A 144,179-nucleotide genomic window follows, 5' to 3' on the forward strand; every position below is an offset into this window, starting at 1 on the left:
GTAGATTGCAGTACTGATCAAAGGGTGATGGTCGTCGGAACGGCGCCTAAAGGTCGCTAGGGACCCCTATGAGCGATATAAACACTGTAACCAAGCTATGTTGGCGATTGATGAAAGTTAAAACATGTTTGTCTTAATGTACATTGTAACATTTAAATGTTGCAGCTATGTTGACATGATGCATCTAATTATAGTGTATGAAATACAATGTTTGTAAACAAGAAAGTTGCACCGACGACCACCACCCTTTAACTTATCTTTAAAGTGTTTATATATTCTATGCTTTGGAACAGCCATCATTCTATCATTTGTTGACACACGGATCCTTCTAATATAGAGCAACATTGCCGTCATATTCTCGATCTATGACATTGCATTCTTGATGTTAGTAGGGCAGAGTGAGCCTTTTGAACAATGAAATCCATTTTAATTCTTTGCAAATGGTATGCATCATTTATATGATATTCTGACATGTACATAGTATGCGCCTCGAAAGTGAAAGACTTAAACTTTTGCTCAAACTTGCCTCAAGGAATCTTTCAACTATTGTCTTTCAAAATCAAGAATAAAAATCGGGGGTCACTGCACAAATTTTATTACTGGAGAAACAAATTACCCAAGATTTACTGATATTTGAAATTCAAACTGGCTGCCATCCCCGTGTTAGCTCTATGGAGAAAAATGAAATGTTTGAATTTCACACTAAAAATTTTTCTTACCCGAGTGCTTTCAATTGAATCCCCACAAGTGGTAAATCAGAAATGAATCGGCAAAGTTTGTGAGTCCAAATATCTGTCCCCGAGGTACATTCTACCTTAAAAGAGGACTGTCACAATGAATAAATCAATTTTTTTTTGGAGAGAGAGAGAGAGAGAGAGAGAGAGAGAGAGGGGGGGGGGGGGGGCAAACACAACTTTTGAGTTCACATGTTTCAACTGTACAAGGCAGTATTTCAGAAAGACTTTTCAAAATTAAGTGAACATTTTTGATGATATAGCTTTCAGTTCATGGTGAACTGCAGCAATTATTATGAACTAAATTAGAACCTTTTTTTATATTTCAATGCTGGATAGCTTTCATGATAACATCATGTGTGTATTTCGTATATTGTTCATTATTTCTTTAAAATAGACGACTTTAATACTTTAGTTTTATGCAAAAGTATGTTTTAGAGACATTCAACTACTCTACTACTTTGACTTTGGTATTATTAATTCAATCTAGACACAGTATCACTTGGTGGCGACACTCAAAAGCTTTGAAAATATAGTAACAGGGCATGGCATATTATGTTGAAGCTGAAACAGGGAGGAACCATTATGGTTTTGGCCAATTCTGTTTTGATAATTTCAGGAGCAAGGTCAGAATAACAAATTGTGGAAGAAAAGATTCACCGTATGAACATCACAGTTTTCTTGATAATGTTAATGAGCAAACTTATTATTAACTGACTAACCCTTGGCCAGATCTCTTCATGTATTTCGTTATGCCTCCCACCCCGTCCTGAAGCTGAAGTTCGCGTTCCCTGCGTAATCCCAACCTGCGGCCCCGCCCAATTTTAATTCACGTACACCCCCATGTTTAATGGGCTAGTCTAGTCGTGTAACCTTTGAACTTATGACTGAAAATTTCAAATCAATCGATGTATGCAGCTGCTAGCAGATACTGTGAAATTACTGCCAAATGTAAGCGATTTTGAGCACTCGGCGGGTTTCCGCTGGAAAATAAGGTCATCTAGTTGTTCAGGGTAAGTACCAAACAGTTTGATGTGAAAAAAATCAGTGATCGGGAACGAGAAAATTGCTCAGAGAGAAACGCAGAGTCGACTGGCGACATCGATTCTGGGATTCGCAGAGAACTGAAAATGGAGAGTGGAAGCTGCGGCGGTGATGTCGCTGCTGGAAACGATGAACAAAACCGAGACGGCGAAGAACCGTCTGACCACCATGTGCTTCAAGTGAGACGAGTGGCTGGGATTTCAAGCGAACTCGTGAGGAAAATCCAAGCGGCGGAGGATCTAGCGGCGAACATGGACAAAGAGGACCGAGATTCGGACAGTTTGTCAGGGAGTTCCGTTAGCACGGTAACCATCGAAGGCAAACAAATCAAATCGTCGGTCATTCAAGAAAGAGAAATACAAGGAGGAGCCTACGTTCTTCGAACTGTTGAAATAAATAAAATTCAAGGTGAGACTCTAGGTATTTATATTACCGAAGGAGATGGCTTTGCCAAAAAGGATGGGATATTTATTTCCAGGTTGGCCTTGGGAAGTGTCTGTGATCAGAATGGCCTAGTTCAAGTTGGCGATGAGATCTTGTCCGTGAACAACGTGGATGTGACACGAATGAATCTTGACGAAGTGTGTCACGTCATGAAAATACCTTCCCGACTGTTAATCACGGTGAAAACGAGACGGGTGGGTAAAAGCAAGCGAAATCATGGCTCAGTCGATTCACCGGTGGACCGCAAGGACCTGGACGAGAAGCCGCGCAGAGAGAGTGAGACAGCGGTTCACAAGTACGTGAGATCGAAGTCTTCAGAGCCTCAGAGACCGTCGACGGCTCCCAGCTCGATCGCCGATCATAGCAGTCGGCACCATAGCGAGAGTAGCATCGATAGTAGGGAACATTTGCCCCAAATTAGCAAATCGCCCAGACTAAAACAACGATCAAAACAGCAAGAAGCCGACGATGGAGGGAGACTGTCCGCTAGCCTGTCAGGCTCCTCCGAGAGGGTCAGTCCCGTGGATGATTTTAGCCGTGGCTGGGATCCCACGTCACCCCACTCGAGCGGCAGAAATTCTCTCGAAAGGGAGAGGGGAAATTCTGCAAACGGAGGGACAGTAAAACCGCCTGAAGTAGTGATTATAGGTTCTGAGGAACATGCAACCCCGCACAAGAAACAAAAAGCCAAAACACAGCGGCCGTCATCTCGACCAAAGTCGGCAATTGATTTATTTGATAATGAAACCAAATTTATTGATGATGATGATCTTCATGACATATCAACCAGGCCAAGGGAGCGTGCAAAGAATCAGAGATACTCCACTCTCAGTCCTCACATGAGTCATCGAGCAACAATATCGCCAACTAACATTAATGTATCAGGAAATTATGACGCTCTGACAAGTCCAAGATACATCAGAAAAGGTGTGAATATTCCCTCTTACTCCTGGGATGATTCACTGCCAGAGCTGACAATAGGAATGACAAGGCCATCCCGAAAACATGAACATGAGAGACCGAAATCTCCGCAGTCTTTTCCTACGACTGACACCGACGATGGAGTGGCAGCGAAAGAGAAGCCCAAACGTCAAATCCGCAAGTACATGGGGAGTAAGTCGGATGTTTCCCCCATGAGGAAGCAGCGAGGCAAATCCGACGGGGGTGAGTCTGCCAATCCAGCCAGGTATCTGTGGCAGCGCTTGCACTGGTCCAAGGGAGATTCCAGGCCTGTTGCCATGACGTCCGACTTTGCAGATGTTACACTACCAGACATCGCTCAAAGTTCACAGTATGAAGAACAGCTGCTTTCACCGAGAGAACTAAAAGGTAAGTTCCTCCCATCTACCAATGTGATGTAACCATGGATACATGGAGGAAAATTACTCTGAAGTATCCATAGCTACTGTGCAAACTCTTAGCTTCTGTTAAATTTTCACATTTTCCCCTGTTAGAACTGCCCATATGCTTTGCAGGTTTGCAAAATTAAATCGATAAAGTGATCTTGTTTGTGGTTTGATGTACTTCTTCTAAATTTGTAGATTAAATAGGGAATATAAACATGATACTTGAAAAGGGGGTTTGTGTACACTCGTTACCCATCATGCAACTGTTAGAAGTATGCATGGCTATTTATGTTTAACAAATATCATGAGAACAACTCTAAAAAGGGTCGGAAACCTCCACACCCATACTGATTGGAAATTGTGTTTATCCAGATTTTATCTTTATCCAAACAACTGAGCTGAGTGATGACAACTTACAGCATATCATACATTGATGATTGTCACTGGCAGAATATCAAGTGGTATCCAACTTGTCGAGCCAGTGGTTGTCAAAAAAAACAGTGTGTATGATCTGAAATCCCAATCTCTTCCACCAGCTGATGACTGACATTGAAGTATACCTCTTGTCCAGTAACGGATGTGTTCATTAAAATACTGTTTAAATTCCTTCACCTTCCGTTTTCTAAATATCATCACCCAACATTGTAAACCTTCCCAGCCTACTAAAAAGAACTGTGAGAAAAACTTATTTTATCATTCTGACTAAATGCTCTAAAGAAAGTAACAAATGCATTTTCAAGCATTTGTTGTTAAGTTTAATTAAAATGTTCAATTTTGAATCCCGTAAAATGTGATAAATGATTGATATTTTGTCTATAAAACAGCCAAGTAACTGAAGCATGCTAGCATTTGTTACCCAACACATTCTTTGTAATCCATGGTGGATAAGGGTCTACCACAGGATTTTGGTGTGCACTTCAACATATCAGACAAACGATCCACTGTGTTGGGTTGGCCATACACCATAGCTGGTTCCAGAGGCACCCTAATCATGACACTCACAAAGGCTGTTTGTTGTTCAAGCAAATACAAACTGTTATTCTCTGGGCAAATGGAGGAATTTTATTCAGTCTAATAGCCAGCACCAAAAAATGTGTACACACTCGGAAAATAAAAATGGAAGAGCATTTGTCATCAAGAAACTCATAAGAGATCTATGATTTTATATGCGTATGTGAAATGTCTTAAAGAGAAATCAATGTGTTCTAGTCCACTGATATTTCTTATGGAAGGATGAATGCTGTTTTATTCAGTAATGTATGCTGAGGTCATGTAGTCAATTACATTGCTGACTGTACATGTATCATGCAAGGGAAATACATTAACAGGATATTTGGTTCTACAATTTAAAAGGAAGTGAAATGTTAATGTTAACTTTTAGGTTTAATTTCTCACCTGGCTATGACTAAAATTTTTCATTTTTTAAAATTTTTTCAAAAATGGTAACCTACACAGTGAACTGTATATATTTCGCTGCTCCTTTTGGCCTTATATTGCCTGTATTCAGGGTTGAAAAAATCTAGAAAATTTCTTTATAGATGCTTAAATATTAATGTTGTCTGTCAGAAATCAGCAGGTAATAATTATTACTGGTTAGATTAAAAACAAATAAATTTAAAAATGTTTGAGAATTTCGAGGACAGCCATTTGTATGGCTTGGTTTTGCTGATGTGAAATACACAGATAACCTTTCTAAGGAGTGAATAAATTATGCTAATATTGACAGCATTCTATTTTTAACCATATTTAAAATTCTTAGTGGCTTGATATGGCCATTACAGCAGTGCTTTGCTCAACGAGCGTAGTCACACCCTTGAACCCTGAATGCAAGTGTCACGTGCCAAGCCATACCGAAACGGATCCATCAAATTTAGTCTCACTTCATCCATAATGCAGAGCAGAAATATACAATAAGAAATTGTCCTTACCGGGTTTATCAATATTTAATATCGTTTTTAGAGGGCAGCTGTAGTAACTGTGTAGGGAGAGATACCGCTTGGCCTTGATAACTGCCAGGACAATAGGGAGCGATTTCAACATATTAAGCATTGCCTCTTATCCAGGATGTAACGAAGCCACCGTGTGTTGACACAAGGCCTACTTGTACCTTCTGTGCATTGCGAAGTTACACACTATTTATAAATAACTGTCAGTGTTACTAAAAATGATCGGAAATGAGTACACACACATGAATAGACTGCCCCTATGATACAATGTACACTGCGTACCTGAACATGTTTAATGTATTTGGGACGTTTATCACATCAGTACGCGTTGAAAAATTCAAGCCCTCTCAATCCAGTAAACTGCAATAATTATGAATTTTAATTTCTTTCGCTTGAAAATCTTTGAGCAGATTTCCACAATAAGGTGATAATTTTGTAATCTCCGGGCTAGAAATTCTCAGCTGTTGACATCCTTGGTCAATGTTTGATGGTAATGCCACACCTCCTATGTTGTGTTATTATTTTGTTGGCTGCTTGAGTATTCATAGGAGCGAAAACGATATCTAAAAAATAAGGGTTTTCAACAGTCGCCTTTGAAATATACATCAATATTCCATTGGTTGTATTTTGTTATTTTGTTATTTTCCTTAATAATCCTGGGGCGGTCCATCTATCATTGATGGAGATGAGCGTCGATAGGTTGGATGGAGGTACTGGCGGAAGGTGTGTACCTAAAGTCACACCCGGGTAAATTGTAATGTCAACGGAGGTCATTCATAACAATTCTCTCATCCCAGTGTTATTGATACACTGACAAACTATACATTAGCTGATGAAGTGGCGTGGCTTTGAAATGCCATCTGGCTAGATTCGGCCTTGCTGTACCTTAGCAGGTTCTGCGTGCACATGTTGGACAAAGTGATCACATAGATTGAAACTCTAGGGTAATAATTTCGAAATGATGTCAAAATACCTGGAAATTGAGACCACACTGTTCAAAAAGGCTGTTCTATCCGAATGCCAAAGCTAATCAAATGTTCATGTGTTTTTCATACCTGAAATGTGCCATAGCCAATATCCTGATCACAAAATGTTAAAACCTTTCGCACAAAATTTTGGTGAAACCCCCATTGTACTCTTTTGCGCGGTTGGAGCTTTCCACAGGGAAATGGGGCAGATGGGGTGAACTGATGGTGAAGACTGATGACGTTGTAACGATGGTGACCTCAATAATCACATTGTGATTAAGGGAGGGGCCACTGATTCACTTTCAGGTTTGCCCTCGGTGAGTGTATGATGCAGAACTCTTGATTCTGCCCAGTATGGCAGTGTAGGGTGTTCATATTAATTGTCTGCGAGCAAATTAAGTAGAGAAGCTAAGGCTATCTCTTGACCCAATATCAAAATTACAATGAACACACCTTTATCTCTGCTGTGTAATTCAAATATACACTGAAGAAAACCAGCTGATAAAAACAAGAAGATTAAGAAAAACTTGCTACAAAGCGATGGAAAAACGATTCATGGTGTGTCTAAAGGCATTTGTCTAGCATGTGCAGTATTTCAATATTTCAATAAAAAAATTCAAATTATTTGTCAAAATAAATAACAACCACTGATATAATCTTTGGAACTTAATAATTCCCATTTCATAGAATTTAACACTACAAATCAATGAGAACTGAGAGACAATTCCCTGAAATTCATCTAATTGTTCTACATTGAGTGACAGGTTATCTGTCATACAGACGCTGCGTCACATACTAATTCATGTCGGGGCTGGTTGCCCGTGCTTTAGTCTCATGCATATATGCATGTGAAATCCTTTCAGCCATACAAAGACACGCATATTACTGTTTTCGACAGTGCAAAAAATGTAAGGGATTCCATCTTATTCTCGAGCTGAAACACTCAATGAGGACTTGTGATTTTTTGCACCACTGATGGTACAGTATGTATACTCTAAGTGGATCGTTTGAGATATTGACAAAGTGGTGACGTGAATGGCAAAATATCAGGAAAAACAAACAAGGGCTAGTAATGGAACGGGATAATAATGAATATGAGGAATACTCAAGCAGTGTGTGATAAAAAAATTGTTGAGCCCTGCTATCTCACTAGAATCTCAATAACACCAGTGGCCTAAAATGAATTGGTTTGTACTGTATTCAACACTTGTCCTGCTGACACTATGGATCCAAGTTTTTCATGTAAAACGATGGGTTGGTACCAATTATTGAGTATGAAATTAAAAAATGAATTTCTGGCCAGTTATGTTGTGAAAAATTACATGTAATTACATAATATTACATATTCACACCAGACATGTCATATTTAGTAAATTTTAGGACTCACACAGGTATATGAAGAAAAGACAGGTTTTTGTCAAAGTCAAAATTATGGCTAAAAGCTAGACCAAATTTTATGAAATCTAAGCTGAACCAGATGAACCAGATGTACAAAGCATTGGTTTTTAACTGTAGGAAACATGAACACTTGATAGGTCAGCTGTGTAAATGACCCACTTTCTCTGTCCAGTCATCAAATTGAGGATGACATTTCTTCTGTAACAGATACTCTACAGAACAACCTGGTGTCTAGATATTAAATAGAAGGATGTTGCCCACTTGATATGTGCCATGTAGTGGTTATCTATGACAGTGTTAAAAGAATGGAAAGTAACCGAATATGGAAATATTTTTGTGCAATTCATACTCGAAGTGACACGCAGAATGAAGCTCTGGTCCTTTCTGGAACTGTAATTCAGGATTAGATTGTTGAAAGTTTGCACTTGAAGGGAAATTAAAGTGGAAGTTTGATGTAAATAGTAAGTTGCCTATCGCTTGGAACTGGAAGGAAGATGAAATGTTACAAAAGTGAACTTATGCGCAGCAGCAGCCTGTGTATTATTATATGTTTTTCAATGTACCCGTCGAAGTGTAGGGCATATGTCTACGTAGTGGTCCACCAGAAAACATCTTGGTACATTTATTTGAAGAATGATTTTCTTTTCATAGATATTTGGGATTTGAAGTTTTCCATTTGTGCAGCTGTTTGCCTTCCAAATAGCATTTCTTTGAATGGTTCAAGAAAAATACATAGCAATGACTAACCGAGCGTAGAGAGCTCTAACTTTTATGGTTAGCGGTAGGTTGATGGACCGTGGAGATATGCAAGTGCTGCTGGCCATATGGCAGTCAGCTCCTGTAGGCTCATCTGTCAACGTACGATAAACTTTCACCCTTCTACGGTACACTCAAGATACTGATTTTTCCATCGAGTGTAGGTTTTGTCCTGCCTTCCTATTGCCCACCAAAATGTCATTTGACATGACTCTAAGGAGCAAGTAATCACCTCTCAACACCCTAGAACGGCGACAGGCTGCCAGTTTTTACGGCCCAAGCCATGGCAAGTGGCTATCTCCATGTTGAAATGTGCCTGTGCTTGCTGCCCAGCGTGAAGTGTCTGATACTGAGAAGTAGTGATAACGAGTGACCCGAGGTGACCTCAAATAAATGAATCATTGGCAGCACATCACCTGATCCGTCAAAAAATTCAACACTCAGTGTTTAAAAAGTTCTGAAACAACCATCAGTGTTTTCCAAGACTATTTAGGCACACGCTGTAATGGCCTAGCTTATGAGCCAGTCATTAACCTCTCGGCCACAGATCATGAGTTGTTGTTGTTACGGCAACTCACAGAGATAGTATAATCAGAATGGTTCTTAAGGTTACATAAACCAGTCAACACAGCTCTTGATGTCCTCTTTCACACCTCTTTCACATTGTGACACAGTAACTTTGTTAGTCCCCACGGACACCGTCCGGGGGGGACTTATAGGTTTGGTCATGTCCGTGCGTGCGTCCGTGCGTGTGTGCGTGCGTCCGTCCGTTCACACAGATATCTCAGAGATGCAAGAAGCGATTTCATTCAAACTTGGTACAAGGATTACTTCATATGTCATACAGATGCACGTCAATTTGTTTTGGGATACGATCCGATATTGCCGCCAGGCGGCCATTTTATTACGATTTTTTCATGTACAGAGCCATAACTCAGACATGTTTCAACCAATTTTATTCAAAGTTGGTACAAGGACATTGACCAATGTCATAGATATGCACGTCAATTTTTTTTGTGATACGATCCAATATGGCCGCCAGGCGGCCATTTTATTACGATTTTTTCATGTACAGAGCCATAACTAAGACATGTTTCAACCAATTTTATTCAAAGTTGGTACAAGGACATTGACCAATGTCATAGATATGCACGTCAATTTGTTTTGTGATACAATCCAATATGGCTGCCAGGCGGCCATTTTAATATGATTTTTTCACGTACAGAGCCACAACTCAGACATGTTTCAACCGATTTTATTCAATGTTGGTACAAGGACATTGACCACTTTCATAGATATGCACGTCGATTTGTTTTGTGATACAATCCAATATGGCCACTAGGCGGCCATTTTATTACAATTTTTTCATATACAGAGGCATAACTCAGGCATATCTCAACTGATTTTATTCAAAGTTGGTACAAGGACATTGACCAATGTCATAGATATGCACATCAATTTGTTTTGTGATACGATCCAATATGGCTGCTGTGTGGCCATTTTGTTACAATTTTTTCATATACAGAGGCATAACTCAGGCATATCTCAACCGATTGTATTCAAAGTTGGTACAAGGACATTGGCCTATGTCATACATATGTACGTCGACTTTTTATGTGATACGATCCAATATGGTCGCTAGGCAGCCATTTTATTACAATGTTTTCATGTACAGAGCCATAACTCAGACATATTTCCACCAGTATCATTCAAAGTTGACATTGACCTATTTCATACATATGCTCGTCAATTGTTTCATGTCATGTAGCAGTAACATGTCAATTATTGAAGTTTCGTAAGTAGGCTGATATGTCAAGAAATATGTACTGCATCAAATTCATGAAACTTTATACAGGTGTTAACTGATGTTAAGCTCACATTGCTTTAACATTGAAAAAGACATTTATCAGTGTCATTTTAATTAATTTGTAATTGCATAAGTAATGAACTTTCCTAATTTGGGTGATATAGCCACAAATTAATACAACGTCAAATGTGATGAAACTTGATACAGATGTTGATCTCATAGTGTTGTAAATACTGCATCAAACTTTATGAAATATGGTACCAGTGATAATCTGTTAAGTGTTAGAATTGTATGCAAAAATGTTTTGCAACATCCTGTTGATTAATTCCTAGTTGACTCATTTTATGAACTTTAGGATGGTGGCCTACATTGGTTCTATGTTTTCATCACCATGGAACTCATTCTTGGCCATTGAGCGCCATCTGTATCAAAGTATTTTTATCACAGACCTAATTAATGAAGAGGACTCTATCCTCTCTGAGGACATGTAATCAAAGTACCCATTATTAACAAGTGGGGACTGTGTCATCAACGATGACTTGTTACTTTAGCCTCACATGAAACGAAAATCAGTGGCCACCACTTTTCAACTTGGGGCAGGTTTTGGCATCTTGTCAGCCTTTGTGTGTCAATGTGTGTGGTGTGAGAGAAAACTAACCTGAATGAAGCATGGCTTGTAAAGTCAAGACTGTTGAAAATGGTACATGTATAGTGCCCATATGACTTCTGATTTGCTTGTCATCATTAGGGTTGTATGGTAGCTTGGACACTGAATAAGCAATCAAATGACATGACCAGCAGTTATTGGTCATGATTTGTTTACAAGTGTTGACAAACACCTGGCCTCAGTATCTTCACATTTATTACAGAAAAAGGAAATAAGATGTAGAATCGTGAATATTGAGTCATGTACTAGTGTTACTAGGAAAGTGCCAGATTGGACAAACTGTTACCTACTCAGTACATTTCATAAACAGTTTATGTATATGTTCGGGAAAATTATGGAAGCCTGTTGTCCATGTTTACATACACCCTCACCTGCCGCGACATGCTGTCAAACTTGAGGAGAATACCACAGGCATTTATTGTAAGCCTGGCCTGACCCCAAGCTGTGTGGGGAATCCCGTCCTGTCATTTTTTCAGCAGGAGCTGTGCATGAATTATAAATATGCAAAGATCTGGTACATGTATCATAATTATAATACCTGTCATAATACCTGTCAGCTAAAATCTCTTTAATTGACTTTGTATGAAATAACAGATGCTTGAGATCACAGCTGGAATAGAAATTGTCAGTGTACAATGTGCTGTTAGTTCCCTCCGATAATTTCCTGTTAGCGTGAACAGACTGTATGCTGTTGGTCTTTGTTACATGTATGTAATCTGTTTTCTTTCATTGTTAATTTTATTTTGTGTTAGGAAAATGATGTCGTAGAGAAATACTGTACATTATGTGTACAAGTCCACAAGTCTGTTAGGCTTGCTACATGTCTCTTTGGGTGAATACTGGTACACCAAAAAGGTACATCAATTCGCTTCACCCTTTCTGTCTTCCCACACACACGCTCGCCCTTTGTCTAGACCATACAGTATGTCCCTGTTTCGGTCTTTTTTTGTGTTTTACCATTATCCTTCGCACCAGGGGACCCTCTACAGGGATGTGTTTGCGCCAAAGTTTGCAGGACCACAGGTATCTTATACACATATCCATGCAGCTTTTGAGTTTTCAGGGACTTCATATAGCCAGTAAATTTAACGGAATTTAACGTTCAAAAATAATTAAAAAAGTGAAAATTTTGCCCGTCGAAATTACTAAAAGCAGGATGCACTCGTAAAAATCATGACTAAATGTAACTCCTTGCTTTCATGGATAGATAACAACATAAAAAATAAGTGGTCAGAATTGCTACTGTAATACGTTCAAATATCAATCATATTATATGTTACCGAAATGCTATTGAATGTGACTTTAATTTTGGTAGTGCCAGCCATACTGTTCAAAATACCATCCTTTTGTCAAACAAAGAATTTCGACATGACTTCCTCACAGTCACACCTCATAACTGGTGAGCTGAAAACTTGTTTATGTAGTATTGGACATCTGCATTCTCTCAAGCTGAATACAGAAGAGAACTACATTGTGAATGTCCTAGCAAATTGGTTGTGGTACTTCCCTTTTTAAATAATAGTTAGATACTGCATATAGCACAGCCTATTATCCAGAAAGGCAACCAAGATCCCGGCAACAACAAGTCTACAATTCATAAAGAGATATTGAGAAGCTTTTTTTCACAAAACTATGGAACCACCATCAAGGTGTGCCTAGGGTCTTTCTTTTTTGAACCGCAGTGTGAAAAGCACACTTTGTCAACGTGCAAAAAAGCATCGTGTTCTCACCATGTACTTTCTGAGAAAGCATCTTTTCTGAGAAATGTTCCCTGTAGGAATCAAGTGAGCCTGAAATGTCAAACTTTGAGATAGCAAAAAAGTGAGATTGGCAAACTCTCTGAGTGGTTTGATCCGTCTGGGTGTGCAACCTGTGAAAACGTGACCTGACAAAATCACAAATTCAAACTCAAAGTACCAGAGAACCAGGGCAATGGTGCGGATGCAGAGAGCTTATCGAATATTTGAAAAAGAAAAAAGATAGTGTGTTGCTGGAAAAGTTGTATTATCTATTTGATATAGGGAAGTTTGTACCGTAAATCTTGTGCTGATGAGGATGTCATTCCAGCAGGCACCTAACAATAAGAGACATAAATATGAACTAGTCAGAACAATTGTATAGAGATTACATGCAGGAATTCAGGTGAACATCATTACTTGCCTTTTGTGAGATCAGCAATTCACATTGTGATGCATATTAAACTATGAAATCAGTTACCTTGTTGGTGTTTTATCATTCTTCTAGAAATACCAGACTGTACTCTTTGATATATTTTCTGTTATTTTTGTGCTGTTTTTCAAATGCGGTTTCTTGTTTTTCTTTCAAAAATGCCTAGTTTTTCAACATGTCATGCGTGCAATGTCTAGTGTTAGCTTTGAGAACTGACTTCTAAACCAGACTCTAATTCATTTGTCAACAATAACATTGGATGCTGTACCTGTAAGGCATGCAGTGTGTTGCTGATAATTCGTCTTTGTAAGGCTGGTAATGAGCAAATCTAATTCTTGTATCTAGTTAGAAATCATGTTATGCTATATGCAAAGATGTACTGCCAGAATATGTTGCAGTGTTCAAAAAGCAAAGACCTAACTTGTTCAGCTCTGTGCAGTGATTGCAATAATGCTTCCACTACTTGATGTACCACGCACAAGAATACCCTGGGCTGTCAAACACGATGATCTCAGGTAATTTACTGAACTGAAATCTCAGATAATGCAAGAGAATGCCCAAAGCTGACGAGTTGATTCTCAATGTCTTCATTGAAATGTAGCAGGGAGGTGTGTTTGATTTCTGCTACGTTTATGACTCATTGTTCAAAAGTTCGGTGACGCGCGTTTAAGGACGAGGTCTGATGTGTCCTTGTTATGTTCAAAGCAGTGGTCAGCCGTGACAATAGACTGGTTTCTTTTTGTTGAAGGAGACGGACAGAGAGAAAAAAAAGAAAGGATATAAAATGGTTGTTCTTTTATGCTGCAACCAAAGACCTATTGTTCTGTGATTTGCTCGCTGTTAGGAAACACCGCAAAACACTGAAAAGGGATCAGGACGAGGTCAAACTGGTTACTTTGTACGACTGACACAGAGTACCTGAAACAGCAACAAGGGCTTGATTGAAAATAGACCCTCTGCAAAGACACTCTATAGCCCTGTACTCATTCACACCTTATCACATTTCACGCATTTACTTTGGAAAAAAGTGATCAATACCCAGAGAGGCTGAGTCAATGAAATGCCTGATGTCAGGGGAGGGGAACTTTTTATACTGATTCACTTGCTGCACAAACGGTCCCTCCCCCTCTTTCCAACCCCTTTCCTGTCACATATTCAGAAAGATATTAAGAGCAATTGATACCTTGATGGACATGGGTTTTCAAATCAATTTGGCAATGTCCCATTTTTCCCTTTGCTGACCCTGGATACTTGAATTTTTTATTCAAATTGTTAAGAAATAGCACAATTGAAGTCCTGTCAAGTTTGGCCAAGATTCATCAACATTGGATGTTGCATTATTATTGCTAATTTGGAAGATTATTTCTGCCCACTTTGTGCATCAACACAGGTGATCGAAACAAGACTGCAGTGATCAGAGACATTTAGAGATACAACACAAACATAGCAAGAGGAACTCCATAGGTGTCAGTGCGTATCTTGTATTTGTTTGTGCATTTTAAGACAGCACCACCAATAAATGCGCCACAATATTGTGATTGTATTGTGACCAGAAAAACTGAACTCGACTTTTCACCACCTGGTCTGCAGTGTGACAGTTACCATTGATTGACTTAACCACCGTCCCTCGTGGAGGGACGGTGACTTAACACTTTTCTGTTAATGTTGATAACCCCCACCCCACCCCCCAACCCTGGGGTGTTTGGTTTCTCAAATTATGATCGCTCCCATCGTTCTGCATTCAATGAGAATTCTAGCGTGAACCCATAGGTGTGTCAGTCAGTAAACGAAATCTGCATCTGTGATGGTATTTTTTCGATGCAGGTCATTGTGTCTACCAGACTTTCAGACAGTGTTAGCCTATGAGGAAACTCGAGTTGGCCTCAACTTGTTCCACTGTGAAGAAGTACAATTGAAATCAATATGTGGGGCTGAGACACTGCGTCACAGAAAATCTTGGGGGGACAGTTGTCCACAGCATGTATTAATTGTGATCTGTACAATACAGTTTTGTGTATGCATTAGGCCCTTAGTCAGTCTGAACAAAAGCCTGATGTCAGACATCATTATTGAGAACAATAGATACTTGTTTAGTAACTTAAGCCACAGACAAAGGGTTTCTCCTTGTCCAAGAAAACAATTCATTCTATTGTTCACCCTCTCACTATAATTGCCGTCTGTGGCCAGGCATTGTGACTGGTGAGGGGAGCTGGGAGTCCCTCCCTGTACATGACAGTAGCATGGATTCGTCCAAGGTGATGACCTTGAATGTTAGAATAGGCTGCCTTTGATCCATGGAAAGACCCAACAGGAGATCTTTAAATCTTGTAAAACATGAAGTCTGCAAACGATGGATATCGATGGAAAATTAATGTCATAATGAGCAATATAGATGTAGATTTGTAATAACTTATCGCGTTTGCAAATTGTATATTGCAATTAATACCAGTGCAATATAATTGAGAAAGAGTGTAGATTGTTAGTATCAGAAATCATGCGTGTTGAGATTTGCCCTCGTTGCTGGTATGTATTGCATGTATCCATTGCAAGCCATAATACGTACACACTGTATCCTGTATGGATAAGGCTTTTAAATTTTTGACACTGAAAACAAAAAATGATTTTTTTTAAGTCACCCAACATCTCAATGTTAATTGGGCTTGTCTGGGGTTTTTTTCTGACCCTAAGGATTGGGATTTTTGAAGTGGTGGAAATTTTCAAATTTTACAGGAATGCCTTGTCAAGCCCTAAGGTGTTGGCACTTTCAATCTGTCGACTGAAGAATTGCATTACTGTTGTCTGAGAGACTGTCTGCTCAGATCTGCTTTTATGCTAACTACCTTGGAATTCTGTTTCATATGGGCTCGTGCAGTTTTGAAGGTATATACCGTTTTCACCAAAATGAAATTGTAGGAAAACGATTTACGAATGGAGTGCTTGACTTGACACACTTTGAGACTGTGTGTTGCATGAAATCTTAGAGGAAACGTGGGTCACATCGGCATTGATGAGGTCAAAGTCTCCAGGGTGCTTGAATCAAATATGAAGGTGTGGAGAACAGTGCGAGTGTGGGAGGGGTTCATGAAGGCATTAACAGCTTAAATTATGCAATTGCAATATGTAGGTGTGTAGCACACAGGTATAGGCTATACACAGCATATATATATACAGACTTGATAGAAGATGCTGCTGCTCTACAAATGTACAGGCTCAATGAGTTGAATGCTTTTAAATTTCAATGTTTTGAGGACATTTCTTAGAAACAGTCCTGTGTTTTGATTTGTCGAGCAGGTGGCCATTTTGTGAGGCCTTAATAAGGGAGAGCTCTGAAATACACTCTTGAAATTAAGACTTCAGTTACTGTCTGTGGAATTCAACCTACTTAGTATTAATGCCAGTCACTGAATTAATAGCTGTGATGGTGACAATATTGGCATTTTTCCACCAACACCTTCAGCGTATGCTGTGAAAGTCATCGGTCATAATGATCAGGATTTTATTGGCGACGATAAATCATCTTAAATGTGTTGAGTTCAACAACGATCAACATCTGTTGCCATTATTATTTGTGCTAATGGTGTTTACTCGTGAATGTGATAAAGTCCTTGAATTTGGCATTTTTAAAAAATATGATGAACTGTTTTTATTGACTCGGATTTGGAGCATTACGATACAAGACTAAATGTATCTGCCATCTGTTCCAAGTCAAATTTGAATGGAGGAACAGTATCAGCCACAGAATCCAAAAGAATATGAAGCAGAATGGAGATATATATCAGAGTGGAGATTTATTCTGAATCAGATTCCTTGTCTGACCATTTGAAAATCTGAGGCAGGTATTTCTTGTACTGACCTGCTGAAAGTTGAAAATCCTAGGCAGATATTTCTGATATTGACCCACTCAAAGTTGAAAGTTTAAGTGTTTAGACATGAAAGCTGCCAGTCTAGGATTGCACTGCACATAATACACAATGGTTAATCAATTACATGTTGAAGGAGCAACATTAGGATCAGGTCTCATTTGTTATATGACCATACTCACAGCATATTTTGGAGACCAAGGAGAATGCTTACTCATAAGGAAGTTGAAGTTTAATAATATTTTGTACATGAGGAGTTACTTACCGTACTCCATCATGTGCATGATACTTAATTGCACCTGTATGGACAAGGTCTCGTATACAAAATGTGGGTATTGTTTTTACTTAAAAAATATTAGTTATGTGATAAAGTGTAACTTTTGTGTGAAAACTTGGAATATAATATGACAGTGCACAAAATGGTATAATTATGCTACTCAATATAGAGCACTTATGTATGTTTTCTTTTATTGATGTTTACAAATGCTTTGAAAATTTTTGTTTTGCTAGCATGCAAGATTATCCTGTTATTTAGTTTCACTGACTATGGACTGGTCCAAGCTGCTGCCTTCAAAACACTATGGAACTAAAGAATGCAGGTGCAAAAAAAGTGTATCAGTTGGTTGCTTGTACCACTGTCAGTATGATGAAGGCAGGCAGTACATTTTCAGTCACTTCAGGTACACTTTGTAGAATTTAAGAAAGTAAGTCTTATGACATTACCCGAAACCATGGTCCCTCCACTCGTGGAGGGACCGTGCTCAAACCTAAGTATGATTATCACTAATAGAGCTGTGATTTCCACGGACTATTATTATTTAGGAGCCTGTGGAATGCTTAAAAAAGCAATTGACTGGTAATTTTGACCGGTGACAACTCTTTGTCGGCATGGATTGAAATGAAAAATGAACCAACTTTTGTCGGCAACATTTGCTGTACACATCATAAATCTTTCAGCTTTAAGTCATCGACATGACAAATTTTCACTTAATTTTCTTGACGGACGGTCGCTTGAAGTTAATTTGAGAAGACATACTTTCACAGGCAGCAAGTATAGAGCAAAGTGTGACATGATAGGTATTGCAATAGGTCATGGAGTCTGGTCAAGTGGGTCTCGATCCGACATTATCCCCTCCACAAATCTGAAATAAAAATCATGAAAAAATATCTGACAACAAGGCATGGCAATGGAATAAAGTAGCAAACATGAAACTACGCAGCTCCAATGATTTTGCTATGTCCGACACTTTTGAAAGAACTGTTGTGCGTCTGTCGTCACCGTAGTCATGAGTGAGTTTATTTTTTGTTCTGAGTCATTGGCATGCAGCGTGCTGATTGATATTAGATTTGATTTATGGCACTCATCTCCTTGCGTCCTCAGATTGTTTGGCAGAAATTCACTTTCCCCGAGATCAGCGGAGAGTGGAAATACCAGTGTGCCTGCTGCTCAAATATTTATAATTCATTTCAAACCAAGGCCTCGCCAGTGATATATGGTGACTGCATGGACAAGGAGAATTATTTCTGTCGTTTGTTATTTTGTCCCTGTAAATACCTCGTAAATCGAATCACTGAAATTAGTCCAAGGTCACAACTGTTTTATTCTTTTCATTATGCCGACTTGTCAAATTTTTTCCCCCATAAAAATGTACCCACACTACCCTCCCTACAGACAAGGCACAATGGTATCACCCATGATTTGAATGGTGGGAAGTCAACTGGTAATTATTTCATAGCATACCAAAAAACAAATTTAGATTGTTCCTGGAGGGCATACAACGTGTATACAAAGTGATGTCCTTGATGAGAAATAATCAACTCTATTGTTTGAAAGGCCTGGCAATATAGCTGAAATTAGTTATTTGTACATGTAATCGGATTCTATGAACGGCATGCCTTTCGTACATTTTTGTCATGCACCATCATTTATGAAATTATCCTCTTCAATGTTCTAAAACTGCAGATAGCCATACAATATAGTAATAATGTGTAGGTGGGAAAGTAAAAAGAAATACATCAATAAACTAAAAAATGAACATGACATCTATTTCAATACAAAAATGAAAGGTGTGATTGTGGAACAGATAAATTTCTACACCACTAGCATCATCACTGTGCATCATAAATTATATGAAATTCTTCCAATTACAGCCATTACATTAGAAAGTGAGAGGGTCATGTGATATAGCAATGTACATGTACTTGTGGATTCAAGGATGAGTCATTCGCATATATATTTAGTCTACCTGAACATCAGCAGGCAGGTTTTCTGTCATCATCTATTTCTCAGTATTTGACCTCATGAATACAATAGGGTAAGCATATTGTTCTTGAAAGAAATTGATGACAATGTTGTGCGTACCGAAATGAATGACAATACAGAGTCAAAGGTCACAGCACTTTTTCATGTTGCTCGTCCGTCATGTTCTCTCTTTGTAAAATCATAGTGAGAGGTTGCATTGAAAAGACAAGAGCCTGAAATTGTTGATAATATTTTTTGTTAATTTTTTACTTCCATCGAATGGAGCTGCATAGAAACAACACATAATGTCTGACGCAGCAATTTTTGTATTGTAATGCAGGCGTCATGTGACCGTCACAATAGAAGCAATTGTGTGCATTGTCTTCCTGACTAAGCCCTCAAATTCAACAAATTGATCTTTTCTTTCATGGTTATGTAAGACAGGTCGGATATGAAACATAAATGATGCAAAAACATTCGGCAGTATGTCAGAGAGTTTGATGAATGGCTAGTACCTGCGTTGTGTTGACAGCTGCTTAAACATATCATAACAATAGGCGTACATTCAGTAATGTGCTGCTTCCAGGCCTGTTTCCCAACCGCTGCAGGTAACGTCATTTGATACAGTACAGGCACATAGTAAGCCTGCTGTGGAAGATTGAAGAGAATTTTCCCTGTGTAGATAATAACGGAATTTTATATTCCTCTTTGCATGCATAATTCTCCCCCTGGCAAATACACAGTACTGAAGATTTCCCATGATTCACCATAATTTGTACCGTTAGAGATTCTTCAGTGAAGTCTACCATGTCTCCCATGTGTAGACAAATTCATAGACTAGATTTTTTAATTCTGAAAACATACTTTTAAGCACACCATTTTAAATGATTTGGAAAATTAAGCATGATTGACAGAGAAGACTTTCCACTCACTGTGTTTTCAGCCATACAGAATACGGGTAGATTTGTAGGGAGACTAGTTGCACCTGTTTATGAAACTAAAGGATATTGATTTTTTCAAATGGAAATGACAAAAGAAATTTACAGTTTGTCATAACTTGCTTCCCAAATGTATAGCATTTGTAAAACTTACAGAATATGAATTTTACTTTTATTTCAAGGTTGCTTTGAATCTTCACTGAAATATCTAAATGTTCTTTTAATAGATTTAATTAATCAATTGTCAAGAGACTTCACAAAATCAACATCATTGGTACAAATAAAACAGATTGGGGGTAATTCATTGAACTCTGCAATATGTTATCTTGTTCATATCAAATTTTCTTCTGTAGGCCAGACAAGCTCTCTTCATCAGTGAATACGGCACATAGTGACCTCTGACCTGGCCTTTGACCTGACCTCTATATGACCTTACACCCTGGTACCTTTGAAGGTATCTGCTTTATCAAATGCAACGTTTTGTGCAAGTATCTACATGTTAATATGGTTGTGATGCCAATGACAGTTCAGAATTCAGAAAACTGTAATTTGCCATAACAAGAATTACGATCAACCTGATGTATTCATTGGACGTGCCAGGAGATGAAAGCCTGGTCTCAGTGTGTAGGTCGCTGAAATGGCAAAATTGGTTCTTCCAGTTTCCAATCCCTGAAAAATACTCAAATGTTCCAAAATTTTGTCAGTGTCTCTCCGTCCTCTCACTTCTGCACTTTGAACAGAATCTGCCAAAGAAACATAGGCTGAACAAGATTCTCTCAACTTTCCACTTTGACCCTTAACATACTCGGTAATGAGAAGGATCCCACCACAGTCCCTCTAGAGGGACTGTGATCCCACCATGCAAATTTCTTTTCCACATAACACGTTTCTGTTTTCTCTCTACATCTGCTTCAAGATGTCAGCTTAGTACAGTCACTTGTAATACAACAATACCGGTACTTTACCTCTTGACACATAAAACTGTTACAAACTGATTGTAAACGTTATCACCAAATATCAAATTTAATGGTGCAAAAGTTCTCTGTGACCCGAAAACGATAATTACAGATAACTAGCAAGGAAAACCCATACAAGTAAATTTATGAGTCGTTGGAGAACAGTTTTACTTTCTGGTGATCGGCAACCTGCCTGTGAAAGCAATCATATTCCTAGGGTCAAGGGTCAACTGAATGGCTCATTACCGATGATAGTTGTCTGTGTCTGGTGGTCAGCCCTCACTTCAAAGGTCAAAAGGTCAGAGCTTCCACACAGGGCATATAAGGGCATGTGGACAATTTTAATAGCTCTCAGTACAGTCCAGTATATCTTAAAATTATCTCCATGTGCCATCAAAATGTTGTTTTAAGATTCATCTCAGATTGTCATCTTCCAATAGATAAATTCACAAAGCTTGCAGATTTTTTTGAATGGTGGTCATTTTTGCAGTGACGCATGCTCAATGCATTGCTCTGCAACATCAGCCCTTCATTATCAGAATATTTGGTCCAGTCTGTTTTCACGGAGGTGGGTGGACCTATCGATATATACAGGCAAATTGGAATGAAAGGTTTTACAAACTAAACTTCTGTGTTCTTTTCAGAGGTAAATTGGAATGAAAAGTTTTACGGAGATTGAACTTCTGTGTTCTTTTCAAAGGTAAAGAGGAACCAAGACAATAGTTAGGTAACTTATAACAAGCAAAGAACGACCTCTTTCATACTGATCATTGCTACTATTGTTGTTTTGTCTGAGTGTTGAAAGTGTTGGCTATAGAAGTTGCTTTTCAGCAGATTTCATACAGGCAAATTGGAATGAAAGGTTTTACAGATGGAACTTCTGTGTTCTTTTCAAAGTAAAGAGGAACCAAGACAATAATTAGGTAATAACAAGCAAAGAACAACCTCTGTCATACTGACCATTGCTACTATTGTTGTTTTGCCTGAGTGTTGAAAGTGTTGGCTATAGAAGTTACTTTTCAACAGATTTCAGTCAGGGATCTTGAAAGATCTACCACAGTGTTCATCGGAGGTGCTGGTCATTACAAACAAAAATTTGACAATATCCGTAAATGTCTCTCATGATTCAGAAACTGTGACCCAGACATGAGAAAGACTTCCAAGGACATATGGTATGAATTATTGGATTTTCCAAGGAGAATGTTTTTGTCAAGTCTGAGAACCTAAAGTTCAATGTAACTCTGGATCTATATAAGAAACTTTACAGTTCACAATATTGCACCAGTAGATTGAAGACTTTTCTCCTGGTAAATTATACCTGTTTCTATGTGTGATGAATTTTCTCATCTACAGTGTGATGTGGGTCACTGTCACTCAATTTAGGTCACTGGCACAATAGGAGTGGATTTCATGGTGAGTGAGGCTGTCGATGTTATGACCAACAGTGGCCAATCAGTGTCAGTGTTGTGATCAATGCCAACCAATCAGAGTCAGTGTTATGATCAATACCAGCCAATGAGAGTCAGTGTTATGACCAACAGTGGCCAATCAGAGGTTGTCACAGAGGAAAAAAACGTTTTACAATAGAATGACTGGTGTAATGTACCGGTGAATACACAGTTAGGTACGAAACCAAGAATGCAAAATGAATACTGATACACAAGACATTTAAACTGTAGAGGGAATAATGTTACAGCACATACTGAGAATGATTGGAGCTACACCAGATACCTAATTTTTGACATTCCCTTCTGGATACTCTAGCTTTCATTTCCTGGACTAGCTTCAATAGAATTTGCCACACTTTAATGATGTGATGTCGGATTGTTTTGTCACAGTATGGCCTACATACATACAGAAATGAGTCGTTTAGATGTCGGTGATAAATCACCTCTGATTGAATCCAGACTTATTGAGCATTGATAAGGCAATTGTGCATTCGTACTACCTGTAACTGAGTTGTTTTCATGAGAATTTTTGTATTAAAATCACTTTCAAAAGTTCTGTGTGGTTATGATAATTGTGATCAATCAGAGTATTTGACATGGATTTCGTACAATTTTCGCTACCAAGCATAGGCTTGAATATATATACTGAGACAATTTCTCTGTCAGTGTACTGGAAAGGTGGAGGTTCAGTTATGACACCAGGATCGCAGATTGTGATCTTTTGACTAATTTCATTCTGTCTGGTTTGTTGGTTGTCAAGGATTTATGGATATAAAGTGACAAATGAAAAAGATATGGCAGTTTCTAATATTGTTTGAAAATAAATTTATGATCTAATTTTTGCGAGTCCTTTTTTGTTGGTGACTAAATATTTGTGTTCATTATTTCAACACCCTATTCAAATGTTATTTTGTTAACATTTCAGATTTCTATATGATGATGAACAGATGCTTGACAAACCGACAAACAAATGCTTTGATTATTGCATATGCACACTAGAATTTCAGATGAAAAAGTTCTGATATACCGATAAATGTGTTGATTTGAAGCAGACAAGAACGTGATGTTGTTGTTCAACATTTTGTCTCACTCAATATGGGTTCAATATTCCTTGACTCATCTGTGCTGTATGGTTTAACCCTGCCACCCCTATTTTTGGATGTAAAGGTCCAACTTTGCCAAAGCAAACAATGGGGTTATACCAAGTTCTGTGATGCGGTAAAGTAGCAGCTAGTGGTATAAAGCATTAAGGTACATTTACTGTACATCTTGCATTAAAGTACAACTGGCATTTTCAGTAAAGAGCAGTGTGTACTTAGATGTACTGGGTAAATACATGCATATAATATTACATATACATGTACCAATGCACACCATGTCGATTCCACCATGTGCGATGAAAGTGGAACAAATTACTTGTGTTGGATAAGTCCCCATTGAGTTGACCTTATAAGGTCAAACCGCCCAGGTGTGACCTAAGGTCACAGGCAGCAGTATGACCACAGATGGTCAGACCGGATGGGTGAGTTTACAGGAACTGGGCCATGAGAAGAGAGCAGAACTGATGTATGAGATAGACTTTTTAATCGCCACACTGGGATTTTAATGTATTTTTATATCTGAAGTGCATTGAAAACTTTGTAGTTGGCCCAAGATTTTTGGATAACTAATTGTGTGCTGAAACAAAGCTATGCCATCCTTTAAGCCTCCCTATAAAGGATACCCACAGTGTAACGGTTGTGATATTTGCCAAGTTGAACAGAGAAACACAACAGCATGCATTATTTACAAATATGTATCTTTGAAGTCTCAAAGATATTTGGTTTCAGGCGAGCTCGAAGTGTGGGTATAGATGCCTGTTGACAACCTCAGCTTGGCATACATGCATGGCATTCTCAGCGCTTACAGGGGGGTTATAACTGTCTCAGGCTTCAGAATGCCAAGGTCATGACCTTACCTGATAGATCTGATCTAACTGGTCGGGCACATTTTTTTGCCGGCTCTGGCATATTTTGCTGTTGTTCTCATCCAAGTCTGTAACGTGTAAGATGTGTACACTCTCTGTGGCCAGAACATGCCTGCCAGCTGAACCAGTCACAAAGATTATAAATACCGGGGATGCCAGGGGTTGATGTCACTCAGATATATTATCGGCAGAGAACTGGCTCTGTCATGTCACGCGTGGAAAGAAAAAGATTCTTCCCTTTGCTTTTCTTCACGTCTTCATGATTTCTTCAAGATTTAAATGTACACAATGACGTGGCCGTTAAGGTTGAATATGCCTTGGTGCTAGATATTTGGATGCTCAATTGTGTGCAAAACTTTTCTGATCAACCGGTACTGCTTGTTTGGGTTCATTTCGAAGCTCCTTGAGAATCATACATGCAGTTTTCACCGTCCCATAGAGTTAACACAGGGATGGCAGGCATTTGGAATTTCAAGTGTTGGTAAATTTCAGGCATTTTGTTTCTCCGGTATCAAAATTTGCATGGTAACCCCTCTATTTGTTGATTTCGAAAGATCAGTTTGAGCAAATGTTTAAGTCAATCAGTTTTTCTAGATGCATACTATCTTAATATACCAGTAAGCTGACAATCAAAGTAATTGCCACCTACGATGTTTTTTCTTCACTTAATATGTCATATATTGGCTAACTTATAACTTCTGTATTTGGCAATCACTGTGCCAACTACAAGTTGCAGGTCTCAACATTATCTTAGGGGGTATCTCTGTATTGTTCACCTAAAAAGGCACCCTTAGACAGATGATGATTGCTACCATTAGGAGGATGTAGCCCCTTGATCCTCAGGTGTGCTGCTTTATAGCAATTGGCACATGAAAACCCCAGATGACAACAAAATTCCAAAAACTGATTTTAACTCATGAATTTTGTTTGTTTGTTTTTGCCAAGCAGATCAGTCCATCCAAGGAAACCTTTGTTGCAAACATTTTTGTCTTTCATCATGCAACCAATGGGTCATGATCAAGTTGTTTCTCTGTTGCTTACATCATTTAAAAAAGGATAAAATCACATTTGCAGAGTTTCAGCATCGAAAAAAAACCCCCAAAAAACAAAACCACTCATATGCTACGTAAACAGCTGTAAATACACTCCTCAACCAAAATTATTTCAGAGTAATGGAGAGTGTCACAGCAGCTGTTGCCATAGTGATTCAAATTTATGCTCTAACCTGTTCGCCCCTGCTCTCCTGTAAACTGGTTCACACTCACCATTGATAATAATTGGTTTGGGCCAAACCATGTTGATGAAAGGGTTAGCTTCATCACACTGGAATTTTCATACTGGGTGGTTGCTGACAGGGATTGGTAAGACCTCAGTCAATCCACAATAGATACTGGCAGTTTCACCTTACAATGAAGAAAATAGAAAATGAAATCTATCTGCTCAATGATGCTGCAAAAATGTTTTCTCATTAGGAAAATATTGGATACATGTTGCATTTGAAAAAAATGTTGTGACAATATCCCTGAGGCAATGTTTGTTCAAATTTAATTGGAATATTCAAAGTAGGGTTTAAACATTTGAAGGAAAGGAAAAGAAATATTCAACAATTTCCATTTTATCAGCGCCCATTCTGATTTATATTGTATTGTTCATGTTAATATGCACCTTTTGACCGGCTTAATATTCTAAATGTTACATTTAACCAGTATATTTTGCAGACAGCTGTGGGTATGGGGGGTGGGGGGGGGCGTTGACCTGCAGGGGTTGAAAAAGTAAGACATCCTCCAGGAAACATGCTCTTTCCATGTCTACTGCACAATAATTTATTTTTTGTTTTGACGTCCTTTTTATTGGGCGTATTTCTATCTTGAAACTACTTTTGCTGACGTGAGATATTTCTCCAATAGCCTGAAATTGACATGGTTCTGTTATTTGATACGGACATTTACACCATAATACTGGGGGCCCCTTTTCAATTTGCTCTATTATCTGAGAACTCTGGGATGGTTGATTGCCTTCACCTCACATCCTATGGATTGCATGACCCAACCTGTTGATATCAGCAGAAAAAAAAAAATTCAAAATTAACTTTGTTTTACCGTCAATTTTTCGTAAAAAATGTACTAATATATGTTCATTATTATATAGAAATAGCATGCTGTTTTGTTATGCTCTTAATTGATAGTCTAGAAATATTTCAGGTTTTTTTTGATATTGGAAAAATTATTGTATTCTTCATCTATTAAACCAAGAAACACCTTGATTGGAATTCACTGAAAAGCATACATATCTTGTGTTTTGGATTTTATTTCTGCGTCACTCATTTTGAGTTTTTACATCTCTCATCGTTATCAAAATGACTACATTTTTTTATACCAACATTGGTAAAATTAGAAAAAGGGAAGTATGGAAGAGAAAAATTTTGATGTTGACTTTCTGTAGCTGCATTAATTTCTTCTGAGTTATATTTTGGAAAATTACAAAATATAACTGTCCAGGTGTATCAAATTTGAGTACACATATTTTCCCATTTTTTTTCCTACCTCATATTGTGCAAGTTTACCACAAGCACCTCAGGCCCGGTGAAAAATTCAATTAAAAATTGTAATAAAAAGTTGATAGTTTCAGACGATGTGGCATTATTATGTTTTTATAAGTTAAGTAGGAAAATATTGATGTTCATGGAGCATTCACCATCAGTTCTTACTTGCAGACAGAGCATTTGTTTGTTGTTGTTTTTTCATTGAGATGAACCTACCTGCCACTTTTCACAAGAAGTGCATATTTAAACCATGGGCAGAAAATAGTAATGCTAATTTGCTATGTCAACTCTGTTTTCATGACAAGCGTTTAAACTTTGAAATCAGTTAGGAAATCGCCAAGTAAAGCAGTGGAGAATTTTCAATTGCAAATTAGCTTTTCATTTTCAAGTACAAGGGTCACCACATTCGAACAAGCAAGAAGCAAAATAATTTTAAAAAATACCATGCAGATACCATAGCCATTTTCAAAACTCGGCATTCGTGCATGTTTCAACATTTTGATTGACAAATTTACACATAAACTGAATATTTCTTGTGCTTCAGTTTCTAAAAATTGAACTTTGCATTGAAAATGTCTCATTGTTCTATACAAAATACTGGGTTGTATTTTCATTATTTGTAGAATGAAACTGACAAGAGAAATATTATTACATACATTACATGTGTAATAGCTGCGCCCAATTATGTAAATTTGTCATTGAGCAAATTGGTAGATATCCCACATGCATATACATAGCTATCACTGATCAGTACACAGATACAGATATACATACACACACCCATACACACAGACACCTCGAAAATCCCTGTGCCATATCACAGGTAACATGATTGCATTTCACCAAATTTACACACAGATGTTTTTTCCGAAATGTGTACATCAATTTTACACCCAGAGATAGAAATATGGAAAATTTATTTTTTCCCTCTGCATGACAGGATATATAGGTCCTGTTCATTCGAAAAAATTTGATCCGCAATGAAATTGGATGTAGGTCGACGGAAAAGGGAATCGTATGTCTGGTTGTGAAGCCTGCTGTGTTCCCTGCTATAACATTTCACTAGCTCTCTGGATCATCTGCTAGCAAAGTCCCATTTATCAGTAGTATAACATTCCAACTTACTTCATGCACATTGGACAACTACCTGCCGTGCTTTGACCCAAACAGCTGTTGCAAATAATACTTCTACTACAGCCGCATAAATTTAATGGGTTATGAAGAGAGGAAAAAAGCCCAGGCGAAGTAAACAACCGGTTGAAAAATGCGGCTGTAAATGAAGGCTTAATAGGAACGACAACATTCATATTTGAGGTAGACAGGAATGCTCTAGTTAAGTGATGATGTTTTCAGCATTGTCGTGTCGTCTGTAAAATACGATACATATTATTTTCATTCATTAGGGGTTCCCCAAGTGTCCAAACTGCTGTAGAGAGATTTCCAGAGTAAGAAAATGTTTTAATTTGGAGAAATCAAGTTGAAATTTTCACATATAAAATAAAAACCTATGCCTAATTTTACATTGCCTTAGAAATATTTGCAAAAGATTTTAAAGATTTTAATTTTTTTTAAATATCAAAAAGGTGTAAAAAAAAAAAATAAAAAAAATAACTCTGTATGAGCCTTGCTGTGCTTTGATTGTTCTGTAAAATATGAAGCCGGGGAAAATCTGAAGAAAAAAAAGGGAAACCAAAAATTGTTGAATTATGGCAGCAGCCTGAAGAGACATTACAGAGATGATGTCCTTGTTGCCTTCAGCCTGTTGCAAATAAATATGGCCTTTTGTTCAAGGTAAACTGATGAGAAAGGGAGAAAATGTAAACTAAACTAAAATGATACATCATTTCTACCTGACAAGCTTAGGAAAATTTTGCTGTCTTTTTTTTAATGTTAAAATCAAATCTTGATACACCACATTGAATTAAATTTTCTGCTTGGAAAATATGACCAGTTGTGAAGGAAAAAATTAGAAAAAAATCTGAAAATTTTTTTTGAGGTGAAAATGACATTTTCAAGCTGTATTTCAAGAAAATGGTTGTATTTTGGGAGTGTATTCATTGGTATTTGTGTGTAGTCTTAGCGTATTCCCCATTTTACCCCATCAATGTCGTGAATAGAATTATTTCATCCGCCCACACACCTTAATAACCTGCAAAGATGTGTTCAGGTTGAACTACCGTGACACATCTAATGCATGCGCCAGCCAAAAATACATTAAATACTGTTTCAGCACCATGTGAATCACAGTTTAGTATTGAAAGCTCAGCAGTTATAGATTAATGTGACATTTACAATTATTTTTGCTCTATATATAGCACACAGTTTCAATTTCTTTACATCTGGTGGATTTATATTTGCTGTTAAAATGAGATGGCGCATTAAATGAAGACATACAGTATTGACCATTGACGATACCTGTATATTGCTGTATTGCCACGGACCTCAATACATACAATACAGCGCATGTATTCACAGTGTACCATACATTAAGAAAACATCATCACAAGTCTTGAACAGTCTTCGAAGACCTCCCTAAATTATTAAATGTCTGGTTTCCATGGTAACTATTGTATATGTTTTGTTTTGTTTTCACGCATTCATTTGCATTAAATGTGATAATTACATCACATTTCATTTCATTTCCTTAAAATAAATCTATTTTCAGTAGCATTATTAAATTTATCCTTCAATGGATTTTTAAAATGGTTACACATAATCTGCCAGAAATTTTGTCACAAATTTTTTGGAAAAAACCCGTTAATTTCATAGATTATGACCTGCATTTCAACTACACATTTCCACGTAACGTTGATTTGTACTACTCCGACAACCAACCCCTTGCTTGATCAGGGCACAGCGTATAGTGAGATTGCAAGTAACTGCCTCAAGCCATGATAATTATGCACTGAGCATCTTTTCCGCGGCAGTGCATTGGTATGTCACATCTCTGAAAATTCATTCCAGAGTCACCAATATGCTTGCGTGCAGTTTTGATGACATGATGTTGGAAAGATTTGACGGAATGGATTCAAAAGAGCACCTGCTGCTCAAAGATTACAAACTACCTCGGTGTGAACCAACCCTCACTAATTCCAGAACTGCACGAAAGACAAAATTAACGAAGCATAAGACACGACTCACCTGAAGTTCAAAACTCTGACATTTGCAATTGGTAATGAGTCACAAAACAGATATTTTCACCGACCAAAATCATGATGAAAAGAAAATGAAACTCTTATCGTGATGCTCAAATCCATGACCACACCCTGCAATCATCTTTGATCAGCTGATTTTAAAATACAGGGAAAAAATGCTTTGTTATTGAACATTTTTTCTCACAAGGTATGTCTCTTTGCATGCTGTCACCAATTTACAAAATAGAGGGGAAAAAAAGAAATGAAAAGGCAACAGGCTATGTGAACAGACAGTTGTATGTTCCTAGCAGACATTGTAATTTACTGAATTTCTGCCGACATGTGAGGTCGGGGGTTCAAGTCTCAATCTCAGATTATTTTGTACATGACATGCTTCGGGTTGAGATTTCCTATTTTATGTTGAAAGTACCGGAATGTCATTCCTAAGCATCCTTCTTCATTGTGCCTTTTATTTTCAGGCGAGGCATAAAAATCAGCAATAATAATGAATGCCATGATCCAGTGTCCCAGATCATGGCTTTCCCATCATGCTGTTGGGCAAGCATCTCATTTGACATGAGCTTAGTGCGTACGACAGGTACTGCTGGAAAAATTTCAGTGTAAAAATATGTTACTGTAAGTGAAAAAAATCAGAACGTCATGACGGTATTGGTGTTTGCCAGATCAGACACATTACTACAAGGGGTTGGATGAGATTATGGTAGGATTAGAGAGATTTACTGTATCTAGGTGAATAATTTGCATAACAATGGACGCCAGGTGTCAGAAATGATGATTGACATGAGCATGCGACACGGACACTGATATGTGAAAACACCAATGCTTGGGAGTGGATTTCATAATCACCATGTCACACACACACATGCACACACGCTGGCAGTAATTATTTTCTGCATCTTATCACGTTTGCCAGTAGTTCCGATTCCGTTCATACTTTATATACTTAGCTAAATATGTTGAGAATTCCCCCCCCCCCCCCCCCCCCCCAACATCTCATCCGTGTGAAGGTCGTGTGATCCACTCCCATGCCAGGGTGCCTCATCATCGGCCACACTTTTGTTCAACGAAAGTGAAAACATACATGAGCTGTTGCTGTATGCTGTCAAGTCAAGGGTGTCACTTTCAGTATATACAAACAAGCTCACATTTGCTGCATTATGTTGTTGAGTATAATCTCCTGAAAGAATAAACATGGATGTTTTTGCAAGGCCACTGTCCTTTTTCAGCACTTTAATTTTCGAATCAACAATGTTTACTTTACCGAGATGTACAAGGCTTTAACTTCTTAATGGGTTACATGAACAGGGTGTCTTTCACTGCTGAAAAATACCTTTTCTTTTAAAACACTAGTGGATGTCCTTGAAACATTAAGTAACACCTTGAAAGTGCTGGAAAATTGTAATTGAACACAATTTTACTCTTGTCAGTGTATAGTGCTAGTTGCCATGACAATGATTATGCAACAGTTGGAGCCTTCCATGATGCTTTGTATGTGTAATCTCTCCAGAATATAATATAGTATGGTGGGCTTTTGTATATCTTGGTACTCCTGGAAAATGCTGAAAATCACTCAAGAATTTTATTTCAGAAGCACTCGGTGAATATAATAGCTATACTGCCATTTGAAATCAGAATTATATTATTTTTCCGTATTGCTTCGCACTACAGAAAATTATCATGATCTTCATCCCTGGGAGCTCTGTGACAAAGATGTTGAAGAGCTGTAAAGTATCCAAAATGTTAATATTAATATGATAATGTTTCATTACCATTATGCCCTATGAGTCTAACCACCTGTATGGTGACAGGTGGTTTACCCTTTCACCACAATGGTTTGACCCAAACCTATTGTTATCAACAGTGACTTTGGACCTGCTTACAGGGAATTGGGAAGGGGGTGAACAGGCTAAAGAGATAATGACAGACTATGTTGTAAGTTGTCATATTCACCCAATAAAATGTGAAAAAAAACGCTGTAAACAGAACATCAAAGCAAATTAATAATGCATTAATACTGAATGAAAACTAATTTACCATTGCTTACTCATGGATTCATAGTAACACTGCGTAGACATTGGTCCAGCCATGTCATAAAAATCAGTGGAAATTACATACGTACCATGTCAGTCATAGATAGGCTTTAAGTTACGTTAATTGGCCACTGTCGTAGGGCCTGGGATCTTGATGAAAACTAGTGAGAATGTTGTCTCAAGTACCAAGACAGCATTTTGGAAGTTTACAAAATGCCAGTATTGGTAGAAAGTTTGAAGATGGTTTTTGATGTTGTACTAGGTGTAGGAATCATTTGAGATGCTGATCCGGCAAGAATGGCCAATGGTTTTGGAATTTATTAAGGCTGATTCTGGAAATACTGCAAAGCATTCTTGAAATATTAGCTGTTATATATCACAGCTATTCCAACCTTGCCCTTTGAGTGAACTGGGAACAAACTCGGCTCATCTCAGTGAATGCTTTCTTAACTTGTGAGGTATATAGAGGATTAGTACAGCTTTTACGGACAAAGAGTTGATGTTGACTTGCTGACTGGATGCAGTGACAGATCGCTAGAGGTGAATTTACAGAGTGTGCGTCCGCATTTAATCTGTTCACCCCCGATTCCCTGTGAACAGGTCCATACTCACCATTGATAACAACAGTTTGGACCAAACCATGGTGGTGAAAGGGTTCGTGTGTGTCATCACACATATGTACTGTACACCGCCCTGCTCAAAATTTTACAGGATAACATCATAAGGAAAACAAGAAACACTAATAACGTCATCTCTCATGCAAGGCTTTTGTTTCATTTGATTTTGTGTATTTCCAGTTGTCATCAAAGCTTTTACCTTTTTACAGAGCGTGTAATGCACGGTCTTTAAAATGGTAAAGCTTTTAAAGCATAGAATATACCTTTATATGAAGGTAAAACAGCTGTATAGATCATGATCAGTTTTGCTAATGAAGCATAGAGTAATCATATATCTTCTGAAGACTGTACTGTAGACTTCACCCATAGAATAGGTCTGTTTGTATTATATATATATATATATATATATATATATATATATATATATATATATATATATATATATATATATTATAATAATAATAATAATGAAACAGTATATATATATATATATATATATATATATATATATATATATATATATATATATGTATTATAATAATAATAAAACGGTACTACTACTGTTATGTATTGCCAATTAAACCATTGAAATTTACGTACAACTTAATTCATACATTTGCATATAGCCTTAGTCTTTTATGCAAATCTGGTTCCTGTGTTTTGCTAATTAGGTGATTGTGAAATTTGTTGCCAGTATACATTGACATTGTCTTTGTGCAGTGGTAGGCCGCTCTGCTCAGGTCAGTTCATATCAATCTGTTAAATTCACAGTATTGTATATTTCCCTGATACCTAGCAAAAAACTTCGGTGATAGCAATAGATTTCTCTTTTGGATTTGGTTGACTAGTCTTCCCTGCTCAGGTAACATTGTTTTCCTGGAAAATGGATGCCTGGAAAACAGTGTGCTGAAATCAACAGCTGAATGGGTAATTGATTTCATAAGGATGAAGTCACAGACATCACCTCTTTTCTAGCTTTTTATTTGTTTCACTGCGCAAAGCTTTTCTCTGTCTTTAAAGCACAAACTTGAGCAGCACCTTACAAGAAATGTATTACTCTTAATCTTCCTGTCAGAGCTTTGTATTCACATGTAGGGTATCGTTCATTTCATGTTTGATGAAATTAACATAGCAGAGTTGCAGTGACCCAGGATTGTGTTTCACTGAATCTTTATGCAGCAGAATTAATCTAATATTCGCTTGAATATTTCAAGGCCTTTCACTATCTAGTCTGTTGATAAACATTTTATGAAATATACCATGCATTTAGTAATGCATAGGGTATGCTTTGTGATGGTGTTGCTGCATTTGCTGATTGTCTTGTATTGTTTCTTTACAGACTCAAAGTCTAAACGAGACATTCCGAAATCACCAGAGCCGATGGGAAGGATCCGCAGAGTGGCCAAGCTTGATGGACCGTCCTCGAGCCAGGAGAGACAACCGACGTTGGATGACAACGCAGACCTGGTGGAGCAACAGAAAATGTCAATGATGTTACAGAGCATGTCCAAAGGTAGGAAAGTCAGTAAGACTGCTCAGACGAAGGTCTCGGGCCGACCTGATATCCGCTCTGATGACAGCCTTGACGCAGACGGTACAATAACACCTGAACAGAGCATAGACGAAGAAGATGGGAAATGCATGTCTAAGTCCGGCAAAGTAGAACACCGTTCGTCCGTGGGGAAACCGCTTGAAATCGATCTCACGGGCTTTATGAAATACAGGAGAGATTCTCAGCCAAAGGTCAAAGGGGATATCTTTACCCTCTCGGGGATTCTGTCGCTGCGTATTCACGGTGGACGTAAGCTGGCAACGCTTCGAAATCAGTCGCGAGAGCTCTTTTGTGTGGTGGAGGTTGACTCCGAAGCCAAGGCAAGGACATACACTGTCACGGCAAAGGATGAATTCACCTGGGACGAAAACTTTGAAATTGAGTTAGAGAACTCGACGGAGATTAACATCATGGTGTACTGCCAGGAAGGAGATAGTAAGTGCAAGATTTGTTACAAAGGAATTCTTCGACTTGTACCTCTCTTCAGGGACCAGAAAAACGCTGTCCATCAACTAGCGTTGAAGCTTGAACCTCGTGGACTTCTTTACCTTTCAATGTCTTTCACCGAGAGCACGGTAACTTTGAAACGCACTCCGTCGATGAATCGCAGTGGCGTGTTCGGCGTCTCCCTGGAGAGCGTCGTACGGCGGGAACGCACGGGCATGAATGTTCCCCTCCTGGTGCAGAAGTGTGTCAAGGAGATTGAAGACCGTGGACTTGAAATGATCGGAGTGTACAGAGTCTGTGGATCGGCCAAAAGGAAAAAGAGCTTGAAGGGTGAATTTGATCAAAATAGTGCTGCTGTTGACATATCACCGGAGAACTGCCCCGATATCAATGTTATTACAGGTAAGGAAAATATGCATTTATGTACAGGATACTCATCATTATGTCAGACTGATTCCTGTCGTATATGGTTGTTGCAAACAATTGACCATTGAGCAGTGTCCAACAAAGTGTAAGTACCATAAGACAACACAGCGAAGGCTGCACACAGACAGATTGTACACTTATGCTACACATTGCCACCACACAACCGCAGAGTCAGTCAACAATTTCTTTACGCATACCCATGGATATGTATAAGTTTTCAAAATTGGATACTAGTGTTTTGGTGCAATCTGCAAAATGAGGGACTTCCTGGGAAGAAAATAAAACTTAGGAGCAATGGTGATGTTATAAAAGCTGCATGATATCCAAACAGCTCTGCTCACAACACCAGTTAGACTGAGACAATATTGTGCAAGTCTCAAATATTTGTCTGTCATTTCTTTACTCTGCCTGTACTACCGGTACTTGACAAGTGATTGCAGTCCTGTTAAAATGTCAGTGTCAAATAATTGCCCAGAAATAAACGAAAATGGATCATTTTTACATGAGCTGTGTTAAAATCAAAAATAGGCATAATAGTTAATATCTGCGATATGTGTCTACTGGTAAGGTCATACGCAGACACACAATGGAGAACACATGCTTGACTGCAGGTAAACTTCTGTGAAACCATTTTATAAATTGATGTGACAGTTAAATTTTTGTACTTTCTGTCACTAAATGCATTAGGCTTGTAACATCTTTCACAGACTTGATACAATACTGATGCCGTTTTGTACATATCACGTCTCATTAACTGGGCAGATGCCCGGTCAGAGAAACCAATGCAACGCTAACTCAATCAACAGGTGCAGACTACAATTTCTGCTAAGAATTGAATTCTGTATTAGCCTCCGGGAATCTGTACATCAGCCCTGTCTCATGCTTGCTCTTGGAAAGATCACGACTCTTCCTGCACAGAAGGAAAACTATTAACCCTTTTTACCATAATGGTTTATCCCAAACCTATTGTAATCAGTGGTGATTGTGGATCACTTTACAGGTAATTGGGGGTGAGCAGGTTAAATTCTTCCATAAGAATATCATTATTGCCCCATATCTATTGATTTCATGGGCTGCGAAACTTTTGATTTGAACTTTAACATATTTTGCAGATGTACCGGTATCTTTAATAAGGTGTACAAAAATACTGTGGACTTTGTGGAGTCAATGAGAATTTGAGACATCAAGGATGCCCTCTATCTTACAATATTTCTGAAAGTTTTCAACGTGTTAAAAGTAGTTTGTGCTTTAAAAGTGAAAGACTTAAACTTTTGCCTAAACTTTCCTTTATGGGACTTTCAACTTGCCAAATCAAGAACAGAAATCAGGGGTCACCATGCACTGGTTGAAAGATGTGTAACAAATTAACTAACGCTTATCAATATTTGAATTTTAAAATGGCCGCCATCTCTGTGTTAATTTTAAGGAGACAAATAAAATTTTCAATTTTCAAAAACCTTAGACGATGAAAATTTTCTGTACTCCAAAGGCTTTGAAATGAACCCAAACAAGTGGTAGACTAGAAAAAATGTTGAAAAAATTGGAGAGTCCAAATATCTGTCCCCAAGGCACCTTCTACTTTAAGAATGAGGGAAATATCTTTTCCTCAGCATTATACCAGTACATATAATATTATAATTCTCTTGCGACTCAGAGAACTTTCTGGAGTCAGTTTTGCATCAGTTTAGTTTAGAGGGATGCTGCTGCAATGACACACATACATGTAGGCACATACGCTAGGTGAAGACTAAAGCACAGTATGATGCCATCTACCTTACGCAATAATTGTAGCCCTTGGTTGGTGTGGGATTGGGCTTCTGTCGTGCGGCTCGCGCCTTGCCCCAACCAGGGCTACAATTTCTCCCTATACCTGCTAGTGTAAAAGCTGCAGTGCGGGTCTACACTGCATGGTCAAGGCACACACGGGGCCGCATTATTAGAGAATCTCGCCTTACCGTGTGCAAATTTCACTATAATCCTGCTTCCGGATAATGTTAGAGCCCTTGTAACTCCTATCGATGGTCAACTTTACTCCTAGCAGCTGAAAAATGACAGTTTAATGACTCAGGCGCGAAGTCAATTCGAACTGGACCGCCGTCGTTGAACTCTGTACCCAGCCGACTTGTACCATTACATTTTAGGGGTGGCCGACAGGTGTGAGGGACTAATGAAAACGGTGGCACCAGCAGTACAGTAGCGCGCTAGCGGCAGTATAGTTGTTGTTATTTTAACGCTATCTTTTCGGAGGATTGAAAAAGGTCATAGGACCGTTTGCTCCATTTCAATTACTGCTAGAATACCACTATCGCTGAAAGCAAAGAGAGACCAGTGACCATTGAAGAACTTGCCATCTTTATTTCCTAAGAAGTGAAAGAGATATTCACGCCATGCAAAGTCTGTCGTCTCGTCTTTGCCATTTTATACAGATGCTCTGACAACAAGAGGACACCGCAATATAATTATAAAATATCCAATCGATATTTACGGCTACTATACTATACGATATAGATCTCTAAGGCTATAAAATCTTCGATATATATATCGGATATTTACCCGCCTAATTAACAAACTCTATTATCATCTAGTAGCGAAGTTCGAGCCAGACTAGCGCTTGGCCAGAGCTGTAAAGTGGTGAAATGTCTGACAAATATTCGCGACTCTTTTTAATCTTGAAGCTTATAGTGGTACATTTTCCGACTGTTTCAAATGTGCTGAAATAGTTCCGATTCATAAGGGAGGCTCTAAGAGTGATGTTAACAACTATAGGCCTATCTCCCTTCTACCAGTTCTATCTAAAATACTAGAAAAACATGTTTATATTAGTTTTTACAGTTTTATGCATTTAATCTTTTTTTGTCACAACTCACAATCATCAGGCAACATCACTCTTGTCACATTGCTTTAGTCAAGTTAACTGACCAGGCTCTATACTTTTACAGAATATAGATGAAGATAATTGTTTTTAGATATACCTAAAGATTTTTTTCATCGTTGATCATAACATTTTGCTGAGCGAACTTTCTGTGTACATGTTTTCTGATTTGTCACTGAAGTGGTTTCGATCAGACCTTACAGGAAGAAGTCAATGTTAGCTATTTAGGTGTACACGCTCATGTTTTGTCGATTGGTGCGGTGTATCTCAGGAGTCCATTTTTGGTCCACTTCTGTTTTTGATCATGATATGTATGTCATTTCCTCCCACACTCATCATGACATGAGTTTAATTAGTCTGGAACATTCTCAACTTTGTGTAAAAATGGGAAGCTTAGATACTACTACTACTGTGACTACTACTACTACTACTACTACGGTGCTTCAAATTTTATCAGATTTATTCAAAAACTGCTGAGGTCAATATCAAAGCATGTATGTAAAACATGCTGATGTTATGATATCTCAAAACCTCTCCCGCGTGACACTGATTACAAGGAATTTGTTACAAAAAGAAAGGTGTATCCATGAAAAAGCACAGATGTGAAAATGATTTAAAGAAATCCTCATACAACCCGGCCTACTTCATCATAAAGATGTATGTTGACAGACAAGAAAATGCCGAAATTTTAAATTGATAAACACTGCATTATTGAAGTACTCATGAGCAAACGGATGGAGGAAGTCCATCTGATTAAAATCAGGTGTAGAGTACGGCAACGTCTTCTTATGCGTACGCGTCACCTCTCGCTGTCGCCTCTCACTACGCGACAGCGAGAGAATACCGCGTACGCATAAGAAGACGTCGCCGTACTCTACATCTGATTTTAATCAGATTGGAGGAAGTCGTTGCTATATTAGGCTATTTCCATACTGAGTTCATCATGCACACTGTAAAGTTCACTATGGTTCGAAGCGAGACTACATAAATGTCATGTGAGAAAATTAACCTGGAATGTAATCCGCGTTTGTGTAATGAGTTAAGAAATGCTACGACCGAACAAAAACAGTAAAATACCTACGTGTTGTATACAAATAGCAAAGTATTTGGCAAAGCTGCACTATCGGCGATTTCCCAGACCCGGCGTGCCGTGGCACAAGGCTAGTCATTGTAGTATCGTCTAGAGTCCGGAAATCGCCGATAAATATTCTGTAAGTATAGGCGATTTCACAGACGCAGAGTGCTGAGTCCAGTGTCGATCGGCGATTTCACAGTAATCCCGAAATCGTCGATATGTCAAACTTTGATACTAGATGGAAAATATTCGATTTTTAAAAAAAAATGTTCAAAGTCACGCCGTCATGGACAAGAATGCCGTTTTGGCATCCCACTTAACACATTGTGACCTTTTTAGTCGAACAGATTTTGCTTGGAACCACTCTTTCCACATTGAACAACAGCGGCATCTTGTTAATGTAGTTGTACCATGGAGGTGGATGGTTGAACTTAGTTGTGAAAGTTGAACTAGTTATGGAGTTTAACTTAGGCACACGCCTCTGAACAATGTGCATGGACACGTTGTTCTAACTGCTTCAAATGACCCGCTCCCGTGTAGGATTATTGAACTAGTACGTAACTTATTTGAGAAAGTTGGGAAGATAGAGCACAGGATTTATTGAACTAATTAAAATGAGTAGTTGAACTTCGGCAAAAGTATCTCTCTTTATTCACCAAGAGTTATATATTGTCATGAAAATTACCCACCCCTTTCAGTCCTACGAGTATGGCAAGAGTGTCCGGCTTTGGCTCCGGAGGCATGCAGTGTAGGGCTCGTAGGGCTACCCGTAAGCATGCTCATTCAGCTCCCTCACACCTGTCGGCCACCCCTAAAATGTAATGGTACAAGTCGGCTGGGTACAGAGTTCAACGACGGCGGTCCAGTTCGAATTGACTTCGCGCCTGAGTCATTAAACTGTCATTTTTCAGCTGCAAGGAGTAAAGTTGACCATCGATAGGAGTTACAAGGGCTCTAACATTATCCGGAAGCAGGATTATAGTGAAATTTGCACACGGTAAGGCGAGATTCTCTAATAATGCGGCCCCGTGTGTGCCTTGACCATGCAGTGTAGACCCGCACTGCAGCTTTTACACTAGCAGGTATAGGGAGAAATTGTAGCCCTGGTTGGGGCAAGGCGCGAGCCGCACGACAGAAGCCCAATCCCCACACCAACCAAGGGCTACAATTATTGCAGCTAGATGCCATCTACCTTACAAAATCACCGAAACCTTTCAGTCAGTTTGGAACTTCTTGAGATATCTTTGCATCAGAGTCATACCAGTGCATGTACCGATTATAGGTGAAATTTTATTGTGGCTCAAAAGAACTTCAGCTGAGAGGGACACTGGTGCAATGACAGGCACAAAACTTGATCAGAAAATTTAAACACTGCCAAGTAGCTACAAATCACATAGCAGCACCTGCCAAAAAATAATCAAAGAAGCAACCATTGTGTTGATGTGTTTTATCAAGATCACAAAAAATATTTGTCCAGCATCATATTTTTATTAAAAATAATGATCTACTCTTTTTTCAACTTTCATAGCATATATTTAATTCATTTAGAGTGATGCTACAATTTTTGTAAATTTGTGTTTTCTACCGTCGTAAATTTAAAGGACACAGTTTCTTCTGAACCTCCCAAGAAATAAAGCTTTTTTCTGTATAGCAGTATTGAAAATTGCAGAAAATATCTCAAAATAAAGTACACATTTGTAAATGAAAAGTATAAGGTGGTATGTCAGATTCAACTGATATAATGATTTTTGTCCTTGAAGTACACCACATTATTATAATATTAACCACTAATGTTCTCTTGACACATCTCAGCATTCAGAAATACCAATGTACATATAACACTATTATCCTAATTGGCATCTCTGTCATTATCTCTCTAATGACTTTCTCCTTCGACTCTTTTTCATTTTCTTTTCAGGTTGTTTAAAAGATTACCTCCGGGAATTGCCGGAACCATTGTTTACCAATTCCCTGTGTCAGAAGTTAATGGACATCCTCATGAAGCCGGAAGCTGACCCGAAAGCCAGCGCTGAACTTGTGCTCAAACTGATGTCAGACCTGCCACAAGCCAATCAGGTCAGTGGTGGGAGTTGGTGACTTTCCTCGATGGGGGTGGGGGGTTAGGGGGTTGGGAGGAGGCTGTTCCCATCAAATGACCGTATGCTCTCATAATAGCTCCTGCAAGTTAGCTCAAATTATGTCTCTCACTCGGAATTTTAATTCAGTAAATCCTTTTTGTCATCCGACTTTTCCAGGATTCTTCAGAGCATTGATCAATACACCAGCTGGCCCACTGTGTCATACTTATGGTACAACATGGCAGTAGCCATTGGGGTCAATGCCAATGTAATAACTTTCTGTACAAATTGTTATAATGATAAGATGGGAGCTTTCCATCATGAAGACATATCAATCTCATGGGGAAAAAATATGGTCAAAAATTACAAAAACATGTGGGTAATTGTCTTGCTGGAATTGTGGCAGCTGAGATGTGCTGGTATTTGTTATGTTGAAGCTCCTATTCAGGTGATCCCAGTATATCCATCTGTCAAAAGTCAAAAATACAAAAAAAATTATATTTCTATGAAAGCTTGAGTAGGTGTTGTTAGATTAGTGATTATCAGGGTAATGTAACTTTTGCGGTTCAAAAATATTTATATATCCCTATTTGCAAAATAGGTCTTTCATTTCAGGAATAAGTGTGAGAATAACACCCCTTTGTTGTTACAAGGCTGATTGTAAAATCATCGATGAAGGTTTGTAGAGATTGCCGTAGGCTTCTGTCTCTCAAATTTATAATAAATGTAAGTGCTCCAAAAAACAAAGTTGCCAACTATACGAACATATTCATCTATCCAGACACAAACCTTAGGATCTCAACTAAAGGGACTTTCCTTTGGCCTCTTAGCTATGTCCTCAACCCCTAACCCCTAACTCCAACCCTAAATGACCCCCCAGGTTATTAGTGATTAATGTGAAACACTGTCTATGTCCACCAGTCTTTCTTAATTCATTGTTCTCCTTTTCCTTACATAGGATACACTGGAATATCTCTTAGACCATTTGAAATTAATCTCAGCACACAGCGACAGTAACAAGATGAATAACTTCAACTTGGCCGTGTGCTTCGGTCCCGTCTTGATGTCACCGACTCCATCCAGTGACAGGGACTACAAAGCCGCCGTAGACTTTGAAAAACACATAGAAGTCCTGCAGCATCTGTTAGATATCTGGCCTGAGAAAGAAGGCAAGTGTTATGTCACCCTTCTCTGCACCTCTGTTACCCCTTCGCTCAATTCTCCTGTGTGGAGATCCGACCTTACCTCCAAAATTAGTGGTTAATCCCAAAAATACTTTCAACAGTTTTTTTTCAGAAAACTTGGCATTTTCTTTTTCTTCCCCTTAAGTGTATTAAAATATAAAGTATTTGCCTTACAAACACAAGGCATAGTATACAATATGCAATTAAATTAATTGAATTAAGTCCAGACTAAAATCAGTTTTCAACATTGACATTGGACGCCACACACATTCAAAGTGCTTTGACAAGTTGAACCCTATGCACTCCCATACCAGTTTTGGAGGAGAACAAGAAACAGTTTTTGTACAAACAAAGTAAATATAATTGGAGACATACTGCTTGGGCTTCAAGTGACAATTTCATCAAATGATTCAGGGTTTCTTTATATAGAAAGCAAAAATTTTTTTTTTTACTTCAGAGAAGAAATTTAATGAAATGGCAACTCTGTCTATCTTATGCTCAATGTGCCGTCAGTGAAAAAACAATTTATTACTGGCTAAAATTAGGCGACATTCCAATTTATATTCACCAAGTTGATATATGATTTATTATTCTGCTGCTTGCAGTCAAAGGTTACAGGTAATTGTAATTGGATGAAATGCATAATATGTCCATTTCATACTTTGCAGAGGGTTTTTTCTTTGTCGTCACATGCCATCAGTAGACAGTATTTTATCAACAATTGAGTGCTGTAATATTTCCCACCAAAAGTTTATTGCAACATTTTAACAATTTTTCTGAATTTTTCTGAAATGTTTTGATAATTTTGGACCAATTAGGCATCACATTTCATTGGTTTAAATTTTTTATCAAAATTTTGGCAAATGTCTGAAAAAAAATTGACAAGGATAAATTTTATTCAGGTGACAAAAAAATCACTTTGATGCTCAAAGGGTCAATGAAAGTGTTGATGATTTGAGTGAGTGAATAGCCGAAATGACTCCCTGATGGCATCTCTTGCTCAATTCTGTGCGCTGTAGTCTGGCGGTGTGGCAGGATGTGAACGTTCGAGAATGCAAAATTTAGTGCATTCCCGCCCTGTTGACTGCCCAAAAAAATGTGAACGTGTACATTGCCATGTGATCTGCAGCCATGACGAATGGAACAGGTGGTGATATGGGTCATTTTGGGGGAAAAGTGAGACGACAGTAAATGATAGTGTAGGTCAAAAGTCATGCGTGTCTTCTTAGGTCATTTGGTGAACTGTTATAGTAAAATGACAGTAACATGCACAAATAATATATTTGCAAACTTTTGTTTGTCTTGGGTCATACTCTTTCAAATACTCTTTCAGTATCAAGAGTAAAAATCAGGACTCATAGTATAAGCTGTGAAATAATCGCAATCATACCAATCCATAATCCAATAACACTAGGTCAAAATTTGTAAGACAATAGTTGTAAACATAGACACAAAACAGCACAGAACAGACAGTAAATAGACGGTACAAACAAAGTCAAATTCATGAAAGAAAGATATATGGACCTCTGGCCAAAAGACCAAGAAGTGATGTCAGGTGTTTCGAAAATAGTAAGCGCATCCTGCCCCACATGTGGCACCCGCCATATATCAATCTGTAAGTCAGATAGGTAGTGGTCACTAACTAAGGCCCAATGTCACCGATGCCATCAGTGATCATTTGTCGAAGAGAGATATTGTATTTATCTACCAGCTTGCGATACCTGCCAAAAAGCGTTTGAATGTAGAGACAAGTCTTGCTCTGGTGTAACCTTGATTTAACAGTTTGAAAGAGAGATGAATTTGACTGGCAAATTATCACAAATTTACAGATATTTAAACACACAAAAAGTCCACCATTTTCTGTATCACCATATTAGCACAGTCACTTTGCGTGGAGTGCTATGAGCAGCAAATTATTTTCCATTTTCACAAACATGAAGTCATTAAAACTTTATTTCATCAATAATTTTCAAAATGAGCATACACACTCTGTGGGGCAGTGAAATATGAGAAGATTTCCAGAGTCCGAAGACCCATCCCTGAGGTGTGCTGTGCCTGAAATGGGCAGACATGACTCATTTTATCCCTTTTATATGCATGGCAATGTACTGAAGGTAGTATCCTGTTTGTAGGAGACAGCAAAAATCTTCTTTCAAACAGAGACACTTTAACTTTGAGGAATAGAGTAAAATAGTGAAATCTTGTCAACCAAATAAATAGTTCAGGGAGCATTACAACATCCCATCTCTTAGACGTAAATTTTTATTTTATTTGAAATATTTTCATATTCAGTAAATTCTCGGTGCTCATAACTAAATCATGATGCGTTTAAAAATAGATTGTTTGGAGGAAGGGGAGCAATGGAAGGGAGTTGTCTCGATACTCTTCATATCATGGCAGTGAAGGGAGACCTTGAGAAACCTGCATGTGTGGATAGAATTATTTCATAGGATATCTTACATTACCAAGGACTCTGGTATTCATTAGTTTACTTCATGCAGACTCTGATGTAGAGATAGTGAAGTTATGATTTTCACATTCAGCTAAGTTAGGGACATTCCTGCTGCTTCAACGGTCAATGCAGGTACATTTACTTTGCCATATTCTACAATAGTATAGTCTATTGAGGTTTCTTTCGATATGTTGTTGTTCTGCACTGTCTGTATGAATTGCAGCAATTGCAGAAATTTGCAGTGGTTTTGCCCAGTGCCATTGTTTTCAGTGATGTTGGACATCTACACAGGGTAGGGGGTGGGGATTAAATCCCAATGTAAGCTTGCGCCAAGTCTGTTGGTATGGTTATAAAACAGAGTAGCGTACGGTAAATTGAAGGAATAAACTTCAGCAGACTGTCGCGTTGACAGTTAGATAATTGCAAAATCGAAATGATATACTTTAGCAGACTGTCACCTAGATGGTTGGGTGAACATACACCCGGTTACTTTATTGACTACAGCTCGTGTCAGAGAAAAGCTAAGCGGCTAGTGGGCCGGTCTAATCCATATGTTCAAATTGTCAAAAAGCATTTTCTCACATATTGCGTGTAAAGTTAATCATTGACAATCCGTTTATGGTCAGATACAGTCATCAATTTGACCTTGGCAGTGACAGTGTATTGATTCATACAGAGGCAGACAGTCAGGATTTGCCATTGACTTTCTAGCTCTTGCTATCCAGTAATTGTGAGTTTACTTTATACCTTAGATGGAAGATACAAAGAAGCAGAGATATGAATCAGTCAGTGACCTTGATGTTGACTCATGGCGATGAATGACATAGTCAACTTTGAGATTTTTGGAAATTTCAAGGAAAATGTCATAACTAATCAGTGTGGAGCCAGTTTTAGCATCGCTTTTTATCTGAAATCATTTTTTTTTCTTCTTTATTTCAGAACGTGTCGCAATCAAGACAAGACTGACTGAAAAATCTGTGAAGAATAAGAATGGGAGCCAGGAGGACGACAGCTGTTACCATAGCATTGATGATTTAGATGATGCACCTACCACTGCCAAAGCCGAAGAAAACTGGGATTCAGAAAACTTAGAGGTGTCTGCCTGCTAATGGTTACCTAGTAACCGTATCCATGGATACTCTGATTCTCTATGGTTAAATTTTCTTTGCATCAATGGCTTTCAGCCGAAATGTGCACCTGGTTACTCGGTTTCCATAAGTGTGATGTACCTCTGTCGTTGGTTACATGGTATCCATGGATGTGAGTATTGTGATTACCTATCAACAGTTGCTATGGATACTGCATATTGATTACCTTGAAGTGTGTTCATGGCTACCGAGGAATGGTTACTAAGTAACAGTGTCCATGGTAACAGCTGTGAATGAATCAAAACAGGTACTGAGATACCTGTGTCTGGATGACCAGATATTTGAAATTGGCAAATGAGAAAAAAATGAAATCATTTCACATTCCCAACCTCTGAAAACACTATATTACTTTTTGCACTGAAGTCGGTATAGTGTTTTGGTTTTCAGTTCTTTATTTTATTGTCGTTTGTATTAAAAAAATTGACAAATGTAGTGGTGATTCTTATGTAAACTACATTGATATTGACAATCACTATGGATTTTGATATGACCCAAACATTGATTCTGTGGGATATTTTGCATGTCATTGAAACATTAAACAAAAAATTCATACCTTTGTTTATGCATTACTGTGTACTATGTGCCACCATTATTCAAATAGTATGTCACGGCAACTGTACGATTTTATGAATTCAGTGAAAATGTAAAATTCAATGGGGAGAAGCTGTCAATTGTTGAGCATCACTAAGAGCCCTAAAACAGAAAGAAGTTTATATGTTCTGCCACAGAGGGCAGTATACATAAAACTGGAAGGTCCAGGATCGACATAAATTACTGAAAATATTTCATAATTTATTAATGCTTGCTACTTATTGAAAATATTATGTCAGTAATGGTTGTAATTTGTAGTGTTTTGATGACAAAGGTTAATATGGAGTATTTGAACAAAAAAATCTGACTTGTAGCAGTTACATGGCGAATGAAAATCAAATGGTATGAGCAAATGTGAACAAAATGTGTGTGTTGTGATAATGTGAGCGGGAGTTAGTGGGAATTCTTTGATCTGTACATATTATGACAAAAATAAGTGTGCAAATATTAGACTTTAAAAAGGTTGAGTCAATGAGTGTCAAATCACTCAATAATTGTAATCCAGATAATATTTCAGTGTGTAGTTTAAGAATCCTGTAGGAGTGTGATACATTTATATCTTGCCTCAAAAAATTGTTTTTCTGTTCCTCAAGGCAATATTTTTTTCAATTTTTTTTTATGTGTGAGTGATGGTGCCAATCTGTCAGTTTCTTTTTTGTTATTGTTAATATTATTATTATTATTATTATTATTGTTGCGATTCATTCATGAATCGTTTCATATCCTGAATGGCAAGACAACTGCAGGAGCTTCTGTGTTGCTGTGTTGCGTTTTGCCATGGTCACTCTCATAGCTGATAGCTCATTCTGATAACGGTACATCACAGGAGAATTCAACACACTTTGAATGCAAGGCAATTGATAAACAAAACATATTCAGACTTTTGTGCAAGAGTGGAGATTACTAGGGGACACAAACCTTCAAATTGAATATAAACGAAACAGGGTTTTCCTGAGGCCTATAGCTAAACACACTACAGTGAACCCAAACCTTAATGACACCCTAGGTTACTGGTTATTAATACAACATGAAGCCTGTGTCCACTATTTTTCACTCTGGCCAATGTTTGAAGAACAAAAAAAATTCAAGAATTCAAGATGTGAACTGTAGTTGACCAGTAAACGGCAAAATGTAACACATTGCTGGATGCACACTGCCTTGTCTGTCATCTTACGGTCAATCATTTTCCTGTAAATCTAAATTTGAATTTCTACATTGCTTCCATATGTGATGCCACGCCTGGGCACCTGATCAATACATTTCTTTCTTTCACTGTGTACAGATTTATAATTTCCGAACAAACCTTTCATGACTTGAAGTAACCGTGTGTCTAATGTTACTTGCCTGCAACAGATAATGAACGGACTTGTACATATCATTCCAAGATGAACAAAAAATTAGGAAAAAAAATATTCAAGGGAGAATTCAATGAATTGAACTTCTTTTTGTCTTCTAAGTATGTTGAAAGTTGTAAATTTTTGTGTGCAATTTTGTCCTGTCTTCATTGCTTTTATGAATGGACGACAACCTGTAGTGCTTTGTGCGTGAACGGCTGAGTTGAATTTATGAGAAAGCTTTACGACAGATAAAAAAAAACTACCAGAAAAAAAAAACCTGTTGAAATCTTCAAAGATTCAATGTTGCAAATGCTGATGAAGCTCACAAATGAAGTGCCACTGGTTGTGTCAAATATTGTGGTGCTGACAGTGAAAAAAAAGGGGAGATTCCACATGTGAATTGTGGGGATTTTGAAAACACAAAAGTTCACCACCACTGATGTGTGATGCTGCAAGTTCACAATTTAAGTCATCGAAGAGTGAGGTTATTCTGTGAAGGCTATTGTCAAACTGTCAAAAAGATTGGTAGAAATGGACGCCCCCATGTATCTTTTTTGTCGGTGTAGCCTATCACACTGTGAATAGTCTATGCTCAGCAAGTACTGTATGAAAGGCAAGTGCCTCGGACATCTTGGTACATGGGGGATGTTCTTGCAGTCAATTGCTGAAGGTTTATAGCCATCACTTACTCGGAATATTTATGCTCACGTGAGTTGAACCTAGAGAGGCCAAAACAGTAAAAATGGCTGTTGACAGTCTGAAAATAAGTTTTGATCTGTCAAATGATGTGAACAGAGACTTCTGCGAAAAAAATCCATTGTACCCCATCAGTTGTTGTCAGATCTCTTACATGAAGTTAACGCATCTGTCTGTTGTACCATTCAATGCGTTGGGGTAAATTTATCAACGTCAGATACTCTCCCTTTCAGAAATACATGTTTCAGGTTCACTGCATCACCGTCATTGGGAACTATGGCACCTAAGCAAGTTTGAAGTGAATAGTGGCATGGTATCTTCATTGTTTGTGAGCTGGATCAGTATTTGTAGGTGATTTCCTGAATGCTGCACTTGTAGTACTGCCATCCTCTATCAGTGATATCAACTTCCCGTGATATTGATTTTTACCTCATAATACGAACCGTCATCATTGAAAAAAGTTTGAAAACAACAATTGTCAAATTTCCAGGGACAGCAGCTGTACGTTTTAGACAAGTTTGGAGGCAAATTCATCCCAGTATGTTGAAATACTAAGCATTCTTTGTCTTGTTGACATTGAGTTGTATTGTACAATGTCCACTATTATTGTTGGAATGATAAAACATAGACCAAAGTTACATTAACCCTTTGAGCACCAAAGTCAATTTTTGTCACCTTTATAAAATGTACCCCAGTCAATTTCTTTTCAGATTTTTGTCAAAATTTTGGAAAAAAACTGTAGCCAATTAAATTTTATGTCCATTTGGTCCAAATTTATCAAAAAATTACAGAAAAATTCATAAAAATTGGTAAAATGTTGCACTCAAAATTTAGTGGGAAAAATTACAGCACTCTAAGGGTTAACGATGTGTCAGTATATTGGTATGCTGATGAATGCAGTGTGTTTGTATCAATAAATGAAAATAACATTAAATAACCTGAAGTGACAGCTGTTGTCCCTTTCACAGTTCTTCTGGACTTATGTCAATACATTTTTGTCCTTTTTGAAGAGAAGTGGGAAGCACCGAACAAAGCCTATGTTTCTTCATTTTGGGGGAAACTTCTGAAGGTTCTGCTTTTTACATGCAGCTCATTGTTAAAGTTACACTTTGTGAAATGTTTTGATGGTCATTTAGAACAAAGGTATTGGTGTGGCCTCTTCGTAATATACAACAACGTAAAAATTTGTTCAGGAGTGTCCATCAGATTTTAAGAATCTATGTAAGACTGTCTGTACGCTTTTTTGCATGTTTGTCTGACAATCTACCCCAGTGATAAAATCTTTATTCCTTGCCCTCGGCCTTTCCCCTTTTCATTTATATCCATCATGTGCAACAACCTCTTTCACTTCGGCTTTCAGTTCTAATTAGCACAATATTTCTTTTCTGAAGTTAGGGTTCTGAGGAGCCCTGTAATAAAAACATGCTCACAAATTGCCAACAAAAGAAGTCACGTTACGGTGCGTAGAGGGCATACTTTCCAACAGGGGTCACCACAGAGAATTGCTTACTCATGTACCTTCAATTTTCAAATACCTTGATATTCATCACAATTGGAAAGTTTCAGTCCATCGATCGGGATATCATGTTGATGGATTTTCACAGAAAAAAAGGATGAGATAACAAAATTAGAATCCCATTGCAATGTTTTCTTTTGTCTTTTAAAATTAAAAACATTCCTTTTCACATTGCATTTACAGAAATGCTGTGGAGTAGGCCATTTTTAGCTCCCATAGCCATATGTATATATGGCAATGGAAGCTATTCTTATAGGCTAGGAAAATGTCTGTATGTATGTATGTCTGTATGTCTGTATGTCTGTATGTCTGTATGTCAACATCAAAAACTCCAAAACCGCTGCACATTTCATCTTGATATTTGGTGTGTACATGGATGATGGGCTGTAGATGAGATTTTGTTCAAATGAAGTTGTCATTGCCAAAAATATGCAAATTAGTGCCAAAAAAGGCGTTTTTGGTAAAAAATCTCCTTCTTCATAACCGCTGGTCAGACAGCTTTGATATTTGGTATACAGGTCCCTAGGGATAACCCAACTTGGATTTGTTCAAATTGTGATGAAATATGCAAATCTGTATTTTTAAGGAATTTTTTTGTCATTTTTGGTCAAAAATTTATTTCATCAAAACCGCTTGTCTGACAGCTTTGATATTTGGTATACAGGTCCCTAGGGATAGCCCAACTTGGATTTGTTCAAATTGTGATGAAATAAGCAAATCTGTATTTTTAAGGAATTTTTTTGTCATTTTGGTCAAAAATTTATTTCATCAAAACCGCTTGTCTGACAGCTTTGATATTTGGTATACAGGTCCCTAGGGATAGCCCAACTTGGATTTGTTCAAATTGTGATGAAATAAGCAAATCTGTATTTTTAAGGAATTTTTTTGTCATTTTTGGTCAAAAATTTATTTCATCAAAACCGCTCGTCTGACAGCTTTGATATTTGGTATACAGGTTCCTACAGATAAACTAAATATGATATACAGAATATATGATGAAATCTGCAATTTTGTATTTTTGGTGCAATTTTTGCCATTTTTGGTCAAAAAATGTGTTTCTCAAAAACTACTTGTCTGATGCCTTTGATATTTGGTATACAGGTTCCTGGGGGTTCTCTTAGTGTGATATAGTGAAATTTGATGAAATCTTCAATTTTTGTATTTTTGGGTCAGTTTTTGCCGTTTTTGGTCAAAATATTTGTTTCTCAAAGTTACTCATGTGATAGCTTTGATATTTGGTATACATTTTTATACATAATTATGATGAAATCATCAATTTTGTATTTTTGCAGCTAATTTTGCCATTTTAGGTCAGGCCATCCTGAAATGAGCTATCAAAGATCTTAACCTTCTTCATCAATACATATGTCACAAAACGTTGCTCTCTTCATAACACAGCAGAGCTCTGTCGACCATTGGGTCGTTTGTTAGCTCCCATAGCCATATGTATATATGTTTACAAGTTTACATTTTATTGAAAATCTCAATAGCCACTGAGCAGATTAGATGAAAAATTAGCATGTAAGTACTTGGGCTGACCTGAAATGATTGTGCACATCTTGGGTCAGTATCTTGGACTTGCTATTTTTCATGAATTTTTTTGTAATTTTCTCCCATTTTTGGTCAAAAAATCTTCTTCTCTGAAACCACAAGTCTGATTGATTTGAAACTTGGTATGGAAGTGCATAGGAGTGACCTTTCTCAAATCTGGGCAAATCGTGGTGAAATTGCACATTTGCATTTTTTGGCTATTTTTTTCAGTTTTGATCAAAAATTTTTTTTAACTCTGAAACCACACTCCCATTGAGTTGAAACTTAGTGTAGAGGTTTTTACGGGTGACGTCAGTAGATTTGATCAAATTCTGGTGAAATTTGTATAATTTTATTTTATTGGGGGAATTGTTTCTATTTGTGATAAAAAAATCTTTTAGCTTGATTTTAGCTTGTTTTGATAACTATATGGGAGCGACCAGTGACATTGTCAGTAGGCCATTTTTTTTGTTGTGATCTAGACAAGGTCAATGCATCCAGTATTGACAGTACTAGGTAATTGCAATGACTTTAACCTTGGCCAGTAAAATCACAGTTCATAGTCGGCAAGAATTTCACAGACATTGATGTTACCGACAAAATGTGACCCACGTCTTTGTACCCTTCCTGTCTCAACTCTTAGAGAAAACGGAAAGCTGCATCAAAACAATGCAGTTGTGTATTGGCACCGGTCTGTTTGTTTCTGAACTTGTTTGTAACTGTCACTGGGGTGTAGGTCAGGCAAAATGTGCAATTGTTTTCCCTCTCGGTCTCTCTCCCCCTCCTTGTGGCAGTATCTGTACAGTATTCAGATATCACAGGTTTTTTTTCAAAGTTCAACATCACTGTGCTGTTTAGCTTTTTATCCTTTTCAATGTGCAATATTTGAACTGATGTAAAGTTTGAAGAGCTGTACAGAGGCTCAGTAAGTACTATGTGGCTTTTTTGGTCTGTTTTTAATTTTCAATCAGATTAAAATAAAAATGTGTCAATGGCAGGAGAATTCAGAGTAATGTATTTGGAAATTTAAAAAAAGTTTACCTTACTTAAATGAATGTTTACAATCCAAAGATGTTAATTGTGCAGGAATGTACTTCATAAATTTGCATTTTTATTTCATGTTAAATCCACTTGGAAATTTAATAAACATGCTGTGGCTGTGCACAAAAGTGTGTATGTTGTCCATGTGTGTGTTGAATCTGTCCTCATCAATTGTGCACGAATTGTGTGATTTTTAATTCCCAAAGTACATCATGCATTAGGATATTACATGCCTCGCAATGAAAGACTTTAACTTTCGCTCAAACTTTCCATAAGGAAACTTTGAAATCATTCCCTTTCGAAATCAACGATAAAAATCAGGGGCCACTGTACAAAATTTGCTACTTGAGAAACAAATTTACCCAATATTTACCAACACCTGAAATTCAAAATGGCCATCCCAGTATTAACCCTACAGGGGGGAAATTAAATTTCAGATTTTCACAAAGATAAGCCTGCTGAAACTTTATTTACTCCATGAGCTGCAAAATGAGCCCTCACAAGTGGAAGGTCAAAACAGTTAGTGTGAAAATCCACATATCTGTCCCGGAGGGGTGTTCTACCCGAAGCTAATATGTGTGCATGCATGGTTAGCTGGCATATTTGGGGACGAATGTAAGCAAATGAGAAACACCATCATTCAGCCACTTGCACAAGTATGGAAGAAATGTCATCTATTATTACCGTTGATATAAACTTGTATGCAGGAGCATCACACTGTTCTGTACTGGACAGGCATTGGAAACACAATGGTGTGCACTATATCCCAGGTACATGTATATTCTCCATTTACAACAGCACACGTTGAACTTGTTCTCTGGCTGTGTATTATTTACTGATGGCATTTCCTTTTGCAATGTGCCTTCACATCAGACAATCATGGGTGCAAGGTATCTCATCATTGTGTGTGCAAATTATATTTATTCACTCTTACTCATGCTAGCCATAGCTTGGTCCAAGCCTTATACGCAAAATGGTTGATGTGTGTGGCTCTTTGCGCATGACACGATTTCCAAAAATCACAGAGCAATTACCCATCCACTTACCATTCTTTCGATTTTCACTGAAGGTCCTGTGTACAAGGTTGACTACAGAGGGTGTGCTTCACAAATGTGATTTATTTAAATTAAGTACAAACCAACCAAGAGCTTTAAACCAGTTCACAACATGCATACGAGCGATAGAGATAGCATATTTCAAGATTGCTGTGTATTTACCATCAATATACTTGGATGACATGATTATGGTCCAACTTGTGGGATATGAAAGTTTTTATTTCCACAGACACTATGTCCTGAAGAGTAATGTACATACTTTTTAAAGAAGAATTTGCCAACCCAATGTGGCATACATCATTGTTCAAATTTCATTATATTTTTTCTAACAACGTTGAATGATTCACCAATATCAAATACACTTTCTCTTCATGCACAATCTCTCCATTTGAAAATGTCAAAGAGAAAGCGACATACCGGTACATGTACAGAACCCTGCATAGCAAGTTCCTCCGGCTCAAGACATTAACAACAGCATGGACTATAGAGGGGGCTCTTCAAAGCTTTGCCCACTGTAATATTTGTTGCCTGTTCATGGCCACAGTGAGTTTTCAGGTTGTTTGCTTTCACTTGGGAAATGATGCAATGAATTCATCACATCTATCAACCAGCTGATCAACTCTTGTCAAATCTTCATCCTGTGATGAACTTGGCCTTGTAGGGTTATCAATACAACGTTCCCTTAGAGTTGACAGGAGACCCCTCACAGCTGTTGACTTTGCGGATCCCAATTGCTGGAAAGTAATACTCCCAGAGAGGTCGACGAAACCCTCCAGTGTGTCCAGGAAGTTGGAAAGGGCACTGATGGCACTGTCAGTCGGAATTGCCTGTTACATTGGGAAAATTAGAGGAGGCAACAAATGAAGGATTATTTCTGAAATTGACATTATCATAATGGATTACTGACTACCTTGTGCTGTCCTTGTCTAGATATTATCATGTCATCCTCAATATCAATTCAAACGTGGCACACTAAATTTCTTTACTTGATTATGAAGAAGTATAACTATTTAAAATAAAATTGGCCACACCATTATTTTGTAATTCGGCTATGTGAGTTTGTACTAGGCTGGTACCTCAGTTGATAAAATGTTCCACCTGAAACTATCAAATCTTGTCTCGGTTTCAACTAGAGTGCAAAGAAAATACATTTTATAGATAGCAGTCTGGCATGTTCAAGGGTATCTTCCTCTGTACCTAACAGAAGGAAGACTGAGATTCAACCAACGGGGGAAACACTAGTTGCAGTGTTCTCTACAGCTTCAGAAAAACAAAGGGGCAGTAACATACATAATTATGACGTCAAACAGAGAAAAATACCATGGGATTATATATTTATCACATGAACAGTCTTCTTATTTTCTTTTGACGTAGATGGATCAAAATTATCGTAACAAATTGCATGAATTTCGTCGCGATTTGTGTTTTACTTACGCGGATTACTTTCATTTAAAGAGTAAAGCAGCCCGTCACCCAGGAGATACTTTCATTCATATATCCCATCAAGCTGAAATTTGCTACATTAAAGGGTATCTCCACCAACTAGACGTACGGATTCGGTCACGTGAACGTGTCAATCATTGTCTCGCGCTGTACCCATGCCAAGGCAAGCTGGCCATCGGCGGACATAGCTTTCACCGTGCTAGTGACGGATAACCATAGTATTCAGAGTTACTTAGAATATTTACAATTATATTTATGAAGAAAATGCAACGACATGATCGAAACAGTAATTCTCATTCTCAGAGATGCCGTGGCTTTCAAAATATCACACAAGTTTACGACCTTTGCGAGCGCAAAAGATTCTGTTCGATGACACACTCATTGCATGTCTATGCCCACACGTTGCCGTCACCGGTCTCTGCCGGTGTCAACTCGTCAATCCCGATTTGGGTCGTCAATGTTTTTGTCTTACGAACTTTGATGTTTGCATTGACACATATCTCGTCCATGGATACATCCTAATTTTGTTGACGGAAACTCTGTTTTGAGTGTTGTCTGAGTCAACTTTCGAAGTACATGGGATTCCACAGCGCAGCGCTGCACATGTAGCTCGACAGCTTGTCTTCGCTACAGCATTATGCCGCGCTGCAAGTTTAATTCCGGGCGAGACTTTACGGAGTTTTTGTGTGATTAAGGAAATTGATCGTTGTTAGTCGAATGACTTTAGGCTTGTGCCTCCTATGTCGCTTTCCCGAAGATTATACTATACTCTTTTATTCAGTTTGAGGTGTAGGTTTCGGTTTTATCGCCAACCGGGATCGCCAGGTACGACGTCCACACGACTCGACTGGAGCCGAGACGTTACTGAGCCATTAAAATAACGATCGTCAGTATCTCCATTCGATTCTCGGGAAAAGCTATTGTTATAGCGACTTGAAATTTCATTGGACAAATATGCTTTCTGTGTTTCCATGTCTGGATTTATCGGGTCACCTTTTTGTAAAAGTGCGAGCTAGCACGGCATCGATCACAACAAATCTGTTCATGTCACGACGCCTGCATCAGTGCATGTATGAAGGTTACCATGAAAGAAAAAAGTTCCGGTTGATGACGTACAACAGGGGTAATTCGGATTTCTTATCCGTCCTGTTCTACGTCACACAGGTGGGAATTCGGGCCAGTTCATACATAACAATGCATATTTTGCATATTTTTGTTATTGTGACAATGCATTCTTTTGTAAAGTTATTAGCATATGAATAGACTGTTCCAAAACCAGAAGGGTGGCCAACCCCTAAAAAAATCCTCTTGTGGAGAATCCTGAGTTGATACAGGTCTTCCAAGAAAAGCATAGCACATCAATGTTACTGGTATATCAAAGTTTTCTTTTCGTAGTTTCTCTTGGAATGTTGACATGGCCATATTTATAGACAGCAGAAATATTATTACCACAATTCTAAAAACAACCATGTGAATATAACATTTGGAAAACACCATGATTATGGAATTTGAAGGGCAGACTCCAATCACCATGCTGAATTGATGCATATTGCAGGTCCTTACCATTTCCAGGATATCCACAGCAATGAGGTGACCACCTGATGATTTCAGGAGAAACAGAACCAGGAGAGGAGTCACAATTTGGATCAGCTGATTTGAATACAAATCCTTATTGGCTGAGAGTGTGTACTGAATATCACATGACTTTAGGTACACTTTTGATTGGAGGACTTGTAGTGGACATATCACATCCTTCAGGATTGTCTGTCAAAAAAAGCACAAGAAACTATTAAATGCCAATGTGCACTTGTGTTCGATCATTGTTTTAATTTGGATAAATTTTGTTGAAAGACTGCTTTCTGCTCAATACATCTCAAAAGTACTTCAAAAATCAAAGTTCAAAATTACATTCTATGTGTACTTTTGATATTTCAAAACTAAGTGCCGATTTGAATAAGAACTGATGACGTACAAATCAAATGAAACTTGTGGCAATTCACTTAGTCTGAACTGCCGAAAAGTATTGGACTCTAAACTATTTTTGAAAAGATATTTGTAGATGTAACCCGTTAGTAGAAAACGGATTAATAAGATGATTGTGGGTAAATTTCCAACTGTCATGAATATAAAACTTGATAGAGTAGCATTGATATTTATTTATGAACAAAACTTCATTGACAATTTTCTCAAGATCAAATCCGACATCAGTTTACTCTATTCGTATCAGCTATGGTATATGCTATTCATAAATTGGCAAAGTATAAATTGTAGTATACATCTAAGTTTACTACCTTGTAAAAGTGATGTGTTGCATTTGACAGAGGGATGGCATACCAACATAGCAAAGTCAAGGTCATGTCAAGGTCAATATCTGGAATCAAGACTAGTTCTATTGCTTTGTAAAACCACCACTCAAATTGGACAAGTATCCACCATATTGCAAAGGTGTCCTCTGTCAGCTTCAGTTCATTTATTATTGCACATATTGATTTGATCTGCACATAACAGGCAGAATTAGACAGCCCTGTCATACAAAAAGAACATAAAACACATTTAGTGTTCAGCAGAACAGTGTTATTGATTTGATCTGCACATAACAGGCAGAATTAGGCAGCCCTGTCAGGGCCTGAAAAATTTAATTTTTATCCACTTGTCCCCTGACAAGTAGCCTCTATATTTTAACTTGTCCGTAGCAGAAACTCACTTGCCCTGTAATTTTCCAAAAAAAAAATCATTCTGCTCTTACCCAGATTGTGGGACCTCTCCTACAATGGTTTGTGACAAATTGGTCGTATTGACAGTTTTTAATTGTAAAAAAGTATATTACCATAATGAGATTAATTTAATATGCTTCAGTCTTTTATGGGAATTTCTACAGTTACCGCATTAGATGTGTTTAACAGAAATAAATACTAGTAAGATGTTTCATCACACTTATGACTACAAAACGAGAAGTGATTGACGACAACAGTCTAATGCAGACATTTAACAAGGTTTTTTCACTACTACTGTAAAGTTCACTTCATTTTTATAATTGTCCAAATGACTGATACTTTTTCATTGAAATTGCAAAATAAATAGGTTGAAAACACTAAAAATCTGAGAGGAACTCCTTTCTCTTCATAATAGCAATAGCAACTTGCCATACCACGGTTTTGACAAGCTAGGTGGCTTTTGTTAAGGTCCGCTACAATCAAGATAGGGGGTCTTGACCATATAAGGAATTCAGCATGGTGACCTACACAAGCTTGCTGCGTACAATCGAAGAGTGGCATGAGACTCCTTCTGGAGAAATTTCTGACTGCAAAATATTACTTTGAAAGACAGGGATATAGTGCTTCATCAAAATTTTGGAGTTATGATATTTTTAGGTAAAGTTGTGAGCTTCCATCACATCACATAGTGCCGTTTGATGCTCCGTGCAGTGTGGCTATAAATTTCATTCTCCGTGCACACTGTGTACTATAGCTAGCAGGTTAGTTGGGTAGAGTAACGGTGCAGTGGTTGTCAATAAAGTTTGCTCTACTGTTTCACTGTCCAAATTGTTTGGTGAAAAGTTAGTTGTTCTTTTTAAAATAATCCAGGCTTCCGCTTCAAACATCATTGTCTGGTTATTATCTCGTTACATTTTACATGTAAAATAAGTGGCGTGTACGTGGCCCGGCATTTGCCCCAGGGTCCAGTGGCGCACATCGACTTGCTCATACCATGAATCGCAAACTGTAACAGAGTAACTGATTTTTCTTTAGTGTTTCGGTTGAGACGAAAAAAATAAGTCCCGATTTGAGTGCGTCCGAGTGACCCATGTCTGGTACTTTCGAGGGACATTGTTTCTAATTTGCGTCAAAAGACAAAAGAACGCACCTCTTGGCAAAAACACTGAGTTGACTCTGAACTTTCTGCCCGCGGGCAAGTGAGGGCTAGTTTTGCGCTAGTCCGTATTAGAAATCAGTCTGTCCCGGGCATCGGGCAAGCGTATTTTTCAGGCCTGCCTGTCATACAAAAAGAACCATAAACACATTTAGTGTTCAGCAGAACAGTGTTATTGATTTGATCTGCACATAACAGGCAGAATTAGACAGCCCTGTCATACAAAAAGAACATAAAACACATTTAGCGTTCAGCAGAACAGTGTTATTGGTTACTGCTTTGGTTTAAGCTTTCCTTTCTGTATTACTGCTTTGGTTTAAGCTTTCCTTTCTGTATACATCTCTTGTTATCATATCTTTGAATGAAAGGAACTAATAAAAGAAACTAATAATTCATTTTGAATGCATGAGTCTGTCAACCAAAGTTATTAAAAAAACACAAAAAAAAACAAAACAAAAAGAAAACAAAAACAAATTAGCACAGGTTATAATTTGCCCAAATCTGAGATGTAATTTCCCCAAATGTAAGTATGCATCTGTATACTTTGAATGATTGCAGAAATTCTAATATACTTTAGTATGCTTGGTGAAATTTTGTTCATTAATTATATAGATGTGCCTTTTTTTGGTTCTAAGAATTATCAAAGTCAATTTTCAGGTGACTTAAACATGGTTTAATAGAAACCTTGAGGTAGTCTATGTGGGATCACCTAAATCCCAGAGTACCTACTGACTTTAAAATGAGCAAATCACTGTGTTCCCAGTATTTTTTTTTCAACATCATATTTTCTTTTATTGTTTTGTTCCTAAGTCTGTGAGATTTGTGATAAACTGTGGACAGAATAAAATGGTCGCACCACTCACCTTTTGGTTTTATTTGTAACAGCTGCACCAGAGGTCTCAGTCCTAGTGAATACAGACTGCATATTTCAATTTGGGGCTGAAATTGTAATGATGAATATATGTTACATTGATGAATGACCATTGCTACATTCACTTACTTTTACCCGCTGAATAATAATATTTTAGCAGTGAAGAAACACGGAAAATTTCCACATTATGAATGAGAGCAAGATGAAGTAAATAGTAAAACAGTATTTGGCAGTTTCAACATCATACCCTGTTGATTGATAAGGAGTTTTTTTTGTATTTTAGACAGGACAAAACTTGCATTCACCTGTGCAAGTCCCAATTTGTATGTTACAAGTTTTGGAGCATGGACTCACCTCTTCACAACCATGAGAAGCAGCATCCAAAATTGATACACTGAACAGACTAATCAGTTTCAGAACTGACGTATTACCATGGCAACTGACGAGGATTGATTTCAACATGGCAGTGACAGCACGGTAGATGGATGGGTTGTCTGTACAAGCTTGTGGCTGGAGTGAAGAGTGACAATTTTCAAAATAGGAAAGAAAAATTTTATAGCAACAACCTATAGAGGGAGCTATTTTGTGAACGCAGACTATCCATGCAGTTTTTCTTAAACTAAGTCACACTCTCCCCCACCGAATTAGAGTAACCATCAAAAGGTAGAAACAAGATACATTTTTACAACATGATGTATGTAAAGAAAGTTTTTATTACTAAACACTGATCAAGCTTAAATGTTTTGTAGACAAAGTGAAATGTTACCAAGGTTACCATCAAAGACCGAATCTACCAGTATTATAAGCCAATGGGAAGGGTTGCAAATTTTTGGCTTCAAAAAGACACTAGTTGGTAGGAACACAAATCCTAAGAGTAGAGTTCTTTTACTTTTCAACTTGTGCCTAAATTTACATGAGTAACTGCAGTTTACCCTTTGGGTGCCAAAGTCAGTTTTTGTGTGGTATATCAAAATATACACTAATCAATTTTTTCAAATTTTTGCTAAAATTTTGATAAAAATCTGAAGCAAATAAAATGTGGAGCTCATTTGGTCCAAATTGTCAAAAAGTACAGAGAAATTCACAAAATTGGTAAAATGTTGCAACGATAATTTTGGTGGGGAAAATTGCAGCACTCAAAGGGTTAATAGGTTAAACCCAGAATTTGAATGGACCGTGGTACAAGCAAATCCATGTGTACAAACACACTTAGAAATATGTGTATTTCAATACGCTCTTGTACACTCAGTTTTGTTTGTACCCCATCACATGATCTTTCAGGCGTAGTGAGTCTGTTGAAGTTCACATGCTTTTTATTCTGGAGTACAACCATTGTGTTCTTTTATGCTAACATTAAAGTGCATTTGAGTTTCTTTGATCGAGAGCTTACCAAGTTTCTAGACTGAATTATGGACAGAGCTTCTCTGCGGCTACAGAATGGTCTGTGTACTAGTATCACTCTGATAAGGCTTCTCACTTCCTGTTCCAAAGCAGGGAAGTAGCGGGACCAAAGCTGTAGTCTGCCCTCATAAGACAGATCTAAATCTGTGCAAAAATGAATACCATAAAACACATTGCACTGATTTTACCTGAGAAACTTCATGAATATTTTTTTGAACACATATTCATTTGAAGATTTGGTTTTTGCTTGTTTTTTTGGCGGGAATAATGGCAAAGTATGTCACTCAATCATTGGAAACCAGTTAAAATCACCAACACAAGGAATTAATTTTACTTGACAAAACAGTCAAATTATTCCTAACACGATCCACTGAACCATTATCCCATATGGAAATTGCCTGTACTGTTACACATGATGGGGTAACTTGAGATGGAAAAGGAAACGAAATGTTTTATAATAATAAACAGTGATATTTTTGTCAAGAAAAAATTATTGCTTTATCGTAAAGAAAAACATTTAGTTTTGTTTCGCAAGGTACACGTCGGTCACCTAACAATGTCTCTGTAATGTTGATTGTGCTCTGAGCACATTACTTTGAAAAACTTCAATGCTTTGAAGGTCATGGGTCTTATCTGACCCTTTGGTATGGCAAAGGGTTTTGTTTCATGTCAATGTTGCCACACCATAAAATAATAGTATTCAGGGACTCTAGTTCTCTGGAATCATGTCACACCAAAGTCAAAACTGGAATCTTTTGAGAGCAATTCATGAATATGCAAACTTACCACAGGATTCTTTCATGTACGCATTACCCTGCAGCTCTGTAACTTTCTCCAGGAATACTGTTGAAAGCTCCTCTGTTATTGAACCAGAGTGACATCGCAGAAGACTTTCAACCAATGGCAGTGCTTGTTGTAAATGTAGCAGTGGAAGACACATGTCAGATATGTCACGGAGGGACACGTCACCTGAAACACCAGGCATTCTGTCTGAGCTGTTGATATGTGTGCTTGCAACACTAGACCTAACAGGTATCAAACAACTGAAACCACAAGAATTTTACAAATATAACAAAAGCATTAGCATTGATCATATCAGCATGCAGAACTGTATTGTTTTCTTTAAAGGCAAGAGCAACATATTGAATCAGTATTCAAATATTTCAACCTAACAAACTGTGACACAATATTAGACAAGTTTCATCCTAGAGATGGCACCTGTATTCTGATTTCTGAGACATCAATTCTGGGATACTTGGTTGGTGTAGGTAGTATTAATTCTGAAAGAAAATCAACAGGTGTGTCTGCTTACTTTGTTTTTGAGCTCCATCTTCTGCAGCAAAGAGTATCCAAGTCTGTCTGAATGGCATCTATTAACTGATCAGGAAAACAAAAGGAATGCCATAATTCACTTGCATATTTGAAACACACAGTTCACACCCTATGGCAAACATTTTGAAACTGGTGAACAAAAAGAAACTGTCGTGTTCCACGTTTTCATCTGAACAGGAAGTTAAAGATCATCTTAACAAAAGAGTAACTTAGTCTCATACATGTAAATCCGCATTCCTCAAGGATATTGGTGGTACAATTTGATTTGTGTTACATCATATGATAATTAAGTCGTGGCAGATTTTCGTGTTGTGATTAACATGTGAGAAAAGCTAAGATAACCTCTTTCAAGGCAGTAATGACAGCTTTTCCAATACTATTTTGTTCTGTAGGTGAAGTGATGAGCCAGAGTGGAAACAAGATCTAGTAACAAAAGGGTCATTCTCTGGTATCGGGCAAAGAACACTTTGGGAAGGACTGATATGATGCTTACCTTTTGCGTTGCTATTTGGTTAAATTCATGTGGTAAAAACCCTGTCATTTCAGTCACACTTTTGAAAGGTTTCTCAGCTGGCACATACGCTGCAGTGTTCTTAATCTGAGACTGACACATAAATTAATGAGAAAAAATGTGAATAAGCTGTTTGTAATAGCTTACATTTTGTTTTTCATGGTCAAAGAGTATTTCACTCTCAAAGTTGACTCTTGAACTTGAAGGTTGTAAATTACCTGAAATCTCACAGAAAATAAGTGAATTGCAGAAACTTACATGGGCCCATCTTTTTGCCTTTTCTTCAAGATCATCCTTTGGTTCTTCAGGTGCAAGTGTAAGTATGCATTTCAGTAGAATTTTGTATGTACTCTCTACAAATAGTGATATATATACAGGCATAAGGGAGCTGTCAACTAATGCTTTTGGAGGTATAAAGCCTCACAACTGGCAAAGAGAGTCTGCATCCATTTTGTGATTTTCAGTTAGAGATAACTTTCACATCAGTTTGCTGTGAGTGTGCAATGTGGGTAATTATAAAAGCTTTGCTGATAGCTTTGTGACTTAATGTTGTGATCATGGAATAGATACTGGCATCTACGCTGCAGCTGAAACAGATTACGCAGTACTAACAGTACACCAACAATGAAAAAAATAACACCATCTCTGACAAATGCCTGATATTCTGAGCCTTCCATGGCTTATTTTTATATATATATTAACAATACAGTCAACAGCTATACTACTGTGTATAGATCTAATCAGCAATGCGCTAGGACAATTTTGCCATAGTCATCTAACCTACTGGTATTGATCTATGCAAATTTGCGGGTACACATTGTGATCAATATCTGTAGTTTTTCTTGATTGCACACAAAACTGATTGAAAAACTTATTTTTGTGTATTTTGTTGTTTGCAATATTACCAGTAATTTTGCAAAATAATGTAAGCTTGTTGTGAATTTGTCATCCAATTCACATCCATTCAGCACAAGCTATGCACTTAGTACAGTATCATTGCTAATCAAAATTCATGGTCTCTAATTTATTCCTTACCTGAAAGGAGCACAACACTGTTGCAACAAAGTCTGCCCAGCAACTGACCAACATTTGGAAGCGTTTTCACAGCAAAGTGCGTATCCTGCTTATAGAGAGACAATGGTAAGTAAATGATTTGAGTGAAAGCAAGAATTCATGACAGCTATTGCATATAGACTTGGTTCATCCATGGAGGTAGTAGGTTTTATCTACCTCCATGGTTCATCTGAAGACAGAAACTCTACTGTTAAGCCAATGTAAAAGCTAAACTGAGTGCATGAGAGTGGAGTGACAACAATATATTTATTGATAATCACTTTGAGTTGGTAATTAAAAAAAACAAACAAACAAACAAAAAAACAAACAAATTTATTTATCATTTGAATATCCTATAATGGTGTTCTGTGCAAAGGTATGACAAGTTTTGCGGGTGACTATACTGAATTACTCAAACCCAGATAAGCTTTATGGTATTAAACATGCCCCCCAAGTGTCTGCAGCTGACTGAAATGAAAAACGATATCGCTGACATTAGTGACTAGTTAACATTACAAAGTCCCTCGTTGATTACCAAGTGAATTCATATGGCCAGCAACACAGCTGGGGTAATAATAGGTGTCCATTTCCAGTCACCTCCGCAGTAATGACAATAACTGAACATACATAAAAGACATGTGTATACTCTTGTCAGACCTACCCATTGCGATAACACCTGATAAAGGTGAACCAAAAATTCATTCAAGCTGGTTTTGCATTCAAACGCTTCCCGGGCAGATGGGCCATCGTCTGCTTGACCCCACACTTTCACTCGCGTCAACCAATCATCTACTTTTGCACAGAGTTGGTCATCGGTTTGCGGTGTGGCAGTAGCAGTTTCACTCATGTTTCATCTTTTTGTATCGATACACATCCTTACAATGCTCATATAAAACTCCTGGTAGTCATTTACATTGGGATTACAGGGAATATGCGTTTACGTCTGAGACAGGAGAAGTGAGAAGAGAGCGGTCACAATATGACCTTCGAAGCTTCAGCCGACCTCGCTTAACGAGAACGATTACATTTTCGTACAGGGGTGCACATCATTGTACCACTGTTCTATTTCATTACTTTTCACGATTTTGTTAATATATAGATATAAAGTAACATTTTGATTGGTACAAATAAATCAGAAAACTAATAAATAATAATATTTATCAAAATATCCAATTTATATTTGACAGATATACAGTGCAATCACCTATGAGAAAAGTGAACAATCCTCGGTAAATTCCGTCATTCGGGAAATTTCGTGTTCAGACAACAGTCAATATGGCCGCCTTTGTATGAGACTCAAGGCTCGACGAAAAAAGATATTCAGCAGAGAAAATTAAGGTAATGAGCTCATTTTCTGCCTCTTCTCGACTTCCCAAATACTGTACTTGATATTCTTTATAATATTTCCTGTTATTGAAGTATTACCGAGTTATTTAGCCGACAAATGTCGCTTGGTTTTCGAGACGCTTTGTTCAAGGTGTACGGCCACACAGTGCAGCTTCCGCCCGTATCGAGACGAGGTTCGATTATTGTTTTGAAAATCACTTCAAAACTCATCGCACGTGGGACAGCGTGAGTATCAGCGCGGTGCGTTGATATTGTGTGATAGCTAGGCCGTGAGCCCATCGCTACGTTGACTTCATCATGTCAGCGGTTTTCTATATCTAATCTGAAACTATGCATTGAGTGCGACAGGGCATTTGTGCTTGCGCGTGCTCTGAAGTAGCGTGATTCCAGCCTTTTTTTAATTCAGGGCTTCTCAATATAATTCCACGTTCATAATTGATATGAAGTCTTGCGATATCTGTTTAACCAAACGTAAGCACTTACCTTATAGATAAGTAGAGCTTGCAGGGAACTGTAGCCCTGTTACCTTGGACTTGGCTTTGTTAGGGAATTGGAACACAACCAGCCAGGCCAGCACTGTTTATGTCGACCCATTTGGTATCCTTTAGAAAACGTTGATGTCAAGACTACTACTAGTACATATATTCCAGACTGATATTATTTTGAAAGGTCTGTAGTGTATACATTTACTGTATGCCAAGGCAGTGTACTTATCTTCTGATGAGGAAAGAAAGAAAGGAGTTAATGAAAAACATGCAGACATAGATGGACATTTGTTCATAGAGCAGGAGAACTTTAGAACTTCCACAGAATCTGAAAGGTATTTCTTTCTGGACAAAGACTTTAAGAGATATATTATAGCCTATTGGAAAAGGTTTTGTTTTCCTTCCTTGCAGTTGTCAATCTAGATAAACCACATCAGCTTTTTCTTTGAGTTTGCTTGAAAAAGACATACAGTAAGTATAAAGGGATTGTGCTGCAGTCCCTTTATACTTACTCTTTTTTTTTTAACATTCTCACCTGTGATCATTTGTTAAAACTATTGACAGGAAGGAATCACTTGTGTAGTTTTTCAAACTTTGAAGAAACATATCCCTCATAAAAATATTATACACTCTATTGTTTCCAAGTTTCCTCACAAAATTCCTGAACAATCTGAATAGTCTAAAGTTGACCAGCACTGATTCTGGTCTAAGTCCTTTGTATTTATCCCCATATTCTGACAGAGAAAGGCAGCTTTTTTTATTAGTAAGTTCTCATGATCATAGACAGTAGAAGCAAGACTTTCCATGCCACAGATATGTTTATATGTAAAATTATGCATGTGCAACTTGATATCATATGCTGATTAGTGGTCATTGTGTCAAAATTTCTTGGGAGAACGCTACAGTGGAGTGAAAAATGATGCTGCTCTATACATGGGGGAGAAAATATTTATACATATACATACATGTATCTATACTTCTTCATTGTACAGGTCTGAACAATCAACTTAATGTATCGTGGTCATCGGGTGTCAATTACAGCTGCATGCAAACATACCTGTTCTGTTATTTTGTTACATGTACATGTCATGTATTTGTCATAGCATGGAGGTAGTAGAGAAGGAGTCACAACTGAGATAATTACGTTTATTACTATTGTTCACCATTGGTTTAATCCATTTATGTCCATTGTTTAAAACCCCTTTCCCGCCATGTGCGTTGCCGACGGTACCTTCGCAACCGAACCGAGTGAAATTAACCTGGGTTTGCTAATGCGACTCAGTTTCTCCACAGTGTCATAACGCCTGCGCAAAGACTGTATTTGCGTAGCTTGGGTCAAGTGCGTCATGATAGCGTAAGAAACGACACGTTCCGTCCACGAAAAGTGAAGTTACAAGGAATTTAAGTTTTTCATTCTCAAAATCTGGGTAATTTTAACGTCGTTTTTTATATACTTTACATTCGATCGCAGGAACCTTTCCATGTTAGAATGGAAGTTCTGATCACGAACTTTTCAATCATGTACTGAGTATGGTGCAGCGGACTGCAGCACTGCCGTGAGCGTGGGTTAAACTTGTAGCGTTTCCCGGGTGTTTAATGACGCGACGCGACGCCAGCGACGCCATAGGCGACGCTGCGACGCTTTGTTTCAATGCATCGTACGTGTTGTTTTTATATCGCGACCATTCATTAAAGTCATGGACGTAGCAGTTAAAAGCTATGCTTTCTTATTTAACCTTATCATTTATGCCAGTACAACATGATAAAACACGGCAAGAACCAAGAACTGGATTGGAAAAAAATTGGCGTGTTATTATAAACAATGCTGCTCTACGATGTATGGCATTTTTTTTGTAATCGCAAGCTATCATCAACTCAGTCTTCGCGCCTTTGCAGATACAAAAGCTCCCTTCCTCAATTATCTGTTCCTCGACCTCTTTAACATCGTGTACATCAAAATCAGTGGAACGACTCGAACTTCCCGACGCGACGCTTGGACACGTGACGCCATGTTTGAAGATCTGTCAACTGCCGAGGGACGGCCGAAACACCCGAACGACCCCGAACGAACTTAATCTTGTTTCCTAAATCCGAGAAAACGCGTTCGCAAGTCCCGTTGGTGCTAATGGAGTAGTTAGTAAGGCAAACAGCGGCAAAACACATGGTCCCTTTGATCTCCGCCTAGTTGTGACTCCTTCTCTACTACCTCCATGGTCATAGTGTCTTTTCCTCTCAAGACCTAGAATGAGAAAGAAATCTTTTATGCTTTTTAGCCATGTCTTCCTAAACAAGGACGGCTAAACAGAACACTGAGGTTTAATATTTTGGAACAAAACCTTGCGGCTAGCACAGAAAGAATCCTACATGTACCATGGATTGATACAACCATAGACAATAGTTTCTCAAGTGTCTATAGCTATAAATTAAACTGAGAGGAATCCCAGGAACATTGTGATAGGGGGACCTTGGTGAAAGTGCTGGCCATTGTGGAATGTTGGTATGAAGTTTAGTAGCTATTTTATCATGCAGACAGACCTTTTTTAATTGTCAGGCCATTTTGTTTTTTATCTCAGGGCCACAACATGGCGGAAGATCCCATGAGAGTTCCTCCTCCAGGACCAATGCAGGGTCCTCCCCAAATGCCGCATCCTGGAATGCAAGTACCTCAGCCAGGTATGCAGGGTCCACCAGGTGGGATGCCTCCGCAGATGGTACCACCAGGGCCACCTGGCCCACCACAAATGCCACCGGGACCACCTAGTGCTGGTCATATGCCCAGTGGACCTGGTCCTGTACCGAGTCCTGGACCACCTGGGCATGGTCCGTATGGGCCTGATAATATACAAATGTTACAGAAGGTAGGTAATGTACTGGTGTGATCAGGGTGAATTTGCATGGACAGTGTGTGGAAATGTTGTTCCATAGAGTAATCTGTAAAAGATATTGTCAAAGTATAATGTAGTGGCTGGTAATAAGACATGCACAACAATGGTCATGAAATGAAAATATTAATACTATGTATGTACATGTAGGGGATGTCAGTCATAAAGGCTGATGCTTATAGACAGTGTAATTCTTCTGGTTTGGAGGTGAATTCAAACCTGTCAAACTGATCTCCTTGTGAAGTTGATATCACAATGTATTGTATTGTTTCAATTTTGACTCTGACACACTGTAAAAAATTACTTTTCATGAGGATTTCTTACAGTGAAAGTTTTTCAGTTGGATTGAAATTCACTGATTTTGCTTAGAAAACAGTATGATACTGTCATGTAACCTTCCTACTAAGATTTAATATTCATTAGATTTCAACCATTAGCAAAATTAATTCCCAGTAAATAATTACTATAAGTACTGTTACAGTGTGCATTGTGAATTAAGGTCATATTCCCCATGCGTCCCTTAACAAAGGTGTTCCACATTGCATCTGTCAGTATTTTTATTGAAGAATTCCAGAATCTGAATAGCTTGCAATTTGTAATGTAGCTATTTCTGTCTTCCCTATTAGGCATTATCTACAATGGAAGAGAAAGGTCTTCAGAACGATCCTAGGTACAGCCAGTTGATGGCCATGGCAAACAGAGCCAAACAGGTCCATCATCCAAGCATGGGACCTGGACAAGGTCCTATGGAACCGTCAGTGCAGGATCATCCCCCTGGTAAGATTTTCAACATGTTTGCCTCATCATTTCTCCTGACAGTGTCATCTGGTGCCATATGAGATCAATTACTGAAACGAGCAAAGTAAAAGTTACTTGTCCCAATTAACATATTGCAAAAGACTTTGCTAGTTGCACAGCCCAGAAAAGAAACATGGCCAGAAATGATTTTCAGTGAGTTGTCTTGTCATGACATGACATTCATAAATACGGATATTTTAACCAACATGACCTAGAAGTGACAGTGTATGTACATCACAAGAGTGAGTATAATAGTTAAATGACTTAACTGTTAAAAAACAAATTATCATGATTGTAATCTTTTATATATTGTGTTCAGGGACTTTTTGGTGAAGTATAAATTATACAATATGAAACCAATGATTAAAGTAACACATTTACCTGAGCTACACTTTTGTAAGTGTTTTGTATGCCTGGAAAGGATTTACAGTCTAGATTATTGCATTCTTGTTTCATTATCAGCTTATGGTGGTCAGATGGGCGGAAACAGACCAATGCCATCGGATCCACAGCAAGGCCACCATCCTGGAGGCCCCCAGCAACAACCACCCCAACACCAGGGCATACCGGGACAGAGCAAACCTTCCCCGTTCAACCCAATTCAAATACACCAGTTGAAAGCACAGATAATGGCCTACAAGCTGATGGCCAGAAGTCAACCCATACCCGAGAACCTGCGGCTGGCTGCACAGGGAAGACATCCACAAATGAGCCAACAGCAACAACAACAGCATCAACAACAACAACAGCAGCAGCAGCCACTACAACAACAATATCCAAGAACAAGTGGTGTGTACAACTAAAATGCTAAAATGTCATTATGCTTCAGTAACAGTAAAATTTTATCCTCATCACCGAGGAGTCTATCCATGTCATATGTACATTTTTTTATATTCCAGTTCATCACGTATCACCTTCTGTTTTTGACAATAGTTAACCTCTTGTCCCCATTTTCATGTCGACAAATGTAATTTTGCAACAGCACATAAGGTTTCGTACCACACATTGCAAAAGAATTCCTGTCTTCATTTGCCAATGTATCACAATGGTGTGATGTCTTGTTCAGAAATGAATTTTTCATGTGATCATCATTTATTAGGGCATAAAAGCAGGGCTTAGGGTTGCTACAGAAATCACTGTTTTCTGTCAAAGTAAAGCGAATTGGTCTAGTTGGCATGTTAAACAATCTATAGCCTAATCTGAAAAGAGAGCCAAGTTTGCCTTTTCCGTAACACTTCAAGTTAATGTTTTCTTCACAGGTATGGGTAATGCACCACCAATGGGATCCTCCCAAGCTCCACCATCGTCCTATCCATCTTCTGGTCAGCCAACCCAGGGACAGTGGCTACAACAGAAAAGTAAGTAATTATATGTGTATGAGAATAGCATTCAGGGGTATGCGTTAAGTCCATTGTCGAAAATGCTCTCAGAATGGTGACTTTGGTAAAGCTTCATATGAAGATTGTTTTATGTTCACAGGTACTATTTGAAGAGACCTCGTCTTATGACACTGGCCAAGAATATAGCATGAAAGTTGACTGTCACTCTATGCCGTACTGAGATTCTGTATTATTTATGCCATTCAAAGGACAATTAATTTAAACACATGCCACTTAAACATGCAGCATTCATGTACAAACTGAAACCTCATATAGTATTTATATGTTTTCAAGTGATTCAAACAGATACACCATTCTGATGTAACTGCCATTTACCATCCATTCACCGTACATAGCTTTCTCAGATCTCTTTTCCTTTCCTCCAATTTCAGCTCAGTCATATTAACCTTACTTTACACTGATAAATGTTACTTTTCTATTCATCAATTGTCATACATCATATATTTCGTTTTTTTGTGAAATCTTGGTAACTTTTTACCACAGGTAAGCAAAACTCTGTTGGTATTCTCATTGGCAACAGAGATTAAGGGAAAATTATTCTACCTACTAATTGTTTTCTTTGATATTACTGTTGTTCATCATAAGAGATTGTTGAACTCTGAGATATAAAAGTATATGTTATTGCATACTGCAGTTTTATCATCCCTTACTCAAAATAACAAGGTTCAAGAATTGCCTCAAGCCCATACACACATGCTATTTTGAGTGACCTGTGATATCCCACTCACTGGTTTGTTGAAGCTGCAACCTTGACTATGGGGTTACTGGTAATGAATGAATACTCTCATGGCAGGATTAATAAGCAACTTGGCAGTTGTTGTTCTACATGTTACAGAAAGCAGAACAGAAGTGGCATTAGAAGAGGGCTCTTTACCCTTTAATCTGAAGAGAAGACGTAAACTTTGACAGCACACGTACTGTGCATGGGCACCTTTGTGAATTGCAAGATGCCGAGGTGGTCTCTTGGACTGCCCATCATTGTGTATTGTATTGCATTGTATCTTTCAGTTCCGCCAAACCGACCACCTGGTGTACAGAACCCCAAAATGTACAATTCACCACACACAACAACAACAACAACAACAACCTGGTTAGTACTGAGCTACATGTACACAGTGCACTGTTTTCCTATGCAGCATGGCCCGGTAGTGATCAGTGGCAAACCGTGACGCGCTCAGACATCCTTACATGATACTAACAAAGATAAGACACATAATCTATAGTCACTCATGAAACTCTACTGATGGAATATCACTGAAGCCCACCTGTTTGATCCGCACTACTATTTATACATATGGACACAGCAACGAAAATGAGGAACAGCATTTCTACACAAAATGCAAAAGGGATTGTGTGGCATGAAAAATGCAAAATTGAATTCCATGGTGAGGGCTTCGCTTCCAGATCTCTAGAGTTTCATGATTTTAGCTCCATACATTCTCCATAACATCCATTTCCCATACCTCTCACCTCATAAACATCATACTAGGTACATGTTTGTATATCTAATACTTTCCAGCGCATTGTTATTAATGATACTGTGTAGCATTGTAGCCATGTCTCTTAATCTGTATTTGTCGCTTCCTTACCAGTCAGTTCCTCCCCAACGCTAACTTGTAACTTGTGTTTCAGTGTATGCCAAAGGTAAATGTGTTGTGCAGTCCAACAGTTGTGGTCATCATTAAGAATTGTGTCAAAGTTGAATAACAGCTAAATGTTCTTCCGCAGCCATGGTTCCACCATCTTCACAAGCAGGACCCCAGCAGGCCAACCAGCATGAGTCCCCGAACAGTCCAGGCCACAAATCCCCTTAGCCCAGCAAGTGCCAACAGTGATGACTCTGCCTCCAAAGCAAAGCCGCATAGCGCCCGTGGGCAAACCTCAGGGTATAGATCCCATTGACATTCTCCATGAGAGAGAGCACAGAATAGCTGCCAGAATCAGTTATCGCATCCAAGAACTGGAATCTTTACCCGGCTCCCTTCCCGATGACCTGAGAACCAAGGCCACCATCGAACTTAGGGCACTCAGACTGTTAAATTTCCAAAGACAAGTGAGTTTGGCTGTCAGTTATCAACATTGTTCAAAAAGTGACAACTACAATGTATCATTTCTCCATTCAGAACTTAAAATATAAAATTTCATTTGGACATGGGTGTGTCACTCAACTGAAATAATAAATCCATGTTGATCACGTTTGAAAGAATACTGTGTGCCGATGGGAGTTCTCAAAGTTTGTATAGCAGAAGAGATTCAAAATAAAAGTGTATTGAGTATCACTGATTTCTTATCTACTAATGCTGTACATGACTCTGATATTGATTATTAAGTCATGAAGAATCATGATTTCATAAATGTAATATTTTTATACTGATAACAAGGGGTGGTTATTATTTCCCATGAACAGTTGCGTCAGGACGTTGTTGCGTGCATGAGACGGGACACAACTCTGGAGACCGCACTGAACTCAAAGGCATACAAACGTTGCAAGCGACAGTCCCTGCGTGAGGCAAGGATCACAGAGAAGATTGAGAAACAACAGAAGCTGGAGCAGGAAAGAAAGAAACGACAGAAACATGTGGTGAGTGTTGTGTTTGAAAGTTCAATATACTTTTCAGAGGGGAGGTGGTGATGCCACTAAGTTTAGTAGACTTGGTGCAAACTTGCATGAAGTTTGTATTTCTGAATTTCATGAAACAGATTTTGAGTTAAAAAAATTCTATCAGTAAAGGCAGTCCCCAGGACAGCTATAAAGCTCAAAATTGTAGTCATGCAACTTATGGATATCTTGTCCATGATCATGAAGTCACATATGTGTACACTAGACCAGAAGATACTGGTAAGGCCAATTCACTCGTTTGTGGAAATTCCACCAAAGGAAACAATGGTGTAAGATGTGGTCAGTAAATGGTTCAGATTTCAGGCAGGAGTAAATCCATTCAGTATCAGTAGATCAGTATGAGCAAATCCTTGGACCAACATCAATATGAGCCCAGTGGTCCTACAGACTAATGTGTGCTGGTCATTGGTAAATTCTTGATCACACACAGACACACACACATACACTTGTGCTTTGCACAGCATGCATGGATCTGTTGGACCGGTAGAATAACAAATTCGCTGGCCAGCTGGGGATCCCTGATATCAGGCCTCTACACTCACTGCCTTCATTTGATTTAACTAAAAGGCTACAAGTGAAAGAGAGTATGTGTATAGGATGTCTGTGTTCACCAATATTTCTTCCTTCAATACATACTGCCTCCATACCTAGAGTGCATCAGCTTTAGATGAGGTGGATAACAGGGGAAAGATTCACTCATGGTGGATCGATGGCTTTCAGAGAAGCATGCCTTGAATTTCATTACTAGTGGATGAAATTGAATACTTATACAGATTTATTCATCACACAGATTTATAAGAACTTTTGTTGGAATATTTTGTGTGCAGGAATATTTGAATAGCATTATGCAGCATGCCAAGGACTTCAAGGAGTTCCATCGCAATGTACAACAGAAGAACAGCAAACTGAGCAAGGCAATCATGACCTACCATGCCAACACAGAGAGGGAACAGAAGAAAGAAAATGAAAGAGTGGAAAGAGAAAGAATGCGTCGTCTTATGGTAAGTTCCTATCACAGCCAACCTCGCACATGTATGGTATAATATCAGTAGTTATTGCTATGCTTTCACTTTGTGTTAAGGATGTACAGTCACCTGTAATCTAAATATGCCCATATATGGTCAAAGGGGCGTTCCTTGGTATTCAAAATGCCCATGTGAGGGCGCTGTTTTTAAAAAGCGGCCACCCACTTAAAATCTGTGATTGGTTAGATTTTCTCTTTCCATGGTAACTGTGGCAAATTGGAACAGGTGACAGTACATCCTTAATACGTCATGGGAAACTGGACGCAGATGCACTGTATGCCGATCATTTGAATAGCAATCATACTTCATTGGAATGACTACAAAACTATTTTTTGTATGAAAATATCTCTATAAGAAACAGAGGAAACAGTTTTATTTGCATATAGAAAACTAACAGGACCTTCAGGCAGTGATTTTTCTGTACCATAGGAGATGAAAATAGAATGTTGTGCTGATCAAAAAGCCCATATAAGTTACAACACCATCGTGTACTTAAAAGTGTATCAAAATGTGCCACTGAAATATTGTTGGTTCAGAGCTCCATTGAAAATTTTCATTGCTGTGGCAGTGTGGAGCAACAAAACAATGTTCAGCCATGAGCAGAGAGCAAAAAGACTGGCTGTCTTTCAAGTAGTGATATGCTTGTTTTGGATAAATGCTTGTATTGTCTAACCTTGGTAACTTCCTCAACTCATAAATACCTTGTTCTCCAGGCATCTTTGATTGTATTTTATAACAAGTTGCATTTTCTAAATGGTCACTGTCGTTGTTTACAGCATGCTTGTGTGTACAGTATTTGTTTTATTTTGTGTGGAGTAGTCACCTCAAAATTGCAATGAGAATCGCATCTTTTCAGCTAACCCTTTTAGAGAAGTTAACCCAAGCTAGTTGAGTAATCTAGGCAGCTGACTTCCATACAAGTGAGTTAATGCAGTATAGCATACAAGTTTTAATTCTGCCAGTCTTCTTATACTTTGTTTCTAATCTTATGGTAAATGGTAAATTCTTCCCCTACAGGCAGAAGATGAGGAGGGCTACCGTAAACTCATTGATGAGAAGAAAGACAAGCGTCTTGCGTACTTGCTGACCCAGACAGACCAATTCATTGCCAGTCTCACTGATCTTGTCAGAGAACATCAAGCAAGTCTGAAGAAGAAGAAACAGAAGAAGCCTAAAAAGGAGAAGAAACCAGAGATTGAGGGAGTAAGTTCAAGTTTTGAGTACAATAATGGAATATCAAGGTCTTTGATGTATCCCTTTACCTGCCAGACAGTATCACTTCCCAATCTGCCAAGTCAGTAACAAGTGGTATTGAGGCATGGTATGTTCTCTGTCTTCAGGGACCTTCAAATCTTCAGGCCTTTGTTAAAATGCACCATATGGGGCATGTTTTGCTTCACTATTCGTAACAGCTTGAGTTGATGATGAAATATGAACTTGGCAGGTAAAGGGGTATACCAGTAGATGAGAAAACTTGTCAGTTAGATTGTACAATTACGTGTGGGATGTAAACTTTTGAATTGATGTTGATTAAGTTGTGTTTCAATGTATGCACATGTCAATATCAATGGAGAAATTTACAGGTTGAAAAGAAAGTAGGTAAGCATTTGGAAAGCCTGTACATTTACAATTTTATGTTGGAATCGAGTAGACTTTTGACCTTTTTTAGTCTGGTGACAGTCACATGCATTTGTGGTCTTGCCAATAATACTAGTCTCATGGATTGCATAGTGAGTTAAACAATGCCATCTCTTCTGTCAAGTTTTTTTTTTGGGTCATTTCAGTGTCTGAGATTTGTTTATCTGATTCCAACATTTGACAGAATATGATTTCATGAGTGACGTAATGGGAGGGGAATTATACTTCAGTGGTTTCATTTTGAATTTGCCATACCAATGTAAATATTTTTGTGTTGTTACTCAGATGGTGGATGAAAGCAGTCAGTTCAGTGACATCACAGTCAATGTCATAGAGACTGAGACTGGCAGGGTGTTGTCCGGAGAGGAGGCGCCCAAAGCAAGTCAGTTGGAAGCATGGCTGGAGATGAACCCTGGCTATGAAGTAGCACCAAGGGATGATGACAGCGGTGAAGAGAGTGAAGAATCTGGAGAGGTGAGGCATTATCTCAGAAACCAAGTCATTTTAGCTTTTCCACACTCAGACATGCTGTGCATAAAATAAAACAGTTCAGTTGAACATAGCGGAGATGGCCTGTCAATTCAAATCAGTTTATCTCTCTCATGTTCACTCTAGACAAATGAACCCTTTGTGTTAGACTGTCGGCCTGTTTTTCACTTTATTTCCCTTGATGGACACAAAAGTGTAGATTCCAATGGAAATGATGTAATACATTATCAACTTTACGGGCAAATCAATGTAAATTCAAAGCGCTGAAATTTTACACCAGACACAACAGCAAATGTCATTTAGGCCATGAATGTACATACACAATGATCGATCACAAACTGAAAGCTGTGTCGATTTGTAATATGTGTATATAAAGTTCTGATGATTCTAAAATTGATAGAGAGCATTTTCTGGACCTGAAAAACAAAGGCAATAATGAAACATGTATATGTTATCGTAATATATATGATATATGACATGCTGGCCAAAAGAAATGCCTTGATACCTTGCTTCTCCTTCATGAGCAGGCCATGGTGTTGCAATTTTCAAAGACAATGAGTAAAACAATACAGTAAAACCTGTCTAAACTGAACCATTCAGGGAACTGAGAAAATTGTTTGGTTTGGAGAGGTGTTTGGTTTATAGAGGTCCTTTTGACATAGTTCTATTGGAATGGGACCTGGGAAAGGGTTCAGTTTAGACAGGTTACACTGTACCAACATCTTTTACAATGACATGTCATCTTTTGCCTTGTTCAGGAGGAGGAAGATGAGGAAGAGGTAGCAGAGCATAATGATGAGGAGAGACCAGTGTCACATGTGAATGATCCATCAATGAATAAGCAAATCATTGCGTAAGTGAAAATTCACATTCTTTTTGACATATGTTCACAAGAAATCTGTAGGGCAACAGCAACTGAACCAGTTGTGTTCATTGTTTCCATGGCAGTGTTTGTGATGAAAACACAACTATTTTCAATGAACCAAACCAGGTTTCTCAATTTTTAAAAGAGTTTCAATAAGGTAACTAATCACAAAAATTTTGAAAGCTTACATGTTTATGTGACTCTAAACTCTGTACTTATTGTGAAAAGCCATAAAATATTTCAATGTTTGTCATCCAAAAGCTGTAAAAAGATACTTGCACGTTTGAGAATGAACTTCCACACAGGTTCCACATTGGCCCACCTCTCTTTGGGACTTACAGCAAGCATGAAAACCCATTGTTTTACTGAGCTATATATCTCTTGTGCTGCGTTTATGCTACACAAGCACTTCACCTAAAGTACGTAATTTTTCAAAACAGGTGCAAACACTATGTCACTTTTACTGAGAGTTGGTCGCATATGTGTTACAAATTGTTTGGCTTTCCCTTTCGCAGTCAAGCCTATGTATCTGAGGTTGATGATGATGAGTACAACAAAGTTGATGATGATGAATACAACAAAGTAACCAAGGCATCCAGCGAAATCAACTACTACAATGTAGCCCATCGAGTTCAGGAATCCGTCAGCAGACAGCCTGATATGATGACCAACGGAACTCTGAAAGAGTACCAGGTACATAGCCTCCAACCTCTATATCAAGCCCTGCCACAAAGAAAATAGTGGTGTGTCCAGACAGATAATGGAGGGAGTGTTGTTTCACAGTCTTAGCAACTTTGTCATGGAAATTCACATTTTATTGTCAAATGTTTAGATAAATGTACACAGCCACATGGTGTACCTCATGACTTTCAAACCCCTAACTAGAGTTACTGGCTAGTGTTCAGTGGCAGAAGATGATGGTAGCATTCTACAGGTCAGTTGCTACTGGATATTTCAACTCTTGCGCACTGGACTCTGATTTCTGATCAGTTTTTAGTGTACCTTTGTGTTAAGGTAGTATGCGCCCCGAAAGTGAAAGACTTAAAACTTTTGCTCAAACTTCCCTTACGGAATCTTTCAACCATTCTCTTTCAAAATTAAGAATGAAAATCAGGGGGGTCACTGTGCAAATTTTGGTACTAGAGAAACAAATTAACCAATTTACCGATATTTGAAATTCAAAATGGCCACCATCCCTGTGTTAACGCCATAGAGAAAAAATAACTTGTTTATTTTTCGAAAAACTAAGACGGTGAAAAGTTTTCTCAGACCAAGAGCTTTAAAATGAATCCCCACTAGCAGTAGATCAGAAAAAAATGGAAAAAGTTTGAGAGTCCAAGGCATTTCTACCTTAACTCTGACATATGTTGGTGACTGTAAATGGCTGAGTTTCTTGAAATGTTTTCTTAAATCTAACTGATGTTGGTTTGTGCATTTTGTTGCAGATCAAGGGGCTTGAATGGTTGGTATCCCTGTATAACAACAATTTGAATGGCATTTTGGCTGATGAGATGGGACTTGGTAAAACCATCCAGACAATAGCCCTAGTTACACATCTCATGGAGAAGAAAAGAGTCAATGGACCTTTCCTTATCATCGTACCTCTATCGTAAGTGCAATTTTACCTTGCTGTAGTCAGTCTTCCCTTGGATGCTGCAACCTTGCCTTTGTACATTCACGTTATTTTAGCCATTGAAGATCAAGTTTCTGCCATTTAGAACAGTGAAAACAGTTGGGTTCAACCAGACACATGTGCCATGTGGTGTACAGAAATGTGCGTGTTCAATATTCCAAAGAGTTTTGTCAGAGTCTGAGCCACCGTAAACAGACAAATCAGACTGAACAAAGGCTTAAAAGATAGCCAAGTGCTATACTGCAATGTAAACAAACAACAAAGTGTATGATTTCTTTAATAATCATGCTGCCTTTTGCATTCTTATGGCATTCCATAGATACATAAATGTATTATAGACACTCCGAGTTTGAAGGTGTGCCAGTGTATAATGGTACATAAGACTGTTTATGTGTATGAGTTGGTGTAGAGCGCCATCAGTGTTAGGTTTTGTAGTGTCATTTGTTTTTAGTGCATGACTAACTTTGCAAGAAATCTTTCTTGATACCTGGCACCATAGTAACCATCCCATGCTATGTGTGGTGTTATTATCTGCAGTAAAATGTCATCGCCAAAAGACATCGTCTTTTGTTGGTCATCTTTGACCCTGACTTGTTTTGTAAAAGGCAGCATGGGTATATAATCCAGTCGAGTGGAATTTTGTCACACAATCAGTGTAGTTTGCCATGATCATTGCCTGAATCTCATTTTAATACCTTTGCAGTACTTTATCAAACTGGGCCATGGAGTTTGACAAGTGGGCACCATCTGTTGTGAGGATTGCCTACAAAGGCTCTCCAACAGTACGCCGAACTCTCATCTCTCAACTGAGGACCGGAAAGTTCAATGTTCTTCTGACAACATATGAATATGTCATGAAAGACAAGGCAGTTCTAGCAAAGGTTTGTTTACAGAAATTCCTGCTTCTTGTGTAGTTACAGAAATATTTATTCAGTTGCTTTAAAATCATCTTTGATCAGTCTGTGTACTGAATGTATATTATCTATGTAATAATTTTTGTACTAAGATGAGTATGGTAATTGTCAGATTAGTACTCTACGCCTTTACCCCATCCCATACTATCATATAATGTGTGAATATTATCTAAAGCTATAGTGGAGTATTTACTCTGTACAGGATTTGAAAGAATGAATACATGTCAATTTAAGTTGTGGCCAGTACCTTTTCTGGACATTGTAATTTTTGAAATATGACCAGATAACTTGCTGGACCATGTCATGAATTCTTATTCCAATGTTTGCTAGACATTTTCTCCTATGAAACCAACCTATTTAGAATTGTGTAAACACACATTAAAAGCAACCATGTCACTTTCATGATTCTTGCTGATACTTCAACTGGAAGGACATTACATGTTATCGTGGTATTATTTCCAGATTCGTTGGAAGTACATGATAATAGATGAAGGCCATCGGATGAAGAACCACCACTGCAAGTTAACACAGGTGTTGAACACTCACTACATGGCTCCACACAGGGTACTTCTCACTGGTACACCATTACAGGTAAAGATCATCTCCAATAGCCTTTCGTCATAGATGAGCAAGTTACACATTAGTATACAGTTTAGAAAAAACGTTTCGAAAAAATGTAGGATTGAAAATGGTATAATGACTGATATTTGTTGACTCTATAATACTACATAAATCTGCTATGCTGCCAGGCTTTCTGTGTTCTTCTCCTTTTGTGATGATGACCTTACTTGCATATCATTCTTAAAAAGGAAGGTTTGTTATCGCCTTTATCTGCAAACAAATTGATATACGTACACAACTTTCCAAAGAAAATAACACACTTAGACCAAGTAAATAGTCAAGGCCAGCAAACACTGTGTGAGAGAATCGGGGATTGTGAACTGTAGCACCATTTATTTGTATCACAAACCATCAATCTTTGTATGTTTCTCCTTACAGAATAAGCTGCCTGAGTTGTGGGCATTGCTGAATTTCTTACTGCCAAGCATATTCAAGTCCTGCTGTACATTTGAACAGTGGTTTAATGCGCCATTTGCAACAACAGGAGAAAAGGTTAGATCTTGTAGAATTGTTTATTCTTAAAAATCAGCATTTCTACAAGTCATTCACTGGCAAACATTGCTCTTTGAAGCTAAACCACTGTGAATCATACCTGTGAGAGCTCTGTCCAAGTGATATTATTTCTGTTTCAAATAGAGCAACAAGATCATTCAAATAGACCAACAAGATCAGCTTAAAGAAACAGTTATAACAGACAATTACACACTTTTCATCTTCCATGATATTTTTGAAAATTTTCTGCCAAAACTTTTGCAATATTTTTTCAACAATGATGATGTTAAATTATAAAAACTACAATGGCATATATGCAGTACCTGTGTGTTGACCAATTGTTGCCATCTTCAATAGTTTGAACTACTATTTATAAATCCCCATGGATTAAAAATATAACTGAAAAAGGTTGAGTTCCTCTATTGAAAACATACCTGCTTAGTCAAATGTGTTCATACATTGCAAATTAACTTAAAAGAAAAAATCTCAATAGGCTGCTAATAAGCAGCTATACTTACTAAAAATAATTAGGTTGTTATGGTGACAACCTGTCACATTGTTTTTGTTTCGGGACTGCGACAAATAAATTCTTGAATTATCTTGTCAATGGCAACTTTGTAGCAGACAAAGAATTGTTTATTTGTTCCTGAATTGCCTTCATATGCTCTGTGTGTGTGTGATATTTGACAGGTGGAACTGAATGGAGAAGAAACCATTTTGATCATTCGGCGTCTGCACAAAGTGTTGAGACCATTCTTGCTGAGACGTCTCAAGAAGGAAGTGGAATCTCAACTGCCAGAAAAGGTGAGTCACACACCTGTGAAAAGGAGAATATTATTGGCATGTAGTTCACGGGATGGAACTGAGTGTGTCAAATTGATAATACTTTTCCATCTGGACAACAAGCAAGTGTGTGTGTTTCTGTCTGTGTATCTGTGTATCTCTGTGTGTCATTTTGCACCATGTGAGATTTACAATGAAATCTTTAGTACTCTTCATCAGCAACAGCTTTGAACATTTTCATGTCTTTTGCATTTTCATATCAAAATCAAAGTTCGGTATATTTGCCCTGGTACATGTGCTAAAACACTGGTAGCTTCAGAAAGAGGAAACAGTGTATCACAAACAAGGGAAAGAATAATATTGGATAGTGCAACAGCCTGCAAAGCTAGGGGTGATGATCTACTTATGCTTGTCTTTACTTTCAATCAACAGGTTGAATATGTGTTGAAGTGTGACATGTCAGCATTACAGCGTATCTTGTACAGATTCATGCAAGCCAGAGGAGTACTGCTAACTGATGGATCAGAAAAGGACAAAAAGGTAATGATGCCCAAACCCAGCTTATCCCACGGACAGCAGAATGACTCATGGTTGATATCTCGGAGAATAGTGCACAGCTCAATTTGTCTTTCATGAAGGAGACTTGTCACCCATCACAGTTCAGTTATACTTTGTCACTGCAAACTAACAACAGTTCTGCAAAAATTTAACCTGTTAGTCATTGGGTGAGGAACTGATTGTCATGTGATATTAGTTCAGCCAATCATGGTTTATGTACATATGCAACTACATTTTTAAAATGCGAGTTTGACTCAAACTTCATGGTTTCAAATCTTACAAAATTCTTTTGGACATTCAAATGTACATTTCATACAGTCGGTACGTACCCAAGTGACACAGTTATGTCAGTAATTGCTGCCATACGCTGTCATGAAAAAGAACTCTGTTGTTGAGGTATTAAAATAATTATTCATAAGAGAACCCAGATCACTGAATATTGCAGGAACATCTTTGGTCTTGAACAATGGTAAATTCCGCTACAAAATTCTTACACTTCTGAAATTGGGGCGTCCGACAAATTTGGTGGATGCCATGCAGAAACAAAATGTCTTTCCCTCTTTCGCACACACAGGGCAAAGGTGGCACGAAGACGTTAATGAACACTATCATGCAGCTACGGAAGATATGTAATCATCCATTCATGTTTCAACATATTGAGGTAAGATCTAATGTATTTTACAACTGACAATAGTCAAGGAACCATTAAACTTGTATGTTCAGCCATTTCTAGCTGTTACGCAATTTATAGAAAGGAAATGATTCGTCAATATACATTGGATAAATTGTAGGGATTGACCATCTCTATTTTCCTGTAGTTGGCTATTTATTTTGTGGAACTTGTGTTACACAACAACTCAGTGGCAGACAATTTTAAGGAAACTAATGGTTATAAAGGAATGGAAGACATCTAATCCAGTACAAAATCATCCACGATATCCTTGTTTGCCATTTGGTTTGAGGAGGAAGGGTATGCTTGGATAGAGGTGTTGTACTGCCATGTACCACGCTTGTGAATCTCATATTCACACCTGTGTGACCCCAAACTTTATTTGGAATGAAGTATACACGTGAATGAGTAACACAAATGGAGAAAGACAGCAAATGAAATGGATTGATAACTCATACCATTGTGTATTCTGATTGTATGTAACTCGTACCTGTGTTCATTGTAGGAATCATTCTGTGAGCATCTCGGGCAGACTGGTGGCATAGTGCAGGGCCCTGATCTCTACCGTGTGGCCGGCAAATTTGAACTCTTAGATCGTATCTTGCCCAAGTTGAAGTCGTGCAATCACAGGGTGTTGCTGTTCTGTCAGATGACATCACTCATGACCATTTTGGAAGACTTCTTTGCTTACAGAGGTAAGACTGTGTCAGAGAGGAGTAGCCATCCGCTATCATGTGAATCAGAGTTTCTGGTAGTAACATACATAGTTTGATTTTATAGAAAGCATATTTGAAAATTCAAAGACAGACAACTTTTACTTGTGGCCCAAGGATATACAGTTTTTGCAAACACATCTTAAATCTCCATAAATTGATGGCACTAGCTATTTAGAATGTCACGACATTTAAATTCAGTTTGAATACTTTACTCCTTGAGAAAATGACTGGGAAACATTTACCGGTACTCAAGTATTTCTCACGGAAGCTTGCATTCTTCCACTCTTGTTGGTGGCCACAATTAGTTAAAGAAAAATAAATTATTATTTTGACTGTAGTGGTCTCCATAGCATTTAATATGATAAGATGAATGCACTCAAAGGTCTTTTGTATTTTGCAAAAGTGTGTTCCTTCATTGCATATTTTCTGTGATAGGTAGTATTACATCAGTTAGTAAAAATGACAGTCCATATCATTGTCAAAGTTGTCATTATACCTTTCATATTTTAAGTCATTTACATCTTTGAACAGAAGATATGTGATATATTTTATTACCCAACCTTAAGGGGGTACCACCCTAAAGGGGGAGGGGAGGGGGGATTAACCTGTTCATTTCAGTTCCCTCTGTGAAAAGGGTCCACTCTGACTACTTCTAACAATGGGTTTTGGCCACACCATGGTTGTGAATGGGTTGAAGCACTTCAGATTAACAAAGTCTCTCTCTTTTTCACAGGTTTCCGATATCTTCGACTTGATGGCACAACCAAAGCAGAAGACAGAGCCAAGTTGCTGGAGATGTTCAATGCTCCAGGTTCACCGTACTTTATCTTCTTACTCAGTACACGTGCTGGAGGCTTGGGTCTGAATCTCCAAGCTGCCGACACTGTTGTCATATTCGACAGTGACTGGAACCCTCATCAGGTATGTCAGTATGGTTATGCTCTCAGACTGGCAGTTCACTTTTACTAAATCTGGCCTATCTCAACCATTGCATTCTTTTTTTACACCACACTTTTTATAGCCCATCAACTGCAGTTTGGTTGGCTGTTTCAGTGATATTTCAGTGACTTCTGTATTTGCCCTGCTTGTGCCTCGACCCTTTTTTTCTCTGATTTACTGTCCTCAGTGACTCTCATCCCTTTTATCACAATGGTTAGGCCCAACACAAATTGTTTCCAGTGATAAGGCTTGACCTGTGTGCGTAGAAGTAGGTTACACTTCAGTACGCTTTATTGAAGGAAATCTAACAGCATACTGACATCTGTGAAAGACCAGATTTTGCTGTCATTGTGAACTCAAAGCTTGCGTTTGCAAGAGAGCAGTCACTGTAAATATTGAATTTTTTGCACAGGATTTACAAGCTCAGGACAGAGCACACAGAATAGGGCAGCAGAATGAAGTGCGGGTGCTGCGTCTGCTCACCGTGAACAGTGTAGAAGAGAAGATCCTGGCAGCTGCACGGTACAAACTCAATGTGGACGAGAAGGTCATCCAGGCTGGAATGTTTGATCAGAAATCCACCAACACTGAACGTCGTGCATTCTTGATGGCACTCCTCCAGCAGGACCAAGATGAAGATGAGGTTTGTATAAAGTACACCTTGCCTAAAAGTGAAATCAGGCATCAGCAGACTTGTGGTACAAAATTTATCAATCCCTGGAGATTTGTTCATATAGTTAACAAACTTGTAGATCAAGGTTCCTTCAGAGTGCCTGACACCTTTCTTTTAGGGATCAATTGACAATTTGGTTCAGTCAAGTTACAGTGTTCTTACATTGTGCACCAACAAGTGCCCTCAACATTCTCTCTAGGTGGATTCATTCATTGCCTATTATATGATCATTAGGGCTACGATCTGATAATGGCATTGCATACACTCCCTGTATATCCCAATGAATTAGCTGTGCTACCCAACCATAGAAGCTACTTGGCAGGATGTAAGACTATTTCATCTCCATAAAGGCCCAATAATGATCAAGCTGTGAGGCTTTCTCACTTGACCATGAATTTGAAATTTGAAACTTTTCAGGAAGAGAATGAAGTACCTGATGATGAGACAGTGAATCAGATGATTGCCAGAACAGAAGAGGAATTTGACATTTACCAGCGTACTGATTTGGACCGCCGACGACTTGAAGCTCGAGATCCTAAGCGCAAACCAAGACTGATGGAGGAGGAGGAGTTGCCGGACTGGATCCTTAAGAATGATTATGAGGTAATCTTGCTGCATATGCTAATGTTTACCTTTTGTACAAGATGAGTGTGCTTTAACAGTTCGGACACAGTAACTGGAGTATTGTGCAGGTTACTAAGTCACTGTTTGTCGAGTAAAGTTATTTACAGACTGTTTATGAGTACTTATTCACACATTTTCTCCATCCATGTGTTGCTAGGTTGAGAGGTTGGCATGCGAGGAGGAAGAGGAGAAATTATTTGGTCGCGGATCAAGGCAGAAGAAAGATGTTGATTACAGTGATGCTCTCACAGAGAAACAGTGGTTGAAGGTAATGGCTTTGATTGCGTTCTTGTGAGCTGATCTGATCTAGCATTGCTACTACGTAGTTGTGTGTCATCAGTTCATTCAATAAAAAACTTGAGAGAGAAAGTTTAGTGTCATCTTAAGACTGCGTGAAAGGGCTCATATTGAAACAGAACAGCAAGTGGATATGACACAGATTTAACAGTCCCTTTGAATTTGTAAATGCTCTCACCGGAAAGATTGTGAAATTATTTACTCCAAGAGCTTCAGAATTAGCCCTCACAAGTGGTAGACCAGAAAAGAATTGCAAACATTTGAGATTCTGAATATGTCCCTGGGCCCTCAGGTGCACTCTACCTTTTACAAGTGACTCAGTACAGCCCATCTTTATTGCAGCTTCTCGAAAATGGTACCTTGATGCAACAATGTTTGTGGAAAGCTATGTTGGTATTGAAGTTCTCAGCCTATCCGTATAAATTTTCTAACCATTACAAAAAATTAAAAAAAACTCTGTACCCTCTTTATGTACCCAGGCTATTTCTCATAGATGATCTGTTTTCTTACTGACTTGAAAACAGGCAATAGAAGAAGGCAACCTGGAAGAGATGGAGGAGCAGAAACGATACAAGAAGCAGAGGAAGAGGAAACGGGATGACGACATTCCCAAGAAAGAAAAGAAGAGGAGAGGACGTCCTCCAAGTGAAAAACTTGCACCAAATCCTCCAAAGTTAACAAAACAGATGAAACAGTTGTTAGAGACTGTCCTTCTCTACAGAGACAAGTAAGAATTTTCTGAATGTCTGATTGTAACATTCAATTTTGTCAGCACGTTTTTGTAAATGAAGTAAAATGTGGATACCAGCTTTGACGTAACTGTGGAAAATGTCTCCCCATGAAAGACAACCCAAAGCTCTTCAAGTTTTACAATTTTTAACATCAATTTCGGTAGCCAAATGAAGAGGTGCACTCCAGAGTTACACGATGGATATTAAATCTGAATAAAATAAAAAAATTACAGTTTTGTCATAGTACAATGATCTCTGCTATAACCCTAGCAGCAGATTTTTGGAGGGCACACCATACACAGCTACAAAATCTGTGCATGTAGTTTTCACACAAGTAAAAGCTTTCAATATATATACTGTACCTACTGTACGTGCGATATGTTTAAACCTTGTTCTTCCAAGTTCATGTATCACCATCAGGTCAAGTTGGTTCAAACAAGTCAGGCAGAACAGGTCCCATATGTAGCATTTTAAATAAAACTGGAATATATTTAAAGGCTAATAAATAACTATATACTGTAAATATGATCTTGTACTGACCAAACCTGCTTATAACAGAGGAAGCCAAGTGGGTGAAAATGCACATAGTTTTGACTCAATACCGTTTTACTGACTTGGCAGCTGGGAAAGTGATACTCTCTGGTAAGAAAAATTACTGAGTGCACAGTGGCTTTATAGCAACATGCCAGTACATACTGAAACAATTCTATCACACACTTGAAAGTAATCCATTGCATTGCTACACTTTACAGCAATGGACGGAACCTGAGTGGAGTGTTTATGCAGCTTCCACCGAGAAGAGATTTGCCTGACTACTATGAGATGATTAGAAAACCAGTAGACTTCAAACGCATCAAAGAACGCATCAAGAATCACAAGTACAGGTGTATTGATGATCTGGAAAGAGATGTTATGCTTCTCTGTAAGAATGCACAGACATACAACATGGAAGGCTCTCAGGTTGGTGCAATGGTTCTGGGACTATAGTATTAAAGAAATACTCCAATATGCCATACAGACAGCGCCAAGATTTTAAAATTTATTTGAAATAGCCAAAAGTATACTTGAAATGGCTACAATTATTGGCCTAGCCTTTATGAAAACACATTAAAAGCAGGCTTCACATACACTGTATATCAATCCTGGTTTACGTGTTACAGTACTTTTTGAATATGTTTTATTCTCATAGCTTTACTATTTTTCCAATCTGTGAGTGTGAGTGCATATATACAATATATGTAAAGCCCCTTTTGAAGATGTGTGATGGCTGCCAGTCTTGGTTAAGGTGGAACTCACTGATAAATTTTGCCGTTACTGTAAATTGTACAACTTCCTAGCCATATGAGCAGCCAATTGTGATAATTTCTGTAGCATGTAATATGGAAGGAAAATAATTGTTCCTAATTTGTGTTTTTCTTTTGCTGTGCAGACAGTAGTAAATATCACATGCTAAATATCACAAGTGGAATAATTGAAGTGCTCTCTATGTTGTAAACTTTAAGATCTGCATATTTGCTAATGTAAAAAAAACTCACAATGCATTTATTTCAACCTCATTGCAAATAGAGTCTGTGGTAAGTGGAGATTTTTCTTACTTCACTCAGCATGTCCTGGCACACATATACCAGTCCCTAACTTTGTTCTGGTGTACCTGTTGAGTTGAACACACTTACATTATATGCTTCTACTGCACACTTTGTGGCTGTCGTTACAGATCTATGAAGACTCCATTGTGTTACAGTCAGTGTTCACCAACGCCCGTGACATCATCAGACAGACGGGTACATTACCATCACCGTATTCCGATGACCAAGATGACACTGAAGAGGATGATGATGATGACGACCAACACGATGCTGGCTCTGATACTGAATGTAAGTCATTCTGCAGTGTACGAGGCAGATCTTGATCACTCTATTTCATAGTGTGAACACAACATAACTGCACAAGTGTTTTCTTTTGTAACCAGGATCAATAGTTGATGGAAGTAAACATTCTGTTTTTATAACTCGCCCATCCAGCTTTCATGCTTATACAAGTGTGTAGTGAAAGCTACATATACTGGACGAAACATACATGTATATACCAGATTGACACCAACTTTGAAATCGGTATTTGTATTACCGCTAGAAAATTGGTGAATATTGTATTACCGCTAGAAAATTGTTGACTGCTTTGATCATTTTTCCCTTCAGTCAAAGATTTTGATAACCATGCTACCACTTAATATAGATAAGCTGTTATTGCCACGTGCAAGTATTGAAGAAATCAAAAACCTATAACAAGCTGTTAGCAGTCACCCTGTTATCGTGATAATGATCAGTATACACATATTGACTGGCTGTTAGTGTAACTCTGTACCTTAGTTTTCCTGAGAGATGTCCTCAAACAGAACATGTCATAGGATTGTGGCTTAGGGAACCAGGGACTCCACAGGCCAGAGTGCAACAAGTGCATGCTGGTACCTGAATATGGTTTATACCTATGTGTTTTGTACCAAACCTCATCTATTTTCCTCTGTGAAATATTGAAAAGTCTCAGTTCTATCACTTGTCCCAGTCACAGACAACATCACTATCCTCATTTAAGTTTTCTAGACTGTCCGCATGCGCAGGTCGCACTTTCAAACTTATCCAGGTAACAGATACCCTTATTGTCAATCAGTAACTGCTTCTTTGCACGAAACGGTGTCAAAAAACTGCTCATTACACGATGAGAGAGAACTTTGGATAAAGCATGTAAAAACGGTATTTTTGTTATGTTTTTTTTACAGCCCGCTCATCTGTTCGAGTGAGAATAAAGATTGGCAAGGGAAGCAGCAAGGGGAAAGAAAAAGAGAGGGTAAAACGGAAGCCGGGACGTCCAAGGAAGGCAGTGGTCAGTGATGATGAAGATAACAGTGATACCAATGATAATAACCAAAGTGAACAGGTGAGTTGTATGATGGCTTTGCTTCTCATAAACTAGATCTGCACCCAAAGATGAACTGAATGAATATTGCATTTTATCAATCTACGGTGCAACAGGCCATCAATGTGTCCAGTCTAAGGCTTCTAGTATATGGGTAAAAATTAAATACAGGTGAACAAACGTGACCTTCCTGTTGTTTTATGTAATTGTTAGATGTGGCCATATGGAAAACTGAATTTTCTTGTGTTAAATCTATGAGGAAAAAATCCCTCAATACGTATCAGTCTATAAATTGCAGAGATAATAAATAAATCATTTGTAGTTGTGGAATAATTATAGGTTATATTCTTGTTCAGATTCTTCAAAGTGCATTGAAAGTACAGTACTTCATGAAGAAACAGTCAAAATCCCAGAGTTTCATGTGAAGTGAAGTGCCTTTCTGTGATTAATATTAATCTTTTGTCAGCCACTGAAAATATCCTATCATGAATCTCTTCCAGGATAACTCTGATGAAGACAGTGACAGAACCCCAGACTCCTCCAGGGCATCATCTCGAGTGGCATCACCAGCCCCATCTCACAAAAAACGATGATTTATTTTCTTTTAAAGGTAGCCAAATCTACCAAAGTATTATTCTTTTTGTCCTGTAGGTAGTTATCCATTAATATATCTTTTTTTGTCTTTAGGAATAACATTTTCATGACAGCATTTTTCATAGGCATTTATGTGTCTCTTTCATGCAGTGATCTCAATAGCAGTGAACTATTCAGCCAGAATCTAGGTTTGGAAACTTCCAGATGTAGTATGTCTTTAGAAATCTGATGGGATCAATACTCAGTCCGAGTCTTTTAAACAAGACAGGCAAAGTTACTGTAGAGCACATACAGTAGAAAAATATTGCATTAGGATAGAAATTACTAACAAACAAAAGTTGAATTTAAGTGTAAAAGCTATTCTTTTCCTTCTTGTCCATGTATGTGAGTGTTCTTTATTAAGTATATACTATACAGTAATGACTGTCATATATACCATGATAACAATAGTATTTATAGATATAACTCATTTCTAATGTTATCCCTGTATGTTGAGGAGGTGCTAAATTGTAAGAGGATGGTAACATTGTTGTGCAAGTTTTAACAAGATACTCTGTATTCATGAAGGGTGGATGTTGAATGCAAATGGGGTGTTGTATCTTGTCACTCAAACCCTGTGCTGGTCAAATTTTCCAAATCTCAGACTACGTGCTGGTGGGGTTCTCTCATAATCATACTGAACAGACGCAGAAAGTAAAATTTGTCTTAGGATGAAAGAACACTGATCAGTATTTTTAATAATGCAGGTTTACTGCGAGAGGAATAAAAGAGTGTGGCAATTGTGATGTTTCAGTGTGAAAAATAAACAGAGAAAGAGAGGTAATCAGCAAATTTACACTCGTTTTAGTTGCTTATAAGTCAAATCTGAGTCTTCAGTTGTGAATTGTTTACCAGATGTTCTGAATTGCAGCAAAGCTCATATAAAGGCATTATTTGCAAAACGGATTGATGTATCCATGTGCTGTGGCACATACACAAAGTAATACTTTGCTTAGCATGTTTCCTGGCACTGGTGGTAGAGGCATGCAATTAAATTCATAATCTTTTTCATTTGTGAACAGGCCAATATGTAAGCTTGTTATCACTTTGCCAATATATAAATTTGGGTGCAAAGGTTGATTAAAAGGCGATATTTGTGGAACAGATTTTGTCAGCAGAATTGCAAACATGTGCATAGCAAATAATTTTGATAGAGACTGTGTCTTTCTTTGGATGAAGTTCAGTTACAAATATACACATGATCAGAATTAATTAACTGGTCTTCATTTTGTCTCTGCTTTTACTTCCATTGATTTGTGCATTTGAAAGAAATGCATCATAAGTACAAAATTAGCAACATCAGTGAAAGGCAAGTTGCCATCCTAAAGGAGATCAAATTTGTGTGGACGTTTCAATGAATTGCAATATTTTACTTGACAGTAATGTTTGATTTTAGTTGGCATAATCAAATGTGTTTATTTCTTTCATATAATACTGTACTGCACTGTCTTCAAATTGTCCCGGTGGCGTGTCTCCTATTCTAAACCACCCAGTAATTGTTGTAGTTTTCATAATATGTACATCATATATTTCTTCAAGTGAAAAGGTCTGTGTTTATTGGTGAAACAATATCAGCAGCTCATGCAATATAGTAATTGGAGTTGACATCAACAAGACCGATTCTTGAATTCTTCATTTTGTCGCCCTGTCAGAATAAAGTCTTAGCTTCTGTGAGTTTGATCTTTATTTGTGAGATAGGAATGCAAGGCACAAAAACTCTAGTTTTTCAGGTAGAATGGTCAGGTGGAGATATGTTTTTTTCTTTGTAAAGAAACTGGAAAGATGTATGAATAAAAAATCTTTAAGAGTGGTTTTTCTTGTTGTGTAAGTTTATGTTCCCTGTCTTCACTTGAATGTAGTTAAGTTTGTCGTGTGCCTCAAAGTGAAGCATCCCAATTCAAGAAATTGTGTTTAACTCATAGGCGTGCGACTTTATATCAGATGTAGTGATATAGAGCCGACACAAAGAAATCGCCAGAAACCCCTAAATTACCTGTAAGTGAAAGAGTTTAGAATTATCATAGATTTGAATGTTGTACACCTCTGAACAAAGTGTGAGTTTGGCTGTTATGCTGCAATGACCATTGTTTGATAGACTAAGATGAGATTTGATAAAGAATCAAAATTTATACATGTATGTATGTGTCATATATGTATGTATATGTGTGTATGTATGTATTTATATAGGTGTACATGCATGTATCTATGTATGTATGTAGTTATGTATGTATATATGTGTGCATGTATGTAATGATAGGGTACTGCCTCTGCAAGGGACACTGAGTCTCCATTTTGCGACTCAATATCAGTGTAACATCCAGTTACAGGCATAGTAATGAGGAGTCTAACTCTATTGGCATACCAGTGCGGCACAGTCACCTTACTGAAAGTAAACAACAGTTTCAATTTGTAGTCTTTTAGTAACAAAACGATTACTTAAAAGGTACGGAATGCGACGACCAAATTACAATGACAAATTGTAAGTGACATGATATATGATGGTATCATCAGTCACTTTGTAATGTGTCTGGGCTGGCAAGGTTGGTGTTGAGGTTGTGCGAAAGACTGGAGGCGGTGAATACTATTATATAATCTCAAAGATGCTGCCTCATTCGCTACATAGCTGAAGACTGATTTGCCGTACACCTGGTAGGCAGAACTATTGCGAGCCTATCAAAAACAAAAATAAGATTTTGGACAAAATGCGTCTAAGTCTATATTTCAGACAGCATGCCTGATATCATTAATCCTAAAGCAGTTCGTACCTAGAAATTAAAACTTAAACTTTCGCCCAAATCTTCGTTAAGGATACTTTAATACTGTCCCTTTGAAAATCAAGAATGAAAATAAGGGGACTAGATAAACAAATTACCAAGTATTTACTGACGCTTCAAAATTCGAAATGGCCACCATCCCTGTTTTAACTCTTTGGGGGAAATTACATGTTCAATTTTAATTTTAATTTTTTAATTTTTTTTAATTTTTTTTTAGTCCATCATCCAACGGGCGCTAGCCCATTTACAGGATGAGGTACCCATAACTCACTACCCCAATGGAGCACTAAGGAGTACAGTGCCTCGCTCAACTTCAAGGGCACAACAGCGAGCTAGAGTCTCGAATTCACCGTCCTCCGACAGTGAGTCCGCTACTCTGGATCTACCGGGATTTGAACCGGGTCTCGAACTCACCATCCTCCGATAGTGAGTCCGTTACCCTAACCACTGGTCCACGAAAATAAGCCGGTGAATAGTCCAGTTACTTCATGAGTGTCATGGTGATTCCTCAAATGGTAGAACAAGAACTTGTCGTAAAAATTTAGGAGTCAGAATCTGTTCCCTAGTGAGGTGCATGCTCCTTTAAAGTAAAAAAGTCGTAAAGAATGGTTACCATGCGAAAAGCTATTTTCGGTTCAGATCTGGTTTCCTTGACCTCGACAAAAGGATGTTTTCATCACATGAATAACTTGAAAAAAAACCCAACAATAATGGATGGGGGCCAACATACCATGTGACTAGATTGATATATATCAAGTTGCAGGATTTCTTGTTAAAGTCTCGACTGGTTTCGTGTTGATCATGGTTTTAAACATTTCAAAGTTATCTTAGTGGCTGATAGTCATTGTTTTAGCTGTTGTGATTTACATGATGCGTATTGTTGAATATATTGCTGTCTATCTGCACAGCACTTGCCAATTTCAATTCTTCTTCATGAATTTCATAATCCACCAGTGGCATTTTCTGTTGGTCAAGTTCATGTCTCTCGATGAAATAAAATGAAATCCATGCAAAGTCCGATTACAATATTCCAATACGGCGAAGTCACTCCTTGTCATTACCCTAGCAATGATGTTCGACGGTATGTCATTTCATTTGTAATTAGAGTAGGAGCGTGCAGCCAACTTTTTATAAGCATTTCTGACAGTAATTTCCTCTTACAACAGGCATGTTTGGAAGCATTTCTGCGAATCTTGTCTAAAGATCAACTGTCAGATATTTTACAGCATTTTAATGTTTGTTTCGTTAATTATGATTTGGATGTATTGTGATATAGTTAAGTGGGGTCTTAATTTATTTGTTCCTGTGGGTGTGCTACACCCGCCCGCTCCTTAAATACCTACAGGATTGGCTGCTTTCATGGCTAGGGTTGATAAACAATTTTGCTTTTCCAAACGATTCGCATTTGCTAGGCAAGCAAAATAAAAGTAATTTCAAAGCCAGGCATCTAGACTCATATTCGTCCGCTCAATACATCCAGCTGATGCATGGCTCACATATAATGGACGCATCAAGACTTTGGACCCGTGTTTCGCAATACTATTTAAATGGAAAACAGACAAGGAGAAAAGACTGTTTTTCTCCTTTTCTGTGAATGGATACCGGGAAGAAAGGAGCATTCTCGCGAACCAGAGCATAATTTCCGCTCCGCTGACCGGGTAGCGCTAAGCTGTTGCCGTAAAGAGGCGAGTAGTGTACGACGATAGAAAGGAGTGGAACGAACGAACGAACGAACGAATGTAATTAAATAAATAAATAAAGAAAAAAACTAGCTAACTTGAATTTATTTTCTGATCTGAAATATCGGATTTCAACTATTAAAATCATATTCGTGATGGAATGCTGGTCATATATCGTGCAAACTTTTTTTACATTTTCAATAACCTGGCCCCAGGGGCATGTAATTTACTATGTCTAGTATTCACAATTCAGCGTCAAGGTTTTTCAACTTTTGTGGAAGCAGAAAAAGAGCCTTCATTCTGATGGGACTCGACGTGAGAACGTGTCATTCTCGACAAAGTCTTCAATGGTTTGGTATTCGCCATGAGGAATCTGTAGGTTGAAGTGGACGTGACGTTCACGATATTCTTTACAAGAAATCATTTTCGTACCGTCTTCATACCGTCACACAACAGAAGACAGATAGTTGCTGGACAAAGCTACACCTCTTAGGTGTTTTAAAACTAGTCGTCGGAATGAGCTTCAAAATTGATCAGTCCTGTTGAAGGACGAGTGCCCGCCCACGATTTTTTCCTCGCCTGATTCAGACGACATGTTCCATAAATTATAATGATATGTTGATATCACTACTCTTTGCGCACCTATACAAATACCCAATAATACTAAATCTGAGCCTGAACAGCCAAACACTCTTTGATACGGTCAGAAGTATAAATTTTCTTTGAAAGGACAATGACTTTCAAGATGTTATCTGTAATCTAAAGAAATTTTAGATTTAGAAGTCATAGATATCTACGGAACAAGTTCATCGAAGTTAACCGTTCCGCTAAAATTTAAAGAAGAAAAGTGGTGAGCGTCATAGGCTCTCCGCGGAATATTTGCTGATTTAACTGTAGTTATGCAGTTTCTTCAATACTCTCCGCAACAACTCCCGTAATTGCTGCAGTTTTGTAGCATATAGAAAAACCGATTATGAGTCACGTGCACTGTGTCACAGATTTTCCTAAATACATTTGTCATGTGATCAGTTATTACTTACATTTCCTATTTCCGATTGATGGGTTCATTATGTCATGTATGAATTTGCACGTATGTGTCATGTACTTTTGAGCTTTCAGCTAGGATATGTCCCAACAAGGAAACAAATTACACATCTGCAGCAGTCAGATTTTTTTTTCAACAGTTGTGGCCTCTGTTTCTGTAGGTTTGTATTTATCCTTACATTTCGCAAGACATTTTCAACATCGCTGTTCCAACACCTGTTGTGACATTTAATGTCGATAGCTTTCGCTTCCTTTGAATCTATTGCACCACAGAGTCTGATTTTTAATCTCTGATTTACCTTCGTTGACTGTTCTGTGTAGTTAGTTTTCCGGCATGGAGAAGCTTTTGAGTGGACCCGAAGTAAAACTAAGGCAATCATACCAAAACACATGCTCTGGTCATGCATACTCGATGATGCTCTTACGAAGGCAACTGCAGGTTTAGATAAACTAACATTTTCAACGAAAAATGAGAGTATGGCGGTTGTGTAAAGGATCGCTCAAATGCTTGAGGGAAAGTAAAGAAGTCGTGTAAGTCCAGTTACCCAACCTACACGAATTTTTACCCGCAAATCCTAAATCTTTACGTAAACTTAACGAGGAAGTAAAAAAAACAAAGCACACCAAAATCACACATTTCAAAGTTCCCGCCTTAGTTCTGTAGTACATACTCATGACCTTGAACAGAATACATTGCTCGTCACCACATATTACCCTTCAGTCATAAGATTTGAAAAGAATAAAGACAAACTTCCCTTTGATTTCCTGTGAGAAGATTTATTTTCGTCTCCTCATGTTATGTCGATTTGACAGCTTTTATGAACTTAACGGAAATTTGATTGTTTAAATGGAATTTGCCTATAATATTTATCCAGCTTATTTACTCTCAATCGCAATTTTATGATGTTTATACACGGTCTGCGTATTGCTAGATTGTTAGGCACCTAGATGCATTTCAAAAGCTGTCCAACGTGTTTCACTTCAGAGGGTCTAAAGCGTTGAATGCCTTAGATGTCAAACAAAATGCTAATGTACACACCTTCAAATGTGACTTTAAAAGATTATGTCAGAAGGAATATTCCCCCTTAGTTTCTTCTTGTACACATTTTTGTGATCTGTAGTTGTTCTCACTTTTCCTAAGAGCTCCGCTGAAAATTACTGTGTAGTACTGAAAGAGCCCCGATGAAAATTACTGTGTAGTAACTCGGCCACTCAATAAAAGTGTAAATAAATAAAATAAACTGCAGCGTTGTATTGATTTAATACATTTCACTAAATTCTCTGATCTGAAAAGTACTTTTCCAACTGTAATGATTCACAACATTTTCCTAGGCCTTGCGAACCCGCTATTTGAAATTCTCTCCCGGACAGACATTGGTTTCCTTGCGTTCTTACTCAAAGTACAATTAACAAGTCATCGTTGATGACACAGTCCCCGCTTGCTAATGGGTACTTTGATTACAGGTCCTGTGATAAAAATACTTTGATACAGATGGCACTCAATGGCCAAGAATGAGTTCCATTGTGATGAAAAACATAAAACCAATGTAGGCCACTATCCTAAAGGTCATTAAATGAGTCAACTGGGAATTAGTTGACAGGATGTTGCAAAACATTTTTTCATACTATCCTAACACTAATAGATTATCACCGGTACCATATTTCATAAAGTTTAATGCAGTATTTACAACACTATGAGATCAACATCTGTATCAAGTTTCATCAAATTTGACGTTGTATTTGTGGATATATCACTCTAATTAGGAAAGTTCATTACATATGCAATTACAAATTAATTAAAATGACACTGATAAATGTCTTTTTCACTGTTGAAGCAATGTGAGCTTAACATCTGTACAAAGTTTCATGAAATTTGATGCAGTATTTCTTGACATATCAGCCTAATTATGAAACTTCAATAATTGACATGATACTGCTACATGACGTGAAACAAATTGACGAGCATGTATGAATATGTCAATGTCCTTGTACTAACTTTGAATGATACTGGTGGAAATATATCTGAGTTATGGCTCAGTATGAGAAAATTGTAACAAAATCGCCGCCACGCAGCAATATTTGATCTTACCGTTTAAAAATCAACATGTATATGTATGACATAATTCAATGTCCAGTTACAAACTTTGAATAAAATCAGTTGAGACTTGCCAGAGTTATGGCTCTCGACATGAAAAAAAAACATAACAAAATTGCCATCATGTGGTCATATTGGACCTTATCGAGAAACAAATCAAAGTACATATTTATATCAAAGTACATATGTAATCTATAAGTCAATGTCCTTGTACCAACTTTGAATAAATTTGCTTGATACATGTCTGAGTTATGGTTCAGGACATGAGAAATCATAAAAAAAAACGGCCACAAGGCGGCCATATTGGATCGTATCACAAAACAAATCAATGTGTATATGTATGACATAGGTCAATGTCCTTGTACCAACTTTGAATAACATCAGTTGAGATATGCCTGAATTATGGCTCTGTACACAAAAAAATCATAACAAAATGGCTGCACAGCAGCCATATTGGATCATATCACAAAACAAATTGACATGCATATCTATGATATTGGTCCATGTCCTTGTACCAATTTTGAATAAAATCGGTTGAAACATGTCTGAGTTATGGCGCTGTACATGAAAAAAATCATAATAAAATGGCCGCCTGGAGGCCATATTGGATCGTATCACAAAACAAATTGACATGCACATATATGACATAGGTCAATGTCCTTGTACCAACTTTGAATAAAATCGGTTGAGATATGCCTGAGTTATGGCTCTGTACATGAAAAAATCAAAACAAAATGGCCGCCTGGCGGCCATATTGGATCGTATCACAAAAAAAATCAATGTGCATATGTATGACATTGGTCATTGTCCTCGTACCAACTTTGAATAAAATCGGTTGAAACTTGCCTGAGTTATGGCTCTGTACATGAAAAAATCGTAATAAAATGGCCGCCTGGCGGCCATATTGGATCATATCACAAAACAAATTGACGTGCATATCTATGACATTGGTCAATGTCCTTGTACCAACTTTGAATAAAATCGGTTGAAACATGTCTGAGTTATGGCTCCGACACATGAAAAAATTGTAATAAAATGGCCGTCTGGCGGCCATATTGGATCGTATCGCAAAATAATCGATGTGCATCTGTAGGTCATAGTGCTATGCCTTTGTGCCAAGTTTGAACAAAATTGGTTCAGCAGTATCTGAGAAACTGTTGATGACGGACGGACGGACGGACGGACGGACGGACACACGGACGGGACCCAATCTATAAGTCCCCGCCGGACTTCGTCCGCGGGGACTAACAAGGACTGCCATCGCAACATCATTCTGGTGATATCACAACGAAATACGAAACTGACAAAGCATCTTCAAAAGCATTGTCAATTGGTCGCAAATTCATTTATCAAATCGACCAAACATTCTATCGTCTGTATTTAACACGATTGGAACTAATTTGGGATAATTGGATTTTCATATTTTTCAAATTTCTCAAAAGTTTTAGTTGCCTTATAGCTGAATGTCACAATATTACAAATTACTCATAAAAACAAGAGTGTAACTTGAAAAGAAAAGCAGATGAGATAACATTTGCAGATTTTAAAGACATTACTTCACCATCCAATTATCCCAAATTAGTTCCAATCGCGTTATTTGTATTCTATTCCCTCGTCATCTTAGATGAGAAATATTCCCTTGAAAAAAACTGTGTAGGCAACGTGCGGCTCCACCCTAACTCTCACACAAGGAAAATGTTGTAAAAGAAGACAGCATGTTTGTTCTGTCAATTGTAGATTGATTGTGACACACTCCAAAATTCCCAAATTACTTGTTTTTAAATAGTAAATCTGGTATCATTTGTGCAACATATAGATTTGTACAAACCTTGATAATAACTTAAAGGCATCGTTGATGGAATATGTTTGTCTGCAGATTCTGGCATATGTGCAGAGCCAATAATTTCAATGGAGACAATGGCTTTCCTAATGAAGTTAAGCGAAAGATATTCACGTGATAAGAATTTATAAAAATTACATGGTCTTCATTTGTAATGGCTGACCTCACGTGACATAATAATATGTACCTCCAGTTCACATAAATTCAAATCCATAGTCGGTCAATCGGTCGCAACTTTCCATTATCCGATCGACCCGCCTACACTATCGGAGATTTTTCAATTCCATATTTGAGCCAAGCTAGTCAACAGGGCTGTAGTCAAGTAAGGACATCGTAAGTCATAACAAACTTTGCCAATTGGCTGCACAATGGATTTCATACCTGATAAATGCCGATGAATGATCAGTCCATCATATCAAATTTTGGAAATAAAGAAGCAGCATTTATTTGAGTTATTTGGAGGCATGTGCACTGCTGTGATGCCCATAGTCGGTCCCTTCATATACTGTTTAGAAAGACTGTTGAGGCAGTACTGTGACCCTGCATTTCAGCGAAATGCTACGACTACATGTATAACTGTAGACCCTATTTCTAAGGGAGCCTTCAGTAATTATAGGGGGTGGGCCGGAAGAATTGGGGGAGGGTTTTATTTCTAAAAAATCTCTACGAGGGGAAGGGTCACTTTTTATAAACATATCTTCGGGGAGGGTCACTTTTAAAAGATGATTTTACGGCCAAACCTTTGACTGTCAATTTGATATTTCCTGATCAGGAAATTGCCGATGAAATACATTGATTAAATACATACACATTATTGACAAGCTTCAAAAACAAAGAAGATGCAATGATATCCTTCATTAAAATCCTTGAACAGTTAAAACTGATGAAAGACAAGACAAAAAAACATACGGGAAAGATGGAAAAGCGTATATCAATGTCTATAGATGCACAGATATTATTTGTTTCATGTTTTATATTGGTAAAAAATTGATCATAGTTCTCTAATAGACTACCATGTCTACTGATAGAGGGATCGTGAGTGAATCAGCATTTCGGTGAAATTCCAAAATCCAATTTCTTGCACACACATCCATTTGTAACCACCCTAGTCTAATCAAGTATATTAATTTCAATAATCAAGCGTACTAAATACATAGATTAACCTATTTTTGTATTGGAAAAAAATATTCAAAGTTTCCTCATAGATCACTACATAGTGAATCAACATTTCGGAGAAATTCCAAAATCCATTTGCACGCAGATCCATTTGTAAACACCCTAGTCTAATCAAATACTTTAACAAGCATACATAAATACACAGATTTAGCTATTTTTATATTGAAAAATTATTCATAGTTTCCTCATAGACTACCACAAATAGTAAATTAACATTTTCAATGAAATCGAAAAATCCAATTTCTTGAACACACATGTAGTTTTACTTCCAACTTTAAGCAAAGTACATTAACAAATATTATCAAACATATATAAATGTACAGATAAAGCTTGTTTTGTAGGGGGGGGGGAACTGTCAATAGTTTGCCTGTTGGACTCCCATGTATTATGATTTGATATTTTGGGGTGAAGCACTATATCAGCCACATCTTGCCTTCTTTTAGTTGCGCAAAATATGTTGACCCTCCTGCACCTTCCAAAATGCTTGCGTGATAAATTGCAACCATCCCCCAAAAACGCCAGCCCTCCCCTTGTAATTTCTGTCCGTAACTTACATAACAATTAAACTAATTGTATGTAAAATTAGCTGATACAGACTCGGTTATTCATGAGGAGAATACTGCAGTGATTTGGGAAGGATCAAGTTTGAGAATGCCGGACTAGGGGAGGGGGTAGTCACATTTTAGACACAAGGATAGGGGAGGGGTCACATTTTACAGTACATATTTCTCAAGGGTGAAAATATGTGTTCATCAAGTTGATGAGGCCATTTGCGAAAGATCAAGTGGTTCATGTTGCCAACCTTACTCAACCAAATTACTCACTGACCCTAAGCTTTTTATAGCCGTGCGTAAATACGGAAGTAAAAAAACTAAAAAAACAGGGAAAGCAGAGGGGGAAAAGTTAATCCGCCGAAACTCTATCATGATCTATAACGTCATAGCTGTAAGGGAAACATGGCATATGAAATTAAATCACAAAACATGCAGATCTCCAAGTCTATGAACAGACGACTGTAGCAGCAAAAAAAAAGGTTTTAGCCTGACAGAAATTTCTTTCAAAATCCGCTTGTCTCACCATGTATATACGTCCCAAACAGAAGGATAATAGTAGTACAGAATTTTCTCAATGTCACAGCCGGCAATAGTATACAGCACTCCAACAGCTATGCCCGGTTACCCAGAATGCACTGAAGGGCTCTCGCCCGGCCGCTCCTCTACGATTTGGTCACCTCGTGAGTCATAAACATCTAAGACGGTCGACCATATTTTCATAATGGCGAATTTCTAAAGCTAGTACACGACTACAGGAACCAAACTAAAATTTTCGGTAATACATGAATTTCATACTAAAAATGCCTGAAAAGTTGAAAAGATGCATAAGTTTAGCTAGTTTCATGGAAAAAAGAAACTTTTTGCCATGAGAGCGATGCATTTGTGATTGTCAGTTGAAGCACATTCAAAGGTCTTATTACTTACCAAAAATGTCTGAGATGACATATTTTTGTCGTCCGTGTAGCAGATGGTTTTGCCCTAAAAATATTACCAGGCCTACATATAAACTGATACCACTGCTGTGCTTTATTATCGAGTATAGACGGATATCTTACCATTCCGATTGTTCAGACACTTGATACATGATTTCCTTCTGGATTCCTACAACTGCACTATTTAGAATCTCATTATTTATGATAAATTTTATCGCCTGATTTTAACATACTCGAACTTCTTCGTGGAATGAATAAAGAATGAATCAATGGAAGGAATGCTAGCATTGCACGTTTATTCGGACATCAAAATCTACAAGTGAAAAAAATACCATGGGTAGTAAAACGCACTAAGTTTTACAACTGCTAAGAAGAAAAAGAGGGTAAATGGTGCAAGGTATATATTGCATATATTGTCTTGTTACACAACTAAAATACGTTTTTTCCAAAAAACAACATTTCAATAGTAGCTGCATGACCACTGGATACCACTGTAGACAGTTATTATTAAGATTCAAATTTTGAAGGGAACACGCTAACGAAATGTTAAATACAGTAGCATTCAATATTGACCTAAACATGTGCATCTATTCACTTAATTTATTTATACGAAGTCGAATGGAAAATTCGCACATTCAATACCATCGCGTTACCAATATCTTTGCTCTTGCTAGCAGCATTATTTTTTTGTAATTTCATGTTTTTTTTGTTGTGATACCATGGAACAGCCGCCATTTTAAATACAGACTGTAGATCAGTGTAATTCTGAGTATGAGTCTGAATTCGATTAGTGCCCGTGGCAACTATTTTCCAGTGTTTTTCTCACGTAACGACTTGTAATAAATGGCAGTGTCTTACCCATAAATTGTATTCAGTTGATTTATACATGAGAATGAATATTATTGCATTATTATATAGCACAACATTTCCTAACACCACCGTTACTTTCTGAACAAAATCGTTTACTGGTGCTGTTCAACGTATACGTCAACCGGAAGATTTCTTTCACGATATAAGATGTTGTAAGGTTCGCTGTAATACTTTACAGTAGTTAACGTATGCTTTTGTAAAATGAACTTGGTTAAATGTTTGTCACTCTTATTTCAAACGTATCAGTACAATAAGTATAATTTTGGGATTGAAGCAGTTGTAACAACGCAGTTAAACTTGAAACTAAATTAAAATCCCTCCCTAAATTCAAAGAAGTTTGTCCGCTTTCTTACCTTACTTAGTGACGCTTATCTGGCGCATTTTATTGTTGCCCTCATCTTGAGATCCGCAAAATTCAAGTCTCTCGATTTTTTCTTTATTTGTGCAATTTATGGTGATAGAATCTCAATAAAGCGTGCGAAATATTTAAGAGATGAGCCTATTAGAATTTATATCTATACGTTTTCGACAATTTAAAGAATTGCATATATTCTAATCTCCCGTTTAATGATGCTGGCAACATTTATAGTTTTCAATTATCCCTATGATTTTATCTACTTTTGATAAACTATTCTGAAAAAAAGTACTAACTTAAAGGCCCGATAGCTGTATCTTTTAGCTTTATTTTTTTGTGATTTGTGATTTCACTTTTGAACTAAAACAAGTTCATTGGAATATACTCATTGAGGAGTGTTAATACAGGTAGAATAAACTGTCCACTGTGACTACATGTGCAATTTTGAGTAAGATAAATAATAAATGTTTGCCCAAACATAAAATGACGCCCTCAAGCAAATAAAGCAAAAACACAGTATGCAGTGCATATATGCATTGGAATCTTCACAGAAACAACAGAGTAGTCCAACATGATGCACAGTTCTGAATGTATTCCACTGGGACACCATATGCTATGTTTTCTTTGTAATATTACCAATTTTTAAAAAAGTCGGGAAATCAAAAAAACGCTTAAAATTTAAATTTACTTGTCCAGTTTTCCAGTGGTAAATTTAAATCTGTAGAATTTAAAGAAAACCAGAGAAAATAGAAAGCCTTTTTCAGGTCGACAAAGTTCAAGAGTCACAGCTACAGGGGCTTTAAACATAACTAGCATTCGGCTGTACCTCAACAATACCGTCTCTCTCTCCAGTTTGGGCATCGATGGATGGATTATTTGGTGAGTTCGCTGTGGCAGGTGTTAATCGATTGATGCAATCACTAACAGTGGCAGATGTTGCAAAAGCCACCTGATGCAGTCGACCACCATGCATCGGGACATCTGCTCGGACTGTCAGAGTATCGGAACGGAAAAGTTTTCCGGTGAGGACCTCTTTGTACGCGTCACGGAAATTCTTGTTGCTTGCACCGTATATGATAGGATTGAGAACACCAGCAACGTGTATGCATGGGTAAAGTACGAAGACAAATTCAGTAGTCGGGGGTATGCCAAGAGCAATGTGAACATTGACGACGATCACATACGGCAAATAACCAAGGAGTATTAGAAAAAACACGGCGATCAAAACTTTCATCATTCGCACTTCTTGTCGACTGGGTGACGCGCTTGTGCTGATATTTTGGGCAAGATGAGATCGAACACGTTGGCGACTCTTACGCACGTAGATGAAAATCATGGTGTAGCAAATGAGTGTGACTAGGCATGGCAGATAGACAGAGATAAGAAATTCCAGCTACCTAGCGTTTGCTTGACAACGAATGAGTGGTCGAACATACTTGGCGCGTTGCGGAATACTGAATGCGAACATTCCAAGAGGAATATCCAGGTAAATAGCAATGCGAAAGCGACCGTTAATTTGTTGGTGACACGGCTGTATGTGTTTCGGTGTAAGACATAAACACATCGATTTATTGCGATGAAAGCGGTCAAGTACAACGAAACACAATTGAGGTACACGAGCAGGGTGAGATGGATAGCGCACAAGGTTTGTCCGAATTGCCAACCACGGCGGAAAAATGAGTCAATTGAAAAAGATGATACCAGAAGAACAGCGAGGATGTCGGTGAAGCTGAGGTTAACCAGAAATATATTCGTGAATGTTCTCAGCTTTTTCTTCAAAATGACGGCAGCTACAAAAACGAAGTTGCCAAAGAGTGTGATGACAGAGAATATTACCTCGATAGTGCCTATCATCTTGGTTGCCCACACCGAAGGTAGCGGGAGTTGATAGTTTTCCGTCTTGTTATCAGCTGTTGAGATATTCATCGTTTTGGTGTGATAGTTTAACGTTCAGCAGAACAGTTCTGATTTTGACGATATCAATACAGCCACTTCGGTTCTCTGGCTTGCTGTTCTATGGTAACATTTTCGCGAGTTTTGCCGTCAATATAGTGTCATTACGTCATGTGCATGTCAAGAAAGACATGTACTCTGCACGTACACTGCATGTATTTCCGGTTGACCCTTGGTGCGACCACAATCATCATCTTCTTCAGTGGATGGATGGATGGATGGATGGATGGATGGATGGATGGATGGATGGGATGGAGGGAGGGAGGGACGGAGGGAGGGAGGGATGGATGGATGGATGGATGGATGGATGGATCTGTGTGTATATGTATATCTGTGTATGTACCTATGTCCAGTTTGTTTTGTACTGTATGTATACACGTATCTCTTATGTGAAAAGTAACTGTCAGACAATTTAGTTTCTGAATTTGTTTAATTGTGTAGTTTGTGCATACATTACCAGTAAGTAGGTTCTGAATCTATATATTTTCATGGAGGTGTCAAAGGACGCACACCTGTTGAAGCGTGTTTCCGTTATTAATAAAATGTATGAGTACAACGCGAAATGCATGAGTAAAACGAACGAGTCAGCGATTAAAAATAAATACATAAGTAAATAGGGTTAATTTGGATTTATTTTCTGATACCTATACATCATGACTGAAATTGATTACCAGGTTTAAGTTACAAATTGGTCATACATCGTGCAAAATTTCACAACGTCAATGAACTGGCCGTAGGGCATTTATTGATGAAGTCTAGTATTTCATTTCAGCTTTATGCACAATTTCAGCGCCGAGGAATCCCCCGAAAAGGGCTTCAATGATGTGACAATTTGTCATTAAACCGTAAAGTTTTTGATGGCTGTATATTTGCCTTGAGGAATCTATATGAAGGTTGTAATGGACGTGACATATAAGAAATACTGAATGGTGTTATTTCGTACTGTCTTCATTAAAATTGTCACAATAAAAAAGGCAGTCGTTGGGAAGGTCATTTGCTGTTGAAAAGTCGTCAGATCAGTTTCAAAATCGACATAATCTGTAGCAGTATACAAAATGCCCGTCGACTCTATTTCATCTCCTTCTCGCCGTCATTCAGACGACACGTTCCATTGGTGTACATTGATAAGGCTGGTCATGGCGCCTAAAAGAGTCCAATGACATTCACAACCTAGACAGAAGTAGGAAAAACATTGAGTTACGAGATACAGGGAATGCTTCACTCTTATCAGATGCTGCAGGTGTTGTAAGGGAAAACAGACTGAAAATACACTTTTTCAAAATATAACTCGATTCCCCTCGTTTTATAAAACATTGCAGAACTTGAGCAATTTAGCACAAAATCGGATGACATACATGAGTCCCATTGCCAATGGCCAGACACGTCTTGCTGTGGGGGACGGTTGATAGTTTCATCACTCTGTACACTAAGATATTTTTTAATGACTACTCTGATGTCTACCTATGAAGTAATACCGTCGACACCCTTTATTGTGTTATATACACGGTATGGCTGTACAGACAACCGGACAGTCACGTGACTCGGCATGAGTTTACGATACGTTCTTTGCTTCAGAATTTCGCCCAAAGTCCGAGGGAATTATTCTCAGAGTTATTGTATGAAATGTAATTTGCTTTGGTCAAAAAATCTTCGATTGATTGCGTTCTCCACTATATTGGAGTGTTAGGAAGTGAATCTTTATACGGAACAGTGTTTTGTATCACTTTTGATGACACGAAGGGTTTCTTTGAGAGGAAGAAAAATATACAGTTGCGATTTTCAATGTTCGAAATTATGAAAACGGAAAGAAAGGTGGTTGTCATTCCATTAATGTTGCATAGTTCTCTATCAGTAGTTTATGCCATGGGTGAGAACTGAATTGTGTGGATTCGTTGACTGAGAACAGGTATGTGAGAGGTCTGAAATCGGCAGTCTGCGCCCCTAAACTGCGCTAGCGCATTTCAATTTGCGCCATCAATCTGCGCTCCTATTCTGCGCTATCAAACTGCGCTCCCATTCTGCGCTATCGATCTGCGCTCCCATTCTGCGCTATCGATCTGCGCCCCCATTCTGCGCTATCTATGGAATGTTGTAAGTTTAATTTTGTAGCTGCGACATTTACGAAACTAACGCGATATAAATCCGTGGCACTTTGCCACAGATTGATAAAGCTGCCAGCCAGATCGTAGGACATGTGGAGGGACCGTGGACATATCAGTGTCGAAATATATTTGTATTTACTTGTAACTTTATAGCTGTCGGTTGCCTCCCACCATCATGCCATTGCCAACACTTTGCAACACTATTTTTCATAATATTAGAAAACTTTTCAGTATTTTCGTAATGTATTTTTAAAAACTTCGACGTATGTCAGGATTGTCAGGACGACTGGTTATGAGTAACGTAAGATCGAATTTATTTCCGGTACAATCACGACATACATACATTCTGTGGACAGTGGATCCGACACAAAAGATATGTGAAGTACTATAATAGTAAAAATTAGATGATTTTCTTTCTCGTATAAGGAGGTCGGGAAGTGATCAAGTAGTTTAAAGCTCAAAGTCAAGTTCTGACTAAAATTATGTTAGTATCCCCATGGTTAGACGTTGCTGCTAGTCGACGGCGACTATTTCCCCGAGTCCAACAATGCACAGCAGAGTGAGTGGCAGGGCTAGCGACGCAACCCTGCAACATGGAATGGCACAAGTGGATACAAAATTATGTTTACGTTAGCATCACGATTTTCAACTTCTTTTTTGACGATTTCTTTGTCGATACTGAGAATTTCTGTTCATGTTCACAGAAACGTTTGAACCCGACAGATCATACATGTTCGCGACTTCCGTGATGATTGACAAGTCTACGTCCATGACGTCAAGCCTGCCGACGCCGTGGTGACTTGTCGATGACGTAAGACTGACGAGGTGTGAAGTAGGGTATACGTACTCGGTTTCAAATCTTCAAAAGTATCACTTGAAGTTGATCTTTTTGTGAAAGGAATCTTCTCATATTGTGTTCATTTTAATGTTCCGACATTTGGATATTCTTTGAATTCTACTCACTACTGTTGATAAACTAGTACACTGTTGTTTGTGTCGGAATGAGCAAGTGAATTGAGCAGTTTTACATCGCCTTTGATTTCCCGACATTTTCAAAAACTAGCCATGTAAGGGAGAGAGTAAAGCTTACAACCAGAACATCAAGGAAATCAACTACAAGGGAATCCAGTGTTACTCATATCAGTAAATTACATCATGTTTGTTTCTTGGAAGGTTATGACACATAGATGCACGTCCATGCAGCGGCAATTTTATGAGAGCGGCAACCGTTCATTATTTAATTGTTCAAACTTGTACACACAGTTCAAATTTTGTGAGTAATAAAACTTCCCTACGCATCTATCAGTACATTTTACGTGAACTTATTTTTGTTAGAAAGTAAAATCGTGAAAAAATGCAAACAAATCGCAGTTCACAAGGCTTTAGGAGAGGTTACATATGCAATTTTCGACATTCAAAATCAAAAGACGGCCAACGAGTCAACGCACTTCGATCAAAGTTCATGCAGTACAAGAGCAGCACGATCTCGTCCCGTATAACAAGATAGTGGCTAACATTGATATTTTTCACCTTATTTGCGTTAACATACATGTAAACGAACTTCAAACGAAATTGCAATCATATCATTGTCGCTACACTGCACGGCGGCGCGGTGACCATGCAGAAGTCGGACATTTCAACTCTCGGGGGACCGGATTTACAATAGGGATAAACTATTAGTTTTACCGCCGTAGAGGCACCTGTCTCATTTACAATATCAATCAGCTGTCTTTTGGTTACTTTATTAAATAAAGATCCATCGTGTGGTAAACAGTGTTACCTGAAATCTGGTAACAGTTGTGTAACAAGCCATCGAATATGTTCCTAGCGAAACTGATAGTGATTTTGTAGCTCATTCTTTACTATTTTTCATAGTTTTTGGTAGCCGCTAACAGACACTTCGTGTTCGTGTCGGCTACATGGACGATCTGCCCAGCGATAGCCTAAATTCGAGTGAACAACCGTTTTCAAAGTTTTTGGCAAGTGGGGCACAAGACGTCGGAATGGAAGATCACCGTGACGTTTTCAGCAATATAGATATTAGAAACATTAGAAACAGTGGCCACCCCCGGCAGCCACAACTCTGTAATCTCGCCACTTGCTAGCATTTTTGCAGGTGGTCACGGCACTCTGCGGAATATAGACTTTTTGACTAGTACTAGTAGTAATAAAGTTACTCCTACTTGACCCAAACACCGTGGTGCTGCGTGTATTTATTTCTATACCGGAGACGGCAATTTAAACCGCAACCACATCTTTGCTAAACCTGTTTAAATCCAATTTTCGAACGTTTAACTAGTAGATTAACTGTAAAATGTTGTCTCAACAGTTACAATCTGGTTACCAGAGTTCACAGTCAAGATGAAGATGTCGAAACTTGTGTAAAAAAGTCTATCCGATCGAGACCTGTGTGCTGTCGTCGCGCGATCGCGTTGGACATTCACTTGTTCTTGACTCAGGTTGTCTACTTCCTGTCTCGCGCGGCAATTTATGCATGTTCTTTGTGAAAAATGATTGTCAAGTTCATGTCAGCGCCGACATCTGTGCAAACGGGACGTCGGTTTGTAGCATCCTACCTCAAGATAAAACGAACACATCTAACTAACTCTTGACAACATCAAATGTTTGTTGTATTTTCTTATAGGCCCTAATTAATAGCTTTTGCACCGCGCTGCAAACCTGTCGCCCTTTGTTACGACGGGAGAGATTGACTCGTGTTTTTTTTCAAACTTTATTTATATGTGTTCTTGTACGATTTTAGCTGATAGTTTGCCATTTTAGTAATATTTCAGGAATTTCCCGGTACGATGTGACCCAACACTTTTCCCCAAAAGAAAGTCCTGGCAGTTTTCGTTTTGTTTTGGAGAGAATGTAGGACCGGATTATCGAGCAACGAAAATCGTGGCATGTTGGTCCAGATCAAGCGTCGCAAGCGTCTTGTAAGCGTCTTGAACTGGTTTACTTCCTTCCTTCTGGTATATAGGGCCAACTCCCCCCCCCCCTCCGCGCTCCGATCTATATCCGTCAGCCAAGCGTACGTGCAGGATCTACCGATGTACTGTCGCTTTAAGTTGGAATAAGCTAAATTTAGTTCGAACTTATTTTAAATTCTCAGTCAGAACAGTAAGCTCATTCAAAAAGGCTTGGCTAGTAAAACATTTGAACGAGATCGTGCGCTACGTCATTACCGAATAGATGACCGAATATCTGAATAAAATACGCGTGTCATCTTCCTTGAGTACGGGACAGTTGATGAAGCCGTGTCGGTGTGAATAATGCATATTGCATGGAAAGTTTTCGTATTTTCATCGACCGGTCATCCTTTAACGGCTAGTTTTATGCACATATTTGCACTTCAACGAGTTTTAACATTGAAAACCACTAACCGTGGGCCACAGTTCAGCGTGACAACACGTACGTCCTAGCTGTTCAGTGCACTCACAATCACATCAATTGTGAACCTGTCAACTCGCGGCCTACTGAAAGTACAGCTTACTGAACCTGCATGTACACACCTATTTGATTTTCAGGGGACTGTACTGATTCTACAATATTTATATTTCATAAAATTGAATTTTCATCCACAATGTATCACATCCGAGTCAATGAATGAGCCGGACGGGGCGAGGGTTTGTAGAGCGACAGTGCCAGTCCAAGGGACGTAAATGTGGGGACTGTTTCAAACCGCGGATACATGGTTAACTTAAGTGGTTGTGTCGTTTCTCTCACACTCATAATGTAGTTTACATGTTTGGAAAGTCAAAAAAGTACGTAGTGTATGTCGAGAAGGCAGAATTTTGAAAGGTCAACTCTATCTCCACGTAGGTCTTGCAGCCATTGATGATACAGGACTCGCTACTAGGGTCCTAAATGTAGCTCCCGAAATGTGCCTGTAGCACCATGTCTCGATCCGATGTCATATCAAAAACTCAAATGATGGAATTAGTAAAATCATAATCGACGTAGTACGTTCTTGTGCTAGTTGGGTCGTTTTCACAGCACATATGGTTTGGAGAAATAGAGAGCGCTAAACAGGGGCGCAGATCGATAGCGCAGAATGGGAGCGCAGTTTGATAGCGCAGAATAGGGAGCGCAGATTGATAGCGCAGATTGAAATGCACTAGCGCAGTTTGAGGGCGCAGACTGCCGATTTCAGACCTCTCACATAGCTCCTGAGAAAGGTCATAATTTACAAACTACCTTCATTTTCTATCCATATGCAACACGATTGGAACTAGTTTAGGATAATTGGATCTTCATATTTTTCAAATTTGTCAAAAGTGTTAGGTGCCCTATAGCTTAGTGTTTGCAATATTACAAACTACTCATAAACAGAAGTGTATAACTTATAAAGAAATAAAAGCAGAAGCGTTTACATTTGCAGATTAAACAGACATTACTTCACCATCCAATTATCCCAAATTAGTTCAATCGTGCTATTCTGCCTCTTATTCAACATGTAATGCTAAACTTTCACAAAATTACAATGTTTGAGGGCAGCATTTGTTAAGTCACATGTACACTGGTTATGACACACTGTGAAATTGTCGATTCATTAGCCTTCATTTATCAACTGGTCATTATATATTTCAGAATCTGGTATCATTAATGTAAATTCGTACAAAGATCGATTAAAAAGGCAATATTTATTGAAAAAAATAACATTGTCCGCAGATTGGCAAACTGTAAAGAGCCAATAATTTCAGTGTAGATAAAGACCTGCTTCAATGAAGTTCGGCTAAAACATGTCTCGCAATAAATACAGTAGTCTTCATTTTGTCGACGCTACAATCTCTATTGATGTTAATGGATGCATCTTAGTCATTCGAAAATAACCTGATAGGCAATTTGCCACCGTAAAGAAGATCAAATTTGGGCGAAAGTTACAATGAATGGCAATATTTTACATGAGTGTAATGGTTGATTTCAGTTGACATAACAAAACGTATTTCCTCGTTTCATATGATATTTTGCTTTACTGTTTTCAAATTTATACAGTGATGTGTATTGTATTCTAAGACACGTATTGACTGTCAGAATTTTCTCTGCGTGCCCGTCAAATATTTCTTAGGGCTGGAAATCTGTAGGCCTGTTCATTGATGAGGCCATCGCCCTAAAGGTCATGTGATTCAAGTTACCAACCTTACTCAAATAAATTACCCACCGACCCTAAACTTTTGATAGCAGTGCGTTAATATGAAAGTGAAAAAAATAAAAACGTTAAATCAGACCAAAAAACCCAAATGATGGTTCATGATGGTTTGTGACGTCATAGCTATATGAGAAACACGGGATATGTAATTAAATCACACAATAAGCGGCTAACCAGCACACCTTGAGTGTTAATAAACCTGACTGCATATGTCGGACCAAAGACTCATGCTTACTCAGTGGGCGTGGAGATTGTTAAACCAGGAACACTTGTCTATAGTGCCAATAAGTATCAACAGGCGATGGTAGCAGCAAAAATGTTAGCCCCCTAAAAATTGTTTTCATAACCCGCTTGCCTGACCATGTGTGTACTTTCCCTAAGAGAATTATGATAGTAACACAGAAATTCTCAACGTCACATCCGGTAATATTATAAAGCACACCGCGGTCCAATAGAGGGACCGAGAGCATACTGACAACTAGTCTCAGTTACCAAGACTGCACTGCAGGGCTTTCATCCAGCCGCTTCTTTACGATTTGGTCACCTGGGAAGTCATAAACATCGCGACCATATTTTCAGAATGGCAGATTGTATGTATGTATGTATGTATGTATGTATGTATGTATGTATGTATGTATGTATGTATGTATGTATGTATGTATGTATGTATGTATGTATGTATGTACGTACGCACGTACGTACGTATGTGTGTGTGTGTGTCTGTGTGTGTGTATGTGTGTGTGTGGATGGATGGATGGATGGATATGGATGATTGGAGGGATGGATGAGTGTGTCTATCTATCTATCTATCTATCTATCTATCTATCTATCTGTTTATTAGTATCTATCTATCTATCTGTCTATGTATCTATCTATCTATCTATCTATCTATCTATCTGTCTGTCTGTCTGTCTGTCTATCTGTCTTTCTACTTTTCTACGTATCCATGTATCGCTCAAAAGAAGATCCAACTGTCAGATATTTTAGTATCGTACGGTGAAACCTGATGAGAATTGACACTGAAATTGATCTAAATGTTATCACTCTTGTGTAATTGGTTTGTAAAGTTGTTCAAAAATTGCCTCAGTAGTTGCACAGACTCAATGTAACTGCGGTGAAAATCAAAGAGCTGTTATGAATTCATAATAAACACACATCAGGTAGTACACTTTACGGGGCACTTCACATACACAGAATCATATTACACTCCTTACCGCTGCCCTGGGTTACATTGTATCAGAGCCCAGTCAGAGTTGCATTAGACTTCTATTGCCTTTGCATTGTATGAAGTTCTTTGGCAAAAACTCATGATCCGCGGGAAAAGAGGTGTACGTATGCCAAAGCTGTACTTTAGAACGTTGTCGAAATATACGGTGATGGAAAGTCAGGAAATCTTTACCCTACACACAGACACTAATCAGTTCCTACCAGTCGACAGGCTTTATTGCTCTATTTCAACAATACAGCGAGGGCTTACTGTGAAACAACACTATCATCTGTGTGTTGTTTGCCGCAACTTTACAACAGTTACTTATCTTGTAGTGAATTTTGAAACAACTTTACAAACCAATAACACAAGTGAGATAACATTTAGATCAATTTCAGTGTCAATTCTTATCCGGTTTTCATAGTAGAGTTTTTTAATTGTGTGATTTGTGTATATATTACCTGTAAGTTCCAGTGGGCTCTGGATCTATAGTTTTACGCGTGGGTAATGGATTCAAACCTGTTGCCTCGTGTTAATGTAATAAATACAAAACCACGGGTACGGGAAATAAACGAGTTAAATGAACGAGCGAAAGAATAAAAATAAATAAGTAAAATAAGGTAAATTTTAATTTATTGACGGAGATAAAATTACAAGTTCAAGTTACAATGGAAAACTATCTTATGATGAAAAAGCTGGTCATACATCGCGCAAAATTTCACAAATAACATGTATTTATCGAGAAGGTTTAATATTTCATTTTAGCTTGTTATCACAATTGCAATATCAGCACCAAAGTATCCTCGCATTTAGGGAAACCAGAAAAACCCCGCCTTTTGCGATTGACTGGATATGAGATACTCGAAATCCTAGTGGAATGAATGCAGAATAGAATGAATGCAAGGAACGCTGGAATAGCACGTTTATTCCGACATCAAAATCTACTTGTGAACAATACTATTTGTAGTAAAACGTACACATTTTACAATGGCCTATATGGAAAAGAGGGCAAATGGTGCAAAGTTAGTAGATCTTGTCTTGTTACAAAATTAAAACATTGTTTCCCAAATAAACATTTCAATCACAACTGAATAACACATAATACCACTGCGCATTTATCAATACGATTCCAATTTTGTAGGGCACATGCAAATGAAATTTTATATTACATAAGAAGCATTAAATATTGACCTAAATATATGTACATTCAGTTAATTATTTCTGCGAAGTCGCATTGAAAATTCACACGTTCAATACCATCGTACCCGAAATGCAAAACCATTGGGTAAAACATTTACGGTACTTTCGTGTGGAGAAACATTCCAGAAGATATATCAAAAATATTTCCTTTAGATACAGATTTAAATAGGAATTGAAAAATTATATTAGATTTATACTTTTGTTGTTTTGAACCTAGCTCTCAATGGTAGATCTCATTGTAATATGTATGTATCAAACTTTTCGTGTCATGCTCTTCTTCTTTTGTTTCTTATTACTTGTGATCTCTCTGCAAATTCAGCAATATCTGTGTCTACTTGCCTGCTGCATCAATAATTTGTAATTTCATTTTTGGTGATATCATAGATTAGTCTCGATTTTAAATACAGACTGTAGATCAATATAATTCCGAGTATGAGGCGGAACTCGATTAGTGCCCATGGTAACTATTTTCCAAACTTTTTCTCAGTCTTGTGGCATATATACAGATACATAGATACATAGATACATACATACATATATGGATACATACATACATACATATATACATACATACAGACAGACAGACAGACAGACATACAGACAAACATACATACATACATACATACATACATACATACATACATACATACATACATACATACATACATACATACATACATACATACATACATACATACATACATACATACATACATACATACATACATACATACATACATACATACATACATACATACATACACTTTTTAGCTCATGTGTTCACACACGTGAGCTAATGTCATGGCGATGTCTGTCTGTCTGTCCGTGTGTGTGCGTCTGTCTGTCTGCCTGTTTACACGATAACTCAAAAACGCCTCAACAGATTCAAGTCAGATTTGATAGACAGGTACCATATGCTAATTCCAAGAACCGATTCGATTTTGGTTAGTGTGGCTTACATATTAGTGAAGTTATGACATCGTTTTTTTCACATAATGGTTTCCCTATGGAGACAGCAATGATAGTGTCGACATATATAAAGAAATATCATGAACTTTTCACAGATGACAATCTCAGAACATTATGATGATACTGTGAGTGTAATGTACACCATCTGCTCATTTTCATATTTAATGAACTTTTGTAATTAGTGACATAACTCTGAAATTCCTGCACCAAATTTGATGATACATGCAAGAAATATTGATCTGATATATATCTAATCGTACTTAGAAGCTATGGGCAGTGTAAAGTTAATAAATAGCTAATTTGCATATTTTATGAAGTTTTGTAATTAGTACTATGTAACTCCGCAATGAAGGCAGAACATTTGATGAAATCTGCTACAGATACTGATCCGACAGATATCTGACTGTGTTGTAAAGCATTTAGTAGTATGAAGTTAATTAAGCGATCATTTACATATTTAATGAACTTTGTAATTAGGTATATAACTCTGACATTACGGCACCAAATTTGTTGAAACCTGCTACAGATATTGATCTGATAAATATCTAATTGTGCAATGAAACATAGCACACAAACAAGTTAATTAGGGTTCATTTGCGTATTTCATGAACTTTGTAATTAGTGATATTACTCCAAAATAACAGCATTAAATTTGATGAAATGTGCTACAGATGTTGATGTGATAGATATCTAATTGTCCCACGAAGCATTGATTAGTGTCAAGTTAATAAACAGCTCATTTTGCACGTTAAATAAAGTTGCATAATTAGTGATTTAACTCTTACAGTACAGTGCGAAAGTTGATTAAACCTGCTACATATAATGATATAACATATATCTGATTGTTCTGTGAAGTTATTACTACGAAAGAACCTGTTGTAAAACACATGAGCACATTCAGTTCACATCTGGTTCTCAGTCTTGTTTTAAATGATGGTCTTTTCTTGACATATACATAAGAATGAATATTATTACATTACTATATAGCACAGCATTTCCTAACACCACTGTTAACTTCTGAACAAAATCGTGATGTTTAGTGAATCGGTGTAGTTTCAACATACATGAATAGGAAAGATTTCCATCACGATATAATTGAACATATGCTGTAAGGTTCTCTCTAATAGTTTACAGTATTTAACATATGCCATCGTAAAATTGACTTGGTTCAATGTTTGTCACTCTTATTTCAAACGTATCAGTACAATAAGTGTAATTTTGGGATTGAAGCAGTTGTTACAGGGGAGTGAAACATGAAATTAAATTAAAACCCCTCCCTCAAATTGAAAGAGGTTATTTTGTCCCCTTTCTTGTAAGAAGTAGTTGGTGACGCTTATCTGGCGCATTCCACTGTTGCCCTCATCTTAAGATCCACAAAATTAGGCTTTGCAAAAGTCTCTCGATATCTTTTTTACGGATGCCATTAATGGATACAGTGAATATCAATAAAGTGTGCGATTAGTTTATAATGTGAACCTATAAAGATTTCAATCCGTACGTTTTCGATAATCATTAAAAGAATGGTATTTCCCATGCTAATTAACCGACTAATGACGCCGACTACTATCGCTTAAAATATATCCTTACCATATAATCTTTTTTTCATAAGCTATTTTGGAAAAACCCATAAACTTAAACACAACTAGAAATCGGCTGTACCTCAACGATACCGTCTCTTTCTCCAGTTTGGGCAACGATATGCGAATTATTTGATGGGTTCGTTGTGGCAGGTGTCAATCGATTGTTGCTATCTCTAACAGCGGCACTTATTGCAAAAGCCGCGTGATGCACTCGACCACCATGCATCGGGACATCTACTCGGACTGTCGATTTATTGGAACGGAAAAGTTTTCCAGTGAGGACCTCTTTGTACGCGTCACGGAACTTCTTGTTGCTTGCACCGTATATGATAGGATTGAGAACACCAGCGACGTGTGTACATGGGTGAAGTACGAAGATAAATTCAGTCGTCGGGGGTATGCCAAGAGCAATGTGAACATTAACGACGATCACAAACGGCAAATAACCCAGGAGTATCAGGAAATACATGGCCACCAAACCTTTCATCATTCGCACTTCTTGTCGACTGGGTGACGCGCTTGTGTTGATATTGTGGGCAAGATGAGATTGAACACGTTGACGACTCTTACGCACGTAGATGAAAATCAAGGTATAGCAAATGAGTGTAACTACGCTTGGAAGATAGATGGAGATGACAAAGTCCAGCTTCCGAGCGTTCGCTTGACAACGTAGAAGTGGTCGGACATACTTGGCGCGTTGCTGAAAACTGAATGAGGTTCCAAGAGGGAACAGCCAGGCCAATAGCAGTGCGAAAGCGACCGTCAATTTGTTGGTGACACGGCTGTATGTGTTTCGGCGTAAGACATAAACACATCGATTTATTGCGATGAAAGCGGTCAAGTACAACGAAACACAAGTGAGGTGCCCGAGCAGGGTGATATGGATAGCGCACAGGGTTTGTCCGAAGTGCCACCCACGGCGGAAAAATGAGACAATTGAAAAAGATGACACCAGCAAAACAGCGAGGATGTCGGTGAAGCTGAGATTAACCAAAAAAACATTCGTGAATGTTCTCAGCTTTTTCTTCATAATGACGACAGCCACAAAAACCAAGTTGCCAAAGAGTGTGATGAGAGAGAATATTACCTCAATAGTGCCTGTCATCTTGGTTGCCCACACCGAAGGTAGCGGGAGTTGGTATTTTTCAGTCTCGTTAACAGCTGTTGAGATATTCATCGTTTTAATAGTGTAACGTTCAGCGGAACTGTTCTGACTTTGTGACGATATCAATGCAGTCCCCTCGGTTCTCTTGCTAGCTGTTCTATGGTAACATTTTCGCGAGTTTTGCCGTCAATATAGTGTCATTACGTCATATGCATGTCATGAAATACATGAACTCTGCATGTACACTGCATGTATTTCCGGTTGACCGTTGGTGCGACCACAATCATCATCTTCTTCAGCTGATGTATGTATGTATGTATGTATGGATGGATGTATGTATGTATGTATGTATGTATGTATGTATGTATGTATGTATGTATGTATGTATGTATGTATGTATCTATGTGTGTATGTATCTATGTATGTATATATCTTTGTATGTATTTATGTATGTATCTATGTATGTATCTATGTGCATGTGTATATCTGTGATGTACCTCTGTGTATGTGTGTTTTGTACTGTATGCATGCATGTATCACTAATGTGAAGAGCAACTGCCAGACAATTTAGTCTCTGAATTTGTTTTATTGTGTAACTTGTGCATATATTACCTGTAAGTACGTTCTGAATCTATATATTTTCACGGAGGTGTTAATGGACGCACACCTGTTAAAGTGTCTTTCCATTATAAATAGAAAAGTATGGATACGCGGACGAAATGAATAAAATGAACGAGGCAACGATTACAAATACATGTAAATACATAAGTAAATAAGGTTAATTTGATACCTACATCATGACTGGAATGGAATACAACTGATCATACACCGCGCAAAATTTCACAATCACAATAACTAGGCCGGAGGGTATTCATCGATGAAGTCTAGTATTTCATTTCAGCTTTTTCTACAATTTCAGAGCCAAAGAATCCCCAAGAAAAGGGCTTCAATGATGTGACGATGTGTCATTACCGTAAAGTTCTTTAATGGCTTTATATTCGCTGTGAGGAATCTATGAATAAGGTTGTGGTGGACGTGACATATAAGAAATACTGATTATCATTTTCGTACAGTCTTCATGAAACTGGTCACAATAAAAAAGGCAGTCGTTGGGAAGGTCATTTGTTTAGGCGCTGTTGAAAAGTCGTCAGATCAGAGTTTCAAAATCGACATAATCTGTAGCAGTATACAAAATGCCCGTCAACTCTATTTCATCTCCTTCTCGCCGTCATTCAGACGACACGTTCCATTGGTGTACATTGATCAAGCTGGTCATGGCGCCTAAAAGCGTCCAATGACATTAAATCACAACCTAGACAGAAATTGGAAAAAAAATCAGTTACGAGATACAGGGAATGCTTCAACCCTATCAGAGGCTGCAGGTGTTGAAAGGGAAAACAGACGGAAAGAAAGCACTTTTTCAAAATCTAACTTGATTCCCCTCGTTTTACAGAAGATTTCAGACCTTGTGCAATTTAGCAGAAAATCGGATGACATACATGAGTCTCATTGCCAACGATCAGACACTATGAAGTTATACTGTCGACATCATTTTGTAATATACTCGGTATAACTGTACAGACACCCGGACAATCGCGTGACTCGTCATGAGTTTCGAAACCGCGAGTGTACAATACATGCTTTGCTTCAGAATTTCTCTAAAGTCCGAGGGAATTATTCTCAGAGTTATTGTAGGAAATGTTTTTGCTTTGGTAGAATACTCTTCGCTTAATGGGGCTCTCCGCTATATTGGAACGTCATTGGGATCGAGTTCGAGAAGCGAGTCTTTATACGGAACAGTGTTTTGTATCACTTTTGATAACACGACGGGTTTCTTTGAAAGGAAGAAAAGATTACAGTTGCGATTTTTAATGTTAAAAATAATGAAAACAGAAAGATATGTAGTTGGCAATTCATTTATTGTGGCGTAGTTCTCTATCAGTAATTTATACCATGGGTAAGAATTGAATTATGTGAATTCGTTGACTAAGAAAGGTCATAATTTGCCAAACACCTTCATTTTCTTTCCATACGCTGTCTCTTGCCCTACAAGTATTTCTCCACTTTCACAAAAATTACATTGTTGGAGGGCAGCACTTGTACACTGATTATGGCACACTGTGAAATTGTCGATTTATTGGCCTTCATTTATATCAACTGGCCAATAGATATTTCAGAATCTGGTATCATTTGTGTAAATTCGTACAAAAATCGATTAAACAGGCAATATTTATTGAAAAAATATTGTCCGCAGATTGGCTAACTGTAAAGAGCCAATAATTTCAATGGAGATAATGACCTACCGGTACTACAATGAAGTTCGGCTGAAATATGTAGGTGATCGGAATAAACTTGAATACAGTAGTCTTCATTTTGTCGACGCTACAATCTCTATTGATGTTAATGGATGCATCTAAAGAAATGGGTCATTGGAAAATAACCTGATAGGCAATTTGCCACCGTAAAGAAGATCAAATTTGGGCGAAAGCTACAATGAATGGAATGGTTGATTTCAGTTGACATAACCAAACGTATTTCCTCGTTTCATATGATATTTACTGTTTCAAATTTATACAGTGGTGTGTATTGGTTCTTAGCCACGTATTGACTTTCAGAATTTTCTCTGCGTGCCCGGGGAAATCTGTGGGCCTATTCATTGATGAGGCCATCGCCCTAAAGGTCATGTGATTCAAGTAACCAACCTTAATCAAATAAATTAGCCATCGACCCTAAACGTTTGATAGCCCTGCGTTAATATAAAAGTGAAAAAAATAAAAACGTTAAATCAGACCAAAAACCCCAAACTAATCCGCGGTAATTCCATGATGGTCTGTAACGTCATCGCTATATGAGAAACATGGCATATGAACTAAATCACACAATAAGCGGCTAACCAGCACACCTTGAGTGCAAATAAACCTTACTGCATATGTTGGACCAATGACTCATGCTTACTCAGTGTGTGAGGAGATTGTTAAACCAGATCTATAATGTTTAAGTATCAACAGTCGCCGGTAGCATCAAAGAATGTTAGCCTACAAGAAATTGTTTTTCAAAACCCGCTTGTCTGAGCATGCGTGTACTTTCCCTAAGAGAACTATGATAGTAGTACAGAACTTTCTCAACGTCACATCCGGTAATACTATAAAACACACAACGGCCCCTTAGAAGGACCGTGAGCACACCAACAACAGGACGGCAGACGGCACTGTGGGGTTCTCATCCAACCGCTTCTTTACGATTTGGTCACCTCGTGAGTCATAAACGTTAAAGGCGAATTCCTACCTGTAAAACGCACAAGACTACAGAAGCCAAGTAAAATGGCAGATAATACATGAGTTTCATGATAGAAAAGGCCTGAAAAGTTGAAGTATAATTAGCTAGTTTGACGAAAAAACTGAACCTATTGCCATGAGAGCGATTGCATTTATGTTAAAAGTTAAATTAGATCATTATCTCAAACTATTGCCATGATGCGTGGTAAGAAGTCTACTTTGACCCAGAATGCATTGAAACATCGTGTTTTTGTCCATCCGCACAAAACAAAAGCTATCGTTCAGAATGAGCGAGTTTGACTTTATCCAACCAAGTAGCTCGTCAAAACATGTATGTATGTATGTATGTATGTATGTATGTATGTATGTATGTATGTATGTATGTATGTATGTATGTATGTATGTATGTATGTATGTATGTATGTATGTATGTATGTATGTATGTATGTATGTATGTATGTATGTATGTATGTATGTATGTATGTATGTATGTATGTATGTATGTATGTATGTATGTATGTATGTATTGTGTATTCACCTTTTATTTTACCTTTGTCTGGGGTCCCCTGTTTTCGAAAGTTGGAAAAGGGGGTCAGTCACTCTTTGATGTCCGCCAAATATCACCAACCGCCCCGTCCCCGTCCCTCCATAGAAACTGACCAGTCTCATAAGTCATAGCTGTACTGTAAACATGGCATGTGACCATGGCACACACATCGTCGTACACCACGCCCTCTTCGGCGAGTCTTATCACCCAACGCCCAGAAGGTTTGATTTTTGCGTAGGTCAGCGGAGCGGAAATTATTGCTCTGGCTCGCGAGAATGGGCACACAGAGTTCAAACACAAAATATCAACAGACGACGATAGCAGCAAAAATATTTTAGCCTGATGGAAATATTCTTTCAAAACCTTCTTGTCTGACCATGTACATATTTCCCAAAGAGAAGCATGATTGTAATACAGAATTTTCTCAACGTCAAAGCTGGTAATAATATGCAGCACACCAACAACTATATTCGGTTACCCTGACTGCATTTTGGGGCTCTTATCCGACAGCTGCTATACCATTTTGTCATCTAAGTGAGTCATAGAAGTGTAAGGCGGTCGACCATATTTTGAGAATGATTGATTTCTACAGGTATACATAAATTTAATACCAGAAATGCCTAAAATATTCAAAAGATCCATGTTTTGCTAGTTTCACGAACAAGAACTTTTCGTTATGAGAGCGTTTGCATTTGTGATTGTCAGATGAAGCACACTTAAAGGTCTTATTTCTAACAAAAAATGTCTGCAATGATATCTTTTTGTCGCCCGTGTAGCAAATGTTTTCTAGTCAACAAAATATTTCTACATGTAAACTGATACCACTGATGTCCTTGATTATCGAGTATAGACAGATATCTTACCATTCTGATTGTTCAGACACTTGATACATGGTTTCCTTCTGGATTCATCTAAATTTTGCGGCGATCGTCGTTGAGGTAGACTTGCCCTATGTCTGTGGTCTTAATTATGTAGTAATAAAATAAATACATTTTTCAGCAAAATTTGTCTTGATTTAATTTTACGTGCGTGGTGTGACCGGTTAATGACAGTGTGATCGCTAGGCTTGGCAAGCACAAACCTACAAGAAGGCAAGCCCCTCGATCACGTGACCTCGCCAAAACCACATCCAGAACGTAGATAAAAAAAACAACAGGAGAGAGGGAATGACTGAATAAGTTGACAATTTTTATTTAAAAGTCAAAAACGAAAAAAACCCAAAAACATGCAAAGCGACCAGTAGGCCAGTCTGTCGTTGAGGGTGCTCTTCGCGATTGTTCTGAGTGTAATGGAGAAAAGAATTCAAATGGCGAATCCTTCGGTCATCATACATGTTTGCATCATACATTCCGTTCTTACGATACGTATGAGACATAGCTCCATTTTCTCAGGCAACAATTTCGCAACTGCACTAGTTGGAATTTTATTCTTCATGATGAATTTTATCATCTGATGATAACATACTCGAACTTCTTCGGGGAATGAATGAAGAATGAATCAATACAAGGAATGCTAAGCATTGCAGGTTTATTCAGACATCAAAATCTACAAGTGAAAAATATCGCTAGCGCTGGTAGTAAACCGTACTGATGAGTTTTACAATGACCTTGAAGATAAAGAGGTCAATGGTGCAAAGTTAGTAGATCTTGTCTTGTAACAAAACTAGAATATGTTTCCCAAGTAAACATTTCAATAACAGCTGCATGACCTCTGGATACCAGTGTAGACAGTTGTTATTAAGATTCAAATTGTGTAGGGCACACGCTAATAAAATACTACTAGTATATTACATACAATAGCATTGAACATTGACCTAAACATATGTATATATTCCCTAAATTTGTTTCTAAGAAGACAAATGAAAATTCGCACGTTCAATACGATCGTATCCGAAAAGCAGAACCAGTTTACGGCAAACCACTATAAAATGTATCGGTATTTTTTTGTGGAATAAAATTCCAGACAATATCAAAAATATTTCCACGAGATACAGATTTAAACAAAAAATGAAAATTATGTAAGATTTGTACTTTCGCCGATTTTTAACATGACTCTCAGTGGTAGTTCTCATTTTAATATGTATCACACTTTTCTTGGTATGGTCTTGTTCTTTCGTTTCTTACTATTTGTGATCTTTCTCCAAACTTTACAATATCTGTCCTTTTTGATACCATGGAATAGTCACCCTTTCGGAGGTTAAAGCAGTCGTAGGGTAGTACAACTTGAAACTAAACTGAAACCCCTCCCTCAAATCCAATGAGTTTCGTTTGTTCCGTTTCTTATAAGAATTAGTTTGTGGCGCTTTCCATTGTTGCCTACATGTAAAGATCCACAAAAATTAGGGCTACAGTTGTCTCCTCATGGACGCCATTAATGGTGATAGTTATATCTCAGTGAAGCCTACAAGAACTTTAAAAGGTCCGCCTATTAGGATTTCTATCAAAATGTTTTCGATAATCACTAAAAAATTATCGTTTTTATAACTTATCCCTGTGATATAATCTACTTTTGATTAGCTTTAATTCTGAAAAAATACACTAAATTAAACATAACTTGAAGAGGGCTGTACCTCAACAATATCGTTTCTTTCTTCTGTCGGGGCATCGATAGATGTATTACTTGATGGGTTCGTCGTGGCAGGGGTCAATCGATTGATGACACCACTGACAGAGGTAGATGTTTCAAAAGCCATCTGGTGAAGTCGACCACCGTGCCTCGGGACATCTACTTGGGCTGTCGATGTATTTGAACGGAACAGTTTTCCGGTGAGGACCTCTTTGTACGCGTCACGGAAATTCTTGTTGCTTGCACCGTATAGGATAGGATTGAGAACACCAGCGATGTGTGTACATGGGTAGAGTACGAAGACAAATTCAGCCGATAGAGGTATGCCAAGCGCCAAGTGAACATTGATGACGATCAAAAATGGCAAATAACCCAGGAGTATCAGGAAATACACGGCAACCAAAACTTTCATCATTTGCACTTCTTGTCGGCTGGGTGCCGCGTTTGTATTGATATTGTGGGTAAGATGAGATTGAATACGTCGGCGACTCTTCCGCACGTAGACGAAAATCAAGGTATAGCAAATGAGTGTGACTAGGCTTGGCAGGTAAAACGAGATGACAAATTCCAGCTCCCGAGCGTTCGCTTGACAACGGAGAATTGGCCGAAAATACTCGGCGCGTTGCGGAACGCTGAATGCGAACATTCCAATAGGGAACAACCAAGCAAATACCAGTGCTGAAGTGACACTTATTTTGTTTGTGATACGGTTGTATGAGCTTCGGTGTAACACATGGACACAGCGATTGATCGCAATGAAAGCAGTGAAGTAAAGCGACACACAATTGAAGTACGCGTGCAGAGTGAGATGGATAGCGCACCAGGTGTGTCCAAGGTACCAACCACGGCGGAAAAAAGAGTTAATTGACGAAGATGATACTAGAAGAACAGCGAGGATGTCGGTGAAGCTGAGATTTACCAGAAATATATTCGTGAATGTTCTCAGCTTTTTCTTTAAAATGACGGCAGCTACAAAAACCAAGTTGCCAAAGAGTGTTATGACAGAGAATATTACCTCGATAGTCCCTGTCATCTGGGTTGCCCACACCGAAGGCAGCGGGAGTTGATAGTTTTCCGTCTTGTTATCAGCTGTTGAGATATTCATCATTTTACATTAAGGTGCAATGCTCAGCAGAGCTTTTCTTTCTTTGACGTTATCGGAGATGAACTCACCTCGTTTATATGGCCAACTACTGTGACGTAAAATTGTCGTGAGCAAAGTCGCAGAGCTATGCAGTCGCGCCACATCATTATGTTTGACAACAAAATACGATTGAACCATCAGTCGCACAGGATCAGGATTCAACAGGGTCTCACACACAATTCACCAACTAGGAATCAGTTCTCGGTAATGAGGATCAATCATACGAATGATGCAAAGCCATAGAAGCGTAAATTTGAAATCACTTCTCACCATACGAAACTTTGTGATGTGGTTAATGACGAATGAAAGGTGGCCCATGCAGGACTCGAACCCACACCCCCTATACATTTTGAATGTTCTACCAACTGAGCTAATGGATCAGTCGGAATCCGCGTGGTCCTGTCTCTAAGATGCGGCAACTCTTTATCCTATTGTGTGCGGATGGTGAGTAAGTTTTTTTGGGGGGAAGGGGGGCTTGAAAATTCATAATGGGGCTCCAACTTTTCACTCAATGCAAATCATATCGATAAATTACCATAAACAAGACAGGAATCAACTCTTTCAAAAACTAGTTTTTTTAAGCTAATCAATGAAACAACTGTGTGTAAATGACTGGTGATCATTTACAGTCTGTGCTTGTCATCATTTTAATGCTTACTTTCAAAGTGTGGTAAAGAGAAATTCCAAAATCAAATTTCTTGTACACAGTTGCCCTCGTGAAGTACATTCATATCATTTTTCAAGGATACATAAATGCACAGGTATTGCCAGTTTTGCATTGGAAAAACTTGTTCACAGTTTTCGTCATACATAATCATGTATAATGAAATGACACTGGGTGAAATTTCAAAATCAAATAACTTGTTCATATCTAATCACCATATCCTAATGAAATACATTTATATTAATTGTACATATACAAATGCACAGGTATATCTTGTTTGTTGTTTTTTGGGGGAGGGCGTTATTGTTAATAGTTTGCAATACACACAGTGAAATGACATTTTTAGTTGAAATTCAGAGATCAAATTTCTTGCACACAAATGCCCTTTACATCATCATATGCTTGTTAGTAGATTTATGTTAAAATAAGATACATATTGTGATATATATATATAGTGGCCAATTTCATATGTTGGAATGGCTAGATTTATAAGGTACTATTGCATGTCTGTGTAGTACACACATTAATCTATTATCAATACTGACAAATATATGCTGTTATACAAACGCTCTGAGTTGGTTTCAAAATGTCGCCACCAAAACAAATATTATTTATCAAATTTTAACACCAACTAGAAATATAATGATATGTCCAAACAATATAAATGAGAGTGTGTAGCTAAGAATTCGTTTAGTTCTTTTATATATATATATATATATATATCTCTATATATCTATATATATCTCTATATATCTATATATATATATATATATATATATATAATATATATATATATATATATATATATATATATATATATATATATATATATATATATATATATTATATATATATATATATATATATATGTATAGGATAAAGCCCGAGTACTCGGGCTCTTCTGGTATATAAAGTCCAACCCAACGATAAAATGTCGAGGCTGCAGGCGGAGACATTTTATCGTAGGGTTGGACTTTAAATACCAGAAGAGCCCGAGTACGAGGGTTTTATCCGACTTAAAAATTATCGCCCCTAACTAATATATTTTCGTTTTCAATGTGTTTACGTCAACCGTCCCCTTTGTCAATGTAACATGTTTAGGAAATGAATTAAAACTTTTATTTGTAAAATAGCCTTCCAATGTAATGGAACATCCTATAAATGCCCTAGGGCACATTACTTTATGTTTGTGCCACCGCAGATTTTGTGTTGCAGCTGGTTTCCGCTGTGTTACCAAATTTGAATATTAGGGAAAAAAACGTACCAGATGTCTACAGAATATGACATGTTCACTTTTGATTGGACAGTACTTTACTGCGGCGCTGTCATTCGTTTCTGGAATTTGGTGACCAAGGCTTTACGAGTAAATAACCCACCCTGAATTGAGCACTCTGATTGGTCAATCAACATTAGATAGTTTTTAAATATATATACAGTCGGGGGCACCATTGCCAATAGAGGGCGGGCCTTGAAAAATTAGATTAGAGCCCATGTTTCTTGTAATTTCTTGTATATCCAATCACAGATGATAGAGGAGATGAGAGAGATGATGGGAACTGCTTTATCCATAATCATTTACATTGCACGATATCTTTAATCTTTAGTCGACAATATTTTATCACAGTTCATCGGTAGATGAGTCAATTTCAAATTTCAAATTCTTTACGATAAGTTTTCATAACAAACTCGCCACCTAAGCATTTACCATTTTTGGGGCCCATGGTCAGATGAAGATCAATGTCTGCCTATGTTTCGTGAATTACGAGTGTCTTTAGGCTTATGTATGTGCACAGACTTATGTATGATCCCCTTCTAAGCGTAGGCATGCTCTGTTATTCATTTTTATGATATTGTTCAAGATCCATTACCTGTGGCTTTGATGTCTTTTCAAAGATCTTTACTTATGTTTATAAAGTGCGAGTTCTCATTCTACTCCAAAATTATGATTCATCTTTTCACCAATAACATTGCACACTGTACATTATCTGTTGCGTTTGCAAGGCTACGGTTATCTTGTTTTCGGGACAAACATAATTGAATACTGTCACTTAAATAATACATTCGACTGTTCTCCTATATTACATTAAATTTCTTTTACAAGATCCGAAGAGAGTCTATTTCATTGCGTTTCGAATGAAGACATTATGGTCGAAAATGTGTATTTCTCTTCGTCGGAGTCGGAGGTCTCAGCCGACGGTATGTTAAAGCAATTCTGACAGTAATCTTTCCTTCAAACCGGCATGTTGGGTAGTATTGCTGTGAATTTAGCCTGTAAAACAACTGATGTTTTACATTTTTTAACGTTTTCTGTTATTCCTTACGTGTGTGCTTTGTGACTTGGGTGTGTTGTAAGTTATGTATGGTTTTCTTTGTTACATGCATACGCACGCTTTCAAGAGATTGTTAATTGACGTTAACTGTTAATTGTTAATTGATTGTTAATTGTTAATTGTTAATTGTTTTGCAATAGATCAATATAACACTCGTATTACCGAAATAAACCAATGAACGAATGAGTGGATGAATGAGTATTAGTTAAATAGACAGCTAGCTAGCTAGCTAGGAACACTATTGGAACTAATTTTGGAGAATTGGATGTTGATATTCTTCAAATTTCTCAACAGTGTTAGATGCCCTATAGCTGAATGTTGCCATATTACAAATTATTTAAAAAAACAAGAATTACTGTATAACTTAAAAAGAAAAGCAAATGAGCTTACATTTGCAGACTAAACCTGCGTTATCTCATCATCCAATTTTCCAAAATTAGTAACAATCGTATTAAAGATAGAGAGGTAGACAAATAAAGTTTGAATTTATACATACTCCGATATATACACCATGGCTGAGAAAGAATGTTACATTTAGCTTAAAATTAAAAAAAGTCTTTGTGTTGGGGAACTGGTTCAACATCGAGCAACATCTTGCACTGTCAATTTAATCTGGCTTTAGGGTTTAACCCTTTGAGAGCTGCAATTTTTCCCACCAAAATTTTCGTGCAACATTTTATCAATTTTTAGGACTTTTTTGTAATTTCTTTGATCATTTTTGACCAAGTGGACATCATATTTCATTTGCTGTAGTTCTTTATCAAAATTTTGACAAAATCTGAAAAAAATTGACTTGGGTATATTCTATAAAGGTGACAAAAACTGACTTTGGCGCTCAAAGGGTTAATAGCTCACTTTCAGCTTGAATGTTATTTCGCATTGTAGAGGCATAGAAACTGATAATTTTCCGACACACTTTTTGTGAGAACGTGATATTTCCGACTAAGTCTTGAATAGTATGACATCCGCCGCAAGGAATCTAGTATGTATATTGAAGTTGACGATAGCTAAAATGGATTTGTAAAATATTAAGCATCCGAAAGCCATCTTGCATACTGAGGTAACGACGTTGTGGACTATAACGTGAAAGGAAATGAAAGGATTTACACACGATCTGACTTCAGAATATAGAGTTCAAAAATAGCCTGGTTATTTTTCATAAAGGGTTTCATTTCTTTGAACACGGGCATCGGAATACTTTTATTATGGATGTTGAGTTATAATTTAGAGAACTTTCTTGAGTTGGGGACGTTTCAGTTTGAAGTAGAAGGCAAACTACAATCAACGTAATCAATGAAGTTAAGGCAGGGAACGGAAACTATAGAACTAATCCAACCTATGTTGAAATATTTTATACATTCGTCTTCCCAGTTTCGTTTAATACAAAGGAAAAAACACCTTCTGTGCTTTGTATTCCTGCGTTACTGTTATCATCTGACTGACAAAAGCAACGACTTGATTCTCACTTGATGAGTAAATGGAGAATTCCAGATTCCTTCCTTGACGCCAGTTCCTGTCACGTACGCAACTAATGTAGTTGACCATTACACATAGATCCCCCAGAAGAATATATAAGAATATATAAGGTAGATATTAAGAAACTGACAGTTACTCGATACATAAAATAGAACTCACGTCACTGTGCCAATTTGAAGACCATGAAGTAAATGATTATGAAAGAGGAAGAAACGCATTTGATCACATAAACTGAAACCGCACATTATTGCAAATTATCATAATGGCCTTGTCAACACCTTTGAAATTTGTTACTCGATACTCGATACTATAAAATGGAACACACGTCACTGGGCCAATTTAAAGACCATGAAGTAAATAATTATGAAAGAGGAATTAACTGAAACCGCACATTACTGCAAATTATCATAATGGCCTTGTCAACACCTTTGAAATTTGTGACGCCATACCCAAAATTATTATTGCGAATGCATCGGATTACATGCATGATGGTGCCAGACGTTTTATTCATTGTCTTTTAAAACCTTTGTGCACAAATTTATATATTGGCCTTATGATACCCAGCTTGCATATTGGCCTCTTAATCAATGAAAAACAAAAATAATGAGAATTTCATCGCGTGCCTCAATCAATTTACACATGACAGAAAACCTACTGCTTGCATTGCCAACATCTTTATATGATTTGTTTGAGTACGAAGTATTACTTCAGGTCTATGCCACAGCACATGGATACATAGTTATTTCATTTTGCAAAGAGTGCCTTATTATGAGCTTTGCTGCACTTCCGAACATCTGGTAAAGAATTCATAACTGAAGACAAAAATTTAACTAATAAGCAACTTCAAAGAGCGTAACTTTGCCAACTACCTTTCTATCTTCTTTTCATTATTTTTCACAATGAAACATCAAAACTGCCACACTTTTATTCCACTCACAACCGCCTGGGTTAAAAAAACGGTGAATAATGCAAATGTTCTTTCGTCGTTCATTTAATTTCCACACTAATATGGCGACATGCCTTTCATTGATGCCGCTAATTTTGTACTTGTGATGCATTTCTTTCAGATGTATAAATGAATGGAAATAATAGCAGAGACAAAATGAAGACCAGTTTGAATAATTCTGATCACAAGTATATTTTAACTGAAATTCATCAAAAGAAGGCTACAATCTCTATTGAAATTATTTGATCTCCGAAGATGACAATCCTTCAGACAAACCTGCTCAACAAATGGTACTTTTCAATTAGTCTTTATACAAATTTGTACATTGACCATATGCATTACAAGAGTTGCATATTGGATTGGTATCTTAATAAAGTAAAAGAAAAAGATTGAGAACGTCACCGCCTGTCATAATTAATTTACAAGTGACAGACAAACTGTTAAATAATGTTTTGTCAAAACAAAATTTTCCGAAAAAAGCAAAACAAAAACTCTGATTATATGAAAATGCTCTCCAGTCTCTTCCAATCGGATGAAAAAGTTACTCACGTTGTATGTGAATGCGGTTTTAAAGGACGCTTCTTTAGTGAAAATACAAGGTTAACATAATTATGACGTGTCAGATTTCACAACTCATTATGATACTCCTGGAGTGCTGCTTTTCTACAGTACTACATAGCCGCCAACACCGAAGAGTTTCTGGTTTTGAACGCCTCAGCCGTAATTCTAAACCAGAAAGGCCGAGGGAGGCGGTCATTCGCAGAAGTCGTATAGACAGATGTTGAACAAGGACTGAGCAGATGTGAAATATCGACGCCGTTAAAAAGAGACAGAACTTAATTACCAGACCAAAACCTGAAACATACTTATATACACTGCAAAATAGAGTTGAGTCAGAACCGCCTGCTAGATAGGGGAGCTGTCATTATTTACGGCCAGGGGAGTCGGAGGAATTTCATCGGAAACTAAGAAATTTCGAGTACCCCCCATGCCAACCATGATGAATTTGAGTAACCCCCGCCTCTAACTCAGAAACTTTTACTGACCTCCTCACTTAGAAGAGTTAAATACCCATACATGTTTTTGTAAAATTTACAAAAATACAGCAATAGTGAAGACCTTACAAATTCTGATGTACCTTGCTAGATTATTATTGGTTATGTCATGACGGTTGAAAAAGGTGAAACCAACAAAATGAAATTCAAGTGACAACAAATTACAGATATAAAAGCTCACACTATAACGAGTATCACACCGTATAATATCGTTTAATTTGGATGGGTATCATGACAGGGTTTTTCACAAGGATATCTTACTACGCAGAATTTGAAAGTACATGGGGAGAATACGCTAGAGGCTAAGAGGGGAAAGTGTCAGATGGGGGTGCCCCTATCTTGCGTGGAAAATTTTGAGAAAATGATGCGTGCAATGGTACAGTCTGGTTCAATCTAAGAGGTGTTTTCAATTTGCTTTTTTACTAAGTAAAACTGTTAGAACACCCCAAGGGGGGAGGGCACGAGAGGAGGTGTCCCCCTCTCGCACAGACAAGTTTGATAAATTGATGTGTGCAATGGTGCAATTTGAGAGGTGTTTCAATTCATTTTGCACCAAAAATTGAGTAACCCCCCCTTCTTCCTCTCCACATTTTGAGTAACCCCCTTGAAGTTTTCAATTTTTTGAATGACCCACCCTCACTTTCGTCTGACTCCTCCAGACCGTAAATAATGACGGCCCCCTAGGTTCTGACAAAATCACCTGATCAGTGCTGACAAAATCGCCTGCTGGTTCCGACAGAAACACCGCAACGTGGAAATAAACACTGCTGAGAACTACTGAGACGTAGGGAGTGTGGTTCCTTGAAAATGTCTTCGACACGGCTGAGCGGGACTTCATTCAGAAATCGCCGAAGGCTTTCAACTTTGGTATTTTTTGTAAATGGATTCTTATACACCACACTGATACTTCAAGGGGTGCTATCAATTATGGGAATGTCTCTGCCTTTTTAAAGCTCGAAAGTAGTGTTAGATGGAGTGATCCATTATATCCCAATTTTTGTGACAGCTGTAAAACCATTGGCATATCTCGTAAATCAAATGTCGAAAATGAAGGTATCACTATAAATGACGAAGACGAATATCTACAAGGACACTATGATGACTAAAATTTATGTCCATGCTTTTTGACAGCTCCAATCAGTCCACAAAAACAACCTTGACTGCGTTGGATAACTTTGCAGATTGATCTGCCCAATCATGATTCCACAAAAGCCATTTTAGCTCTACTTGACATTCTGGGATGCTCATGAAAACAAGTAGAAGGCCATGTTGGTGCATGAACCATTTGTTATCTTGAGTGATACATTCTATATTGATCTTGAAAATAAAGACTTGATTCAGATCTGGGAAAACGACTACTGGTACTTTTAGGAAAAATAACGGTAATAAAACGTAATCTTTGCCCAAATAACCTTATTCGTCTTCCCTAGTCTCTCAGTGACGGGATTATCTAACCCAGAGAAACTTTAATTGCATTTCTATAGAGTGGCAAACCACACAAGACCAGTCAGAAGAGAATTCAAACGAATATTAAAGACTGTGATTGAGAATGCAAGAACTGACGATCTTTTCCCATTCATTAAAAGCAGAGTGGATATACAACATTCGAGATTATACTAGCAAATGGAAAATTCTTTATAGTAGGTATGTACATTTCAATATAAATTTACTTCATCTTTTGGTCGCTGTTGTATATTTTTGAGTAATATTTAGCTTGCTTGGAAAGCATACCTGCTTATCTTAAAAGTTAAGACTATGTCTATTTTAAGTAAAATAATATCAATCATACCCATCCGTAATCCATAACACTAGGTCAAAATTTCACCCGTCCCTCAGAATAGTGCTATGCCAGTTTTTTAGAAGCCAATGTCTAACCCTAAAGGGGTATCTTATCTATAATTTTATTGACCATTTCTGATGAAAGTTTATGAAGAATGAGGAATTCGAACATACATGTAAGTATGAAACATAATTAGATTACTTAGATTATACATATATATCCAAAACCTTTACCTTCAACCACTGTTTCACGGTGAGAACATCGTAACCAATTTTTCTCCTTGCTTGATCTCGTCCAAACTGTTTAACATTTCCGCCTTGCTGCCAACCTTTAAACATAGCAGCACACTGATGAACAATCTGCAAATCACTTCCTCAACAAAAACCTCCTAGTTTCGTGCACAATACTCAAATTACTGTTCAGAAAATTTTGCAAAGGACCAACGTCTTGAGTAAATGTGGAACAGATAAACATTCTGCATGGCTATCAATAAACATGTCTGCATGTCTGCATAATCAACAAGCAGTAGTATCTAGAATTTAATGTAACTTAATAACAAAATGCCATTCTAAATCTCCGCTATCGATAGGTGTTGTTTTCAACAATTGTATTTATTTGACCGTAGGATAGCTTTGTTTTAAAACTCTATAAAACTAATACTAATGTTCTTAGGATTACCGATCCATGGTTAGACACACCATACGATCTAAAGACGAACAGATAGATAATCCTGAGGCATAAATACACAGTAATTAACATTCACAGATAAGGTTCATTTTTCTTATTTAAAATATAAAAATATAATTCTTTATTTTTTAAAATATGCCAGAGAAACAACAAGAATATATTTTTATTTATATATCGTGGTCATTTTTTTTTCTGGACCGCGGAGTGACGTCAGTAGGTGAAATGCACGTGAGCGAGGTGAATGAGAGATCAGACGATACAGAAGCGTGAATAATACAGAAATTGTGGGGAAACAGTAGACCTAAAAGTTATGTCATTTATGTATGTTGAAACTTTAAACAGTGGTTAGGTGGTTAAAAAATCTTAACTTCAATTATTTTTTTTCACCACGTTGTGACGCAAAACTGACGTAAGAACCCGCAATTATAACCCAGATGGTCCGCGGTCGAAAATTGTTTCTAGACTTATCGTGACTATTTTATTGTTTCTTGTTTGATCGTGATCACTGTGATTGGAGGCATAGTCGTTCACAACACACAACCCCACCATTCAGAGTTACAAATTACCAAGATATTGTTAACGATCTACGGTTCTGTAGATAGTGTGCAGGTAGCGATAGGAACACACTAACACAGTGCAAGCTTTTATACAATAAATAATTTCGATGGAAAATCGACTGGAATTGCATGTTTGACATAAGACGTCAGACCCTCATCGATGCGATGCTGCATGAATTATTGTAAAGCAATTCGTTCGGGAATCTTTAAATGTTATAATCGTTTAAAATTTGATCTCATTTATTCATTAGTGTGGGTGAATGACAGACGAAACTAATTTAAGAATATTGCAATAACAAAGCAAGTAGACTGGTTTTTGCCCCTCCAGGACTTCAATCTTCAACTATGCGTAGATCATATTTCGTTTGTAAAGGACAATTGAGACTTCACTTTATAATAATTGCAAACAGGTGCACATCCCTTTATTCTGTCAAGATATGGTTGCTGAAAAACAGATATATTCGTTTCTAAAAGCCCTTCAGATAAACCTCTAATCAAATATTTCTTTCTCTCTTCGATATCAAAGTTTTCTGTGTAAGAGATCGTTCCAAAATTGAATGACAGCGTTTTGAAATAAGTACTATCCTTTCGCGGAGCTGCTTATGCTTTGCCAGGTTTAAAAGAAAAATATGTGTTTATGCTCTGGCATAGATTTTACAAATGCAGAAATGAAGGAGAAGCTGTTTTTATGAAGTATTTAGTTGATCATAAATTTACAACAGTTTGTGGCCTTTTTTACATCTCCCTTTTAAAATGCGACTATCACAAAAAACGTACTTTCTTTAGCAATTTTTATTGAAGCTGTTACTTGCCATCGAGGGACTAAATGCCTTCATTTTCTTAAAATCCTTTCTTACCACCGATAGTGTACAAACATGCACATGATCAAGTGTCTCACACACAACGCCTAAACTGCAATTTGTAAGGCCCGAAAAAATTGTAACCTTGATATCTCTATACCGTTGTATATCGGCCAGGTTTGCATCCTTAATCTTGTGTTGTTCCTCATTGGGCTACGTAAAAATACCAGAACGCATGAAATCTATCAGGGCCTTCTCAGATTTTGTTAGTTTGTAGCAGACGAAATTCCTTCATTTAGGAAGGAATTTCCTAAATTGTCCTGTTCCTCTTCATGTAGATACTACATGCGTGTTCACCATTTATGTCAATTACTGTCAGTTATTACTGACGGGGTTGGGGCAGTAAAATCCAATGGGGGTTGGCACCTTCAATTTTGAAACTGCAAAGGGAGGGGCGTCATGTATTTTTCAAACAGCACTGAGGGGGTCACTTGATTTTCACCGCATCAATGCTGTCTAAAGCAGCTTCAGTGTTCAAAATTATTCTGAAAAATAAAAATGAATCTCTGCGTGATTTCATTCTCTGAAGTCATTTCACTGTAATCCTGAACTAGAATAATCTGTCGCATGAAATATTGCCCTGGCAACTCTATACAGACTTGTCTTCTTGTAAATTCACCTCGCTGATGGCAATAAAAAATTGCTATCAGCCTTTGGCTGAGGTAAGGCAAAGATTGGATTCAAGCTATAGGTTAAACTGAATATGGCATACATTGTAAGGTCCCCTTTGTGCTGTTGCATACAATATAAGCTTAGTACTGCTGTAGATATCTGTTCAGTTTTCAAGAAATAGATGTACGAAATTTATCTGGTGTAATCTGAGTGTAATGGAGAAAGAATTCAAATGGCGAATCCTTCGGTCATCATACATGTTTGCATCATACATCCGTTCTTACGATACGTATGAGACATAGCTCCATTTTCTCAGGCAACAATTCCGCAACTGCACTATTTGGAATTTTATTCTTCATGATAAATTTTATCATCTGATGATAACATCCTCGAACTTCTTCGGGGAATGAATGAAGAATGAATCAATACAAGGAATGCCAAGCATTGCACGTTATTCATATATCAAAATCTACAAGTGAAAAATGTCGCTGGCAGTAAAACGTATTGAAGAGTTTTACAATGACTTGAAGATAAAGAGGGCAAATGGTGTAAAGTTAGTAGATCTTGTCTTGTAACAAAACTAAAATATGTTTCCCAAATAAACATCAATAGCGGCTGCATGACCACTGGATACCACTGTAGACAGTTGTTATTAAGATTCAAATTGTGTAGGGCACACGCTAATAAAATACTATATTACATACAATAGCATTGAATATTGACCTAAACATATGTATATATTCCCTAAATTTGTTTCTAAGAAGACAAATGAAAATTCACACGTTCAATACGATCGTATCCGAAAAGCAGAACCAGTTTACGGCAAACCACTATAAAATGTATATCGATATTTTTTGTGGAATAAAGTTCCAGACAATATCAAAAATATTTCCACGAGATACAGATTTAAACAAAAAATGAAAAGTATGTAAGATTTGTAGTTTCGCCCTTTTTTAACATGACTCTCAGTGGTAGTTCTCATTTTAATATGTATCACACTTTTCTTGGTATGGTCTTGTTCTTTCGTTTCTTACTATTTGTGATCTTTCTCCAAACTTTACAATATCTGTCCTTTTTGATACCATGGAATAGTCACCCTTTTAAATACAGACTGTAGATCAATATAATTAAGAGTATAAGGCTGAACTCGATTAGTGCCCATGGCAACTACTTGTCAGTCTTTTTCTCACGTAACATTTAAATTTGTTATAAATGGCAGACTGTGTTTTTATGTACTACAAATTGTATTAAGTTGACATACACATGAGGATGTATATTATTATATTATTATATACTACGTCATTTTCTGACACCACTGTTACTTTCCGAACGAAATCGTCAAATTTCAGAAAATTGATGTAGTTGACATGTACATGAACGTGAAAGATTTCTTTCACGATATCATAGTTGAAGATGTTTTTTCTTCAGTTTTACTATGCTGTAAGGTTGTCTCTAATATTTTACAGTGGTTAACATATGCTTTTATGAAATGAAATTGGTTCATTGTTTGTCACTCTTATTTAAGTAAGTGTTATTTCGGAGGTTAAAGCAGTCGTAGGGTATTACAACTTGAAACTAAACTGAAACCCCTCCCTCAAGTCCAATGAGTTTCGTTTGTTCCGTTTCTTATAAGAATTAGTTGGTGGCGCTTTCTATTGTTCCGTATTTTCTATCCTGGGTTGGTAACACTGCTGGTGGACAGAATTGTCCCCGAGGTTATCGTTCGCCCAGTTAAAGCGATGAAATTCGTTTCTTCGCTTCGATGTAGTGTGTATGTGCGATGTATGATAGTGAGCATGCGTGCGTGAGTGCTTCACGAACTCTACAACGTGTTGAGCGGTCTCAGTCAGAAAAATGTAACAACTTAGCCGGCTATTGAACCACTCTTTTTTGGGAGTGGAGATTTAGCCGACTGGTTCTGTCTCTGGCCTCTCAGCTAGGCGACTGATGCCGTATGTTGTGGGTTCGAATCCGATTGAAAACTATCCGTATTTTCTATCCTGGGTTGGTAACACTGCTGGTGGACAGAATTGTCCCCGAGGTTATCGTTCGCCCAGTTAAAGCGATGAAATTCGTTTCTTCGCTTCGATGTAGTGTGTATGTGCGATGTATGATAGTGAGCATGCGTGCGTGAGTGCTTCACGAACTCTACAACGTGTTGAGCGGTCTCAGTCAGAAAAATGTAACAACTTAGCCGGCTATTGAACCACTCTTTTTTGGGAGTGGAGATTTAGCCGACTGGTTCTGTCTCTGGCCTCTCAGCTAGGCGACTGATGCCGTATGTTGTGGGTTCGAATCCGATTGAAAACTATCCGTATTACGCACGTAGATGAAAATCAAGGTATAGCAAATGAGTGTGACTAGGCTTGGCAGGTAGAACGAGATGACAAAGTCCAGCTTCCGAGCGTTCCTTGACAACGGAGAATTGGCCGAAAATACTCGGCGCGTTGCGGAACGCTGAATGCGAACATTCCAATAGGGAACAACCAAGCAAATACCAGTGCTAAAGTGACACTTATTTTGTTTGTGATACGGTTGTACGAGCTTCGGTGTAACACATGAACACAGCGATTTATCGCAATGAAAGCAGTGAAGTAAAGCGACACACAATTGAAGTACGCGTGCAGAGTGAGATGGATAGCGCACCAGGTGTGTCCAAGGTACCAACCACGGCGGAAAAAAGAGTTAATTGAAGAAGATGATACCAGAGAACAGCGAGGATGTCGGTGAAGCTGAGATTTACCAGAAATATATCGTGAATGTTCTCAGCTTTTTCTTTAAAATGACGGCAGCTACAAAAACCAAGTTGCCAAAGAGTGTGATAACAGAGAATATTACCTCGATGGTCCCTGTCATCTGGGTTGCCCACACCGAAGGCAGCGGGAGTTGATAGTTTTCCGTCTTGTTATCAGCTGTTGAGATATTCATCATTTTACATTAATGTGCAATGCTCAGCAGAACTTTTCTTTCTTTGACGTTATCGGAGATAAACTCACCTCGTTTATATGGCCAACTACTGTGACGTAAAATTGTCGTGAGCAAAGTCGCAAGAGCTATGCAGTCGCGCCACATCATTATGTTTGACAACAAAATACGATTGAACCATCAGTCGCACAGGATCAGGATTCAACAGGGTCTCACGCACAATTCACCAACTAGGAATCAGTTCTCGGTAATGAGGATCAATCATACGAATGATGCAAAGCCATAGAAGCGTAAATTTGAAATCACGACTCACCATACGAAACTTTGTGATATTGTAAATGAAGAATGAAAGGTGATCCATGCAGGACTCGAACCCACACTCCCATATACATTTTCAATGTTCTACCAACTGAGCTAATGGATCAGTCGGAATCCGTGTGGGCGGACCTGTCTCTAAGATGCGGCAACTCTTTATCCTATTGTGTGCGGATGGTGAGTAAGTGTTTTGGGGGCGGGGGGCTTGAAAATTCATAATGGGGCTCCAACTTTTACCAATGCAAATCATGTCGATAAATTACTATGAACAAGACAGGAATCAACTCTTTAAAAACTAGTTTTTTGAAGCTAATCAATGAAACAACTGTGTGTAATGACTTGTGATCGTTAACAGTTTGTGCTTGTCATCATTTTAATGCTGACTTTCAAAGGGTGGTAAAGAGAAATTCCAAAATCAAATTTATTGTACACAGTTGCCCTCGTGAAGAACATTCATATCATTTTTCAAGGATACAAAAATGCACAGGTATTGCCAGTTTTGCATTGGAAAAACTTGTTCACAGTTTTCGCCATAGATAATCATGTATAATGAAATGACACTGGGTGAAATTTCAAAATTAAATAACTTGTTCACGTCTAATCACCATATCCTAATGAAATACATTTATATCAATTGTACATATAGAAATGCACAGGTATATCTAGGTTGTTGTTTTTGGGGGAGGGGCAATATTGTTAATAGTTTGCAACACACACAATGAAATGACATTTTTAATTGAAATTCAGAGATCAAATTTCTTGCACACAAATGCCCTTTACATCATCATATGCTTGTTAGTAGATTTATGTTAAAATAAGATAAATATTGTGATATATACATATATAGTGGCCAATTTCATATGTTGGAATGGCTAGCTTTATAAGGTACTATTGCATGTCTGTGTAGTACATACATTAATCTATTATCAATAATGACAAATATATGCTGTTAAACAAACGCTCTGAGTTGGTTTCAAAATGTCACCACCAAAACAAATATTATTTATCAAATTTTAACACCACCTAGAAATATAATGATATGTCCCAACAATATAAATGAGAGTGTGGAACTAAAAATTCGTTTAGCAGGGAAGATTGCGGGATGCATGAAACTTGAGTAACATATATTATTAGTAATATTAGAAGTAATATATATATATATATATATATATATATATATATATATATATATATATATATATATATATATATATATATATAATATATATATATATATATATATATATATATATAGTCGGGGGCACCATTGCTAATAGAGGGCGGGCCTTGAAAAATGAGATTAAAACCCATGTTCTTGTAATTTCTTGTATATCCAATCACAGATGATAGAGGAGATGAGAGAGATGATGGGAACTGCTTTATCCATAATCATTTACATTGCACGATATCTTTAATCTTTAGTCGACAATATTTTATCACAGTTCATCGGTAGATGAGTCAATTTCAAATTTCAAATTCTTTACGATAAGTTTTCATAACAAACCCGCCACCTAAACATTTAGCATTTTTGGGGCCCATGGTCAGATGAAGATCAATGTCTGCTTATGTTCGTTAATTATGAGTGTCTTTAGGCTTATGTATGTGAACAGACTTATGTATGATCCCCTTCTAAGCGTAGGCATGCTCTGTTATTCATTTTTATGATATTGTTCAAGATCCATTACCTGTGGCTTTGATGTCTTTTCAAAGATCTTTACTTATGTTTATAAAGTGCAAGTTCTCATTCTACTCCAAAATTATGATTCATCTTTTAAGAATTAATCATTCACCAATAACATTGCACACTGTACATTATCTATTGCGTTTGCAAGGCTACGATTATCTCGTTTTCGGGACAAACATAATTAAATATGACACTTCAATAATACATTTGACTGTTCTCCTATATTACATTAAAGTTCTTTTACTAGATCCGAAGAGAGTCTATTTCATTGCGTTTCGAATGAAGACATTATGGTCGAAATTGTGTATTTCTCTTCGTCGGAGTCGGAGGTCTCAGCCGACGGTATGTTAAAGCAATTCTGACAGTAATCTTTCCTTCAAACAGGCATGTTGGGTAGTATTGCTGTGAATTTAGCCTGTAAAACAACTGATGTTTTACATTTTTTAACGTTTTCTGTTATTCCTTACGTGTGTGCTTTGTGACTTGGGTGTGTTGTAAGTAATGTATGATTTTCTTTGTTACATGCATACGCACGCTTTCAAGGGATTGTTAATTGACGCGAACCAGTTGATTTGTTTTTTTTGCAATAGATCAATGGAACACTCGTATTACCGAAATAAACCAATGAACGAATGAATGGATGAATGAGTATTAATTAAATAGACAGCTAGCTAGCTAGCTAGGAACACGATTGGAACTAATTTGGGAGAATTGGATCTTTATGTTCTTCAAATTTCTCAACAGTGTTAGATGCCCTATAGCTGAATGTTGCCATACTACAAATTATTCATAAAAATAAGTGTATAACTTGAAAAGAAAAGCAATTGAGCTTACATTTGCAGATTAAATAGGCATTATTTCACCATCCAATTTTCCAAATTAGTAACAATCGTATTAAAGATAGACAGGTAGA

The 144,179-nt window shown here is 37.8% G+C and overlaps 4 protein-coding genes across 10 annotated transcripts; 3 read left to right on the top strand and 1 right to left on the bottom strand.

Moving 5' to 3' along the window:
* Positions 1–1,612: 1,612 nt before the first annotated feature.
* On the top strand, positions 1,613–49,682 carry LOC139139097 (rho GTPase-activating protein 100F-like). Its single transcript, XM_070707873.1, has 5 exons — positions 1,613–3,551; positions 34,373–35,434; positions 41,324–41,481; positions 42,442–42,652; positions 46,059–49,682. The coding sequence occupies exons 1-5, from the start codon at positions 1,865–1,867 to the stop codon at positions 46,226–46,228; spliced, it is 3,288 nt and encodes a 1,095-aa protein (XP_070563974.1). The 5' UTR covers positions 1,613–1,864; the 3' UTR covers positions 46,229–49,682.
* A 4,394-nt stretch (positions 49,683–54,076) lies between these two features.
* On the bottom strand, positions 54,077–65,511 carry LOC139139098 (Fanconi anemia group C protein-like). Of its 6 annotated transcripts, none has more exons than XM_070707875.1 (12): positions 65,176–65,508; positions 64,497–64,581; positions 63,720–63,814; positions 63,444–63,554; positions 62,931–62,995; positions 62,405–62,661; positions 61,608–61,762; positions 60,572–60,727; positions 60,210–60,285; positions 57,768–58,000; positions 57,040–57,240; positions 54,077–54,860 (listed from the first exon to the last, which is right to left on the bottom strand). In XM_070707875.1, the coding sequence occupies exons 1-12, from the start codon at positions 65,359–65,361 to the stop codon at positions 54,600–54,602; spliced, it is 1,881 nt and encodes a 626-aa protein (XP_070563976.1). In that variant the 5' UTR covers positions 65,362–65,508; the 3' UTR covers positions 54,077–54,599. The 6 variants fall into 6 exon arrangements, with proteins under 6 accessions (XP_070563976.1, XP_070563975.1, XP_070563978.1 ...); XM_070707874.1 differs by having other exon boundaries at positions 64,497–64,584; positions 65,176–65,502; XM_070707877.1 differs by lacking the exon at positions 63,444–63,554 and having other exon boundaries at positions 65,176–65,511.
* Positions 65,512–68,928: 3,417 nt separating this feature from the next.
* LOC139138069 (transcription activator BRG1-like) lies at positions 68,929–73,240 on the top strand. The gene is made up of 7 exons (XM_070706292.1): positions 68,929–69,204; positions 69,855–70,005; positions 70,489–70,815; positions 71,286–71,384; positions 71,910–71,923; positions 72,435–72,516; positions 73,155–73,240. The coding sequence occupies exons 1-7, from the start codon at positions 68,929–68,931 to the stop codon at positions 73,238–73,240; spliced, it is 1,035 nt and encodes a 344-aa protein (XP_070562393.1).
* Positions 71,286–93,067, top strand: LOC139139102 (probable global transcription activator SNF2L2). 2 transcript variants are annotated; one of them, XM_070707884.1, is made up of 25 exons: positions 71,286–71,384; positions 73,155–73,479; positions 73,834–74,007; positions 74,874–75,047; positions 76,089–76,274; positions 76,995–77,183; positions 77,957–78,051; positions 78,579–78,756; positions 79,509–79,672; positions 80,400–80,577; positions 81,073–81,201; positions 81,610–81,723; positions 82,414–82,527; positions 82,939–83,046; positions 83,639–83,725; positions 84,240–84,429; positions 85,184–85,371; positions 85,802–86,032; positions 86,480–86,665; positions 86,844–86,954; positions 87,508–87,710; positions 88,467–88,674; positions 89,429–89,588; positions 90,488–90,645; positions 91,125–93,067. In XM_070707884.1, exons 2-25 carry the CDS (start codon positions 73,261–73,263, stop codon positions 91,215–91,217), a joined length of 3,837 nt encoding a protein of 1,278 aa, XP_070563985.1. In that variant the 5' UTR covers positions 71,286–71,384; positions 73,155–73,260; the 3' UTR covers positions 91,218–93,067. The 2 variants fall into 2 exon arrangements, with proteins under 2 accessions (XP_070563985.1, XP_070563986.1); XM_070707885.1 differs by lacking the exon at positions 71,286–71,384 and adding an exon at positions 72,435–72,516.
* The last annotated feature ends 51,112 nt before the right edge of the window (positions 93,068–144,179 follow it).

This window comes from Ptychodera flava, chromosome 8 (assembly GCF_041260155.1).
Source record: "Ptychodera flava strain L36383 chromosome 8, AS_Pfla_20210202, whole genome shotgun sequence".
Classification (NCBI taxonomy): Eukaryota; Metazoa; Hemichordata; class Enteropneusta; family Ptychoderidae; genus Ptychodera; species Ptychodera flava.

Coding starts and splice junctions, on each gene's coding strand:
- LOC139139097 (XM_070707873.1), top strand. CDS start 1,865: ATGGAGAGTGGAAGCTGCGGCGGTGATGTCGCTGCTGGAAACGATGAA. Junction 35,435..41,323: donor CGATATCAATGTTATTACAG/GTAAGGAAAATA, acceptor TTTTCTTTTCAG/GTTGTTTAAAAGATTACCTC. Junction 41,482..42,441: donor ACCTGCCACAAGCCAATCAG/GTCAGTGGTGGG, acceptor TTCCTTACATAG/GATACACTGGAATATCTCTT.
- LOC139139098 (XM_070707874.1), bottom strand. CDS start 65,361: ATGAGTGAAACTGCTACTGCCACACCGCAAACCGATGACCAACTCTGT. Junction 57,241..57,767: donor CAACACATCACTTTTACAAG/GTAGTAAACTTA, acceptor TTTTTTTGACAG/ACAATCCTGAAGGATGTGAT. Junction 54,861..57,039: donor CTGTGGATATCCTGGAAATG/GTAAGGACCTGC, acceptor CCAATGTAACAG/GCAATTCCGACTGACAGTGC.
- LOC139138069 (XM_070706292.1), top strand. CDS start 68,929: ATGGCGGAAGATCCCATGAGAGTTCCTCCTCCAGGACCAATGCAGGGT. Junction 70,006..70,488: donor AGTGCAGGATCATCCCCCTG/GTAAGATTTTCA, acceptor TTTCATTATCAG/CTTATGGTGGTCAGATGGGC. Junction 70,816..71,285: donor ACAATATCCAAGAACAAGTG/GTGTGTACAACT, acceptor TTTTCTTCACAG/GTATGGGTAATGCACCACCA.
- LOC139139102 (XM_070707884.1), top strand. CDS start 73,261: ATGACTCTGCCTCCAAAGCAAAGCCGCATAGCGCCCGTGGGCAAACCT. Junction 86,033..86,479: donor AGGACCAAGATGAAGATGAG/GTTTGTATAAAG, acceptor GAAACTTTTCAG/GAAGAGAATGAAGTACCTGA. Junction 86,666..86,843: donor TCCTTAAGAATGATTATGAG/GTAATCTTGCTG, acceptor ATGTGTTGCTAG/GTTGAGAGGTTGGCATGCGA.